General features: G+C 44.6%; 2 protein-coding genes across 2 annotated transcripts; one reads left to right on the plus strand and one right to left on the minus strand.

Moving 5' to 3' along the window:
• Positions 1-20,265: 20,265 nt before the first annotated feature.
• NRDE2 (NRDE-2, necessary for RNA interference, domain containing) lies at positions 20,266-86,535 on the plus strand. Its single transcript, XM_074996640.1, is given in 15 exon segments — positions 20,266-20,321; positions 20,323-20,447; positions 30,497-30,605; positions 32,886-33,113; positions 36,872-37,021; positions 47,268-47,727; positions 48,630-49,035; positions 60,231-60,364; positions 63,763-63,886; positions 66,418-66,590; positions 72,766-73,149; positions 74,447-75,375; positions 76,970-77,108; positions 83,899-83,970; positions 84,639-86,535. Coding segments are annotated over 15 exon segments (3,600 nt in total). The 5' UTR covers positions 20,266-20,280; the 3' UTR covers positions 84,765-86,535.
• A 22,537-nt stretch (positions 86,536-109,072) lies between these two features.
• Positions 109,073-134,611, minus strand: PSMC1 (proteasome 26S subunit, ATPase 1). The gene is made up of 11 exons (XM_074996641.1): positions 134,516-134,611; positions 132,560-132,613; positions 131,021-131,117; positions 127,336-127,460; positions 126,201-126,386; positions 125,292-125,420; positions 124,556-124,652; positions 123,349-123,538; positions 120,917-121,068; positions 117,513-117,667; positions 109,073-109,360 (listed from the first exon to the last, which is right to left on the minus strand). Exons 1-11 carry the CDS (start codon positions 134,516-134,518, stop codon positions 109,226-109,228), a joined length of 1,323 nt encoding a protein of 440 aa, XP_074852742.1. The 5' UTR covers positions 134,519-134,611; the 3' UTR covers positions 109,073-109,225.
• Positions 134,612-144,179: the final 9,568 nt, after the last annotated feature.

The following is a 144,179-nucleotide window of genomic DNA, read 5'->3' on the forward strand; positions in this document are numbered from 1 at the left end:
GTTGATATCGCTGCACTGCAAGAGACGCGACTCGCAGATTTGGGATCTCTAAAGGAAAAGGACTACACCTTTTTCTGGCAGGGTAAAGCCCAAGAAGAACCCAGAGAGCATGGTGTTGGCTTTGCTGTCAGAAACACCCATCTACAAATGGTGGATTTAGTCATGGGTGGATGAGAAAGACTTCTTCGGATCACGCTTCAAACTTGCGCCGGTCCTGTCCACCTGATCAGCACTTATGCCCCAACCCTGTATGCCACACCAGAAGTAAAAGACAAGTTCTATGATGTGCTTAGTGCTGCTGTAGTGCAAATACCTGCTTGTGAACAACTGTACATCTTGGGTGACTTCAATGCAAGAGTTGGAGCTGATTGGGCCTCATGGCCTTCCTGCTTAGGACACTTCGGTGTGGGAAAAATGAATGACAATGGACAGCGTCTCCTTGAACTGTGCACATACCACAATCTGTGCATCACAAACACATTCTTCCAAACGAAGCCACAGCACAGAGTGTCGTGGAGACACCCACGCTCGAAGCACTGGCATCAACTAGATGTGGTCATCACTAGGCGTAATAACCTCAAACGTCCTTCTGACACGCAGCTATCATAGTGCTGACTGTGATACAGATCACTCGCTAGTTTGCTCCGAGCTCAAGCTGAGACCCAAGAAGCTGTACCACTCTAAACCTGCTGGAAGGCCCCGCATTGACGCCAGAAAGACCGCAAACTCGGAGAAAGCTGAAAAGTTCAGAGAGACCCTCCAGGAAAATCTGCGCAGCGGCCCTGGGGGCGTCGAGGCGACATCCAAACGGCAACATCTGAGGGATACAGTTTACAACACAGCCTTGTCAGTGTTTGGAAGAAGAGGTAGAAACACGAACGACTGGTTCGAAGCTAACTCCGATGAGATGATTCCAGTCATTGAAAAGAAGCGCACTGCACTCCTGGAGTACAAACGCTCACCGAGCCAGAGTACCCAGGAAGCACTTAGAGAGGCCAGAAGAACAGTACAGCAGACAGCCAGGCGCTGCGCCAACAACCACTGGCTCCAGCTATGCAACAGCATCCAGCCCTGTGCCGACTTTGGTAATCTCAGAGGAATGTACAAGGGTGTGAAGAAGGCATTAGGACCCACCCAGAACAAGATGGCACCTCTGAAATCCAAATCTGGTGAAGTCATCGCTGACAAAGCCAAACAGATGGAGCGCTGGGTTGAGCACTACTCCGAGCTGTACTCACGTGAGAACGTTGTGGTTGACGCAGCCCTCGATGCCGTCGAGCTCCTACCAGTAATGGACGAACTGGATCAAGAACCGACTGTGGATGAACTGAAGACAGCCATCGACAGCACTGCAGCAGGAAAGGCCCCTGGTCAGGATGGTATACCACCAGAGGTAATCAAATGTGCCGCAGACACACTCCTGGAACCCCTGCATGAGCTACTGTGCCTGTGCTGGAAAGAGGGTGAGGTTCCACAGGATATGCGTGATGCTAACATTGTAACATTGTATAAGAACAAAGGAGACAGAAGCGACTGCAACAACTACTGTGGAATCTCCCTCCTAAGCATCACTGGTAAACTGTTCGCTCGCGTCATCCTTGGCAGACTCCAGAAGATTGCTGAGAGGGTGTACCCCAAATCGCAGTGCGCATTCCGCGCAGAGAGGTCTACCGTTGACATGGTCTTCTCTCTAAGGCAGCTGCAGGAGAAGTGCAGGGAGCAGAGAAAACCACTCTACATAACCTTCATCGACCTGACCAAGGCCTTTGACTTGGTCAGCAGGGATGGTCTGTTCAAACTGCTCCACAAGATAAGCTGTCCCCCACGGTTACTCAAGATGATCCAGTCGTTCCATGAAAACATGAGAGGAACCATCCAATATGACGGCGCATTATCGGATGCTTTCAGAATCAGGAGTGGCGTCAAACAAGGATGCGTGCTTGCTCTGACATTGTTCGGGATCTTCTTCGCACTCCTCCTGAAGCATGCCTTTGGATCTTCAACAGAGGGCATCTTGCTGCACACAAGATCTGATGGGAAACTGTTTAACCTTGCAAGGCTGAAAGCTAAGTCTAAGGTGCAAGAAGTCCTCATCAGAGACATGCTGTTCGCAGACGATGCTGCTGTAGTGTCTCACACAGAAGACCAGCTTCAAAAACTGCTGGATCGGTTCTCCAAAGCGTGCAAGGACTTTGGGCTTACCATCAGCCTAAAGAAGACGAACGTTCTCGGTCAGGATGTTGCTGAATCCCCATCAATCAGCATTGACAACTATACGTTAGAGGTTGTCCACGAGTTCGTTTACCTGGGGTCCACCATCACTGACACCCTGTCGTTGGACACTGAGCTAAATAGGAGGATCGGAAAAGCGGCCACAACTCTGTCCAGACTCAGCAAGAGAGTGTGGAATAACAACAAGCTGTACACTCACACCAAAATGCAAGTCTACAGAGCCTGCATCCTCAGCACCCTCCTTTATGGCAGCGAGACTTGGACCCTGTATGCCCGCCAGGAAAAGAGGCTAAACGTCTTCCACTTGCGCTGCCTCAGGCGCATCCTTGGAATATCATGGAAGGACAGAGTTACCAACACTGCCGTCCTCGAGCAAGCTGGAATCCCAACCATGCACACCCTCCTCAGGCAGCGTCGACTCCGCTGGCTTGGCCACGTCCACAGGATGAACGATGGAAGGATTCCAAAAGACATCCTGTATGGTGAGCTAGCCTCTGGCAAAAGACCTCCCGGACACCCCCAGTTGCATTACAAAGATGTCTGCAAGAGAGACCTCAGAGAGGTAGACGTCGAGCTGGACAACTGGGAAGAACTAGCAGACGACCGTAGCAGATGGAGGCAGGGGTTACACAAGGGCCTTCAGAAGGGTGAGTTGAAGATCAGACAGCTAGCAGAGGAGAAACGAGTGCACAGAAAGCACAATAAGGACTTGCCAGACACCCACTACATCTGCAAGAGATGCAGCAAGGACTGTCACTCTCGTGTGGGTCTTTATAGTCACAATAGACGCTGTAAATAAAGTCCTCAATTGAAACTTTAAAGGGCGCGATCCATAGTCTATGCAGACTGAAGGATGCCTACTACTAATTGTGTTCCTTGAAACTGACTACTAGGTGTTCATAGAATCATAGGGCTGGAAGGAACCTCAGGAGGTCATCTAGTTCAGCCCCCTGCTTCAAGCAGGATCAACCCCCACTAAGTCATCCCAGCCAAAACCTTGTCAAGCCAAGACTTAAAAACCTCAAGAGATGGAGAATCCCCCACCTCTCTAGGCAATGTATTCAAATGCTTCATCACCCTCGTGGTGAAGTAGTTTTTCCTAATATCTAGCCTACACCTCTCCCTATTCAACTTCAGACCATTGGTCCTTGTTCTGCCATCTGACACCACTGAAAACAGTTTCTCACCCTCCTCTTTGGAGCTCCCCTTCAGGAAGTTGAAGACTGCTATTAAATCACCCCTAAGTCTTCTGTAAACTAAACAAGCCCAAATCCTTCAACCTATCCTCATAGGTCATGTGCTCCAGACCCTTAATCATTTTTGTTGCCCTTCGCTGAACCTGCTCCAACAAATCCACGTCCTTTTTATACTGGGGTCCCCAAAACTGGACACAATACACCAGATGTGGTCTCACCTGTGCTGACTAGAGGGGAACAACTACTTCTCTAGATCTGCTCAAAATACTCCTCCTAATGCACCCTAGTATGCTGTTAGCCTTCTTGGCTACAAGGGCACACTGTTTACTCATATCTAGCCCTTTCATCCACCAAGATCCCTTTCTGTCCTACTGCTGCTGAGACAGTCAGTCCCCAGGCTATAACAGTGCTTGGGATTCTTCTGCCCCAGGTGCAGGACTCTACACTTCTCCTTGTTGAACCGCATCAGATTTCTTTTGGCTTAGTCCTCCAATTTATCCAGGTCACTCTGGATTCTCTGTCTACTTTCCAATGTATCTACCTCTCCCCCTAGTTTTGTGTCATCTGCAAACTTGCTGAGGGTGCAATCCAGTTTCCCCCTAGTTTTGTGTCATCTGCAGACTTGCTGAGGGTGCAATCCAGTCCCTCATCCAGATCATTAATAAAGATGTTGAACAACACCGGCCCCAGAACCAAGCTTGCGGCACTTCCCTTGAAACTAACCATAATCCAGATACTGAGCCATTGACCACTACCCATTGGGCCGAACGATCAAGCCTGCTTTCTATCGATCTTATAGTCCAAGGATCCAATCCATATTTCCTTATGGGCAAGAATGTTGTGGGAGACCTTATCAAAAGCTTTGCTGAAGTCAAAGTATATCATATCCACTGACTTCCCCATGTCCACAGAGCCTGTTACCTCCTCATAGAAGCTAATCAGATTGGTCAGGCAGGACTTGCCCCTGGTGAATCCGTGTTGGCTGCTTTTGATCAGTTTCCCCTCTTCCAAGGGCTCCAAAATGGATTCCTTGAGGATCCCCTCCATTATTTTCCCAGGGATTGAGGTAAGGCTGACGGGTCTATAGTTCCCTGGATTGTACTTTTTTCTTTTTTAAAGATGGGCACTACATTTGCCTTTTTTCCAGTCATCCGGTATCTCCCCTGATCTCCAAGAGTCTTCAAAGATAATGGCCAATGGTTTAGCAATGACATCTGTCAATTCCCACAGTACCCTTGGATGCATTAAATCCAGACCCATGGATTTGTGTACATCTAGTTTTTCTAGATAGCTCAGAACTTGTTTCTTCCCTACAGATGGCTGCCCTCCACCTTCCCATACTGCATTGTCTAGGACCGTCGGGTGGGAGTTGACTTTGTCTGTGAAGACTGAGGCAAAAGAAGCATTGAGTATTTCAGCTTTTCCTGCATCATCTGTCACTAGGTTACTTCTCTCATCCAGTAACAGCCCCACACCTTCTCTGATAACCTGTTTATTGTTAACATGCTTGTAGAAACCCTTCTTGTTACTCTTCACTTCCCTTGCCAGCTGAAGTTCCAATTGTGCTTTCACTTTCCTGATTACTGCCTGGCATTCTGCAGCCATATGTTTATACTCCTCCTTAGTCAACTGTCCATGTTTCCATTTCTTGTATGCATCCTTTTTGAGTTTAAGCTGATTAAGGATTTCCCTGTTAAGTCAAGCTGGTTGCCTACCATGTTTGCATTTCTTGCTATGCAGTGAGATGGTTTGTTCCTGTGCCTTCAATAAGACTTCTTTAAAATACTTCCCGTTCTTTTGAGCTGTTTTCCCCTTCATCTTCTTTTCCCAAGGGTTCCTGCTCATCAGTTCTCTCAGGGAGTCGAAGTGTGCTCTTTTGAAATCAAGGGTCTGTATGTCACTGCTCACCCTTCTTCCTTTTGTCCTGATTCTGAAATCTATGATCTCATGGTTGCTGCAGCGCAGGTTACCACCCACTTCTATTTCTCCTACTAGTTCTTTCCTGTTAGTGAGCAGCAGGTCAATTTGCGCATAGCCGCTGGTTGGTTCCTTCAGCACTTGTACCAAGAAGTTATCCCCAACATTCTCCAAAAACTTCCTGGATTGTCTGTGTGCTGCTGTATTGGTCTCCCAACAAATGTCCAGATGATTAACGTTTCCCATGAGAACCAGGGCCTATGATTTGAAAGCTTCACTTAGCTGCCTGAAGAAAGCCTCATCTACCTTATCTCCCTGATCTGGTGGTCTATAGCAGGCACCAACTACAACATCATTTCTGTTACTTCTGCCTCTAAGCTTAACCCAAAGACACTCAACTGGGTTTTCTCCTTCCTTATACTGGAGCTCTGAGCAATCAGACTTCTCCCTCACATAGTGCGCAACTCCTCCTCCTTTTCTCCCCATCTGTCCTTCCTAAACATTTTTTAGCCTTCCATGACCGTGCTTCAGTTATGTGAATCATCCCACCAAGTCTTCGTTATTCCAACCACCTCATGCTTCTTTGACTGTGCCAGGGTCTCTAATTCTTCCTCTTTGTTCCCCAGGCTTCTGGCATTAGTGTATAAGCATCTTAGAGAAGTGGCTGATTGGCCCACTTTCTCCTCTTTAGCCAGGAAATGGCGCTTGATTGTTCCCTCTTCCGTCCCCACTTATCTCAGGGCTTGTGTCACCTTCCCCCAACAAACCTAGTTTAAAGCCCTCTTCACTAGGTTTGCAAGCCTGCCCGCAAAGATGCTCTTTCCTCTCTTCATTAGGTGGAGCTCATCTCTTCCCAGCAATCCCCGTTCATGAAAGAGAATCCCATGGTCAACGAAACCAAATCCTTCCCTGCTACACCACCTATGCAACCATACCTTTGCCTCTGTGATTAGACAATCCCTACGCGGACCCCTTCCTTCCACAGGGAGGGTAGAAGAGAACACCACTTGTGCACTGTATTCCTTGATCTTCCTTCCTAGGGTTACGTAATCCGCCGTGATCTGTTCAAAGTTGCTCTTAGTTGTATCATTGGTTCCTACATGGAGAAGTAGGAAGTGGTAAGAGTCTACAGGTTTACCAATTTTTGGCAGAGACTCTGTAATATCCCACATTCTAGCTCCAGGCAAGCAGCAAACTTGCTGGGATTCTAGGTCTGGACAGCAGATGGATGACTCCATCCCTCTTAGGAGGGAGTCCCCGACCACCACCACCTGTCTTTTTCTCTTAGGGATGGTGGTCATAGAACCCCCATCCCTAGGACTGTGCATCCCATGCCTTAGAAACCATGGGGAATCCTTCATATCCAATCCTTGTGAGGTATCAGCCCCAATTAACTTTGCCGTATCACCTGTGGAGAGAGACTGAAAGTGGTTATTTAACTCCTCTGGAATTGGAGAGACCTGAACTGGTTTTCTCCTCCTGGAGCTAACATGCGTCCAGGTCTCCTCCTTGTTTTGAGCAGCCTGCTCTTCCTGCAGCATTATCTGCTGTCTTCTATCCAGAAAGCCTTCACCCTCTCTGATGGACCTGAGGGTTGATATTTGCACCTCAAGTCCTTTAACCTTCTCTTCTAAAATGGCTACCAGCTCGCACTTAGTACATAGAAAATCCTTTCTATTGCCAAGGAGGAAGACAAGCATGGCACATGCCATGCAGGTCACAAAAGCAGACCTCTCACCAGTCATGTCACTGTCCATTTTTTCCCTTTCAGAGATCCCTTATTTGTTTCTAGTGCTGTCTTGAAAGGCACAAGAGAAACACCATATAAGAAAGGTAAAAACAGGTATTGGGCTGCTCCCTAAGGCAAGCTCCCAGGCAAACTCCCTGTTAGCTGCTCTTGTTTGCTGCTCACAGGGTTCGCTGTGGCTGCCTTCTCATAGAGCTGTTAGCTGGTTAGGCCCAGCTCAAAGCCTTTGCCTCCAATCTAATCAGCTCTTGAAGGCCCACCTGGAAGGAAGGAAGGAGGGAAGGAAGGAAGGAAGCTCTCCCAATTCACACCTTGCAAACTTGCCAAACTGCCAAACATGCTTTTCAACTTCCCCTCTCTGCAAAACAGATGCTCAGGCACACAGGCAGCTATTGAAACTGCCCCTCTCTGCAAAATCAAATAAATGCTCAGACAGAAATTCAACCCACCAGCTCGCAACGCTTCCCCCCAAATGCCACAAATATGTTAGCTATGTCTTTTTGCTCATTAATTACACTTACATCTCTCCTTCCATTGTTTGTCCCATTTCACTTCTACTTTTTCTTCTCTTCCCAAAGTTCTACTTTGAGTCTGTATAATATTGGATTTTCATGTATTTTGAGTCCTGGTTCAGTGTGTATGTACAGACATTTTACCAAAACAACGAAGCCTCCAAACACACTCAAGCCAGGCACACAGAATTGCTCTTCATAAAAAAAAGAGGAGACCCAGAAGTTGTGTTGATAGAGCGCACATCCAGACTGCAGATCTGTCAGAAGAGATCTGCTGGTTGGAAGCAATCTGTCAACATCGATGTATACCTTGTCCAACAAGGAAGAAGGGATGTCTCGACAGAGGGTGTTTTTCTAACATTCAGCCTGACATGGACAGGCAAAGTGTTGAAAAAACATCTCCTGACAGAACTTTGGCAAAAGATGTGCAAAAACATTGCACAATTTGCATATCTTTTGCCGACAGTTCTTGGCAATCTAGACATATCCCCAGTGTAGAAAAGAATGGGAGCCTGTTGGCAGGTTTTCCAGGGAAAAAAGTGGGATTTCAAGCAATCGAGACTATACAAAGACTGTATCCTGCCTATGCTGAAGAGAACAAACTGAGTTGTCAGGGGACTGTTCCTGCAGGAATACTTATATAGTGTAAAATCAATAACAGGTATTACTGTATTATTTTCAACTCTCTTCTCCCTGCTCCCAGTTAAAAAAAAGTTGCCTTTGCTCTTGGCAGTAGTTGAAATTCTCTGAACATAGCGTACTGATTATCTGGAAATTGCTTGTCTGCTGGCTAGTCTTTACTGCTAAATCTATTCATTTACATTCTAGAAGAGTTATTTTCTGTGTAACAGTAAAAACATAATTACCACTACCAGCCAAAATAATTGATCCTAGCATCTAAATGTACAGGGTGCTTTCTAGCCTAGGTCTTAAAGGCTACGTCTACACGTGCACGCTACATCGAAATAGCTAATTTCGAAGTAGCGACATCGAAATAGCCTATTTCGATGAATAACGTCTACACGTCCTCCAGGGCCGGCAACGTCGATGTTCAACTTCGACGTTGCTCAGCCCAACATCGAAATAGGCGCAGCGAGGGAACGTCTACACGCCAAAGAAGCACACATCGAAATAAGGGAGCCAGGCACAGCTGCAAACAGGGTCACGGGGCGGACTCAACAGCAAGTCGCTCCCTTAAAGGGCCCCTCCCAGACACACTTTCATTAAACAGTGCAAGATACACAGAGCCAACAACTAGTTGCAGACCCTGTATATGCAGCACGGACCCCCAGCTGCAGCAGCAGCAGCCAGAAGCCCTGGGCTAAGGGCTGCTGCACACGGTGACCACAGAGCCCCGCAAGGGCTGGAGAGAGAGTATCTCTCAACCCCTCAGCTGATGGCCGCCATGGCGGACCCCGCTATTTCGATGTTGCGGGACGCGGATCGTCTACACGTCCCTACTTCGATGTTGAACGTCGAAGTAGGGCGCTATTCCCATCCCCTCATGGGGTTAGCGACTTCGACGTCTCGCTGCCTAACGTCGATTTCAACTTCGAAATAGCGCCCAACACGTGTAGCCGCGACGGGCACTATTTCGAAGTTACTGCCGCTACTTCGAAGTAGCGTGCACGTGTAGATGCAGCTAAACAGTTTAGGCTAGTAAATGTCTCTTTACCACATGCTTGTATAGTGGCTAACACAACTGGGGTTCTTATCCATGACTGAGGCTATAATCTAAATAGAAATTTGTCCTACAGGTCATTGTTTCTGAAAAGTTTGCTAACAAAGCTGGTCTACTAACATAGATTCAGGCTACAGAATTTTTTGCCAGTTTTAACTGGAAGAAGGTGTAAAGCACAGGACTTCAAAGTTTGTCCATCTGAAAGCTGCATTGGTAACTTCTCAAGAGCCAAAAATATGTCCTAATACTTCTCCCAGAGAGTCAGTGGGAAAACCCCACTGCAGGGACCGTGAGCGAGCAACTAAGAGACTGTCAAGAGGGGACTTTGAAAGGGAATTTGTTTGAGGAAATCCTAGTACAACTAGTATGGTTAGGTAGGGTCACATTGCTTCTGCCAACACTGCTCCTGCCTCCTCTGCCTGTAGCCGGACAGATCACCTGTCCGTGGATGCCTCTGCCCTGATCCTGGTGTGGATTTTGCAGATGCTGTGGCCTGTATTTCGCATTTACAGAAAACCAGTTTGTGGGGACCATCCACTGTGAAAGGTGCATTCAGGTGGAATGTCTCAGGAAGCAGGTAGGAGAGCTACAGGAGGGGGTGGCTAGGCTGAGGAGCATCCGTTCACACAAGGAATTCCTTTAGACATCCAAGGCTGAGGAAGCTATCAAGCTACAGAGGACTGCTGGCACACCACTAGGGGAGGAGGAGAAGAGTCTGTCACAGGGAGGATACTGGCAGCAGGTTACTTCTGGCAATAGGCAGTGCTTCAAATCTGCTGCCACCCATCCACTGTCGTGCTAGAAAAACATTATGTTGTACTGGCAATGAGAGATGAGGAATCACTCCCTAAGATGGAGGAGGAGAAGCCAGGTACCCTCAACGCTGGGGAGTCTGCAACGTCTACTTCCAAGAAGAAATGTAGGGTACTAGTGGTTGTATACTTCCATCTGAGAGGGAATGGAGGCACTCATCTGTTGCTCTGACATGGCATACCAGGAGACTTGCTACCTGCCAGGGGTCTATTTCTGAGATATTATGGAGGGATTGTCAAGGATCATCTGACCTTCTGACTAATACCTCTCCTCTAAGGGGAAAATAGGGTTAAAATTCAAAATGATCTGGACAAAGTGGAGAAATGGTCTGAGGTAAATAAGATAAAATTCAATAAGGACAAATGCAAAATACTCCACTAGGAAGAAACAATCAGTTTCACACATACAAAACGGGAAGTGACTGTCTAGGAAGGAGTACTGCAGAAAGGGATCCAGAGGTCATTGTGGACCACAAGCTAAATATCAGTCAGCAGTGTGACACTGTTGCACAGAAAATTAAATAAATAATTAATAAAGCAAACATAATTCTGGGATGTATTAACAGGAGTGTCATAAGCAAGACATGAGAAGTAATTCTCCCACTGTACTCTTAACTGATTAGATCTCAAGTGGAGTACTGTGTCCAGTTCTAGGCACCCCATTTCAGGAAAGATGTGGAGAAATTGGAGACGGTCCAGAGAAGAGCAACCAAAATAATTAAGGGTCTAGAAAACATGACTTATGAGGGAAGATTGAAATAACAGGGTTTCTTGATTCTGTAAAAGAGAAGACTGAGAGAGGACGTGATAACAGCTTTGTTACAAGGAGGAGGGAGAAAAATTATTTTCCTTAACCTCAAGGATAGAACAAGAATCTATGGGCTTGAATTGCAGCATGGGTGTTTAGGTTGGACATTAAGAAAAACTTCCTGTCTGGGAGATTAAGTGCTGGAATGAATTGCTTAGGGATGTTATAGACTATCATTGTCTAACCTGCTCTTAAAAATCTCCAAATACCTATCAGGGATGGTTTAGATAGTGCTTTGTCCTGCCTTGAGTGCAGGGGACTGGAGTTCGATCATTCTAACAGAATGGAAGGTATTTTTAATGCATAGGTGTAACCTCTGGAGATAACTGGCTTGAACTTACAGTGCTCCATCTTAATCAGGATGATTATTAATTCAAATCAAGACAGAACGTTCCACAGTGAAGTTATTAAATGTATTAAAGATGACAGTGACAGGAGGCAGCTTTATAGGCTTATATAGTCAATGGGTTACACTTTGGTCAAACCGGAGATGGGGGAGAACAGCATTTGTAACTGTCAGGATGTTCAGCTGAAGTCATTTATCACATTCAGTACAAGATGGTCTACTGTGATTATTCTTTATAGATCAATAAGATTGTTCTGCAAGTAACTGAACACATACTTTCATTTCACAGTTAGGTCACTAATCAATTATTTAACTACCTATTAAGCTTTTCTCTGACAGTAACATTTCCATTTGCTGTGGCATAAATGTATTTTTATAAGAAATTGATTTCTGCTTTTTGAATAACATGCTTATTCAAATATATATGAACAGCTAAATTATAAAGAAAAAGGCTCCATACTGAAAATAGACTATATTAAAAACAAGAATTGGAAATTAATGTACCAAGTGAGACTGTTTAACAAACTCAGAGGCTATGGTTACACTTACCCAAACTGCTGGCAGTGGTATGCAAATAGGCAGTCTCAAAAATGCAAATAGATGCTCATTTGCATATTTGCTCACCAGGAGACACTGCCACCAGCACAAAAACCACACTGTATAAACGTGGTTCTCCTGGTGAAACCCCTGGTTTGTCAGAAGCCTCTTACGCCTGATTTTTTCCAGGCATAAGAGGCTGCTGACAAAAGTGGGGTTTCTCCAGCAGAACCACCTTTTACACAGCCTTTTTTTCTTGCCAGTGGCAGTGTCTGCTGGTGAGCGAGTATACAAATGAGTGGTTGTTTGCATTTTGAGACCAGCCATTTGCATACTGCTGCTGGTGGTTCGGGTCAGTATAACCATAGCCAAACAGTTGAAATAATACACTATGACAGAAGTACTAATGGGCATTTTTCATATTTAAGTTAGACTGTTCTACTTTTATAGAGAATGTTTGGACATTCTCACCATCCAGCAGAAAGGGACTTAGGGGTTATGGTGGATGAAAAGCTGGATATGGGTAAATAGTGTGCCCTTGCAGCCAAGAAGTGTAACGGCGTACTAGAGTGCATTAGGAGGAGCATTTCGAGCAGATCTATAGAAGTGGTTATTCCCCTGTATTCAGAACTGGTGAGGCCACGTCTGGAATATTGTGTCCAGTTTGGGCCCCCCATTATAAAAAGAATGTTGATGTGCTGGAGCAGGTTCAACGGAGGACAACTAAAATGATTAAGGGGCTGGAGCACAAGACCTATGAGGATAGGCTGAGGGATTTGGGCTTGTTTAGTTTACAGAAGAGAAGACTTAGGGGGACTTAATAGCAGCCTTCAACTTCCTGAAGGGGAGCTCTAAAGAGGAGGGTGAGAAACTATTCTCAGTTGTGTCAGATGGCAGAACAAGGAGTAATGGTCTGAGTTACAGAGGGAGAGGTGCAGGTTGGATATTAGGAAAAATTACTTCACTAGGAGGGTGGTGAAGCATTGGAATGCGTTACCTAGAGAGGTGGTGGAGTCACGATCCCTTGAGGTTTTTAAGTCCTGACTTGACAAGGTCCTGGCTGGGATGACTTAGTGGGGGTTGATCCTGCCTGAAGCAGGGGTCTGCACGAGCTGACCTCCTGAGGTCCCTTCCAGCCCTATGATTCTATGATACTATGATATCTATATTTGTGTTCACTGACAGTTATCTTAAGTTATGTTATATTTTAATTATTTATTTTTAGTTTAAGGTTCCTCTTTCCCCATATATCTCACTGGGTATTGTCCAATGCGCAAGTCAGTCTTTGAGCCTCAAACACTTCTACTGACTTCCTAAAGAGAGAGACTTGACTCCAGTCGTGCTTGCATATAGGGTATTCATTAGACCAGACCCACAGGATCTGAAGTATCTTAGCATCTCTGGGATAACATGAACCAATTATAGGAGATAACTGGATCCAGTGCTCAGGAACATATCAGTAATATGCCATCAAACCTGGACTTGACTTGACCAGCCAGCTTTAAACTGACAGAAGCCTCCTCTGCACGTCTGGCTGTGCCACTCAACCTCAGCCTCTTCACTTATATCTCTGTCTTCATTTCCCTCTGTGCTCTGTCTGCCTTTTCCCCCACCTGTTTCTGTCAGTCTCTCCCTTCCCTGCCTCTGTCCCTCATTTCTTCTCCTCCTTCCCTCCCTGCCCTCCAGGGAGATGGGCCACCTCCTTTTTTTTTCTTAGTAGGAGGGGCTATCTTTCCATAGATCAATGGCAGCTCATTCACCCTGAATACACCTCAAATAACATAATTCTATACAGGGCAGAGTCCCTTGACTATATTAATGTGAGATTGAAAACCACTGGAACAGTCTCTATATTATAGAACCTCAATGGAAATGAAGATTAAACCAGAAGATTGAGTTTTGACATCAAGATAGGAGCCTATTGGATGAATATGAGACAAATCTCTTGAAGTGAAAACAGAAATGGACAATCCTAAAGATGAAATATCAGATGAATGAAAGAGATGTAAGATGTGTGATGGAACAATCTAAATAGAAGCTGATCTCACTGAGGCATAGGCTTAAAAGATATCCAGTACAGAGCTGTCAGTATTAAAAGAACAGACTCATCAGGAAAGACCCTGAGAGAATCTTTGATCAGACTGATGTTAGAAGCAGAATGGGAGAAAAATGAGATCCAATAAGTAATGTGGAAAAATTCCAGTGCTACTATATGGAAACCTGGTCTGAGGATGTTCAACATAAATCAGACAGCATATTAAAAATTTGAAAGGAAAATTAAAAAACAACAACAACGCAGAATAGAGGACTAGGAAGGCAGGATCGAGAGGAGTGCAAAACTGGAAAGCACTCACACTGGTTGAAACACATGGAGTGTGGTTGAAATACCTAACAAGGCTTAATGGTTATTTATTTGAACAACTTAGGCTGTGTCTACACTACCTCCCTCCTTTGAAGGGAGGATGGTAAGTAGGGTGTTGGGAGTTCACTAATGAAGTGCTGCGCTGCATATGCAGCACTTAATTAAGCAAATCCTCCCCACCCCGTGGCAACTTCAAAGTTTTAAACTTCAAAGTACCAGCTCGCGGCTAGCCACGGCTAACCTGCTGGTACTACAAAGTGCTGGGGCAACTTCGAAGTCCCTTTACTCCAGTACCAAAAGGAAAAAGAAGGGCCAATGAGAAATTAGGATCCTGTAAAATACAATGCCTGGGAACAATGAGGAAAGGCCAATGCTTCTGGTCAGCCTGAAAGACAGGGTGGGCTGGCAAGTAAAGGAGTCAGATGGGTGGGAGGGTCCTGTCCTCCATGCGAGCTGGAATTGCCTGGGCTCAAGTAGAATGGGGTTGAGCAAAGGAGAGGGCACGAGCCCTGGGAGAGCTGAGCTGGGGAGCAGAGCTGTGCTAGCCAGAGAGAACCAGAGAAACAGCCCAGGGAGCAGGGCAGTGCTTGGAGCAGAGCACCAGAAGCATCACACAGCAAACCTGTGCTGTGAAGAGAGCGGTAGCAACCAGAGCTAGAGGTAGGGTGACCATATCTCCCCTGACCAAATATGGGTCATGGGGAATGACCCCTGTCCTGACCAAAACAAGACAGATGGTTACCCTATCTGAGGTGCTGGGAATAGGGCTGCCACCCCACCAGTGAAGCTCCTGGCTTCCCTGAGCTGTGGGTGGCAGCCCATGCCACTGCACAGGTCCAGCTCCTGGCTGCCCCAGCTGGAGGAAGCCAGTGGCTCCGGCTCCAACCTCACTGTGTCTACGGTTCACCCCTGCCCTGGCTCAATCTCCCCACAGCTGCAACTCTAGGTCCAGTGCTATCCGCCAGCTCTGGCTCTTGCTGCCCCGCTCCAACCCCAGCCTCGGCTCCTGCTCCAACCTCCACAGCCCGGCTCCACCTCCCACAGCTCTGGCTTCAGTGGGCTCACTCCAACCCTCCCTCCCCCGGCTGCTGCCCAGGCTCCTGCTTCAACCTCCGGAGCCTGGCTCAACCCCCCACAGCTCCAGTGCTGGCTCCCACTCCAAGACCCACTGCCCAGGCCATAGATCCAACCTCACTGAATTCCTGGTTCACCCCTTCCCACCCACATGGCTCTTGCTCCAACCCCCCGTGGACCCAGCTTAGCTCCAGCCCCCACTGGGGGAAGCCAGGTGGCAGCTGAGACACCACATAGTCTGGCTCCCAGCTCCTGGCTCCCCCGGGGGGGGAAGCCAGACAGCAGTGGTGCAGGTCCAACTCCAAGTTCCCCCAGCTGGGGGAAGCCAGTGAACCCTGTGAAATATGGGGCAATTAACCTCTTTTGCAAAATAAATCGGGATGCCAGAATGGCGCCCGAAATATGAGGCTGTCCTGCCAAAAATGGGACAGATGGTCACTTCAGCTAGGGGGGCCAGACAGGCTCTCTAGGGGCTGGAAGCAAAGTAGCATCAGTGCTGAGAAAGAGTGGATCTGCAGTTGGAGCTGTCCAGAGTAGGTGCTATGAGCAGCTGGAGAGAGTGAGGGGGAACCCTGGGCAGAGGGCCCACCGCAGACAGATGCCACCAGCCAAGAGATCTTGCAGGCCATGCTTGGAGAGGGAGCGATCATAATCCTGGTGAACATGGAGGGCTGATGCTGGGGAAAAAAGGTCCTACCACCTAGAGCCTGAAGTTTTGTGGCCTTCACCAGAGCAAGTGTCTGACCTGTATCATTCATGCAGCACAGCCAAGGCTTGAGAAAGAGACTTGGGATATCTGAGGAACAGGCTGTGAGCTTCCCTTACATTCCAGAGACATCTGTTTGTGGTGTTCTGATGGCACACAGTGAGGTTATGTATTTTCCTTTAGCTTTCCCCTTTTTTCCTTATGTTTTAAATTGTTTAATAAATTGTATTTGCCTTGACTGTATGTAATGATGAGTGGGTCAGGGAACTGTCCAGTGTGGAAGGAGCACCCTCGAGTGGAGACACTCTAGCCCCTGCCCTAAGTGACCATGAAAAGGTTGCAGGATGAGCCCCTCAGGAATCCTGGGACCAGTGTTGTTGCTGTTACGAGGACTCTGACGTATAGCAGATTGCAAGAGGAGTCCTCAATGTCAGAGAGGCCTCTCAGTAAAGGAAGTTAAGCATGAGGACTCAGCACTTTTAGCTAGCCTATTTCACCAAGGAAGTGTATAAGCCAGGAAAGTTTGCACAAGAATAGTATCAGTCCCCTGCTTACATTTCTATGTTTGCAATTTATCTACCTTTCTATGAGATCTTCAGCCTAACAGGCTTAACCAGGGTATCGGCTACTGAATGATGGATTTTAGTGTTTACTTTTCCACTATTTTTGATTTTTATTTTTAAAGGTACACATATTTCACACGTGCACAGCAAATCTGACTGCCAGCTCATTTAAAAGCCAAGTTCAAGGCCAGCTCAGCCATGTAGTTTGAAAATGTCAGTATTCTTCATGTATGCAGAAGTTCATTTACAGATCTCTGAATGTTCACAGGAGTGTGCTTTAGCATATCTGAACTGAGTGCTTTGTCTTTATTACATTTCCACCATAAAATCATCTGCTACCGGTCATCTAACTAGAAAGAGGCTATTGCACCACTGAATGACATTTTAGTGTAATTGAAAATTTAATGGATAGCATCCAGGGCAGTAAATAAATCACCAGGATCATTAATTCAAAGCACTAAAAGACAATTTGTTGAATGCTCCAACAGTCCATATAAAATAATATTAGAACTGGTGTAGGAAGGGAAATTTTAATAGTTTTTCTATTTATTTTCAGCTGCTTAAGGGAAAAAATGTTTTGCAGTCCCATTACATATGAGCCGTGTCTACACGTGCATGCTACTTCGAAGTAGCGGCACTAACTTCGAAATAGCGCCCGTCACGGCTACATGCATCGGGCGCTATTTCAAAGTTAACTTCGACGTTAGGCGGCGAGACGTCGAAGTCGCTATCCTCATCAGGAGATGGGGATAGCGCCCTACTTCGACGTTCAACGTCGAAGTAGGGACCGTGTAGTCATTGCGTGTCCCACAACTTCGAAATAGCGGGGTCCGCCATGGCGGCCATCAGCTGAGGGGTTGAGAGACACTCTCTCTCCAGCCCCTGCGGGGCTCTATGGTCACCGTGGGCAGCAGCCCTTAGCCCAGGGCTTCTGGCTGCTGCTGCTGCAGCTGGGGATCCATGCTGCAGGCACAGGGTCTGCAACCAGTTGTCGACTCTGTGGATCTTGTGTTGTTTAGTGCAACTGTGTCTGGGAGGGGCCCTTTAAGGGAGCGGCTTGCTGTTGAGTCCGCCCTGTGACCCTGTCTGCAGCTGTGCCTGGCACCCTTATTTCGATGTGTGCTACTTTGGTGTGTAGACGTTCCCTCGCTGCGCCTATTTCGATGTGGTGCTGCGCAACGTTGAAGTTGAACATCGACGTTGCCAGCCCTGGAGGACGTGTAGACGTTATTCATCGAAATAGCCTATTTTGATGTTGCTACATCGAAATAAGCTACTTTGATGTAGGCTTCACGTGTAGACGTAGCCATGATGTAATGTGTTAGTTTTAACATGGTTATGAAGCCAGTGATTTCTTTATAATGTTTATAAAGTAAGAAAAAAATTAAGCATGCAGCTTTGAGAAATAAGTACATGATTAGGGTTATTTAGATGACATGCGAGTCTTGAATGAGCAACAATATATTACTTTTATACAGAGCCTTTCAAAATGGTTTAGAAAATTACACACACAAAATATTTCTCTTCCTTGTAATGCAGCTATTTCTGGTGTAAAAACAGTATCTGTTTAATCTCACAGCTATATAGGGCACAATAATTTAGGATGGTCTGAAGTGCCCCTGCCCATGGTGGCCTGCTGAACTAAAAGAATCCCCTTCCTACAGTGGGTGGGGGTCTCCTCCAGCCCCTAACAGTTGCCTGTAACTGGTAAGCATCCTCCATTTAGGATCCTTCCTCCCTTTTTGTTTAGGGAAATAAGATCTGTTGGGGTGGGTTCAGGCTGGGAGCTCACGCTGGCTCTCTCCGGCATGGTAAACACCCTCCTTCTGGAGGCAGGTTCAGGCTGGGGCACAGCCCAGCAGGAAGAGTGCTTGCAGCCCAGTTGTGAATGGAGCCAACCTAGAGCTAGGAAGAAGCAGCTCCCAGGGAGGCTGCATTGCTGGTTACCACATAGAGCTGCCTCGCCTGATAGCTGTACAGTTACTGTCAGAGTTTTGGACATCATGCTCAAATTACTTAATACTGAGATTTTCCCAAGCTATGGACTCGGGAGCAGAAGGGAAGAAAGAAAGTGTTCAGCTTGGATGGCAAAAGGGTCCTCACCATGAGCTATTGGATTCTCTTCCACCTACTTCCGAGGTCTGTGATGATTTAAGGCTCAGGGTCTTCCCACCACTGATGAGCTTTCAGCTTCCCTTCATGCCCTGGGCTGTAGTTTGCCATAGATTGCTAATGAGGATCAATCAGATAAGTTTGGATTCCTTCTCCCAATATCTCTGTGAGACAGGAATTATTATTAAACATATTTCTGTAAACTGTATCTTAAAAAACGGGCCTTGGCTAACTCTGTTTTGTTGCTGGTGTGCTTTGAAAGCCACTCTCAGTCTGTGTGCCATTTATGGACTTCTGCTTAAGCTGAACCAGTGAAATGCTGGAAAAAGTTCATCTTCAGATGCCTCAGCTTCTGCTCTAAGCACTAGGCAGGGGGCATGAAATTTCATAAGAGGGGCACAGTGCACTCAGCCTCCCCCCTGCCGCCTCTGCTGGCTCCCCTTCTCGCCCCTGCCATTGCCATTGGAGCATGGCATACAACTTATGGGAGACCAACACTCGCTTCCTGAGCATTGGACAAGCTCAGGGAAAGGCCCTGCTAATTGCACAGACAGAAAGCGGGTCCCGATATAAAAAAGTTTTCTGACCCCTGCTATACTGTATGCTGCTAAATTGATCGCCAAGTAATTTCTGTTACTCATTGCCACTAGATAGTATTGATCTTGGAACGTAGTAGGACTCAGAAAAGGGTTAAATATTCTGTACTTACGAGCCATAGAGGAATTGTATCGGAGGGGTAACGGTGTTAGTCTGGATCTGTAACAGCAACAAAGGGTCCTGTGGCACCTTATAGACTAACAGAAAAGTTTTGAGCATGAGCTTTCGTGAGCACAGACTCACTTCATCAGATGCAGAGGAATTGTAGGGAGAGGTGAAGTCTCAATATGGACTTTTATTTTGCTCATGAAAGAGGGGAAACCCGTGTACACAGAGGCTGTACATTTAGGCCTCCTCTGCTGTGACCTCCTTTCTATCTAAGACAACTTCAGCTATGCAATGGTGTAGCTGAAGTTGACATATTGTGCTCAGTGAGAGCTGCTCTCCTGTTGACTCCATCTACTCTTCTTGTCCTTGTCAAGCACCCGAGTCAAGGGGAGAGTGTATGAAGATTGTTTTATCGTGTGTGAACGTGCAATAAATCAATGGCCAGTGGCTCAGTCACTGCAGTGTGGATCCATTATGTAGCATTGACCTGCTAAACACATAGTTGTGACTTCAATCCTTGCAGGGGCCATTTAGGGAGCTGGGACAAATAGATTCTATTTTTAAAAAAAAAAGGTCAGGGATAGCAACAGCTCCTGCTGTGAGTACAGGGGACTGGACTCAATGACCGCTGAAGGTCCCCTCCAGCTCTATGGGATGGTATATCGCCAAGCCCTCATACTGAAAAACCGCTGCTCCACCTTTGGAAATCAAGGCACTTAAGTCAGCTTTCCTAAGCAGCAGCACCCCGCAGCGTGTGCAGGGGAGTTTCTCCAACACCGAGAAAGCCCCAAAGGGCGGCACCGGGTTGGCGCTGAATGAGCGGCACGAGACTGCCGGGACGTACTCGTTTTACCCGCCATGAGCGGCAGCCGCCGCAGCGTCAGGCAGCCTCAGAACAACGCACCAGCCCACCAACGTCTCCCGACGCCATGTTGGGAGCAGACTGGCCGGCGGGACTACATTTCCCAGCATGCTCGGGAAGCAGGCGGCGCCATCTTGCCCGGCTGGGCGACGGGGTTTCCTTAGCAAGCGGAGGGGAAGAAGCTGAGGTTCGGCCTATGGCTCTTTTCCCGGCCTTTGCCGGCGCCGCCGAGCCCGGGGAGACGCCAGCTAGCGGTAGCGAGGGCTCCTGGAGAGGTAACGTCCTCCTGAGGGGTCGCTCGCCGCGGCTCAGTGCCCTGGCAGTCTCCCCGCGCCTAGTGAGGAGACCGACCCGCGGCCAGTGCCGCCGCTCAAACCCCGCAGGCTCAAACCCCGCTCGTCTCTCCCCCGGCCGGCGCCGCCCTCTCGGCACCCCCCCGGCCAGGTCCAAGGAGTGGCCCCTGCCGTGGAGGTGGTGCCGGGCCAGGATCCCTCGGGGAAGGAGGCGGCGGCGGCCGCAGGAGGTGCAGGAAGGTGCCAGCTGCCCACGTGTAGGGGTGTGGGAAGGTGACCTCGGATTCAGGCCCTCTCCTTGGCACTGCTGAGCGCAGTTACTGGGTTCCCAGTCGCGATACTGCTGGGGATGAGAAAAAGATCAGTCCTGGCACCCCTCTCCCCTGTGGCTGCGCCGGGACGTGTGGTACATGAGCACCATGAACTCTGCTGCTTTTCGGGCCCTGCCCTCGGGGCGTTGCTCATCTGTTCCCTTGTACAGTAAACCCTCCAAGTGCACTGCTTCAGGTTGCGCGGAACTTGCTTTAACGGGAGTTAAGCACAAGTTGAAGCTGCTCTGCGGCTATCAGCCTGACTAGCCGTCTGCAGCTGCAGGCAGCTAGGCAGGCTGAGAGCCCCTTCTCCCAGCAGCAGTGCTGTCAGGCTGACAGCCAGGTGGCTGGGGGAAGACAGGGAGAAGCAGCCAGGAAACTGACGAGCCCTGCAAGCCTAGGGTTTACTGTATTCTTTGTGGTGGTTGTGTTAACTGTGGACCATTGCATCTGACAAAGTGGGTCTCTTTGATCACAAAAGCTTATGCTCCATAAAATCTGGTAGTTTAAGGTGCCACAGGACTTCTTGTTGTCTTTATGGACCAAGTTGATCTTTATATTTTTTACCCAAGTCGACAACACAAATAGATTTAGAAAATAAAAATAATTTTTTGTGCAAGGTAAGATGATTGTAGAGCAGACCTAAAACAGTACTACCTACACTTTTTCCAGGACTGTTCTCCACCCCCCTGGTTAACTATACTTTATATATCCTCTGAGCATCCTCTATCAAGCACAGAGTTTTCCTCTTATGCATATGCAGTTATAGAATTATTTATGTAGTCTTTATATTTTGTGGTTTACTGCTAATTGCACAATTGTTATACTTTTTTTGCTAATGCTTTGTGTTATGCACTTAGGGTTCTCATCCATTTTCTTTCTCATGCCTACCCAACGCGCTGTAAACAGCAACTATTTTTTTGCATATCCATTAGATTAAAAGTTAAGGTATCAAACGGTAGTTGTGTGGGCAGCAGGTCACAGTGGGCTCTGTGAATCGAAGTTGCTCAGGCTTCAGCCCTTGGGTGTTTGGGCTCCACTTTCTGCATGGGGCCCCAAGCAAGTCAACACCAGCCCTGAACTTTGGTTTATTTTAGTGGACCCCCTGATATCTGCTTACTGTTCCTGTCTGAGAGCCATTGTTGTACATGATGCTATGCTTTCTGTATAGCAGGGGTTAGCAAAGTGGAGAGCCAGACCTCTCAGAGGTCTTAGGCTCAGGCGTCTCGTTAAAAATGTTGAAACACGTTACTGGTTTTTGTATGTGTATTCATATTTATATACCGATTAATAAAATGTTTACATTCTACATACATATACTCTTACATGTGCTGAAATTTTGTTTTGTTTTTTTTTAATGTGAACATAACAGAAATTTCCATCAGTTTGGATTGCATTAGACAGGTTGGGAGCCCTGCTAATTGCAGGGATGAAAAGTGGGACCCAGTGTAAAACTTTGCTCATCCCTGCTCTAAAGATTGCTATGTCCTTCACAATGAGGGGACTTTTTAGCCATTTTGGGGGATCTTGTTGGGTAATGAAACCTGGATGGGCTGGGATGGATGGTACTGGTTAAAGTTCCAATCCTACAAATTATATTTTTGGGAAGACATTTGTGTACATATGTCAGAGAGGTAGCCGTGTTAGTCTGTATCTTCAAGAATAACAAGTCCTGTGTCACCTTATAGACTAACATATATTTTGGAGTATAAGCTTTGGTGGGCAAAGAACTGCTTCATCAGATGCATGAGTTGGGGGGAGGTTTCCAGAGGGGTATTTAAAGAGTGGGGTTCCAGTAAAAGGGAGGGCCAGAGCTGACAAGGTCTATTCAGCAAGGTGGAAATGGCCCATTATCAGTGGTATGTCTCAAAAGAGTCAAAAACAAGCTAGATCAGTCAGAGGCTAACAGAGACATATTAACACCCAGGGTAGAAAAGCTTCTTTTGTAAGGGGCCAGTCACTCCCAGTCTCTGTTTAATCCTTGGTTGATAAGAGTCAAATTTGCAAATAAATTGCAGGTCTGAGATTTCTCTCACCATTTGATTTTTGAAATTTCTTTGTTATAGGATTGCTACTTTTAAATCTGTTACTGAGTGTCCAGGGAGATTGAAGTGCTCTCCCACAGGTTTCTGTACATTACCGTTCCTGGTGTCTGATTTGTGTCCATTTATTCTTTTATGTAGAGGCTGTCCAGTTTGGCCAATGTAAATTGCAGTGGGACATTGCTGGCACATGATGGCATATATTATATTAGTAGATATGCAGGTAAAGGAGCCCCTGATGGTATGGTTGATGTTAGGTCCTGTGGTGATATCACTGATGTAGATATGTGAGCAGAGTTGGCAGTGAGGTTTGTTGCAGGAACTAGTTCCAGGTTTGGAGTACTGTGTTGTGATCTATAGTTGCTGGTGAGAATTTGTTTAAGGTTGGCAGGCTGTCTGTAGGCGAGGACAGGCCTGTCTCCCAAGATCTGTGAGAGTGAAGGATCATTGTCCAGGATGGGTTGCAGATCGCTGATGATGTATTGGAGAGGCCTTAGGTAGGGGCTATATTTGATGGCCAGTGGTGTCCTCTTGTTTTCCTTGAAAGGTCTGTCTTGTAGCAGGTGGCTTCTGGGTACCCATCTGGCTCTGTCAACCTGTTTCCTCATTTCCTTAGGTGGGTATTGTAGTTTGAGGAAAGCTTCGTAAAGGTCTTGTAGATGTTTGTCTCTCTCTGATGGATCAGAGCAAATGCGTTTGTACCTCAGTGCCTGGCTGTATGCAGTGGATCGTGTAGTGTGCCCTGGATGGAAGCTGGAGGCGTATAGGTAAGCATAGAGGTCTGTGGCTTTTGGTATAGGGTGGTATTTGTGACCATTGCTTATCTGCACAGTAGTGTCCAGGAAGTAGATTTCTTGTGTGGACTGGTCCAGGCTGAGGTTGATGGTGGGGTGGAAGCTGTTGAAATCACAGTGGAATTCTTCAAGAGCCTCCTTCCCATTGGTCCAGATGATGAAGATGTCGTCAGTGTAGTGCAGGTAGAGGAGGGGTGCTAGGGGACGAGAACTGAGAAAGCGTTGTTCCAGGTCAGCTTTAAAAATGTTGGCATACTGTGGGGCCATGGTGTATATGTGGCAATCCATCGGGGTTTTTCATGGTTTTCCAGTAGGGTTTTTCTCTGCTCATCCATTGTAACTTGCAGGGCTGTGACCTTAGCTTTATTTTACTGTGTGTGGGCCTGACGTCCTCACAACAATCCTCAATCTTGTGCAGTTGAAAATATATAGAACAAGAGATTGAGACTGAAGTTCAGATTTGGCTTCTGGGTTTTAGCAGTATTTCTAGGTCACAATTTTGTCCACAGGTAATTTTTTAAAGAAATAATTCATTTTAGATTGAGGAAGTCATTCAGCTATATTCCATTTTCTGCTGTTCTAGATTTTAACTTCTGTAATTTTAAAATGGAGTGTAAATATTTTATATTTATTTCAACATAACAGCCCCTGTGTTAATTTATTTCTTGTGCCTGAACTTGAAGAGGTAGTGGTAGAAAGTGAATTAGCAAACTAACACATCATTAATTTTCTAGAATTTCTGGAAATATCTTCTATAAATTATTAACTTCCACTAATTAACAGCTTGAACATATTTTAGTATATTATAAAAATATTAAATCTTTACAAACTATGATCCCATCATATTTCGTAAATTAAACAGAGTAAAATGAATGCGTGAATGAAAATTAGATATTGTAGAATGTGGTTTTGATGAAAGATTGCACTCTTTCCATGGTATCAGTGTGCCACCTGAGTGCAGGGGTCATTGTGCTGCTGAATGTATAATTTTTAGATGATACTTAATCACAAAGAGCATCTCGGGTTTTATTTAAGATTGTTGCATTTTTGTTTTTGTAAGAGTTGGGGTATTAATATTTTTAAGGGCCTGATTTTTTGTGTTCTAGTCAGAGACATTTCCTTCACTTGAGTCAGTGTTTCCCCAAAGTGTGGCACACGTACCAAGCAAAAGGATTTGAAGGGGTACGCAGCAGAAAATAAATTACCAAAAATCAGGAGATACACACTGGAATGGTATTGCAAGAGGGGTACGCTGATAAGGCTGAAGTCCCAAAAGGGGTCCACGTGTATTTTAAGTTTGGGAAACACTTAAGTAGTTGAAGATTTTTTTTTTTTTTAAGGAAGAATTTCTTAAGCACTATGATTTAGTGGATTGGGCATGGGAACTCTTGGGTTCTGAACATTGCACCAGCAGTCTTTCTCTCCTTGGATAAACCACTTAGCATCACTGTGCCATATGTAAAATGATGGTAGTACTTTAAATAATATAAATTATTGAAACATTTTCTACTATGAGCTATTTGTCAATATTTAAAATCAAACATGAAGCAAAGAATCAGATATGCAGTAATTACTTTTTATAGAGGCGTACAAAGAAGTATTTCAGACAAAATAATTACTCAGTAATGAGTTATTACGTATTTTATTATGCAGGTAAGCAATAATTTATTAATAATGGAAGTTGTATGGTTATACAGAATATCTGCAGTTCTCAAGTACATTGTCAGCACATAACCAAAAATATAAATGTGTTCAGTATATCCTCTGGGAAGGTGAAATGATTTTAATGAGGGCTGACTGACTTATTTCCAGTACTGTGCTGTTGCTACATATCTGACCAATTAGAATCTTTGCCAGTCAGTAAGTTTCCTCTTTCACTATGTTCATCTGGTTAATGTTGCACAGCCAAAATAGAGACTGGATTTGTCTCAGGAACTTTACAAAGTCTACTGTATGTTTGTGTAAACAAATAAAGAAAGAAAAGGTCATATACACAAAGGACTAAAGCTGGTCTTATTAAAATTCCGCAAATTCCTAGTACAGTAAACCTTCAATTTGATGGACTAATAGGGTGGAAGGGGTGTCTCTTAATACTGAAAGTCTATTAAATCTGAATCTGCAGGACTGGAGGCACCTAGCAAGGCGCACTAGGGAGCACGCCATCTGAGACCTGGGAGGAATGCAGTGGGCTGGGAGGAGAGAGCTTGGCAGTGGGTTCTTTGTGCTGTTTACAGAACATAGCCTCTGAGCTCACCTGCCACAAGCCACTCAGCACATGGCCCTGGGCTCCTCCAGCCCTTGTGGCTCCAGTGGTGGCGTCTCTAGTGAGTCACTGGCATTTATTTGGGGAGAGGAGAGGGAGGGCTGACTGGCAGATAGCGTCCATTGTTTCCAAAGTCTGTTAAATCAGGGTCTGTTAAATCAAGGGTTTGTTGTAATACCATTCAAGTCAGTGCAGTTAGTCTAGCTTTAAACAAGCGTCAGGCTTTGTCTAGATGAGCCCCCAGCTTCAAAGTGGGTATGGTAATTAGGGTGTTGGGAGATTATTAATAAAGTGCTGAGATGCATATGCAGCACTTCATTAGGCTAAATCTCCTCTGCAGCAACTTCGAAGTGTGAAACTTCGAAGTGCCGGCTTGCGTGTAGCCGCAGTTCGGCTGCGGGTACTTTAAAGTGCCTCATTAGCATAATGACAGCCACAGCACATCAGTTTTTCCTGAAAGAGGCTTTCTTGTTGGTTGCTACAACCATCAAAACATGCTGATTTATAATTAAATACACTAGGTTTGGTTCATTTGTTGCTGCCTAGGAGAGTATGCTTTAACTATATGCATTTATTTGAGCAATTATATAGCTTAGAATTTTTACTCTTATTGATTGTAAATTTTTGATATGTTAGAAACCGCATGAGGGAGCAGCAGCAAGTGGCAGCAGAGCCTGGAGCCCAGAGCTGCTTCCTGTCCCTGCATGTGGACCACACCTTGCCTGATCTGACCTGTGAGGCTCACAGTTCCAAATCCTCCACCTTGCTGTAAGCTGGATTCTAAGGAGGGGAGCCTCAAACCTCATGATTTAGATCCAGACAAGCCACAGTCCAGATTCAGACCATGGGCTGGAGGCTCCCCTCTCCCGAACTAGATAATTAACTTTTTTGCTCATGGCTAAGGATAAAATTGCCATACAGGTCACGGAAATAATGGATTCCTCGGCCTTCAGAGGCCTCCTTGACATTTTCTGCTTCAGCCCTGGTGGTGCTGGAGGGGACCCAGATGGTGTGGGGACCTCCAGAGCTCCTCCCCTTCCTTCAGCAGGGTGTGGGCTCTGACCTCTGTAGGAACTGGGCTTCAGTTGTTCCTGGTCAGCCCCTCCTCCCATTATTTTTTACAAAAGTCACAGACAGGTCATTGGCTTTCATGAATTTTTGTTTATTGCCTGCAACTTGTGTCTTTTACTAAAACCAGCCATGACAAAATCTTAATCTTACTAATGATATGTGTTAAACTGTTAGGATAGTAAATGGAATTCAGTTATAAACACCCAGTAGCATATAAAATGAATTATTAAACAAAATGTCTAAATGTTTTGATAAGAGAAGTTTATGTATCCAAAACATATTTCACATTTACAACTAAATAATTTATTAACAGAGAGATTAACTGCACTCAGTGAATTAAGCTGATTATTTCAAGTTATCATGGGAAGATTTTCAAATATGCCTACGTGAAAGTGATTGGAATTTAATTTCTTAATCTTGTCTAAGTTTAAAAATGAGACAATTCCTTAATTATTTAAGATGATCTGTTGTGCCATATTCATAAAGGTTGGCCTCAAAAGTTAGATATTTCCCTCTAATTTTTTTCTTTACCTAGAAAAACAGCATTTAACTCTGTTTTGATATAGACTTATGGGTTTAGCATATCAATTGTTGTTAAAATATTTGACTATATTTTAATAAGTTTAAGCTTTAACATATTTTGTATTATATTCAAATTTCATTTTAAACAGGGTTATTATAAAAGAGTTATTATCAAAAATCAAATAAATTTGACAATCATACAAATCTGATTTTTTTTTTCTTTTAAAATCATTTATTTTTATCTGAGTCCCAGTCGGAGAGACTGCATGTGGTAGGCTTGCAGATTCAAACTGATAACAATATCTTCACTTAGGTTCTCCTGGGGGCATTCTGTTCTCAAAAAATTAAAAATTCTGCACACGCTATTTTAAAGATCTGCACATTATGTTTTTTAAAATAATGCTACATAATCATGTCAGTTTAAATTATTTTGGTAATGTATTTCAAAATACCTGTCAGCAAGTATGTCTGTAACAATACAGACATGCACAAAAATTTCCCTTGGAGCAGATTAAAGAAACCCTTATGACAACCAAATTCCCTTTTTTTCTGCCCCCTTCCTTCCTCTAGTACAGCCCCAGCCCTTCCTAGCCAATATAGCTGAACAGCCTCTCGGGGCTCAGCCTTCCCCCTCTGGTCTCCTAGTCTAGAGATCTGTATTCTCTTTCCTCCTAGAGCTGTGGGGCTGCCCCAGCCCAAATACCTTCACTTTCTTGCCCTGCTCTTGCCCAGATATCTGCATCTCCCTTCCCTGAAAACAACCCTGGCCCTTGCAAGCCCAGACACCTGCCCACCCCTTGCTGGCCTGGGATTCAGAGGGAGAAATAGCTTGATGTGTGGTCCCAGGCTTGTGTGCACTTCCCTGCACACTGTCCTCTCCCTTAGGGCATACTGGAAAATGCAGCTGCTAGGAACTGTCTACTCTTGCTCTCCCTTTCCCAGGCTACTCGGGCCCACTTCTGGAGGAAAGAAAATTCTGCATGTGCAAAATGAATTTCTGCAAAATTCTGTATTGTGCATTCTGGCAAGTTTTACTTCAGTGAGTGAGCCGTGTTCATATAAGGCCCTAAGAGGGACAAGATACAGGACAACAGTTCAGGGAAGTGACACGTAAGAGATTTTGTTGTGGAATTGTATGGAAGTATTCTTGAAAGAAGTGGATTTTGAAAGAGGAGAGAAATGTGATTTGGAGAACAGGGACCATGTGCCTGTTTAAATATATGGGGCCAGCTGGATAGAAAACACAAAGGCAACAGTGAATGAAGGAGCAGGAAGTAAAAGAGGGCTGTGAAGAGAGTGAGGCACAAGAGAGAAGTAAGTGAAAGTATACTATTTTTTCATTATCACCACCACCACAAGCATCGTGGTAACAGTGGAATTTGAGGGTTAAATGTTTTTTCCTCCAATAGCTTTTCATCACGATTCTGAAAAGCTGAAAAAAACTAGGAGGAAGAATACAGAAAATATTTACTATTAGGAAAATAGGTTCTTTGTTTATTTCATGAATAAAGTTTCCCTTTCTTTATTCTCCAAAAGAAATCTATATCTTCTCTTTCACCATTCTGTTATGAAGGTGATTTTGATGGCACAGAAAACAATTCTGGCAGTGATTAAGCAACATGAACTGATGAATTTTTAAACACACAAAGGCCGTGTCTACACTAGCCCCAAACTTCGAAATGGCCACGCAAATGGCCATTTCGAAGTTTACTAATGAAGCGCTGAAATGCATATTCAGCGCTTCATTAGCATGCGGGCGGCCGCGGCACTTCGAAATTGACGTGGCTAGCCGCAGCGCAGCTCGTCCCAACGGGGCTCCTTTACGAAAGGACCCTGCCTACTTCGAAGTTCCCTTATTCCCATGAGCTGATGGGAATAAGGGGACTTCGAAGTAGGCGGGGTCCTTTCGTAAAGGAGCCCTGTTGGGACGAGCTGCGCGGCGGCTAGCCGCGTCAATTTCGAAGTGCCGCGGCCGCCCGCATGCTAATGAAGCGCTGAATATGCATTTCAGTGCTTCATTAGTAAACTTCGAAATGGCCATTTGCGTGGCCATTTCAAAGTTTGGGGCTAGTGTAGATGTAGCCAAAGTTGGTATTGGTAAAAATCACCAGCAATGAAATGCAGGGAAATGAACTTACTTCCATATCTTACCACTATCCATAAAATGTCTTGTCAAAATTTTGGAGAAGTAATCACGTAAAATGCATCTTAGTATATCAGAATTAAATGTGTATGTTCTTGCTTTCATTTAATGCAGGAGTAATGGTATACTAGTGGCTAGAGGAGGGCAAATCCAGGTTTTGGGTCTAATCCTGACTGTGAATTTGTACAAGTAACAAAGTTGCCAAGTGTCCCTATCTGTAAAATGGGTTTAAAGACACTTTTCACTTAGATAGTATTTTGAAACGTAATTAGTTTATATACATGAAGTGCAGTTGAAGGCAGTAAATACCAAGGTTTATTATTTATTGTAACACAATCTTACTGCTTTTCTGAATTTTTAAGGTAAAATAATTTTTGTGTGGGAGTAGTGTTTAAGAGGTTTGTACTGAAATATCTAGGGAAAGCTCTGTATGAATAATACAAGCATTTATGCATTCTAATAAACATTGTTAACCTTGAGAATGATATATTCCTTTTTGAAGTCGTCTAGCATTTTTATATTTTAGTAGTTACACAACTGTTGCTTGGGGCATTAAAACTTCCTGGTTTTGACATTCCCCATACAAAGAGTTCTAAAGGATGTGAAACTTTCATTTTTACATTTTTAAGTATTGTTTTGTAGCATTTTACTTAAAACTTAGATTTGATGTCATGGGAGGATTCCATCTCCTAAAATATTTTATGATGTGCTAAAATCCGCCTAAGTTGAAAATTTCATTGATTGCTTTCTACTATCCTTCCCTCTTATAAATTACTTTAGTGTCATTTGCTGTGAATTAAGATGTCTGCTAACTAGATGCATCTGCAACTTTAAAGAGCACAGCAGACTAAATTTTGTACATCTGACATTTTTCTCTATCTGCAGAATTGGACTGGCTTAACAATCCAAGCTTCTGCACAGAAGATGCATTGAAACTGCACCAGCACACTGCAAAGGCTGCAGATCTTACTGCTGAGAAATCACAAGTTATAAGGTAAAGGTTCTTTGCAACTTTTTAAATAATCTCTTTCAAATGTCCTCTTTTGTTATAGTTGTTGCAAGTGTTACCAAATTCAGGAGCTTACGGTGCTTTTCATCACATGATTTACTGTTCATCGTACCAATGAAAGATATTACTTTACACACTTTGACTATGTCTACACTAGCCCCCCTGCCTTTTGAAAGGGGGATGCTAATGAGACACTTTAGGATATGCTAATGAGGCATTGCAATGAATATGCAGCACCTCATTAGCGTAATGGTGACTGCGGCACTTCGAAAGTGCCGCTATCGATCGCGCGCAGCTCATTTATGTGTGGTCCTTTTCGAAAGGACTCCTCACAATTCAAAATCCTCTTATTCCTGCAACCAAATAGGAATAAGGGGATTTCGAAGTGTGCAGAGTCCTTTTGAAAAGGACCTCGTGTAGATGAGCTGTGCGTGATCAAAAGCAGCACTTTAGAAGTGCTGTGGCCATCATTATGCTAATAAGGCGCTGCATATTCATTGCAGTGCCTCCTTAGCATATCCCAAAGTGTCTCATTAGGATCCCTCCTTTCAAAAGGGGGGAGCTAGTGTAGACATAGTCTTTGTCACTCAGCTCACTGGTTAGAAAGCCAGAATTGTGTAATTTGTAAAACTATGGAGAATTATTGCATTTCCTTTCATTTCAAATAATGAGAAATTATCTTTTTAAAATTACTTTTCCATTAGCTTTTCACTGATGCGTTAATATCATTACTAATTTTGATTATAAGATGGCGCTGAGTGATTTCATGATTTTTTATTAGCTTTTAAATGTTCTAAGTGCTAATAGGCATCATTTTTGTGATTTCCTCCCCCACCCCACCTTTATGAAAACCAATTCAAATAGCTCCCTAGTATAGTTGACTATAGAAAATTGTCAGTTATAAACTGTGCAGATATGTGAATTGATACAATACTGTCTCTGTGAAGTTGTGGAGATGCAATGCAATGTGATAGATCACTTAAAAGGTTGACTAAAGTTAATTTTTTATTTTAAAAAATTGATCCAGTTTTATAGAATGCAGTGTTGCATTTTAAACATTTTGCCCAAGAAGTGCAATACTGTACATACTGAGTTAAGACAGGTGTTTTCTACAGCAGTTCTGGAGTATGTGGGTGAGGTTCTGTGGCCCATAACTTGCAGGAGGTCAGACTACAATAGATGATCACAATGGTCCCTTCAGACCTTAAAGTCTGAGTTAGATTAAAACAGCAAGTTCTGAACTTCAGTGATGTTAAATTTGGAACAGAGTCCCTTTGGTTAGTTTGTTGGCTGCTCTTTGTAATGACGGAAGATGTGTTCATTACAAGAATCAAAGCTGAACCCATCTTTATTCACCAACTTATTTGTGAAATGGGTTATTACAATATAACTTCTGTTGCTAAAATTGCCCAAACTTTGTATATTTGTCATTTTCCTCCAAGTCTTTATAGGCTTGGAATGTGATAAAGCAAAAGGAATTCTTAATTATATAAACAGCATATTTTAAATAAAAATATTAGTGTTAAACTGTCAATGAAAATATACAGAGGAATTAATTTGATTACTTATTTTTAGTACTTTTTAGGGGTTTTCCCCAATGATGGGCAGTGCTGCATCTAGTGTTTCATCCCTTTTCACCCATTCCCAGCTTCTGGGAAACTGCTGTTAGGAATACATTGTTCTAGTGGTTAGTTTCTCTCACATTATTTCCTATCTGAATTTGTTGAATTTGTGTAGCTTCAGTTTCTAGCCATTGGATCATGTTTTACCTTTCTCTGCTAGATTGAACAGTCCACTATTAAACATGTGGTCCCCATTTAGATACTTAAAATGGCAATCAATTAACTCCCTAATCTCCTTTGTGATAAATTATATAAATAGAGCTCTTCGAGGCTATCATTATAAGATGTCTATTCTAATTCTTTAATTTTTCTCATGGCTTTTTTCTAAACCTTCTCCAATTTATCAACAGCATTGAATTGTGGGGCAGAACTGGACAAAGTGTTCTAGCAGTAGTTATATCAGAGCCAAGTATTGAAGTAAAATAACATCTCTACTCCCACGTGAAAGATTTGTCATGAGTAATTAAAAAAAATCAGTAATTTTAAAGGTGAAGGTGGTGGCTATTACCTAGCTTACTTCCGCTTGTGTTTTAACCATTGATGCAAGTCACAGACTAGGGTATGAGGAACTTGTATGAACTTTCTCACAAGTGAGATTTATTTAAAATTATTTTAACTATGTAAAGAATTTGTTTTTAAGCAGGAGTCCTTCAAGAGCAGAGCTCTCAGGAGAAAGTGACACCAATGAAGTTCTAAAAAAATCAACAAAGAAACGGAAAGAAAAAAAGAAAAAGCAGTATCACCACAAGAAAAGAAAAAAGAAAACCAGAGTGGAATCAAGTAACAGTGAGACAGACTCGGACAGCAATTGTGTGAAGGATAAACCTAGAGAAAGTAATACAAACCATAAAAGAAAAGTAGCAGCACTGAAGTATGTAACATTTTATGAATATGCTTAGATGTACTCCCATTCTAATATGTGTTGTTTGAAGTGGTTAAATGAGAATGCTGTCACCAGTGGGTCATTTCTCTTATTCTCTTGTTAAGATTAAACTTCCATTGTAACTGTCTTAGAACACACGAACACTTGTACATATTTTTATTGTTGCAAGAAAAATTGATGAGGAATACTTTATGAAGCATTCTCTAGAGCTGAGCAGAGTAGGAGGGCAATGAAAAATGTGATGTTTTTTAAATTTTTGTTCCCTGTGAATTTTTTAAAAATCTTTGTTTCCTTATATTAATCCTTGAGTAACCTTTTGTATTTTACAGCAAACTATATAATGTTCCTAGATTCTGCAGAAAGGAGTTATTGAATAATGAAGCAAAAATGTGTTTTTCCTAAGGGGAAGTGTTTTATTATACTCTGTATTTGTAATTTCCCCTCTCAGCAATGGGCATTCATTATAAGATATATATTCACAGTACACCCCCGTCTTACACAGGGGTTGCATTCTTACAACATCCATGTAAGTCTGATTTCCTCTGCAACTTGGGAGAGCCAGGAAACTGAGGGCACAAGCTCTGGTCAGTTTCCTGGCTCCAACCAGCAGAGGGAATCCAGGGAGCAGGCACAAGGCGACTCCCCTCCTCTTGCAGAGTCAGGATACTGACCAGGACAGCTGACTCTCGGCTGCCACCAGTGACAGGAGCAGCTACCGCCCCTGACAGGAGTGGCAAAACTTCTTCTGTCATGGGTGGCGGCTCAGTCAGCTGCTGCCCCTGACAAGAGTGGGGAAACCTCTCCCACCAGTGGTGGCAGCCCAGTCACTCAGAGGAGAGTTAACCCAAGATACGTGCAACTCGAGTGTGTGTATCTTGGGGGTGTCTACTGTATATCTGTATATCTATATATATTTTATATTTGTTTAGTATTTTGCCATTCATTAGAATGCAGTGTGTTTCATACACTTTATTTTCCATTATACATTAATTAAAATTTGAATGAAAAGTCATGTTTTATATCAGTTGCTCTGAATTGGGGTACACATATCACTGGAGGTATGCACAAGTGTTCCAGGGAGACCATCAACTCATCTTGATGTTTGGCTAGTTTTACAACAAAGTCATAGATTCACTGAAGATTATGGTTGGAAGAAACATTGGAATGTCATCCAGTTCAACCCTCGTCCCCTGCTCAAAGCAGGACCAACCTCATTTAAATCTTTCTAGCCAGGGCTGTTAGGCTTAGCCTTAAAGACCTCTAAGGGTAGAGATTCCATCATCTCCCTAAGGCAACCCATTCAAGTACTTCATCACCCTTTTTGTGAAATAGTTGTTCCTAATATCCAACCTATACCACTCCACTGCAACTTGAGACCATTGTTGCTTCTTCTGTCATTTGTCATCACTGAGAATATCATAACACTATCCTCTTTGGAAGCCCCCCCTCAGGGAGCTGAAGGCTGCTATCAAATCCCCACTCTTTTTTTTTCTTCAGACTAAATAAGACCAGTTTGCTCAGATTCTTTTCATAAGTCGTGTGCCTGTTTCCTGATCATTTTTGCTGCTCTCTGCTGGACTCTCTCTGATTTGTTTTTATCCTTTCTGTAGTGCAGGGAGGGGTAGAAGGGAGGCGGGGGACTAGATGTTGTATTCTAGATCAGTCTCACCAATGCCAAACAGAGGGGAATATATGCTTTCTTCCATCTGCTCACTCCCTATTAATGCAGCCCAATATGCTATCAGCTTTCTTGGCAACAAGCGCACGCTTTTGGCTCATATGCAGCTTCTCATATGCTGTAATATCCAAGTCTTTTTTTTTACAGAACTGCCACTTAGTCAGTCAGTCCCCAGCCTTTAGTAGTACATGGTATTGTTTTGCCCTAAATGCAAGACACTGTCCTTGTCCTTGTTTGGACCTCATCAGATTTCTTTTGGCCTAGTCCTCCAAATTGTCTAAATCACTATGGATCCTATCCTACTCTCCAGCATATCTAACTTCCCCCCATTTTAGTATCTCTCTGTGAATTTGCAATCCATCCCATCATCTGGATTATTAGAGAAGATGTTGATCAAAACCAGCATCAGGACCGACCCTAGGGCACTCTGCTTGGTAATGGTTGCCAGTTAGACATTAGCAGTTAATCACTACCCATTGAGCCTGATGATCCAGCAAGCTGTCTATCCATTATATAGTCCATTCGTCCAAACCACGCTTCTTTAACTTGCTGGCAGGAATATTGTGGAAAATCATGTCAAAAGCTTTGCTAAAGTCAAAGCCAGTTATCCAGAGCCAGTTAGCTCATCATAGAAGTCAGTTAGATAGGTCAGGCATGACTTGCTCTTGGTTATTCCATGTTGACTGTTCCTGATCATCTTCCTGTCCTTCAAGTGTTTCAAAATGGATTCATTGAGGACTAGTTCCATGATTTACCAGGTAGTACTAACATTTCATATAGATGTTGACTGGTTATGTTGCTCTATATTTTGTACACCGAAATGTAAGTACGATATTTATATTCCAGTTGATTCATTTAGAATTATATGATAATGAGAAAGTAAAAGCGTGCTGTGATTTTTGTCTATTTGTGTCAAAATTAGACACATTTTTTGTAGACAGATATTTTTAAAATTAGGTGAAACTGGGAGTATACAAGACAGATCAGGCTTCTGAATGGGGTACAGTAGTCTGGGAAGGTTGAGAGCTGCTGTATTATATCACCTGTTGGCTTTCTGCTTTCAGAGGCACTAAAATAATGAGTAACTAGTCATCTGTATGTAGCATGAACATTTTTAAAGTGACCAGAATGATGATTTGTATAAGAAAAAGACTTGTTTTGTACATTGGGTGCCCAAAGTCAAAAAGCAGGCCTTTCATTTTGCACTGATTACACCCATTAGTCTTTGATCAGCTAAACATAGTTCATGTGCCCAAATAAAAGGACTGATGTTCTTGTAGGGTATCTATAATGTGCACATAGGTTGTGTACATAATTTCTTTCTAAGAAAATTTGAAACACTCGAAGTATAAATTCTGTTAAATTTTATGTTTAAAACTTGCGCTCATATTGACTTTGAAATGTGCAGACTTATTCCTATTCGCATTCCTGTATGAAATGTAAGCTATGAAACTCCCTTGAATGCCTTGGTCCTAGGGGAAAGTTCGAAAACTTTTGAGGCTCTGAAGCTACTCTTTTAAGAGTCTCTCATTTATAATACAAGTGTGAAATCAGAATTCACTTTATCTTGCAGTTCTTCGAGAAATACCTTAGCTATACCTCTTTTAAAAAGTCACTTGTGCGACTAATTAATATAAAATTTACATTTTACTTAGTGTGGATTGATATTATTACAGAAAATCACCATAACACACTCATATTTTCCCTTTTTTAATACAGTTACAGAAGAAGTTAACAGCAATAGTTTTTTCTTGTAAACTTTAGACTTAGTAAAGAAACCCATATATCAAATCCTGTTGAGCACTTTACGTGCTCCCATTTTGGAAATGCAGTGAATGATTTTCTCTTTAAAGTTCAGTGTGTTGTTGGTCCCAGTGCTAAATTTCCACTTAAGTTTTCCCATCTCTTTCACCATTGTGTGACTTTTTGGTTAAATGGTACATGTACCGTGGCCTTTTGAATGTGTATAATTTTATTATGGGATCTAGAAATGTTAAGTTTCTTGGGTTTGTAAATGCTTAATGCTTAACTCAGATGTACAGAAAATGCTTTTTTCCATTTTCTTCAGTGTGGAAGACAAAACATCAAATGTTGCCACCAGTCGCTTTGTTTGGCTTGAGGATATTCAGGCTTTGACGTCAGAAATCTTCAGAACAGACAAGAAACCAGACCCTGCGAACTGGGAATACAAGTCACCATATCGAGGGGATATAGCAAGGTATAATGGGCTGCTTTGTTTTGCTAATTAAAATATCTCAAGGGATGTTAGTCATGAGATATGAAAAGTTGAAACTAAAAATATGTATAATACATAAAACCATGCTCTGAAGTATCCTTAGCCTCTGTTTGCCAGAAGCTGAAAATGGACAATGGGGCGGCTTACTTGATGATTACCTGTTCTGTTAATTCCCAGTGAAGCACCTGGCTTTGCTACTGGTAGAGGACAGGATAGTCTATTCTGTATCGAAACTCAACTTTAGGGTGTATGAAAATAGTTTTTAACGTCATAAAAAATGTCCTAGAGTAATAAGTGATTTCATGTTTACGCATGATGGTCTCAATATTATGGTGTCCAGTTACTCGTCACTGCACATTTAGAACTACCATAAGAAGCAATGTTGTTTAGCAGAGCACGTGGAGTGGACATCAGGAATCAGACTGGCAGTGGGTCTAGCAGTGCCTGGGGGCTGGATGTTAGGAATCCTTAGTTCTGTTCTAGCTTCTCTCTCTGACCTGTTATGGTTTTCTTAACATCTCTGTGCCTGGTATTTAAAATGGGGATAATGCTTAGGGCAAGGGTAGCCAACCAATTAGGGACTAAAAGCCATGTGGATAGAGTGCAGAGAGCTACATGTTATATATTTATTTTTATCTATCTACTTATCTGTATGTAAAAATAAATATATATAATATGTGGCTCAATGCCCTTCCCCAGAACCAGGCACCCCCTACCTCCTTGCTCTAACCCAATGTCCTCCCCCTCCTCCAGAGCCAAACCCTTTCAAATCCCCTCATCCTCCACTCTAACTCAATGCCCTCCCTCTCGGCCAGCCGCCCCCAGCTCCCCCTGCTCTAACCCGATGCTGGAGGCTCACCAGAGCTGCTGCCACCACACGCTTCTCCCATCACCAAATGGCAGGGTGCGCTTGTAGAATGGTGGGGGCACTCTTGGCACACGCCTCTGAGGGGGAGCATTTAATGGCTCAAAGAGCTGTTGGCTGGCCACCCCTGACTTAGGACACATACAACACAAACTTTTGCTTTCACAAGTTACGTCATTATCAGTGCTGCAGTTAGTATATTTATGCACATGCATATTTGGCTCCATGTGTTGGTGGAGCCCTTATTCACCACTTATTGTTTTAGTGTGGAGTGCCGTGTACCATGGGTAGGTATCACAATGTGCAACTTCCCAAGACAGTGCTCTGAACAGTGACAAGTGTTAGCAATGTATCGCGGGACAGAAGTGAGGGGTGCAAGGGTGACTGGGACTTTTCCTAACATGTAATTTTCTCCATCTCATATGCCATCTCTATCCCATAATTTGCTATTTTTAAAATCCCATGAGCCTGCCTGGAGCTTGCACAGGTCTGCACTATTGTCATAAGCAGCGTTTCTTAAACAGTGTTCTGCAGGACACTGGTGTTCCATGAACAACTCACAAGTGTGCTGCAGGCGTCTGTACCTTTTTTATATCATACACTGATGGTATATATTTTCTGTCATGAAAAACAGACACAATGTTACTTCTTCATTGCTATGATACCTGATTAAATTGCTTCATTTTTTTTCTGCTGTATATGTTGCTGTTTTTTTGTCTAACAGTTTTTTAAAAGAAAATTTTCATAGGTGTTCTGCATAAAAATATTATTGTTGAGTGTTCCGTGGTCTCATAGTTTAAGAAATGCTGGTCATGAGCATTTCAACCACAGAACTCATAATCCTCTAGTATGTCCAGAGCTGCAATGAGGGTTATGGGGAACATGGTGATTTCCTGGAGGGCAGATAGAAAGAATCTGTTCACCAATCAGCTGCAGATAGTGGCACACCGCATCTGAGCCTGAGAAATGGCAAACTGGCTGGAGGGAATGTATCATTATGTTGGCTTAGGGTGATGAGCAGTGGCTGCAGAACTTCTGGATGCACATGGCCATGTTCCTGAACCTGTGTGCCAGGTTCACCCCTGCCTTCCAATGCAGGGACACCAAAAAATAAAATCTACACTGACAGTGGAGAAGCAAGTGATAATTGTTCTGTGGAAAGTTGCAGCAATGGATTGCTACAGACCAGTGGGAAATAATTTTGGAACTGGAAAATCCACTGTGGGGGCAAGTTTTCAGGGCTTAACTGTCTCCTGCTAAGCAGGACTGTGACTCTTAGCAACGTGCAGGACATAATGGATTGAGTTGCAGTAGCGGAGTTTCTTAACAACAATGAAGTAATAGATGGTAGGCATATCTTTTTTCTGGGACCAGACCAACTTACCACCTCAAAACAGAAAAGGCTATTTTTCCATGGTTATGCAAGTGCTAGTGGGTCACTGGGGACACATCACTGACATTGGTGTTGGCTGGCCAGGGAAGGTCAATGGTGCTTATGTTTTTAAGAATAAAGGATTGTTCAGAAAGTTGTACTTAGTGCCCAACTGGTGGATTGCCAATCACAATGATGAAATGCCAGTAGTCTTTTTGGGGAACCCTGACCTATCCTTCATTCTCCCACCTCATGAAGTCGTATATTGGCCATTTCAACAGCACCAAAGAAAGATCCATCTCAGCTGGTGCAGAATGACAGTGGAATAGCGCTTCTTCACTGTGTCAGAAGCACAGAGTTGTTTACGAACCAGGTTGAATCTCAGTGAGAAAATTTTCTTATGGTTATAATTGTCTCTTGTGTACTACATAATATCTGGGAAGCAAAGGAAGAAAAGCTGGTGTAGACTACACTACACTACCACTTCCTTGAGAATAATACGTAGTCTTTCCCTAGTCTCATAGATTCTGGCTGTTGTATTTTTACTGGGGGAAGAGACACTAACCACTAGAAACCAATGTACTCTGTCTTTCCTTTTTCTTCTTCTGAGTAATGCTAACCACTAGACACCAGTGCCCTCTGGGATTCCCTACTTTTCCTTCTGAAAAAATGGCCTTTTGTTTTCAAAGGGATGGGAATGAGGGCAATGCAGTGTGCATATATGATATTACACACCCACAACCATTTGCAGGGCATTTTTTTACCATATAGCACCAGTGAAAATAACCAGAATGCTCTGGGGCCAAAATAACTGTGGTATAGGTTCCCACAACGCATTGCTACAACAGTCGAATTTTGGCAATTTAGTACGGACTCACTAAATCGACTTTATGGGGAGGTGCAAACTCTCAACTTCGACTTTATAAAACCTGGTATTACAGAGTCAACTTTGATTAATTCAGCTTTATTTCAACTTTATTTCATAATGTAGACCTAGCCTTAGCCTCTCAACATTTTGAGGTAAATATTTTTATGGAGAACCTGAGGTACAAAGCAAGTCAGAGTCAGAAATAAAAACTCAGTGCTTGACTCTTACTCCAGCGTATGACATCCTAGAAACACTCCTTCATGATGATGATATAAATCTAACATCTAGTACTTTGTATGCTGATCTACAGCAATAAATGTGTAATTTGTTACACGTTTCTGCTGTCAAATGTAAACCTTGGCACGATTGTAGGTCTTTTTCCTGGCATGTAGTGTATGTGCCTTGTATTGCCTTTCTGTAGCTATTTGTCATATTTTCATGTTGCTTTGGTTCCCGTGATCTTGTCCATGTAGATTTGAACTATTCCTTTTTGTAAAATTGTTAGTGAATAATAAAAAATGGATCAGAGACCTAGAGATGCAGAGAACTAGCACAAGACTGGGCTAGTGATGCTCAGTTCTTCTTGTGTTTAAAAAAAAAAATTACTGGTGAGATCTTGATTTTTATAACCAGAGTTTGTTGACATGAGAAGAGTGGTCATAAATACTAGAAGGAAGAGAACATTGATCTTTCACTGGGTATTACAAATCTTGTTTAGAAGGTATGTTAAGTGTCAGTATAATCCGTACTTTAGTCTTAACTCATATAGTAGAAGTTCTTCTTCGAGTGTCCCCGTGGGTGCTCCACATTAGGTGTCGGGCTCGCCCGGCGCCGCAGATCGGATCTTCCAAGCAGTTTCTGCCGGACCGCGCATGCGCCGGTGCGCACCACTCCCCCGCACGCTCCCGGCCACGTGCGCGATCCGGTCCCCGCCAGTTCCTCTTAACCGCCGTCGGCTGCAGACGGAATCCGACTAGGCTAAGGCCAAATAGCGTATTCAACGACTTTATCTGTTTTTCTTTCAAAGTTTTTTTTCAGATACTTAGGCTACTATGAGTTAGCCGGTTATTTTGCAAAAAAAAAAAAAAAAAAAAAGAGAACGAACAACAACAAACAAACTACGAGCGGGACAGCTTCAGCCAGTCCCAGTAACAAGCGCCGGACGCCAGGAGCTACCGCCATCAGCCCTCCTGCTGAGGCAGGCCATCGGACGGGGAACACAGCACAAAGAAGGTGCTAAGTACCCGCTTAATACAACTCAAAGACTCACCAACAATGTCCTCTTCAGGCTTTAAAAAATGTGAGTCCTGCCGAGAGGCGATTAAGGAGAGACAGGGAGATGCGGCTTAAAATGCTGCTTTGGATAAGGCCCTCCAGCCAGACGTGCTGGAGCGGCCGCAGCAGGAGGGACCCTCCGGGGCCCATAAAAGGAAAGCTGCCTCCCTCACTCCATCAGCGCAGAAACGGAGGAAAGTCTCCCCAGCCCAATCCCTGCCGGCAGCAACAGCGAGCGGGACGGGAGGAGCGAGCAGCCCCCAGCCGCAGCAACAGCTGATCGGCGGCGGCAGGGAGAGCCACGTGGAAGCGGCTCAGCCTCCGATGATCAGCCAGCCGCCCCGCACCGCAGGCAGGGCAGCGGCTTAAAACTGCTTTTCATAAGGCCCTCCAGCCAGACATGCCGGAGCGGCCGCAGCAGGAGGGACCCTGCAGGGCCCATAAAAGGAAAGCTGCCAAAAACGGAGGAAAGCCTCCCCAGCCCGATCCCTGCCGGCAACAATAGCGAGCGGGATGGGAGGAGCGCACAGCCCCCAGCCGCAGCAACAGCTGATCGGCGGCGGCACGGAGAGCCACGTGGAAGCGGCTCAGCCTCCGATGATCAGCCAGCCGCCCCGCACCGCAGGCAGGGTGGCGGCTAAACGAGCGCCGGTACCGGCGGCACCGCAGGCAGCGGCACTGACCCCCGGGGAACCGGCGGTGCAGAGCGCGCAGGCACGCAGCCTGCAGGCACCGGAGCACACCGCACCTGCCGCACCGCCCTCCAGCGTGCGGAGCTCGGTGCGCACGGGGCCGGAATCCCCTTTTACCTCCTCAAGGGAGGGGGAAGGCTGCACACAAGAGGAGGCATTGCAGCCCCTCTCCGCACAGGGCTGTGGAGTTGCTTTCTCACAGCCCTCCGCTTATGTTACAGACTCCAACCAGAAGGCAGGGGTCCCCCCTAGCCTACCCGGAGCCCCCTTCTCCATTTTTTTTTTTGCAACCAGCCTCACCCTGGCTGGGACCACCTTCACCCTTCCTGGGGTTTGAACCGCTGGACTATTATGTAAAATCGCTCTCTCCAGCCTCCCCCAGACGCAGAGGGTATGCACCAAGGGAGTGGTCTAGGTCACCTTCCCAAGAACAGTGCCTATACTGCCATGGTCGCCCCTACCATGCGGGGCATAGACACCATCGGCTATCTACCAGGGAAAGATCCCCACAAACGATCTCATACCCCCGAGGGCAATTGCGACTGGGGACAGAGACTCAAGCATCTCAGGGGGGTCTGGTTATGGAACCCCGAGATTTTCCCTCGCAAACCTCTAGTGAGAGAGTGTACCATCACCAGCAGGAACCGGAAGGGTCCACAGAGACGTATCCCAGTGGTTCCTCACTCTCCTCCCCGGATGAGGCTACGGCCCCGGGGGACGTCCATCCTCCGGACGATCTCAAACAGTTCCAAGAGCTGTTTTACGAGGGTGACCTTCACGCAAGGCATCCAGACAGCTAAGGTGCAAGAGAAACACCATAAGCTCCTCAAAAATCTGAGACCTCCGGCCTCCTCCAAAATAGCAATACCGCTTAATGACGCAATCTTGGAGTCTGCCACTATGATATGGCAGACTCCTGCGACTATTCCGCCTGTCCACAAGAGAGCGGGAAAAAAAAAAAAAAAAAAAAACAAAACTTCGTGCCGACAAAGGGCACGGAGTTCCTGTTCGGCCACCCACAACCAAATTCCTTGGTGGTGGAGTCGTCGCAATGTGGGGGAACAGACAAACATGCCAAAAAGCTAGAGCTGTTGGGCAGAAAGGTCTACTCCTCCTCCACTCTACTGTTGCGAATGGCAAATTACGCAGCGCATCTAGCGAACCATAATTTCGATAACCACATTAGGTTAACCTCCCTCATGGACTCGCTTCCAGAGGGCAAGAAACCAGTGCTCAAGGCCATCATGCAAGAAGGCTACGCGGCCTCGAGGACGGGAGTTCAGATCGCCCTGGATGTTGCGGACTCAGCAACAGCGTCCCCAGTACCACAGGGGTTACGAGCAAGGGCGACATCAACAGCACCAGCAGTACAGAACTCCCAGGCGTCGTTCCCAACACAGCCGTGCGTCCTCGGGGCAGGGCCAAAGGCCACAAGTTTGACACACAGATCCAGGGCTGCGCCATCACTACCGTCGCAAGGTCATCCGAAGTGGTTATTCCACCATCGCCTCCGACCATTCTATAACCAGTGACGAAGGATCACCACAGACAAATGGGTGCTGGAGATCATAGCCACGGGGTACGCCATCCCCTTCCAGTCGCTCCCACCGCCATGACCTCCACCCAGGCCCCACCTCCAGGAGGCCTCCCACGTAGCGAGGCTCAAGCAGGAGGTAGACCATCTCATGCTCATAGGGGCAGTGGAAAGAGTGCCGGAGCAACTGCAAGGGAGAGGGTTCTACTCCAGGTACTTCCTCACGGGGAAAAAGACAGGAGGCGGGAGGTCCATCTTAGATTTTCGAGGCCTCAACCGGTACCTGCGCAAGCAACGCTTTCGGATGATCACAATCGCCTCCATCCTTGCGGCACTATACGATGGAGATTGGTTCGCAGCCCTCGACTTATAAGACGCGTATTTTCACATAACTATTCATCCGGCTCACCTACGATTCCTCTGGTTTCTCATGGTAGGCAAAGAACATTTGCAATACAAGGTCCTACCGTTTGGCCTCTCCTCGGCCCCCAGAGTCTTCACCGAGCCCTTGGCAGTGGTGTCAGCCTACCTGCACAGACAGGGGGTATTTATATTCCAGTATCCGGATGACTGCCTACTCAAAGGGGCCTCGAAGGAGGAGGTACTACGCATAATATGCGTCACAACAGGCACATTCTCTCGCTCGGCCTGGTTATCAATCTGACAAAATCAAAGATAGACCCCACGCAGGACATAGAGTTCGTAGGGGCACGCATAAATTCTATTACAGTGAGGGCGTATCTACCAGAGACTCCCTTTCGGGCTGTTGGCTCCCTCGTGCAAGTCTTCACCTTCAGCCCTACGGTGCTGGTTCTGACGTGCTTACAGCTGCTGGGCCACATGGCAGCAGCGGCGTTCGTACAACAGAACGCCAGGTTACACATGCGCAGCATGCAGCACTGGCTGGCGAGCGTATACAACCCGGCAGCACACACTGTTCACAGGGTGGCGTCGCCCACAACAGAGGTGCGCAAATCCCTGCAATGGTGGGTAAACCCCGAGAACCTGCTAACAGGGGTACCCTTCCACCAACCACACATATTGGTTTTTCTTACTACAGACGCCTCCCTCATAGGGTGGGGAGCACACATGGGCGAAGAGGTGACGCAAGGGCTGTGGTCCTCCACGGAGCAGTCACTGCACACAAATATACTGGAGCTCAGAGCAGTGTTCAACGCCTGCAGACACTTTCGAGACCATATAAAAGGCAAAGTAGTCGGGATCAGTATAGACAATACCTCCACCATGTTTTATATGAATCGGCAAGGAGGAGCTCGGTCCCGTGCCTTATGTGCAGAAGCAGTCCGGTCGTGAAACTGCTGCGTCGCCAACAATATAACCCTGGAAGCCTCATACTTCCCAGGCGCTCACAATGTGCAGGCAGACCAGCTGAGCAGGCGTTTCGCACTCACGCACGAGTGGCAGAGCCGTCCCGATCTGCTGCAACCGATTTTTCACGCATGGGGTTTTTCCCCAGATAGACCTGTTTGCTACTCAGCACAACAAGAAGTGCCCACGATTCTGCTCCAGGGCAGGACTGGGACGGGGGTCCCTGAGGGACGCCTTCGCGATCTCTTGGAGGGGCCCCCTGCTTTACGCTTTCCCTCCCACAGTGCTCATCCACAAGGTGTTGCAGAAAGTCAGGAGGGAAGGAGCCTGAATGATCCCGATAGTTCCAACGTGGGATCGACAGCAATGGTTCCCCCTACTCCTGCGCATGTCGGACCGGCCACCGATGCCCCTTCCGGTGGCGCTGGATCTGCTCACGCAAGCCCAGGGGTCCATAGTGCATCCGCACCCCCAAGGCCTGCGACTACAAACGTGGTTAATCCATGGCTCAGCTCCCTAGAGAGCACATGTATGGAGGAAGTGCAGCAAGTCCTAGAAAGTAGCAGGAGGACTTCCACCAGGAAGACCTACAAGCAGAAATGGACTCGCTTTATGGCATGGTGTTCTACCAAACAGCTAGCCCCCCTTTCGGTGCCTATGGCTGTGATATTAGAGTATTTACTGGACCTCAAGAGAGGAGGACTCTCGCTATCCTCGTTTAAGGTCCACCTTTCCGCCTTTTTGGCATTCGCACACGGTGTTCGCCCATCCCATGGTTACCAGGTTCCTTAAAGGGCTGGTAAACCTATACCCCCCCCCTCGGAAACCGCTTCCACCTTCGTGGAACTTGGACCTGATGCTTAATGCGAAAAGGGGACCACCGTTTGAGCCTTTGGCCACGGTTTCCCTCTGCCTCCTTATGAAAAAAAGGCGACCTCTCTTCTCGCAATCACGTCAGCTCGCAGGGTGAGCGAGCTTGCGGCAGTTATGGCAACGCCACCCTGCGCTGTTTTTCCAAGGAGGCGGTAACCATACGGCTGCATCCAGCCTTTGTTCCTAAAGTTTCTTCTGAGCTTCATACTAACGAACCTATTGTTTACCCTCGTTTTATCCAAAGCCTCATAACTCTGACAAAGAGGCGCGCCTACGCCTCCTGGACGTGAGGAGGCGCTAGCTTTCTATATGGACAGTGCCAAGTCCTTCCAGAGAATGGATAGACTCCTAGTCTCTATCGCTCCCAAATCAAACGGAGAATGTCCCTCTTCGCAGAGAATCTCGAAGCACATCGTATCTTGCATTAAAAAGTGCTACAAACTCAAAAAGACTCCTTTCCTGGCCATGCCCAGAACTCATTCCACTAGGGCGGTGGCAGCATCAATAGCCCTTTTTCAAGGGCGTTGCGCTAAAAGACATTTGCAGAGTGGCGACCTGGTCATCCTGTGACACCTTCGCCAAACATTACGCCCTTCACAGGGTATTCCAGGAGGATACCCGTCTCTCGACAGCGGTCCTCTCGGGGACAAGCTGCACATACTCCGATTTACCCACCTCCTATCTTGGGTTACTGCTGGGTAGTCACCTAATGTGGAGCACCCACGGGGACACTCGAAGAAGAAAGAAAGGTTACTCACCGTAGTAACGGTGGTTCTTCGAGATGTGTCCCCGTGGGTGCTCCACTACCCGCCCATCCTCCCCGCTTCGGATCTCTGTTTAGTGTTTTGCAGGAGCATCTGAGGCGGTTGGTCAAGGAACTGGAGGGGACCGGATCGCGCACGTGGCCGGGAGCGCGCGGGGGAGTGGCGCGCACCGGCGCATGCGCGGTCCGGCAGAAACTGCTTGAAAGATCCGATCTGCGGCGCCGGGCGAGCCCGACACCTAATGTGGAGCACCCACGGGGACACATCTCGAAGAACCACCGTTACTACGGTGAGTAACTTTTCTTTCTGATGGGAAAGAAAAATTGAACCAGAATAAGAAAGGGAAAAAGTAGTAATAAGCACTTTGCATCTTTTTAAAAACTCTGTACAAACAGTGCTCTGTGTGTGTGCATGTACGCATCGTGTTGGTACTTGCCAGTACTGAGTACTGGCATCTTGGCAGCACCAGCCGCAGGATTGGTTGAGGCAGGGATTGAGTAATACCTCCTCTTTATTACAAAAAAGGCACTGCATGCAAATATCTGATTGAATTAGGAGATACTTCTATCTTATGAAAGTTACAAATATATGTTTGACTAATATATTTTAATGGTCACATTACTTTAAAAAGTGCATTGTTGTATTTTACATTTAAGATACAAGAGGAAGGGTGACTCCTGCCTTGGTATTGATGTAAAGAAGCAGCATATAACTTGGGAAAGTTCTGTGGTAGAAAAGAAACAATCCCACAAGCGACCCGAACGCTACTTCACAAAGAATAGCGTGCGATTATTGAGTGCAGATGGAATTCCAGTTTACAGTAAAAGCCAAAGTTCTTCATCTAGCCCAGGCACTTTTATATCAGTTTCACAAATGGACAGTGATGCTGCTCCTGCAACAACCTGTGTGAATCCTCTTGGGATTTATGATCCATTGACCACACTCTGGTTGCAAGGAAAAGGTCCACCAGAGCATGAGACTTCAAAGCAGCAGGAATCACAAGAGACCAGTGAGAATGTCAACTCTATTCTAATGGCGAAAGTAGAAGAATATAATAAGATGGTCAGAGAAAACCCAAGAGATGTCCACGCTTGGATGGAATTTGTTTCTTTTCAGGTACACATTCTTGTAATTCTGGTTGCAGCACTTTGATTATTAATTTTATTTGAATTTGAGTAATAATTTTCTGTTTACCATCTTGTTTCTGATTTAAACATATTTATTATATATATGATTTATGCTGTTTTAATACATGGATTTTTTTATTTAAAACCCTTGTATTAGTGAAAGGAAATGAAGTCATTCATTTGTACTTACAGCTGCCTTCTTAGTGCTCCTACAAAGCCAAGACCTAAGTTCCCGGTAAGCTGTGTGGCTTCACAGCTGCAAAGCAACCTTTTAAGCTCTGCATTGGTGCTTGGGGAACCCAGCACTGGCAGGCTGACCAGGGAAGGGGCTATCCTTTTTTCCCAATCTGAACCCAGTCCCAGCACAAACCTGCCTTAGCTGGGGAATGGGCACCCTTTATCAGCTAGAACCTAGCCCTGCCACTGACCTGCCACAGCCAGGAGATAGATGCCCTGACCTCATTCCAACCTATCAGCCTCTCCCCACCCAATACAGGTGCTGCTGCAGGGAGAGACAGCCGGGGAGAGTCCTCCTCCTTGCCATAGCAGCTTGTATCTCAAACCCTTCATTGCCAGCTCCACCACAGAGCCAACAATATAGGAGCAGCCCTCCCCTCACTTAACCCAATGTTCTGACCCAGCCATGAGCCTGTCTGACCCAGCACCACCCCAGAGCCTGCACCCCTAGCTGGATCCCTCACACTCCGCTCCTTTCCACATACCAAACCCCTTAGCATCACCCCCATCACTTGAATTTTGTTATGTGCACCAACATGAAGGTTTGTATTGGTATACGTAACGAGGTTCACTCTACACATGTGAGGAAAAATTAGAGGGAACTCTGAGACAATTCTGTATTTATTGCTGAGTTGATTTCCTTTCCTTTTAAAGGATGAGCTAATGAGAGGACCCAGCCCTTATGCCTTCAAGGAGGGAGATCAAGAAATAAGGAGAAAATCACTCAAGCTAATCCTAGAAAAGAAACTGGCCATTTTAGAGAGAGCTATAGAAATCAACCCAAATGATGTTGATCTGAAACTTGCCAAGTTGAAACTTTGTACAGAATTCTGGGAGCCATCAACTTTGATCAAAGAATGGCAGAAACTGGTATTTTTGCATCCCAATAATCCAGTGCTGTGGCAGAAATATCTCTTATTTTGTCAAAGTCAGTTCAGCACCTTTTCAGTTTCAAAAATCAACAATTTATATGGAAAATGTTTGAGCACTTTGGCAGCTGTACAAGATGGCAGCATGGTATCACATCCTGTACTGCCTGGCACAGAAGAAGCTATGTTAGGTAAGAAGGTTATCTCCTTATATCCCATTTTATGGCCATTAAGATTTTTGCACGGGCTAACTATATTTTAGGACAAGATTCTCCTCTGCATTGTGCTAATATTTTTGTAAAGAGCCTGCTGAAAATGTCTGGCATTTTGCCTCTTTAGGTGATAGTAAAAGCAAATATTCAAGCCCAATGTGGGTACAGCAGATGCTTCCCTTCCCCAAGAGAGCTTGTGATATCACATCCAGTAAAGCCTTGATGTTCTGAAGAGTTTAAAGTACAAATTTCAAGGCAAGGGATTGTAGCCAACAGCAAATAGGTGTGTTTACCTTCACAACATTTTTTTTTTTTTTTGCTTTGTGCAGCAAGTAGCGGTGATATCATTTGTTGAAGATAACTCTTTTGAAGTAGTCTTAATTGTTGGGAAAAGGGACCAGGGTAATGGAAAATGTACATTCTTTTTGATCCTGTGAATTTGCTCTAGAGAATTTGAATTCAACACACCTCACAGTTTATGATTAAAATAAGAACTGGTGGCAGGGGTTCAGTTCATAGTTCTGACACTGGCTTCCTTAGCGGCTGTATCCCAGGTCATGTAATCTTTCATTCTTTCAGCTTTCTCATCTGTAAAAAAGAAGGTTGCAATACTGTCCTACCTCACAGGTTTACTGTGGTAACAAATTATAAACAGTTGAGAAACAGCTTGTAGAGCAAATGTGTATCCTTTATATCACCACCAACACTATTTTTCTTTTAGATTCATGGACTTTTAGATTCATGGACTTTTAAGGCCAGAAGAGACCATTTCTGATAGGACATCTAAAGACTAAAAATCTTAATTGCAGTTAATTGCATGATTAAAATTAATTGTGCTATTAATAACAGAATGTCATTTATTTAAATATTTGGGGACTGTTTTTCTACTTTTTCAAATATTGATTTCAATTACAAGACAGAATACAAAGTGTACAGTGTTCGCTTTATATTTATTTTTTAATTAAAATATTTGCACTTTAAAAACAAAAATAGTATTTTTAACTTCACAGACCACAAGTACTGTAGTGTAATTTCTTTATCATAAAAGTTAAACTTACAAATGTAGAATTATGCAAAAAAAGTGCATTCGAGAATAATGTAAAACTTTAGAGTCTGCAAGTCCTCTCAGTCCTACTCCTTGTTCAGCCAATCACTTAGACAAATACATTTTACATTTGCAGGAGATAACACTGCATACTTTTTCTTTACAATGTCATTTGAAAGTGCAGGCACTGTTGCAGGTGGTGCAAGGTATCTACCTACCAGATGTGGTGAGGATTTGTCCCTTCATGCTTTAGTTACCATTCCAGAGGATATGTGTCCATGGTAATGTGGGCTGTACTTGATATTGATCCAAAGCAGGAAGATTCAGCACATGTTCATTTTCATTATTTGCTTCAGATGCCATTGGCAAAATGTTGATTTTCTTTTTTTAGTGGTTCAAATTCTATATTTTGTGCATCAGAGTTGTGTTCTTTTGGGACTTTTGAAAGCATGTTTGATACCTCATCCTTCAGATTTTTGGAAGGCACTTAAGATTTTTAAACCTTGAGTCAAGTGTTACAGTTATATTTAGAAATCTCATATTAGTACCTTTTTTGCATTTTGTCAAATCTGCTGTGAAAAGGTTCTTAAAAAGAACATGTTCTGGGTCATCATATGGTAATATGGAAATATATGGTAAAATGCAGGTAGAACAGAACAGCAGGCATACAATTCTCCACCAAGTAGCTCAACCACAAATCTAAACACGATTTTTAAGAGTAACAGAGAGATAGCTATGCTAGTCTATACACTATCAAAACAAAAAAGCAGTCCAGTAGCGCTTTAAAGACTAACAAAATAATTTATTAGGTGATGAGCTTTCGTGGGACACACCCACTTCTTCAGATCGTAGCCGTACCAGAACAGACTCAATATTTAAGGAACAGAGAACCAAAAATAGTAATCAAGGTTGGCAAATCAGAAAAATATCATCAAGGTGAGCAAATCATAGAGGAGAGGGGCAGAAGGGGTGGGGGGAGAGTCAAGAATTACATAAAGCCAAGTATGCAAAAGAGCCCCTATAGTGAGCTAGAAAATTCCCATCCCGGTTCAAACCACATGTTAATGTGTCGAATTTGAATGTAAAAGAGAGTTCAGTAGCCTCTGTTCCCAAACTGTTGTGAAAATTCCTCTTCAGTAAAACGCAGACTTTCAGGTCATTAACAGAATGGCCCACTCCATTAAAGTGCTGGCTGACAGGTTTGATTCACTGATTTGCTCATCTTGATAATATATTTCTGACTGTCAACCTTGACGACTATTTTTGGTTCTGTGTGTCTTAAAGATTGAGTGTGTTCTGGTAAGGCTACGATCTGAAGTGGGTCTGTCCCACGAAAGCTCATCACCTAATAAATTATTTTGTTAGTCTGTAAAGTGCTACATGACTGCTTTTTTGTTTTGATGTTTTTTAATGAGCATCATCAGCTTGGAAGCACGTCCTCTGGAATGGTGGCCAAAGCATGAAGGGGCATACAAATGTTTAACATATTTGGCATGTAAAAACCTTGCAGTGCTGCTTACAAAAATGCCATGCAAGCACCTATTCTATTCTGACTTTCAGGTAGTACTGTAAATAGGAAGCAGCAGCAGAGTATCTCCAATAAATATGACCAAACTTGTTGAACTAGCAGTAAGATGGAGTTGGCTAGTAGGCTCTAAAGTTTTACACTGTTTTGTTTTTGAGTGCAGCCTTGTGACTAAAATATGCTTTCATGATCGAGAGATTGCACTACAGCTGAATGTAATATGAGGTTAATTGAAAGTACTATTTATCATTTTTCAGTGCAAAAATTTGTAATAATATAAAGTGAGTATACTTTGTATTCTGTGTTGTAGTAGAAATCAATATATTTAAAAATGTACAAAAGCGTCCAAACTGCTTAATAAAATTCAATTGGTATTTGGTTGGTTCAACAATGTGGCTAATCACAATTACTTTCTTTCGAGTTAATCACGAGTTAGCTGTGATTAATCACCAACCCTAAATTATGATCCTATTGTCTGACCTCCATAACACAGGACATAGTTTCACCTAACTCTGGTTGAGCTATAGTACAGCTTCTAGAAAGATATATAGTCTTGATTTAAAGGTGTACAAGTGCTGGATTACAAATTAGTTTACACAGAGGATGTCTGTATTGCTTATTTGTTTAAATTGGCCTGGATGAAGCACTGGGGAATATAAGCACTGTAGGAACAAATTCTGCAGTGGCAGATAGATGTCAGGTCACATGTTAACAGCATCTTACATCTCCAATTTCTGACATTTTAACCACATGCTACAGTCATCACACTGAGGGATGTTTCATTGGGTATATGTATCCTTATTTATCCTAATTTCTGACATTCTCTTTTTTATCAAGCAGCTTTAAGCTATTTTCAGTTTGCCATTTCCTTTGAGGGAAAAAGGTTTGCAAATACCTTGTGTTAAATGAACAGGGATCAATTTTTTTCAAAGAAACAAACTTTTTCTTTATTGATGACGTCTCCAGTTGAAATGAAAATAGTCATTTTCACTTTTGTTTCTGGTCAGTTTCATGTTTTGGTTCTCATGCACTAGCATGATGCTCCTGTGATTGGTTTGCAAACACTTCAAGGGAATGGCTTTGATGTCAGAATTAAAATAATAATAATGGAAACGCTTTTGTGAGTTTCAGGTTTTGTGAATGCTTTTAAACAAACCTAAATCTTGGGCAAAATTTGACCTGATAGTGTGTCTTCACTTATTTGGAGAATTAGGTAATTGTTGGCGATATAAATGAACCTAGTTTTTTATGGGTGGCATAATCCTATTATGAAGATAATGGGAAGTATACATGTATATCAGTCTGCTGTCTTCAGCCTTTGACAAGTACAGGTAAATGAATGGATTAAACAACCTGGTGAATTATGCCATCTACTGTTTAACCTAATGTATTGCTAGCTACTTGAAAATAAACATATTTTAAAACAGTGACAGAGAGAGCCATGTTAGTCTGTATCCTATTAAAAAAAAAAAGCAGTCATGTAGCACTTTAAAGAATGAAATCACCTAATAAATTATTTTGTTAATCTTTAAAGTGCTACATGACTGCTTTTTTATTTTGATATTTTAAAACACAAAGGCGTGTGCTTAAAACGCAAAACACTACAAACTTAAGTCAGTATAACTGTTGTTGCTCAGTTACATTTATATCTGTATAGCTGAGTGATGCAGTTATGCTGAAATACCTGATTGTGCTGTGTTAACAGGAGGGCTTCTTCCATCGACGTAGCTCTCCTCTCCTTGGGAGCTGGCAGGGATGACAGAGGAGAGTTTCCCATCAGAATAGTTAGCTTCCTGACTAAGTACTACAGCTGAGTACAAACGTTGTATAAGAACAAAGGAGACAGAAGCGACTGCAACAACTACCGTGGAATCTCCCTCCTAAGCGTCACTGGTAAACTGTTCGCTCGCGTCATCCTTGGCAGACTCCAGAAGATTGCTGAGAGGGTGTACCCCAAATCGCAGTGCGGATTCCACGCAGAGAGGTCGACCGTTGACATGGTCTTCTCTCTAAGGCAGCTGCAGGAGAAGTGCAGGGAGCAGAGAAAGTCACTCTACATAGCCTTCATCGACTTGACCAAGGCTTTTGACTTGGTCAGCAGGGATGGTCTGTTCAGACTGCTCCACAAGATAGGCTGTCCTCCACGGTTACTCAAGATGATCCAGTTGTTCCACGAAAACATGAGAGGAACCATCCAATATGATGGCGCATTATCGGATGCTTTCAGAATCAGGAGCGGTGTCAAACAAGGATGCGTGCTTGCTCCGACATTGTTTGGGATCATCTTCGCACTCCTCCTGAAGCATGCCTTTGGATCTTCAACAGAGGGCATCTTGCTGCACACAAGATCTGATGGGAAACTGTTTAACCTTGCAAGGCTGAAAGCTAAGTCTAAGGTGCGAGAAGTCCTCATCAGAGACATGCTGTTCGCAGACGATGCTGCTGTAGTGTCCCACCCAGAAAACCAGCTTCAAAAACTGCTGGATCGGTTCTCCAAAGCGTGCAAGGACTTTGGGCTTACCATCAGCCTAAAGAAGACGAACGTTCTCGGTCAGGATGTTGCTGAATCGCCATCGATCAGCATTGACAACTATACGTTAGAGGTTGTCCTCGAGTTCGTTTACCTGGGGTCCACCATCACTGACACCCTGTCGTTGGACACTGAGCTAAATAGGAGGATCGGAAAAGCGGCCACAACTCTGTCCAGACTCAGCAAGAGAGTGTGGAATAACAACAAGCTGTACACTCACACCAAAATGCAAGTCTACAGAGCCTGCATCCTCAGCACCCTCCTTTATGGCAGCGAGACTTGGACCCTGTATGCCCGCCAGGAAAAGAGGCTGAACATCTTCCACTTGTGCTGCCTCAGGCGCATCCTTGGAATATCATGGAAGGACAGAGTTACCAACACTGCCGTCCTCGAGCAAGCTGGAATCCCAACCATGCACACCCTCCTCAGGCAGTGTCGACTCGGCTGGCTTGGCCACGTCCACAGGATGAACGATGGAAGGATTCCAAAAGACATCCTGTATGGTGAGCTAGCCTCTGGCAAAAGACCTCCCGGACGCCCCCAGTTGCATTACAAAGATGTCTGCAAGAGAGACCTCAGAGAGGTAGATGTCGAGCTGGACAACTGGGAAGAACTAGCAGACGACCGCAGCAGATGGAGGCAGGGGTTACACGAGGGCCTTCAGAAGGGTGAGTTGAAGATCAGACAGCTAGCAGAGGAGAAACGAGCGCACAGAAAGCACAATAAGGACTTGCCAGACACCCACTACATCTGCAAGAGATGCAGCAAGGACTGTCACTCTCGTGTGGGTCTTTATAGTCACAATAGACGCTGTAAATGAAGTCCTCAATTGAAACTTTAAAGGGCACGATCCATAGTCTATGCAGACTGAAGGATGCCTACTACTAATTTTGGTTTTCTAAAAATATTTATTTATTTGCAATATTAATTTATGGCATCTTTCTGAAATTTTCTGGTAATGGATATGGCATTTTTTTGAAATTTTCTGATAATGATTTCTACAGTACCTTTGATCTAACTGTCTCAGAGAACTTTAAAATTATTTATGAAGTGAGCTTCAGTACTCTTATAAGGAACTAGAGTTATCTCCAATTTATAAATTGGGACCTGAGTCATATAATATTTAAGTTCCTTGCCCATAGTTGAACAAGAAAGTCTGTAAAAGAGTATGACATTAGAACACATCTCTTCGCTCCCAGTTCATAATTTAGGCTTTGTCTGTGCTCTGAGCCCCAAGTGATGACAGCTAAGAGGTGATGAAAGTGGGGCTATTTTTACACTTTCACTCTCCTGTTGGAGGTGGCATTGTAACTAGGCAATTGGAAGCAGGCTAATGAGGTGCTAACGTGCATATTCAGTGCCTCATTAGCATAACGGGCGGCCACATGAATTTCAAAGTGCAGACTTCAAATTACAGATTGACAGTGTAGATGGAGGCAGCTTTGAAATAAGCCTCACCAATTTGACATTCCCTTACTCTGATCTAGTTCTGTGGGAGTAAGGGAATTTTGAAGTGGGGGTTTATTTCAAAGCTGTCCACACTACATTGTCAGTCTGCACTTTGAAATTTGCGTGGCTGCCATTATGTTAATGAGGTGCTGAATATGCACGTTGGCCTGCTTCAAATTGCCTCATTACCATCTCTGATGGGAGAGTGAGAGTATAGAAGCAGCCTAACAGTGTGTCTATGCAGACACTATGTTGCCCTAACTACATCACCCTAAGCACTCTGCATCATCAAGGTGAAGTTAAGTCTTTGTAGTGGATGACATCAATGTTGATAATCATTTGTGCTGTGGAGGTACCTACAGGCCTCAAACATGGATGAAGGCTGTATTGTCTTTATTATTGTGCAAACACACAACAAAATGGAACCTGCCTTGAAGAACGTAAAATCTTAAGTATAAATTTAGTCAACTAGTGGGTACAATAGAGTCTCTCTGTGGATCACCACATTTTAATGGTGGAGAGGACTGTGTATTTCAGTGACCCCAAGAGTGATGCTTCTTGGAGTCACGTACTCCCTTAGGGTCACCATGGCAGAATGATCAAGGGCCAGGTTCCAGACAAAGTGTGATCCAAGAAGTCCTCAGTGTCAAAGCAGATAGAGGATAACTGCACAGTAGAGGTGAAACAGTTTAATGTTATAAGGACTGTGAAGGTGGATGAAGGCTGCAGCTGATGGGGGATTTCTAATCATCATGGTTTCCATGCCATTGGTTTCAAGCCCTTTATCTGTCAAGGACAGTGCGGAGACTGTTGTGCACATCTCCTCACTCTAAAAGAAATCCTGCATAGGTAATATCTGGGTTTGGGAAAACAACACTTGTACAAGTCATAAGTCTGGTGGTGATTTGTGAGTGATAACAGGAACAGGACAGTGCGTTCCAGAAGCTCCTTATCACATACAGGTGTGCAGGTGGTGGGTGGGTGAGTCAGTCATCTTGCTCGAGGACTGAGACAGTTCAAGGATTGATTCACCCATGACTGAATACTTTTTAAGATCCACTCATCTCACTCCACATGGGGAGGGGGTGCTAAAAAGGGTGCCCTAAAATAGTTTTGCCTCTGTTCCTCTTGGATGGATAGCCACATCCAGTGGGATCGCCATCCCAGCAGTCGAAAATGTAAGAAACTTTTTAATTTTGGAATTTGGAGCCTTTGTACCCTGATGGACAACTCGGAGTGACTGACCAGAGCAACATACAGCTTTTGGATTAAGTTGGTTTAACTTCAATATCACTGCCGTGTCCGAAATTAGAAGAGCTGATGAAGGACAGGTGAGGGAGGAAAAGTGAGGATACACCTACTTCTGAAAGGACAAATCTTTGAATGAACCTTGGTTGCATGGAGTGGGCTTTGCTATAAAGAAGAAGCTCAGAAGCCTCAGGTGCCTCTGCAAGGTACCCAATCGGCATCAATGGGCAGCTCATGGCACTTTAACTGAGGTTCACTAAAGACAACTAAGCAACTGTTGTGAGTGCCTATGTACCAACACTGGATGCTAAAGAAAGTTTTAATGCTCTCAGCTGGATCCCATTTTATCGGAGACCCCTAAAGAAGATAAGATCATCCTTCTGGGGGATTTTAGTGCATGTGTTGGACAAGACTTAGACCTGTGGAAAGGAGGAAACAGGAAAAAAGGAGTTGGCAAAAGTAACTCAAATGGAATTCTGCTTTTGACCAAGTGTGCTGAATATGAACTTATAACAAACACCCTTTTCTGACAGAGGTTGTGTTCAAAACATCTTGGAGACATCCATGGTCAAAGCACTGTCATCTTTTTGACTATGTCATAGTTCATGCATGAGTTCTCAATGACGTACTTCTTACAAGAGCAATGACACATGCTGTTAATTGCTGGATTGAGCATCATCTCATTCAGTCCACAATGAAAATTAAGATTGCCCCCAAGTGGAGGCTGAAAAGAGGCAGGTCACGAGCAAGTTGAAGGTTTGTAATCTGAATGACCCCATTAAACATGACCACTTCCAAGCCGTCTTAGAAGAAAAGCTTCTGTCAGAGTTCCCAGAAGAAATTGAGGGGCACTGGAGCTCGTTGAAAGTGGTAACCATTGATGCCTGTGAGGAAACCATAGGCTGCCAAACCAGAAGACATCAGGACTGGTTTGATGTGAATCAAAATCAAGCAACTCATCAATGAGAAGAAATGGCATTTTGAGCTTAACATAACAACATGACGAAGTGGGTCTTTGCCCACAAAAGCTTATGCTCCAAACTATCTGTTAGTCTATAAGGTGCCACAGAGCTTCTTGTTAACATAAATTGTAGTACAAAGATAGAAGTCCAGGCAAAGGTGAGAGCAGACATCCAACATAAAACCAGAGAACTCAAGAACAAATGGCAGACTGAGAAAGTGCAAGAACTCCAACATCTTGTGGACTTTCACAGTATGCAGTGAAGACATCGATTTTTGCTGAAAAGAACTTTTGATGCTCTTAATTGTAATCCATGGGTGCAGGTGAAGTACTTGAATGAATCCCCCAACAACCTCTTAGGGATAAATTCAGAGACCCTCCCAATTTGCATGAGGTACACAATACCCTTACGCAGATGAAGAACAAGGCAGAAGGTTCAGATGGTGTCCCTGCTGAAATCTTTTAAAGATGGTGGACCAGAGCTAATTTGGCACCTTTACCTGTTTATCATTAAAATATGAATAAAGGAGGAGATGCCCAGTGAAATGAGGGATGCTGTGGTTGTCACCCTCTTCAAGAAAGGGGATAAAGCAAACTGTGGAAACTATCATGGTATCTCTCTCCTTGCCACTGTAGGCAAAGTTGTGTCATGGATCCTTGCAACTCACCTTCTGCCCTTCTCAGAAGAAATTTTACCAGAGTTATGTAGTGGTTTCTGACCATCTGTGGATATGATCTTCACAGCATGGTAGTAGCAAGAAAAGTGTCAGGAGCAAAACTGACCACTGTATATGGCTTTCACTGATCTAACTAAAGCCTTTTGATTCAGTGAATCATGGTGCTGTCTGGATTATACTTTTGAAGATTGGATGTCTTGATAAATATATCAGTGTTGTAAAGTTGCTTCATGACAACATGAAGTAGATATTTTGAGTAGTACTGGCTCCCAAAATGAATCTTTCAAAGTACAAACAGGAGGCAAACAGGGCTGCATCATCATTCCAACCATGTTTGTAGTATTTATTGCCATAAATTTTTACCTAATTGCTGGGAAGCTCCCAGCTGACATTTGAAATCCTTCATAGAACAGATGGAAAGCTGTTCAGGTTTAGCAGGCTGAAAGCTAAGAGTAAGATTTCCACTACTACTATTGTGGAATTTCAGTATGCTGATGACAGTGCAGTTTTTTCCAGTCAGAGAGATCTTTATCCTGAATATGTTTGCTGATGCTTATGTTTCTTTGTCTCACACACAACATCAAGAAGACCAAAGTGCACAATCAGCCATCTCCAAATGAGGTACCTCATGCTACATCTATTACAGTCAATGGAGAAGTACTGGAGAATGTTGACCATTTCCTCTACCTTGAAAGTCATCTGTCATTTGATGTAGAAATCCAGCACTGTTTGAGCTATTCTAATACAGCCTTTGCTCATTTACAAAACGGGTTTTTGAAGATCACAATGTTTGAGCAGAAACCAAGGTTCTTGTTTATCAAGCTGTTATTCTCCTAAAACTGTTGTATGAGTCTGAAACCTGGACAACATACAGGCATCACTTGAAAGTTCTTGAGAGGCATCAGCAACACTGCTTCCTCAAGATCTTGAAGATGAAGTGGGAAGACAGAGGCACCAACATTAGTGTTCTGAAGAGGCAAAGACCACCAGTTTTGAGGCAATGATCATCCATCATCAACTCTGCTGATTGCTCACATTGTCTGGATGTCAAACCATTGTCTCCCCAAACAAGTCCTATTCTCTCAGCTGAAAGAAGTATGCCATAATGTAGAGGACAACAGAAGCATTATAAAGACTTGCTGAAAGATAATTTTAAAAGAGTGCAGTTTTGACATTGACACTTGGGAGACACTCGCCCAGAATCACTCAAAATGGAGAGAAATAGGATGGTCTGCTTTGTTTTGAACTTCCGGGCCAACAAACTAGGGAGAACAGGAGGCACAGGAGAAAGAGAGACTGGCTTCTAGTCATGGTCAGCAGCTTCCTGCCATACCTAGAAACATCTGTCCCCACTGTAGTAAAACTTGTGGTTCAAGGATGGGTCTTATCAGGTACCTGAGCATCTACCACTCCCGTGGAAGATGATCATAGTTGGCATTAAGTGGCTGCCATAATCACAACAGGTAGATATGAGAGCACAAGGAAATGTGTCTCCATTGTATTTTTGAATTGAGATAATTGAGCATAACTAAATTACTCCAGCCTTTACATAAATTTTGAATATGGTGTTAATGTTTTGTTTATTTTTAGGATGATTGTTATTTTGTTCCAACATAATGAGTCTCCACAGCACTGGGTACTGGAGGAAATATGTCTCCTTATATTTGTGTTGCAATGTCGTATTTGAGAACTAAGTCTTACTTTGAAGTATTATGATTTTTGTCTTCTTTGCTTTCCAGCTATTTTTCTTCAGCAGTGCCATTTTCTTAGGCAGACAGGCCATTCTGAGAAAGCTGTGTCTTTGTTCCAAGCCATGGTTGATTTCAGCTTCTTTAAACCTGACAGTGTAAAAGATCTACCAACAAGAGGACAGGTAAGAATTTCTGTTTAGAACTGTTTTTCAGTGAGTCTCATTGCATGACCTGTTCACATTGGAACTTCAGCACTGATGGAAAAATACTGGCTGATTTAAAAATGTTAGTCAAAATTGTTGTACAGAGTGGATAGCAGACTGATATGTTAGTTGAAGGATATCGATGACAATGCAGAAGCAGTGATGAGACTGCGCAGAGAGTTGGGAAGTTGGTTTAGAAGAGGTAGAGGTATGAGACAAGGAGACCTGATATCGCCGAGTATCTTCATCACACACCAAAAAAGAGTGATGGACAAGATCAAGGAAGAGGTAGAAGGGATATCTGTGAACAGGATGAGAATCAACAACTTGAGGTTTGCAGATGATTGTTATCATTGACAAAGATGAAGAGAAGCTAGCGAGAACAGTGCAGGTGCTAAAAGAGGAAGGGAAGCGGTACAGACCGATTATGAACATCGATAAAACAAAAACAATGGTATTTGGAGATAAGGAAGTAGGAAAGTAGATCAGTGTAGACAGGATCGAACTAGAGAACTTAGAGAAGTTCATGTATCTGGGGAGCAGCATAACATGTGATCTATGCTGTAAGAAGGAAATAGCAGCTAGACCTGCGAAAGCAAGAGCAAGTTTGAAGGAGTTGGATAAGGTCTGGAAAAGCAAAGCGATTAGCATAGGAACGAAGCTGAGCATTTGTATTCAGCAGCATGTTGTAGCAATGTGAGATATGGTGATAAGGAGAAGGAAATAGGGAGGCATTGGACACCAACAGGCAATAAGCCCGTGATGGTTGCTGCTGCTGATAGTGATGAAAATTAAAAATAGATTATCAATTGATACTTCTTCAAGGTGGTTTCTGTATTCTCCTCTAATTGGGAAAGGCAGACATCATGCTGTGAGCTTCTGGAACCTTCTGAAATATGTGCCCAGTAGGAAATGTGCATCTTTTTGAATTTTTTTTTAAGTAGAGCCATTGAACACACTATGGTTTATTTTGAAATAGGTGCTATTCCTTGTAGAATGAGTTTTACCTATTTTGAATAAGCCAGCCTCTATTTTGAAATTATTTCAAAATATGTTATGGAGATGCTAGGGTAGATATATTGAGATAATGGCTGTTGTTTTGAAATAACTTGGCTGTGTAGACCTACCCAAGAGAGTTATATTCCCCTTCTAGAATGTATTAAAGACCAAACCACTTCCCCAATGGCTGGCAGGAGGTGAGACTTAGGCCTGCCCTCTACTCTGGGTCACAGCCCAAGGACCCTATAGACAGCAGGTGTGTGTGTCATGTCCAATTACATAAACTGTGTCTCAGCTACAGTTCCTTGGGGCACTTTCCCATGGCTCCAGCATGTTCTTTACCCTTACCTCAGTTCCTGGTTGAGTCTCTGCAACCAGTACAGAATGTCTTCATGTTCCCCCTAGTATCTGCCAGCACTGCTCTGCCTGGGTCTTGTTCCTTCTTCACCCAGCCAGGCATACTGTCCACACTCCACCAGCTCCAGCAGGATCTGCCATCACTCTGTCACTTTGCAGCTCTTGTTGTCTAGCCTGTTGGGCCCTGATTGGCAGCTTCCCACAGTCACTCTGGGCAGTTTGGAGGTCCTCAACTGTTTTTTTTCTGAGGTAGGGTAGGACAGGAACTCTGTCTCCAGCAGGCAGACTCCAGACTTAGTCCATCCTGTCACAGTGAAACTTCCTAATCTCTGCTCACTATTTCTTGTTTAACAAGTGTATTGACAGGTTGTATCAAGAAGTTGCACAAATTATGATTACAAATTGTATATCTCTTTTAAGAAGAAGCACACTCTCACAAAGTTGGTGTATATGCTGTTAAAAGCTATATAGAAGTATTCACTGCCACCAAAAATAAATTGTTTTCTTAGGTTCACAAAAATCACTTTGGGTTCTATTTAATTAATAATAAATAATAATAATAACCACCACCCCTCCAAGCAGGAGGCAGTGTATGCAAATTTAAAAAAAAAACAACTATTGCTGCTTTGCAATTTTCACTTTGAAAATGTACAGCAAGGTTGCCACATTCGCGAGTGCAACATTTGCAAATTCAATTATTCACCAATGCTGCTTCCCTGGGGCTCCAGGACTGGGAGCGCCAGCAGCTGTCACTTCCCTGGGGCTCCAAGCCCCCTATATTCGCAAAAGTCGACATTCACGAGGGTTCCGAACACCGAACCCTCGCGAATGTTGCAACCCTACTGTACTTGGTTTGGGTGACATTTCACTTCATCATTATATATGAAAATGTCACTAGTTTCCTCCTCTATTATCTTAATCGTTCATGGATTTCTGTGCCACACAGTAAAGAAAAGAGCCATTTATTGAGTAATGAAATTATAAACTTATTTTTAAATCATAATATATACCCATTTACACATTTCCTGTGTACATAATACACAAAATAGCCAATGAAGCCATGAAACACAACAAACTAACAACTTGCATACAACACTTCATGCTCAAAGCCTGGGAAATATGGACTAATTTCTAAAGTTTTGTCTGTGTCAGGGATTTTTAAAAAAAAAAATCCCATGGTTTTGCTAATATCAAATTAACTTATATGGTGTTAGCACCTTGGAAGTCCTGGTTTCAGCAGGCTGCTGCTATTTTAAGCACTGTCCTCTAATCTTACCAGTATACATGGATATTTAAACACCAACAGCTTCGCTGCACTTGGATTTGCATCTTTACTAATACCAGTCAAACTTTACAAAAAATTTCCACCATTCCTAATACAGTAAACATTTTCCTAATATACGTTAAGATGTACTTGTCCATTCAAATACTGTACCTTAGTTCAATTTTTTCTTAAATCTTGCCATGTCATATATTGTGGAACATATTCAGTCAGGCTTTTCTTCTGCTGTATATATATTTCTGTTGTAAGCATGCATGGTGTTCTAGTGCCCATAACTAGTTCTGTACTTAAGGATTTGTTACCACAATAAGAACTGAGATGTGACTCAGAATTATGTCAAGTTAGATGCACTGTTTCTGAGAAGTTTTCAGTATCCCATTCAACAACCTACTGAAATAGTTTAGTGACCCATTTAGTATTTATTTCTAGAGCCATTATCACTAAACAAATGTTTCAGTTGCTTTTGTGGCCAGAGGTGGGTGATGAGTGGTTATTGTCCTGCTTCCCCTGTTGATGTGGTTTTTAGAAGCCTCGTTGCCTATGTTATGTGCAGCAGTCAGCCCGATCGTCTATGTTAAAAATACACCTTCAAAACATTTCTTCTTGAACTTATTTTTGTGTGCTAATTTAGTTATTCCTTTTTTATTAGTGATATCTTGACAAGACGGACAGCTCAGTCATTTTTAAGTGAGGCCACAATATTGAAAATATGTAGTATGTTTCTTGCTATCAACAATAGGTGGAGTTCTTTGAGCCATTTTGGGACAGTGGAGAGCCTCGGATTGGGGAAAAAGGAGCAAAAGGCTGGAAATCATGGATGCATCAACAAGAAAAAGGAGGCTGGATTGTCATCAATAAACCTGGTAAACCCATTTTCCTTTGTATATTTGTTTTTGACACATTTTTTTCTTTGATTTCGCCTATTTATTACCTCATAAAGGCTTCTGATTTTACTCTGAGCCTGGGAACTCTGAGAGTTACCATAATATCTAAATACCAAAAATACGTTAAGCCACATGGGCTGAGGGAAACATACTGTAATGTTCTTGATATGCCTTTGTGTGTTACAGACTACTCCCACACAAAAATCTTCACCAGGATAAAGGTACTGTTGGAAGTATGTTGTCCTTTGAAAAAGTAGTTCTATTTTAAATTAGAACAACCTAAAACTTGGAACTCCCAGTTAATAGTCCATTTCCAGCCTCCTGCATGCTAATACATTATCCATAATGTAAGTTGGATACCCTTACCAGTGCACATATGAATTCCAATAGTTTTCTCTTCAGTCTTACGTGTAAAGTTAAGATTTTGTTAGTTATTTTTAGTAAAAATCATGGACAGGTCACAAGCAATAAACAAAAATTAATGGGAGCTGTGACCTGTCTAAGACTAAATATAATGGGTTGTGGGAGAGGCCTAGAGGGAGGGGACAGAAAGGATGACAACTGGTGCCATGGGGTGGAGGCACATAGCAGCAGGTGAGGGATTCACAGTCCTAGATCCCACACTGATGGAAGCTGCAGGGCATTTAGCCCTGGCCACAGTTGCTTGGGTGAGGCCACAGTCCAGGCTCTTGTTGCAGCTTCAAGGGTGGGAGCACAGCCCTAACTCTAATCAAAACTGTGGGCCAGGTGTGTATGTCTCTGGCCAAAGTTACAGGATGGGGAGATACACAGTCCCAGCTCCATCTCCACTGCTGCTACTTGAAGCAAAGTCACAGAGATCTGCTAAAGTCCCAGAATCCATAACTTCCTTGAGCTCTGTGACAAAACCATAATAATTGCCACCTCCATTTAGTAAAGAGCTACAGTGACTATAAATCCCAAATTACCTGTCTTATCTGTTCTGTAGGGAGGTGAATTTATTATGTTTCTTGTGGAATAATGGATTCCACGATAGTCTATCTTCCCTTGAAAACTGTCCCTCCCCCACTTTTCCAGCCCATCATTGAAGGGAAAAGGGTGTGAATATTCCTTTGATGCCCACCTCTCTCTGCATGGGATAAAGACACTATCCTCATAACCCCTCTTGAATATATGTGAGTGAAATTTTCTTCTGGAGTAAAATGGTAACAACATTAAATTCCTGGTGGTACTTTCCAGGTGTAACTTTACTATTCTGTTGGCTTTCCCCTGTTTCATATGGGGTCATTGTCTATGAGACTATTTCTGGACAGCGACAATGCCTCCAGAATCAGTCTTTGACAGAGCAGCATAGTGGAGACTTACCTCCTTCTCCAGGTGGGGCAGAGAGATTGGAGCATTTTGCCCTGGAATATGTGCACCCTTCCCCCTTTGTTCAGTGGTGCCTGCTGGAGACCTTTTGCTGTTCTGGTATCCTGTGTGTGAAACCATGCCAACTTAGAAAACTAAGGGAGTGCTGCAGTTTCTCATGGACTAGCTAGTTGAAGCAGAGCATGTAGGAGAATATAGTGACTTAAGCTATCATCAGTACCTATTTTATCCTAAATATGGGGGAGGGAGTTGAGTGTCAGTTAATGCTAGATGACAGGAACAAGAGCTTGGAGTTGGCGCTACAATGGTTTCGTGGGCTGAAGGAAATAGCAGTTTTCCTTAACCCAATGGTTTGAAGACTTTTAAGGAGGATGAATTGTATTGAAAATCTCCCTTGCAATCCTAGCATTAAACTATGTATTTTTTCTATAGGCGCTCATCGTTGTAAATAGAAAATTGAAATCACAGGCCAAAAAAGTTACTCTTTACTGTCTAAAACCCCTCTGCACATTATTCATCTGCATTATGATTCCAATACTTGGCTTTTAGGTGCAGTGAATATTTTTAATCTGGAAGTATTCAGTTGTGTTGGTGAAATCTAAGGCATGTAAATTAAAAAGTCATTGAAAATTTCAGCCAGTTTAAAACGATACCAACTTTAATTTGTGATGTTTAATGCCATAGTAATATTGTGCATATAACTAGTGCTTTATATTTTTAAATCACTTGGGCTGTGCCTATACTGGCACAAATCTTTGAAATAGCCATGCTAGTGGCCATTGAATTGAATATTCAGTGCCTCATTAGCATTAGGATGCTCTGGCCATAGCGCTTCAAAAGCAGCGCTTTTGAAGTGCCACAGCCAGAAGTATCCTAATGCTAATGAGGCGCTGAATATTCAGTTCAGCACTTCCTTAGTAATCTTCAAAATGTCCATTACTATGGCTATTTCAAAGATTCGTGCCAGTGAAGACACAGCCTTTCTGTATATTAATTCTCACAATGCATAAATGAAGGTGGTAAGCATGATCTGGATCTTCATTTTATATACAGGATAACTGAGAACAAATTATGATTTCCTTTTAATGTATTTTACATGCAGTTTTTGGATGGCCAACTTTCAATTTTGATGTGTGGGCTTTTTTTCCTTTATTTTGTAGATGAGGATGAGGAAGATGTAGATGAAGAGCAAGAAGTAAGGGATAAAACTCTACCCAAATGGCAAATTTGGCTGGACATTGAATGTTCCCGTGAAACAAGGCATTGGCTGCCTTGGCGACCTGACAAAACTAAAAAGCAGACTGAAGAAGATTGTGAAGACCCAGAGAGACAGGTCATTGTGATATATAAGACAATGGATATGTGCGTGTGGTTGTGAGTGATTTCTTTACATTTAGTTTAATCTGTGAAGGACTCCGTGCATAACTGTTTTAATGAAAACATAATTTGGAAGCACTCGGATATCTCTAGGGCAGTTGTTCCGAACATATTTTTTTCACTTAGATGGGCCTGAAAATTAACCAGTGGTTTCTTGCTGAGAACCCTGCAAGTCCCCCAGAATCCACTGGTAGGCTTGAGATGTGGTTTCTCCAGTAAGTGAGGAGAAATTGGTTGGTGAGGGTAGGCTGATGGGGCTTGTGAGGAGGGAATTTCCCACTGAAGGAAGTGACAGGCTAATGGATAGAGCCTTCCAAATCCATGGATGTCGACAGGCTGCTTTTGCAGAAAGTGGAGCAGATGCAATTACAGCTGCATGGGGTTCAATTCACCAGTGATACCTGGTGTGCAGAATCTAACTTGGGCAGCGCAGAGGGCTCAGTGCATTCAAGTCTGGCAGCCAATGGCTGGGGCAGGGCAGCAAGTCAGAGATTGCTGTCGAGTAGCTTGGGCCTCTTGGCCAGCGCTAACATTCCCACCTTGGCCCAACTTGGCATTTCTGACCACACTTCTAGCTTGCCGCTCCTAGAGAGCAGGGGCCAGGGCCCTGGGGGGATTAGAGTGAGTGGTATCCTGAGTGCATATGTGGAGCACCCACAGTGATGTAACATGCTGCTGCCAGTGCCATAGTTCACAAGCCCCCAAGAGGAGCACTTAATGTGACCTCCTTGTCGCCACAGCACCCCTCCGTGTTGCCCCTGGAGATCATGCCATTGTGCTGCCTCTTGCCTTCAAGACCCCAGCTCTTCTGGCTCACTCATCTCCACTGTCTTTCCCCCAAACGCTGAGGTGGCTTGCTGCTCAGGGTGCAGGTGCAGGTAGAGGTAAAAGCTGGCTGGTGGATCAGATTATGGGTTGATTCTGGCGGAGGTGGATCTACTTTTTTATATCTGTGAAGTGCTCTACTAACGGAAGTAGGAATGGTCACGTTGCTGCTTTGCAATCTCCTGAGCAAGCTGGAAAAAAAATAGTTGCTGTCCATCCTCACAGCACCATCATGACCAAGACAGATCTGGTTTCCACATCTCGTGCACTTATTTCCTGCGACTGCCTCTTAGCTTTCCTCTGATCGTGAACTTTCTGTTCCCAGAAATCTGGCACCATGACCCACCCCAATCTCTCATCTCTTTATCTCAAGGTCTGGTTCTTCAATTGCTGTCTGGCACTGAACAGGATTGCACTCCAGAAGTTCAGACAGGAGTGTTGGAAACTAGGCAACGTGTCACAAGGATAAGTTACCTGCAGAAGTGGAAATATTTCCAAGAGTAGTGTTCCCAGTAGTCTATATCTTCCCTCAAGTCACACATCATTTACATTCTTGAGTATCTGCTAAATGTGAAACCATGTTTATCACTGGGCTCAATTAATGTTCACCCGTACAGCCTGTTACCACCCCATGCCCCAAGAGGGTTTTCAGTCTGTGCTCTTCTGATGGCCACATGATTATTTAAAAGTCTGTTTAACCTTTTTCTCCTATCTAAGAGCCTATTCCACTGTGGGATCTAAAATTAGTCCTCAATGCACTGAGAAAATCCTCATTCGAACCTGTGGGTTGTTCCTTTTCATAAATTCTTTAAGAAGACATTCCTAATACCCATTAACCAAGGATTAAACAGAGACTGGGAGTGGCTCGCAGCTTACAAAACCAGCTTCTCTGCCTTGGGTGTTAATGTCTCCCCATTAGACTCTGACAAAGGCTCACATCCCCCTGCCTCATCTAACTTGTTTTTTCCTCTTTTGGTAAGTACTATTGATACTGGGCCATTTCCACCTTGCTGAATAGACCTTGTCAGATCTGGCCCTCCCTCTTACTGGGACCCCACTCTTTAAATACCACTCTGAAACCACCCCCCAACTCATGCATCTGGTGAAGCAGGTCTTTGCCCACAAAAGCTTATGCTCCAAAATATCTGTTAGTCTATAAGGTGCCACAAGACTTCTTGTTGTTCTCGAAGCTACAGACTAACACGGCTACCTCTCTGATACTTGGTTCCTAATATCCATCACCCTGATCATAGGGATAGGATAACTAGGATTTTTATGGCTGAGCCATTGTGGAGTGTTTTATCACAATGAAGTGACCTTACATTCTCATCCTCACTCCTACCTCAAGTTTCATCAGAATTTCACAACAATCAGAATGTCTGTTGGTGTTTTCCCCAATACTTACAACTCGAGAGAAGACACTAGTCTTCGTACACTCGTAAGAAGAGCCCTTTCTTTTGATCTCGATTGGATTGAGTCCTTCAAGCCTTCCCTGAGACCCTTTATTTTCCATGCAGAAAGAATAAAGGGGCATCCAGTTTCCATCCACAGCCTATTCAGATAGGTTTATGAGCTGTGTTTTGACCTGTTACAAAACCTTAGGAGTGAATCTTCCACTTAGGTTGATTACCTATTCCATGAGGTCTCGGTCTACCTCTGTGAACATACTGAGTAGCACATGTGTCTTGGACATTTGCAAGGCAGCCACCTTGTCTTTGGTGAGCAAGCTATATTGTTGCCCTAGGCTATATTATGTGCTTCTGGAACAAATGAGGCCTTAGAACAAACTCATTAATGATCTGTAGTAAATCAACATCAGCATCCTCAGTTAGGGGATTGCTCTGGAATCTTCTGATGTAGACCACCCATAGGGACAATAATTTGAAGGAGATATTACTTACCTTTTACAGTAAGTAATAGGTATAGTAAGTAATTTTTTTTTTTTTACCATATGGGCCTCTACTACTAGCTCTCCTTCCCCTTTGTAGAAAAGGAGCTGGAGTGGTGATGGGTCCACCCCTCCCTGCATCCTTACATGAGAGCATGAGAACATGTTGGGGGCAAGTATGGACCCATTGATGACAAAGTCTCCTTTCAAGAGTGCACGAGCACATGCAAATCCTCACGCGGGATACTTAAAGGCTACATCTACACGAGAGGCTACAGTTTGTTGACAAAACCCAGCACATCCACCGGCAGCGTTGTACCTCTCCCTGTTCAAGTATAATGCTTCTCTCAACAGTGTTCTGTTGACAAGAGTCATGTAGACACTCCTGGGTCTTTGTCAACAAACAGGGCTTCCAGATTACCAGGCAGCCCTGTTCGCAGAGCTTCTGGTCAGCTGTTCTGTTGAGAGAGGGCCAGGCAGTCTGGCCGTTCTCTGTTGACAGAATGGATTGCTCTTTCGATCTACTTTTATGTGTAGATGAAATCTGTCAACAGAAGTTTTGCCAGGAAGTCCCTTCCGACAGTGACTTGTGTCAACAGACGCTTCTCATGTAGAAGTAGCCACAGGTATGGAACATCTTGAAGTCAAGTTACTGTACAAGGTAAATAATCTTTTTGTTTCATCTCTCCTTTCCAGACCTTTCTAACTGCTGTAAGAAAGGGGGAGGGTCTGTTTATTCTGCCTCTCTCACAGCCTCTTTACCCATCTTCCAGGAGCTGTATTCTCATTTCTTGTGAATGGCTGCATTCCTTACTCTTTTACAAACAGCATGAAACCATAACAGAGAGGAAGCCATGCTAGTATGTACACTATCAAAACAAAAAGCAGTCAAGTAGCACTTTAAAGACTAGCAAAATAGTTTATTAGGTGGATAGATCTCCATTCCAAACGGCTAAAAGTAGTGCCTTGCATGTTGAACAGTAACAGAGAGGAAGCCAAAACAAAAAGCAGTCAAGTAGCACTTTAAAGACTAGCAAAATAGTTTATTAGGTGAGCTTTCGTGGGACAGACCCACTTCTTCAGACCATATCCAGACCAGAACAGACTCAATATTTAAGACACAGAGAACCAAAAACAGTAAGCAAGGAGGACTAATCAGAAAAAGATAATCAAGGTGAGCAAATCAGAGAGTGGAGGGGTGGGGGGGAAGATCAAGAATTAGATTGAGTTAAGTATGCAGATGAGCCCCTATAGTGACTCAGAAAGTTCACATCATGATTTAAACCATGTGTTAATGTTCTGAATTTGAATATAAATGTCCATTCGTCCACCTCCCTTTCTACAAAGGAGAGAGGAAGCTGTGCTAGTCTATACACTATCAAAACAAAAAGCAGTCAAGTAGCACTTTAAAGACAAGCAGAATAGTTTATTAGGTGGATAGCATGAAACCAATGTGATTTTGACAGTTTTACTCTTGCCCTTAGGGTTCTGAATAGGCAAAGAACTTCGCACTTGCCTTTTTAATTCCATTCTGCTGCTGCTTGATGGGGCAAGTATGCTGATACAAAGCACTAAACAATAGTGGCAGGAGGCCCTTTGTCTGCCTAGGGAAGGAGGAATAATAGCTTCATGAATGCTCCAAGGTGTTTGCTCACTAGCAGAAATCACCACAGATTTTTTTTTAAGGGCTGCAGCAGCCATGTCCTACAGCAGTTGCCTCCAGGTACTAACAACTCACTATGTGCATATGCTAGCTAGCAGTGCTATCATAGCTAATCACCCCTCTCCCACTTCTCCCGAACTGCCTATACCTTTGTGGTTGCCTTTGGAGTTGTATCAGGTAGGGAAGGAGCTCAGGGTACTTGTGGTCTCTGTTTCTCTTTCCCCTCTGCACACATACCCCACCCCCAGTTCCTCACACATCCCAATTTATTGCCCGCCTTTGCATTTCTATAGAGAAACAGGTACACTGAATTACTATCAGTTGTTTCAGAAAAGTTCAAGTGTGGGACTGGTTCTGTGTTGTATTTGCATATCTGCCACATAGATACTTTGTTTGATTTTGAGCAAGTCATTTGACCCCCTCAGTTCCTTGATTGTTTTCCTTATCTGTAAAATAGAAGTGTTGTGAGACTTAATCTTCATTAACTTTCTGATATGTGTTGCTGTCTGGTTACTAAAATTGGCATTTATTAAAAAAAGACTCCCATGTTAAATGAGCCAACTGAAAGACCATTTTGCTGCCTACAGGTTGACCACTAATGAAATAAGTATATGGTATGAGAGCATGGGGGAAAAAATAAAAAAAGTAAATAATCACAGACTAGTTGTTTTATATAGGTTTCTATATTCTTAAACTATGATTGCAAGCTCTTGGGGGCAGTGACAGCTTGTGTTTTTCAATGACTAATGCAATGGGACCCCGGGCTCTGTGCAGTACTGTGATACATATAATATATGATAATTTTAGGATACAGGTTCAGCCTCCCTGGTCTGACACCCTTGTGACTTGAACGGTCTTGGACCAGGGATTTTGCTGGACCAGGGGTGGTCAGTTCTCCCCCTGCCGCTGGCCTCAGCCCTTGCTTCTGGGTTCCCCTCTGCACTGTCACCTGTGGCTTCCTGCCTTCCCTGCAAGTTCCTTAGCCACCAGTTCCCACCCCCAGCCACCCCTCACCAGCTGTGACATGCCTGGGCCCCAGCTTCCTGCCAGGCCCCAGATGCAGCTTCCCGCCTGTCTCTGGGGATGAACTGCCATGAGCCTGGGCTGCCAACTTACCAGCCTGGGCCCCCTGGCTGCTGCTGCTGGCCCCCTCCCTTGCTGCCAGACCAGCTGTGGCTACCCTGCCCTGGGCTCCTGCCACAGGTCTGGCTGGCCCCTCCTTCCCCTCAGCCCCAGGATTCTCTGGTCCTGCAAGGTCTGCGATTCTGCCAGGTAACGGACATTGCCAGAGGAGAGCGTACCAGATTTCAGAGTTTCAGCCTGTAGAGCCAGGAGAAATAAGTGAAACTAAAACCATGCAAATAAAGGGAAGTTAGATTTTTATGAAAAAAATATAGTTAGAATAAGTAATCCAACATTAGCATCAAGGGAAAGACAAGTGCAATAATATAAGGAATGATTTTTAAACTATTACTTCTAGATCCCCATATATATGTTTTTTGAAGAGGTCATTGCAGAACGTACATTACTTCACTATCCAGAACTGTAGAAGTCTGTTATCTGCTGACAGGACCAGCAGTCTTCTCTGGAAGAGGATTATTACTTGTCTAATAGCTTTGTTTTTCTTAATTTAAATCAAGTTCCATCACCATTTCATATTAATTTTTGAAAATCTTCATTTAATTCAGAAAGCTACTTGATAAATTATAGACTTATTTTGTTCAAGTGTAAATGCAACTTTATTCCTTTTTCTAGGTATTGTTTGATGATCTTGGACCATCTTTAATCAGACTTTCTAGGCCAGATCTTCAGTTTCAGCTGCTCTACTCATTTCTGCAATTCTTGGGAGTCCCATGTGGGTGTAGTGTCTTTCCTTCAAATCTCTATATCGCTATGGATGAGAACAACATCTTTGATGCTGAGCAGTCTGAAGGGCCGCTGACTTCTTTTGACTCACTGCTTTATGGGTTCAATAGTATTGGCCATATGGACACAATGGTCAGAGAGAGACAGCACATAGGACACTGTAAGGAAGGAGAGGAGTTCATACAAAATGTCTTCAATTCAATATTGCCGTTATTATCAGGAAAGGAAAAGTCAAACCTTTCTGTCTGTTGGCTACAATATGAAATCTCAAAGGTAAGTATTTGTACACTATCTCTCATTGTGGCACATAGTTTTATTGTGTACATTTTTATACCATTAAATTAAGCAACATTAAGATAAAGTGACGGTTGAGCACACAAATGTCAGAAAAACTGCAGTTAAAGTAGCTTTAACTGAAATGATTGAGAAACATTGCTCTATAGAATCAGAAACAAAGATGGCTAATAGAATTAAAACTGAATTACATTATTACATTCTATTTTTAAAATTACGCTGTACTGTTTTGTCCAAAAATGTAAAGCAATTAGCAAGTTTCTTTGTAAAATGCTCAAATACTGTATGACTCAAGCCCTCAGATAAGCATTAAACAAAATGCTCCGCTTTATTAGAATATGTAGGAAGTTTTGCCTCTCTAACAATGCACTTATGGCTTCATGCTATTATACGCAGAGTAGTACTCAGTACAGGTTGAACCTCTCTCATCTAACACCCCAAGGACCTGACTAGTGCCGGACAAGAGAATTTTCTGGACAATGGGAGGTCAATATATTCTAGCACATTACCAACACTTCCACTTCTCACTGGGCTCTTACAAGATAGTGAGGGGTAAATTACAGCTAGATAACAGAACAGAACGCAGAGCCAGGATTGGTGGCTCTAAACAAACTTTATGGGACCATGGGAAACTTGGCCATACCCATGATAAGTGCTCTTCTGACTAACTAAAATCGTGCCAGATTATGGAGTTTGACAGACTGTGTGCAACTAAAATCAGTGCAGCTGCACCGGTGGCTAAAAATCCTGATGTGTAGAAGGTCAGTTTCTCTTTGATGATTCTCTGTTCCATACAATCACTCCCTACAGTTTAAATAACATACGACATGAACTAGCTGGTGGCCAAGGATAGAGAGCAGTGTTTCCTGTAAGCTGAGTACATGGGTGGCCTCCCAGGAGAGATGCAGATGCCACTCAGCTGATTAGTAGAGCGTCCACAGCCAGTAGCATGTGTTTCTACTGATTGTTCACATGCCTCAGTGCACATAACAATTTTTGTGTGCTCATGGATGGAAACAATTAGAGGGACCATTCATGGGAAGGGAAGCAGATTCATTTCTTTGGGACAAGAGTGAAACTAAGGCAAGCTAATGTGGTAAGGGCATTTTCCAGTATTTGTGCCTATGGGAACTGCAATTGACCCAAAAGTCTCTAATGGGCTAGTGGTGCTGACGAATACAGAAATAGAATGATGAACCCAAATATAAGTGGGAGTGGGTTTTTTTGTTCATGTGTTTGTTTTCTCCCCAATTTTTTTCTGTCCATTTTCATGCAGATTGTTCAGTGTCTCCAAATAAAAAACAAGAAGAAGCTGAAGTCACAGGGAAAGAAGAGCAAAAAGTTAGCCAAGAATCTCCTTAAGGCATCTGAAAACCGAAACAACCTTTCCCTCTGGAAGCTATATGCCTATTTGGAATGGTTGCTTGGCAACACAGATGATGCTAGAAAAGTTTTTGATACTGCTCTTTGCTTGGCAGGAACTGAAGGGTTGAGAAATACCGAACTGTGTAATCTGAGTTTGCTTTATGCTTCACTGGAAGTGGAGCTATTAGAGAGTGTGGAGGAAACAGTTATGTCACGTGCTGTACATATATTGACCAAACTAGCTGAAAGTGGGCCATATGTGTCTTACACTGGACAAGTGCTATCTGTGAATATTTTGAAAGCTCGGAAGGCGTATGAGCATGCATTGCAAGATTATTTAAATGAAAGCCCAGTCTCTGATTGGGATCAGGCCATTAGTTCTAGCCAACTGGTTAGTTTAGTTGGTTGTTATGCACTTTTCCAGTATTTGACCGTTGGTATTGATGCTGCTATATTAATATATAGACATATTTCTGAAAAGCTTAAAGGTTCTGCTTCACAGAAGTTTGAAAGCATTGGAGAAAATCTTGGTATTCAGAATTTCCCCACTGCCCTTGAAGCTGTCACACTCATGCACACAAATTTACTCAGGTACCATATGAAAGTTAGTATTTACCCTTTAAATCCACTGCGAGAGGCACTAACAGCAGCTTTGAAGTTGTATCCAAGCAACCAGTCTCTTTGGAGGTCATATGTTCAGATCCAAAGCAGGTCTCACAATGCTAGCAAAGCACGAAGATTTTTTGATAGTGTGACAAGGTCTACAAAATCCCTAGAGCCATGGCTTTTTGCAGTCCAAGCAGAGGAGATGAGAAAGAAGCTTGTCGAAAATGTCCAAAGGTAATAGAACTCTAGACAATAATAATACTGTCTACTTCATTCTTCATCTGTAGCTGTTAAATCGCTTTACCAAGGAGGGTGTACTACCATTATCTTAAGTTTCCTCATCTGTAAAGTGAGGTTTATAGAGGGCGTTTAAGTTATCACAACAAATCAGTGCCAGAATCATGAATAGAATGACACTTGTCCCATGTTCTTTCTGCTGGAGTACTGTACCCTCAAACGTTTTTCGAACCACACAAGTGACAATCTTGTTCTTGAGCTGTCACTATGGTGATCTTTGTGCAGATTGTATTATCCATCTCTATAAATTCCAGTTGACTATTACAGGATAAAACTACAAATGATTAGTCACAGAGAGGTAGCTGTGTTAGTCTATTTTCACGAAGCAAAAAAGCAGTCCTGTAGCACTTTAAAGACTAACAAAATAATTTTGTTGGATTTCCATTCCAAAGGGCTAAATGTAGTGCCTTGCATGCTGAATAGGTCATTTTGTTAGTCTTTAAAGTGCTACAGGACTGCTTTTGTTTTGTAAATGGTTAATTAGTTATGCTTAAAATTATGTTGAGTGCTCCCATTAATGAGGAATAAGAGGAGTTCAGTAAATACAATATGTGCTTTTTTGAAAATTCTTTTTAGCATCTACAAACTTTACCTGCTCTTTCAGGTTTGCTAGAGGTATTCTATAAAGCTGGATTTTGGGACATTTCCATGGAATGGAGAAGGAGCTAGCAAAATTGAAGGCTGTTAACTTTTTTAAAAATAGGTTAGTCATAGTTTGTGCCGACCCTCACCCCCCAGGCTTGACTGTAGTAAACCTATGCCTCATCTTTTTGTTTTGGCCTTTTAATTCACTCTTCCTCTCCTTCCCCCTACCCCTGATTCCATTGTGATCAGTTATGGGAACTTGCACCTACAGATGGCTGAGGCTGACTAGTGTTGCTTGTTAAATGGCATCAGAAGGATTTCATCTCCAGTTACTGATTTCTTTGTGCTGTTTTCAGCATTCAGTGTTAATCACACTATTTTTGCCATGAAAATTCAAAACTATTGAGTTATTCATTCTTCAGTATGTTTCTGATTGCAGAACAGAATGTGCAGAACAAATTAGAGGTGTTGCATAGTCTGTGGAGCATATGTTAATTTTTTTTAGTGTTACAATTTTTTTGTGTTACTAAAACCTTGTTTTATTGACTTGTAAGATAGAGACTAAAATGTCTGAAGAATAACAATATGTCCTGCTGGGTGAAGACTAGAATCCATTGGTTTCCCATATTATATTGAACTATATTACAAAGAAAGGAAGGTTATTTTTCTCAACTCTGAGTTTAGAGGGTTAGTTACTTTATGCCAGACATCTTTTCCCCAAAGAAAAATTAATACATACTTTAAAATTATTTTTATATTAAATTTTACCAGCTGGACCAGCACATATTCCAAATCAGTTTAATCTGATAGCTGTTAATGTTAACAGAGAGATCAGAAGGAAGTACCTAACGTGTACTTTTCTGTGGAGTGGAAGCAGTGAAATTACTCTTGCCTTGAGGACACAATTGCTTACTTCCTATGTCTATTGTTTGCTCTTCTGTTTCAGAGCAGATGTTGGAGAAATACATTCAACCATTCCTGAAACTGGGTTGGCAAATCGGATTAAAGCTTTGTTTGAACATGCAATTCAGACTGAAAACGGTGCCCATTGTCCTTTGCTGTGGAGAATGTATTTGAACTTTCTGGTGAGATTAGAGCAATGTTTGGGTTCAATTTTATTATATTTACCATATTTGCAATTTCTGATTAACAGTGGGCACTATGTAGAAAGGCTGGGTTGAAAGATGCTTACATTTGGTGTCCATTTTAGTTGTATCAGTTCCTACAGATGGGAGTATTTGGAGAAATGCAGGTGAGTCATTTAGACCAGGGATTTGTGATGAGGTGCAGTCACAGAAGATCCCTTGAGATCTTCCCAAGTATGCTGATCACCCATGTTTTGGCCCTTTGGGGCATCCCCATCCCTCTCTCCTGCTGAGACAGATCCTCTGGTCTCCCCCAGCCAAGGCACAGAGTCAGAGTTATTGCCCCCCTGTGGAGTAATGCAGATGCTGTTTAACCACAGCTCTGGATGGAAGCAGTACTAGGCCAGAGCACCCAGGGAATCAACACACAGAAGTATCAAAACCCCAAATAGATTTCTGTCTCTGTGCAAAAGATTTGCACAGGTAGGGCTCATTAGGTAAGCCCCCTTTATCAATGAAAGGGAGATATGCACAGTGGTAGCTCTCCTCAGATAATAATTTACACTGGGTTTGATTATAAAAAAAAAGTTATTAAGCAAAACAGTAGGAGTTAAATGATTATAGGTAATGAAAAGCAGAACAAAATCAATTATGAAATCAAATAAAAGAGAAAACACATAGTTAATTATATTTCTGTAGAAATGCAGTAACTTGTGAGCTGTTACCATAAACAGTTGTTTTTATAGCAGGTGAAATCTTCAGGTCAGAAATTATCTGATTTTGAAATTGGCCTTCAGTAAAGTTCTGTTTCCTTAGGGTGTACAGTACACCTGCACGATAGGTGCAATCAAGTTGCGCATGTCTCAGGTTAATGTGACCGACGCCCTGACAGGAGCGGTTTCCTGTTGGGGGGGCTGGCAGCCACGAGTCAGACTGCCGTCCCTGACAGGAGCAGTTTTCTCCCACACCTGTCGGGGCAGCAGCCACGAATCAGACTGCCGTCCCTGACAGTAGCGGTTTCCCAGTCTCCGGGGTAGTGGGGAGCTGGGAACCAGGTGGCAGCCTGGCTCCTCTCCACTTGCAGAGCCAGGAAGCTGAGCAGGGCAGCAGCACTGGTAAGTTTCCTGGCTTCAAGGAGCTGGGGGAGCCGGGAGCCAGGCTGCCACTGATTCCTGGATCTCCCCTGCTGGCTGGAGCCAGGAAACTGAACAAGGGTGTTGCTCTGCTCGGTTTCCCCTCTCTGCAAGTAGAGGGGAGTTGGGAGCCAGGCTGCTGCCTGATTCCCAGCCCCCTGTCACTTGCAGGACCCAGGGAGCTGACCAGCTGAGTCCCACAAGCAGCAAGTGGTGGGGAGATGGGAACCAGGCTGCCCCCTGGTTCCAGGCTCTCTGCCGCTCTGGGAGGCAGGAAACTGACCAATCGTGCTGGGCTGGTCAGTTTCCCAGCTCCTGCAAGCCCAAGGGAGCCAGAAACCAGGCTGCTCCCTCATTCCCGTCTCCCTTCGACTTGCACAAAAATTTGAGTTAAGTGGGGGTTGCAGAAGTGCAACCCCTGTGTAACTTGTTTGTTTACTGGATCAGGCAATTTCCAAGGCAGGCTTCAGACAAAATGTAACAGGTTGGAGACCAAAGATGGAGGAAGCTCAGGGTCCCTTTATACTTTTCCCGTGTGGAGGGAAGTCCTTTCTCTCTCTGTCACCATATACTCCAAGATGGAGCCTGTCACGTGCATGTCACCTGTTCAGGTCCTTTAAAGACAATCAGCCATTGACTGTCTGCTGGATTGCATGTTCATAGACAAGTTCCTCAGATGTGGATTGTCACCCATTAAGTGGTTAAGTACTGCTATTCCTCCCAAACCATATTCTCTCAGTAGGGTAGCCACGTCTCCTGTTGAGGTGTTCAGGGAGGCCAACATTTGGAATACAAATAAGCCAACAATACTTACTTGGTACAAAAATGATACATGTACAGAAACTGTATTTAGAGATCCAGCAGGTTATAACATTAAAAAATGATAGGTCACAAACCACCTTTTGCTCAAAGTATTCCTGAGCTATGCATATTTGAGAGGGGGTTCCTTCACAGGGTTCTCCAACCTTTCCTTCCCCCCGGAGGATCCACTCAACATGCTATAAAAACTCCATGGTCCGCATGTGTCACAACTGTTTTTCTGCATATAAAAGATGGGGCCTATCGCAAGATAGGCAGTTGCCCCCAGCTCTTGTGAAGCTCCTTTACTCAGTTTTTATAAGCAGAAAAAAATTGTTTTCTGCAGCTTCAGTCTCAAGCAGTAGAACTCAGGGTTTCAGCTCCATGTGGCAGAGCTTAGGCTCTTGTCCCAGTGTGGCCGTGGTGTTTAGTAGACCCCTGAAATTGGTTTGCAGTCATGACCCCACCCCCTCTCTTGTTGAGAATCACTGATACAAATTAGGCTGATTTAGTGAAGACTTGTAATGTTTATGCAGCATAATTTTAGCAAGTAAGAGCTACAAAGTATTTTACTGTTGCTGATGACAGTGGCCACAATGTAATAGTTATTTTTCCTACATTAGAAATGGACTGTCCCTTTGTGGGAAATTTAAAGTATATGCAGATGGACAGAAGTTAAGAAGAGGGCAAGACTAAGTAGGGGAATTATGGAAGTAAACTCAATTTATTGCAACTAGCAGAGCAGATACAAATCTTTAAGATCTTAAAAATTAAGCTGTAGCTGCTTTACTTACTATATGCAATAATTATGATTATTTATCTAGTAGGCAGTTTCTACACAGGCCACTTCTTTCAGAAGTGGTGTGGTAATACACAGGGCAAAAGATGCTAATGAAGCATGGATGCAAATTCCCCACGCCACATTAGCATAATGTCACATGATTTGGAGTCCAGAAGACCGTTCTTCCAGACTCCAAAATGCCGTGTAGAAGCGAGGCCCTGGGGAGGCTTCCCAAAAATTTTCGGGAAGAAGGGGCCTCCGGAAGAAGCACGTCTTTCCAGAAGCCCCCTCCCCAGGGCCACGCTTCTACACGGCGTTTTGGAGTCCAGAAGAATGGTCTTCTGGACTCCAAATCACGTGACATTATGCTAATGAGGTGCGGGGAATTTGCATCCGCGCCTCATTAGCATCTTTCGTTCTGTTTATTAGCATTCCACTTATGCATAGAAACAGCTGTAGAGTTTAAATTTTTGTTCATAATGTCAAAATAGATGTGTCTGCTGAGGTGGCCATTGTGGGCTGGGCACATTTTTGTAAAAAGCTTCAGCCTTTTTTTGAAAGCAATCTGATTCCTGAACTTCTTTCATTTTTTCTAAATTTCCCATTTCCTACTTTTTAGTTCAAGCTTTTCAGAAAAGGAATATTAAAGTTTTTATTATTATTCTGAATTTACTCCACAGGTAAGCTGTACTATATTCAATGAGGCCCTGAGCCTTGGACAGAGCTGGTACTGGTCTGCCAGTGTCAAATCCCCAAGACTAAGTAACATTTAGTGACATTTGGATTCTGTGTGTCGGAATGCTACCTCTGGTGAACTGTGATCCTTGCATTGGGACAGATTTATTGGTGTCAGATGAAAATAAGTTGTAATAATAAGGCATTCAATCTTAAATATTTTCAAAAAGATCTCTCTCCATCTTTACCAAAATCAGTCTGTCCAGTTGGATTTTGAATCAGTAATCCCTTTACTAAAATTCAGTTTATTTTTTAAGAAGGGATTAAAGGCAGAATGATACTGAAAGTTGTTAGCAGAACAATAGGAAATATAAATGCTAGTGTCATTTGTAATGATTAAATTGAGTGTTACTGTCTAGCATTTGTAAATCTCACAACGTGGTATAAAATATTTAGTTACTGAAAAGAATCCAGACAGTATCTACAAATAATACTTAATGTATATGAAATAGAAGTCCTATATTTCAAGCATGAATCCTGTCCCTCTTAATAGCATCATTAATGTAGTGAGGCCAAGTGAAAATGTTAAATCACTGACAGTTGACTCTCCTGGTCTTGAAGACTCCAAAGAATTAGTAAATTGTTGGTATAGGAAGGCATTGTTTCACTCTGTATTTGCCAGAGTTCCCTTTACATATAGTTATATTCAAACCTGGCCAATTCAAAATATTTTGTTCATAAGAAATTATTAAAATGTTTACATATATGTGGTGATTGAATACAGATTGGACCTCCCTGGGCCAGCACCCTTGGGACCTGATCAGTCCCAAATGAGGCATCCCCTGCCTCTGGTCCCCCAGCCTGCCATGATACTCTGACACCAGCTCTACTTCTGTCCCCACTAGCCGTCCTTCCTCTGCCCCACCGCTACCTACAGCTCCAACAGTCCTTTTACTGCTGGCCCTGGTTGGACAGTCCCTGGTTCCAGCCTCTGGGCTCATGCCCGCCTCAGCCACTGTGCAGATCCGGTGGCAACCAGCTCCAGTCCTGGCCAGACTGGAGTATGCTGGCCTGAGGGACACCAGCCCAGTAACACAAGCCCCACCCCACCGGGCTCTCCATGTGCCGCTCCCCCTCTCACCAGGCTCCCAACCAATAGGGGTCCCAGCTGCTTGCTCTCTTCCCACTAGCCTAACATCCTGAAGCTCTCTGGTCCTGGAACATCAAGGCCGTGTCTACACGTGCCCCAAACTTCGAAATGGCCATGCAAATAGCCATTTCGAAGTTTACTAATGAAGCGCTGAAATGCATATTCAGCGCTTCATTAGCATGCGGGCGGCAGCGGCACTTCGAAATAGACGCGGATTGCCGGCACGCATCTCGTCCAGACGGGGCTCCTTTTTGAAAGGACCCCGCCTACTTCGAAGTCCCCTTATTCCCATCAGCTCATGGGAATAAGGGGACTTCGAACTAGGCAGGGTCCTTTCGAAAAGGAGCCCCGTCTGGACGAGACGCGCGCCGGCAATCCGCGTCAATTTCGAAGTGCCGCTGCCACCCGCATGCTAATGAAGCGCTGAATATGCATTTCAGTGCTTCATTAGTAAACTTCGAAATGGCCATTTGCATGGCCATTTCGAAGTTTGGGGCACGTGTAGACGTAGCCCAAGGGCCCTGCTGGACCATGGATGTCGCTGAACCAGAGAATCCCATTTTGTGAGGTGCAGTCTGTAATTAGAGTAGCCGGCCAATGCACTCAAACCTATAGCCTTTTATTCTTCTGTCTTAAAGCTCTATGCTGGTAGTATGTTCTATACTTGCCCCATCAGATATGCAAGCTGGCATTTCTAGGAAGAGGATTTAACTTCCTGTAGCTTGATGCTATCACAGCCCCTTCTTGGACATTGACTGTGAAGGGATTCAGCTGCTTGATCCTGTATATTTTAAATCTCCAGAGTCTGAACGGTGCCCAGGCATAGTGAATAGGACAGTCTTGCAGCCTCTGAGCATGCTCTCAGGTGTAGATCTTCTTTCATCCCTGTTGAGATCACACAGCCCACTGCATCATTATTTGAATGGGCTCAGCTCTTAATCACCCCTTATAGTTTGAACCTACCCTCTTTCAAAACATCACTCAGAAGTGAGAGCCTTCTGGTTTATCCTTTCAGGAGGCCTCATTGTAGGTGTAACAGTAAATTCAGATGCTACCCAGAATTCCCACATTTACGTCTCATGTTGTTCTGCAGACAACTTTCAATATCACTCTTTACTAACACACAAGAGTACAAACCTGAACACTATGATTCTCTCAGTTTAGTTCACCCTTCCTTTGGGTGTTCTTGGGGTCATCTGTGTTTGGATAGGCTGGTCTTCCTTCATCTCATCAGCACCTACCAGTAGCAGCTTCTTGTGTTGGCAAAACAAACCAGCAGTTATGTAGCTAAGTTATTTTGTTATTCTTTAAAGTGCTACATAACTGCTGGTTTGTTTTGTTAGAATACAGACTAACATGGCCACCTTTTTCTATTGGCAGTGGTTGTTCAAATTGCATTTACATAGATGTTTCAGTCAAACAAATTATTCTAAATTTCTTAACCATTTAATAACTGAGGGAAGAACACTGTGCAGGTCCAAGAGTAAACCAGGCAGCTTTGCCAATGAATGCAGCCTGCAACTAAATGATCTACATCTTATTGGCCATAGCATCAGTGGCAGGAGTCGTGAAGGCTCCATGCAGTCATGAGCAGCACATCTTATCAGTCTACATCTGAAGCAGTTGAGCTTTGCCCACAGATGGTGGTAAGAGTCAAAATCTGGGGTCCAGGCTGTTTGATCTGTCATGAGATAAGCACTGGCTTTGTTTCAGTCGTGTTTTTGCTGAACTAGTATGCTGCCTGGAGGTGACATTGAGGTTCCTTAAAGCAATTGTGCAGATTTGGTGCCTCAAGCTAAAATGGATTAATGACCACTGTGAACAGTGATAGATCGAGATTCTGTAATGTGACTTGTCAGTTAATGTCAGAAGGTGCAATATTAGTCAGGACCGGAAGCCAGGCCAGGTTGGTTGGTCTTACGATACCAGTTATACGCATACTGTAGAAAGTTTGTGAATGTCCTCTAGGACCATCTCGTTGACATGCATTGTGGCTCTTGAATTATTCAGTTTACAAAATTGGAAAAAGTGGTTCTTCTTGCTATATTGGTTGCTGACTCAAAGGCATATTACATTAATGACCTATATGAGCAATACCTTATTACATATATGCCTATTATACAGTCTTGTCATAAAGGACTCCTTAACAGAGAAACTGTGTGAACTTTTGAGTGGTAGTTTGCTTCTAAGAAGACATAAAATATCACATCAGCAGCCCCAATTTACTTCAAATATGGGTGTTTTTCCTCTCAGTTTTCTCTAGGAAATAAAGAAAGCAGCAAAGGACTGTTTTATAAAGCTCTTCAGAACTGTCCCTGGGCAAAGGTAAATATATATATATTTTTTATTTAACTTGGTCAGCAAGAAATGAAGATTTTCTTATATTTAGAAATAATTTTTGAAAAAGTTTAGGATGTAATTAGCCATGATAGTTATGTGGAAAAAGAATGACAACAAGAGGAACATTTACCGTCAAAGTAGCACAGATTGACTACAAATGAGAGGTGAATTTCCAGGGCAAACAGACAACTGTAGATTTCAGTTTCATAAGCTGAAGAATGATACTGAATAAATAAAGCATGGAGATGACCCAGAAGAGATGGCATTTTGAGTACCGTGTTTAATTCTGAACAATTCAGCAGCAGAAATATGTAAAATACATATTAGAAATAATTCAGAGAATAGCAGAAAATAAATAAATTGGTGTGCACTTAATGACACTCATGGAAATTATAAGGAGCTTCCCATGCTTCAGCATCTTTCAAATCCTGTATTTGTTTGCTGAATGAGAGTGGTAATTTTAGCTATAGAAGAGAGCTAGTCATTTATAGTACAGAATTGATTACAGGATTGCTACGTCCATCATGATGCTTTGTGTATGCTGAAATGTTGGTTGCATGTGCTAGTGTCATGTACTCCATTTTATCTAGTCCCTCTTTCTTTAACAGGAAGGTGGTAGAATAAATGTTTGTTTTTTTAAATTATATTTATAGGTGCTGTATATGGATGCAATAGAGTATTTTCCAGAACAGCTGCAAGAGACCCTTGATCTAATGACTGAAAAAGAATTGAGAGTAAGAGTACCTATAGAAGAACTGGACCTGCTATTGGAAGATTAAAAGAAGATTGTGCAAGAACAAAAAAGGCCAACGCTAATGATCTATTTTCAACTATTATTTTTGACTGGGACTTCAATGGACTATGCTAAGAGTAATTTGCTAAAAACTTTGCTATTACTATGCTGAACTGCTCACTGTAAATATGTAGATTTGTTCCACATCTTGTAGTGGGCTGCTTTCTACATGTAAATACATCTGTTTTTCCTGGAAAGTGCAGCAGAATCCACAAAGTGATACCTTCTGCTAATTAAATTTGCTGTTGAGCCCCACCTACAACTCATATGCTCCTGTTTAATACAGCCAGTCCCTTGAATTCATTGGAATGTCAAGACATTCCTGCTACAGTTTGCTAGGCAGTTCAGGAAGTAAACATCTGCCAAAGTACTCTGTACAATCTGCTGCTGTCAACAGCCTGAATATGTCCTGATCAGTATTGATGTAAGCAGGCACATATGTTCCAGCATCTTGCTGTCTGTATGAAACAAGGTTAGTAAAACTCCTGAGAAAATACTCAGTCAAACAATTATTTCAATTGACAATTGTTGTTAAAAGCAAAAATCTTGTTTGGCAAGATGTCACTTCTATCTTTAAAAGGCGTGTGTATATGATATGACAATTCTAATGTAAATATTGATGAAAAAACATAGTTGAATATTTTAATCAAGTTGGACCTTGGATTTTATTTTTAAATGTTAATTTTGGAGAGGAAAATGCATGCATCTTTATTTTTAATACCTAGATCTTTTCTAGCAGCGAGTTTTTGTTTTGTATTAAATATGGAAGCTATTCTAATTAACTTCCCTTTGCTCCCAACATACACTGGGTAACTGTCATGAGACAAATAATGATTCTATTTTGAGGTGCTCTTTCCTATGGTGTATACTCAGTATATTAGATTTAGAGTAACTCTGTACTTTATACTCAACCACTGCTACAGAATGGAATATAGCACCTGTTTAATTGTACAGCTCATGTTCCCCACCCCCATACCTCAAACAAATTAATAGTGTTCCAAAGTTCATTTGAAAATAAGTAGGGAATTGGTATAGAGTGCTAAAGGAGGAACAAGGCACTGGATTTTGCGTCTTTTTTCTTAAGCCTGGAAACAAAGGTGGTCTGTGTTTTCATTTTCTGTGAAAGTACCTCCAACTACAGAGCCCTTTAATATCATATCGGTTTTGTGTTGACTTTGAAGGAATAGTACAAGCTACTCAATCACTTAGACTTAGCAGCAATGAGAGATATCACAAATGAGAGAGATCTCCTGTCTATCCAACCTTTGTCAGCTGAGATCTGTTAAAATCTCAGCACAGGCTGTTAAATTAATTACAATGCATATTAAAATACTTATCCATCTCTGCACTTATTTGAAAATAGGGGATGTGCAAATGTTTGAATATAATCTGAAATTTTACACAACTTCTGCAGCAGCTTTTACTGAAGATCTTAAATTGCTTTACTTGGAAAATTTAGCCTCGTTATTTCTCTGATTAAGTGTAAGTATGACCACATTTTTCTTTCAAAAGTAATGGATTCAAAGATGATTTTCTTGGGGAAAAAAAAAATCCTTTTCTTCTAAAACCCCAGTTCCATGTGAATCTGAGAGATGGCAAAATACTCAGATGAAAGTTGACAGCTTGTTACTGGATGGTGAGTGAAGAAAGAAAGGTCAGACTCTACCTTCTGTTTCTTTGATGTGTTAGGGTCTTAATAGAGGTCCCCCTGTGGGATGAGGGAGAAGGCAGATACTGGACACAGTGTTGATATATAATCTAAATACTTCTTATGATTACACTATAAACACCACTCACTCTCCATTCACACCCCTTCTTACTACAACAGGGTCCAAAGGTCAGAATGAAATCCTGATGGTCAGTCTAAATACAGTCTGATCACAAGGTGAGGGGAGCCTGCATTACATACCTCTTCTCTTTTAGGCCTCTGGATTGTCATCTGACTCCAAATTTCAGATATGTAAAGCAATTATTTATAGACCAGTTCTTCATATTGTCAACATTGTTTCTGTTTACAACGCCTTTCACCTGTAAGTCCAGGCAAATAATTCTGGGCAGACCACCGTAATCCAAGATGTTGCAGTTCTCCCAAATCTTGCATTACTGCACAGCTGGTGTTATTGCCTTTTCTGCTAATTGTTCATATTACCCATTGACATAAAGTTGTTTTTTGCCCAGTCCTATAACCTCACTTCAGGTGCCAACATCCAACTCTTAGTCACATCAAGTGGACAACATTTATGCAAATAATGCAAAACCTACTGTTCTCGTACCCTTTGTCTTGAGTTGCTCAGTGAGCCAGGCCCTGCTTCTTTCCTGGTGGTACCAGAGGTTGCCCTAGGCTTGTTGAAGAACTAGAGTAGCAGCAATGGAACATTAAGCCAGATTCCTCATCGTGCTTCAGCTCACCATCAGACATGGAGTAGTGGTAATAGTAGTTCTTCTTTGAGTGGTCCCTGTGGGAGCTCCACATTAGGTGTCAGGCTTGCCCCGGCACCGCAGATCAGAGATTTCCAGCTGTATCTCGTCGGGTCACGCATGTGCTGATGCGTGTCAGTCCTTCGTGCGCTTTTGGTCACGTGCACGATCCGGTCCACACCAGTTCCTCTCAAACACCAACGGCTGCAGACGGAATCCGCTTCGGCTCCAACGCCTAAGACAGATAAACTCATTTATAATATAGTTATTAGTTTCTTTGTCGTTCTATAAGACTGTTAAAGTTTTCGTGTAAATAGTTTTTAAAAAAAAGAAGGGGCGGGGGGGAAGGAAGAGCCGACCGCCTCAGGCAGTCCGCTATCTCAGAGACTGCGAACCTTATCTGTTTTGCTAGCTATTAGTAGCTGTTAAGTGCCTTGTTTAACATTGAAAGTAGTTAAGTACCTTGAGAAGAGATATCTTCGCTGGGGTTTAAGAAATGTGAATTGTGCTGCAAAGCTATGTCTGCCTCCGATGGCCATAGCAAATGCATTCGTAGCTTGGGAGAGGCCCATGTCCCCCAGAAATGTCCTCACTGCTCTAAACTAATGGCCAGAGCAAGAAAGGACAAGGAGATGAGGCTAAAAATGATCTTGTTTGACAAGGCCCTCCAGCCTGAGCTGTTGGAGATGCCCCAGAAGGAAGGGCCCTCAGCGCCGCATAAGAGGAAGGCAACCTCTTTGACCTCCTCTACGCATAAGAAAAAGAAGGTATCCCCTACTGGATCCTTGCCAGTGGTATCTGTGAGCAGGATGAGTGAGGCACAGGGCTGTGAACCACTGGCAGTTCAAAGCAGCGAGAAGGCCAGACAACATAAAACAGTACCTGGGGCTCCGACCAGTAAACTGTCGGCACTGAGAATCTTATAGGTGCCAACATGGCAGGCACCAGAGGCTATGGCACCGAGACTCACGGCACTGAGAACACTGGAACCAGAGACCCTGGCACGGGGCCAAACGGTGCTGCAGACAGCTGCGCTTGTGGAACCGCATGCAGTGGCACCAGGCATGGCACTGACACCTGCACCGAGGTCCCAGGCCCTGGAGATGGCGGCACTGACCACACAGCCACATGGGCTGGACAAGACAAGATCTAAGACCTGGCACCGTAGCCCATCTCCAGACATTCTCAGGATGTCACTTTCTCCCAGCTCTCCCCTTGAGATGAGTATGCCAGAATGGTTGGCAACACCACCAGCCTTCCTGAGACCTCCATCTCCATTTCTACGACCACTGTCTCCCTGCCTCAGACATCCTTCACTGGTTACCTTAATGGAACCACGTGAATGCTCCTATAGAGCAGACCTGCCGATCTCTACATCATCGAGATCACACTCCTCTCAGCGCTATGCATATAGACACCGATCATGGTCTAGATTTCCATCACTGGGGCCCTGCCCCTGCTGTTACGGTCACTCATATCGTGGTGAACATTGTCAGCACTGGCGCTCAAGGTCAAGAGACAGATCCCTGCCTCAACTTTTGCTGCATGGGCACCTCTCCTCCCTCCCTTCAAAAAGAGCACATGCCCCTCCAGTGGGGACGGGTCCAGGGTCATTAGACCTTCCCCTAGAATTCTCAAGGGAACGGATGCAGGAGGTGTCCAAGGAACAGGAGGAGGTTTATCACAGTGATGCTTCCTCGTCCTCCCCAGATGAGGCGGTTGTTCCTGGGACTATATCTCCCCCAGATGACCTCAAGCAATTGCAAGAGCTTTTTAAGAGGGTGACACACACTCAGGACATACAGATTGCGGAAGTGCAGGAGAAACACCATAAACTCCTCAAGAACCTGACACCCCCCACCCGCATCATCCAAAATAGCCATCCCACTAGATGAAGCCATTATGGAAGCTGCCACAAATATATAGCAGACCCCAGCCTCTATTCCACCTACGAACAAAAGGGCAGACAAGAAGTACTTTGTACCATTTAGGGGTATGGAATTTCTGTTCAACCAGCCCCAACCAAATGCCCTGGTAGTCGAATCTTCACAGCACAGATCAGACACCACGATACAAGTCTGTGGGGTCCAACAAGGATGCAAAAAAATTGGACTTATTCAGGATGAAGGTATACTCCTCCTTCACGTTATTGCTGCACATGGCCAGCTATGCCACCCACCTGCCAAATCATAACTCTGACAATTATACCTGACTTACCTCTCTCATGGGCTTCCTCCCAGATTATAAGAAACCGGTCTTGAAGGCAATAGTCCAGGAAGGCTATTCAGCCTCATGCACAGGTGTCCAGATTGCCCTAGATGTTGCGGACACAGCGGCATGCTACACAGCCATAGCAGTGGTGAAGCGTAGAGAGTCGTGGCTCCAAACATCTAGCATCCCCAAGGACCTACAAATGAAAATCATAGATCTTCCGTTCGATAAGTAAGAACTATTTGCTGACTCCACCGACTCAGTCCTACATTCCAGCAAGGACTCAAGGCCCATGCTCAGAACACTGGGGATGTACACCCTCCCTATAGGAGGAAGAGATTCTACCCACAACAAAGATGTTACACCTACCAACCCCAGTGCTCACAATACCAGTGGGGTTACGATCAAGGACGCTACCAACAGCAACAGCAGAGGCCATCCAGGCGACGTCCCCAGCAAGAATGTACATCGTCAGGGCAAACTCCAAGACAGCAAGTTTGACGGTTATGTTGAGGACTGTGATACCAAGAACATCCCTCACTGCCAATCACAGCATATGTTCCACCACTGACTCAGACCGTTCTATCGACAATGGGAAAGCATTATGACGGACAAGTGGGTGTTGGAAATTTGTAGCCAAGGGATATACCGTCCCATTCCGATCCCTGCCCCCACCAAAACCCCCTACCCAGTCCCTCACTGGGGACCCTTCTCTCGAGATGATGTTAAAGCAGGAGGTAGACTACCTCGTATTTATAGGGGTGGTGGAGAGAGTCCCAGACGAATTCCAAGGGAAAGATTTCTACTCCCGATACTTTCTCACAGAGAAAAAAACAGGAGGCTGGAGGCCAATCCTGGACCTACAGGCTCTCAATCGATATTTGCATAAACAGCGCTTCAAGATGACTACAATCGCCTCCATAGTCACGGCACTCGACGATGGGGGATTGGTTCACAGCTCTCGATCTACAAGATGCGCATTTCCATATAGCAATCCATCCGGCACACAGGCTGTTTCTTTGCTTCAAAGTGGGCAAGGAGCACTTCCAATACAGGTTCCTTCCATTCAGACTCTCTCTTCAGCTCCCGGAAGTCTTTACCAAGATGCTTGCGGTAGTGTCAGCTTACCCGCATTGGCAGAACGTATTCATTTTTGACGTATCTGGACAACTGCCTTCTGAAGGGCATCTCATGGGCAGGTGTCCTGCGCATGATAGACATCACTACAAGGACCTTCCTCTCGCTGCACCTAATCATCAATTTTCAAAAATCGACAACGGAGCCCACTCAAAAGATAGAATTGATAGGGGCATGCCTAGACTCTACTACATCGAGAGTATATCTGCCTGATTCACGTTTTCGCACCATCAGATCCTTAGTGCAGGTGCTGACAAACAGCCCCACAGTGCCAATCCTAACTTGCTTACAGCTACTGGGACATATGGCCACCACCACGTTTATGGTGCAAAATGCCAAACTACATATTCAAGGCCTTCAGCACTGGTTGGCAACCGTGTACAGGCCAACAATTCATACCACTCACAAAAAGTTATCGCTCACAACAGAGATGCAAAAGTCTCTGGCATGGTGGGCAGACCCCAAGAACTAGCTATCAGGGGTGCCCTTCCACCAACTGCAAATCGCACTTTTTCTCACAACGGATGCGTCCCACATAGGATGGGGAGCACACATGAGCAACAAAGTGACACGGGTGATGGTCCCCCACAGAGATGGCGATGCACATAAATGTATTGGAACTCAGAGCAGTGTTCAATGCATGCAGGCGCTTCTGCAAATACCTGCAGGACAAGGGAGTCGGAGTCAATACGGACAACACCTCCACAATGTTCTATATCAATCGCCAAGGCAAAGCCAGATTTCGCGCATTATGTGCAGAGGTGGTCTGACTATGGAATTGGTGCATTGCAAACAACATAATGCTGAAAGCCTCATACCTGCCTGGCATCCACAACGTGAGAGCGGATCAGATAAGCAGGCATTTTGCTCTCACACACGAGGGCAGATTCACTCCGATCTACTCCGCAATGTATTTGACAGATGGGGGTTTCCCCAGATTGACTTGTTTGCCACCTACACCAAGAAATACCTGCAATACTGCTCCAGAGCAGGCATTGGGCAAGGCTCACTGGGGGTCGCCTTCATGCTCTCGTGGAAGGGCCCATTGCTGTATGCATTCCCTCCCACAAGGCTCATTCACAAGGTCCTAGAAAAAGCAAGGAGGGAGAAGGCACGCCTAATATTCATAGCCCCAACATGGGATCGACAGCACTGGTTTCCTCTGCTGCTACGCATGTCATGCTGCCCACTGCTCCCCCTCCCGATAGTACTAGACCTTCTCACGCAGAGTCAGGGGTCCGTAACACACACTCATCCTTGAATGGTCTGCCTCAAAGCATGGCTACTCCATGGTTCAGCGCCTTAGAGAGAACATGCTCAGAAGGAGTAGAAGAGGTCCTGGAATGCAGTCGATGGGCCTCCACCAGGAAGGCTTACGCCCACAAATGGAAATGTTTTACATCCTGGTGTTTGTCCAAGCAATTGACTCCTCTGGAGGTCTCCATTCCCACAATCCTAGAGTACTTACTGGAACTGAAACAAGGCGGACTCACTTTATCGTCATGAAAGGTCCATCTTGCAGCTATATCAGTGTTCCGACATATGGAAGATGGGGCAACTGTGTTTGCCCATCCCATTAGCTCACAGTTTCTAAAGGGGCTTGCAAATCTGCACCCCCCACCCCACCACGGAAACCATTATCACCTTCATGAAGCTTAGACCTGGTCCTCGACACACTTTGTAGACCACCCTTGGAGCCATTGGCCACTGTATCTCTCCGACTACTTACCATAAAAGCAACTTTTCTTCTTGCAGTTACGTCGGCCTGCAGGGTGAGTGAGCTGGCAGTGATAATGGCAACACCACCCTATATAACTTTTTCAAAGGAGACGGTGGTTTTATGATTACACCCGGCGTTCCTTCCAAAGATCACCTCAGAGTTCCACATTAATGAGCCAATAGTTCTACCATTATTCTTCCCGAGACCTCATGCCTCGAGCAGGGAAGTGCGGCTGCATTCACTCAATGTGAGGAGGGTATTGGCCTTTTACATAGACAGAACTAAACCCTTCCGGAAGATAGACAGTCTCCTGGTCTCTCTTGAACCCAGATCAAAAGGGGAAGGCCTATCATCACAAAGAATTTCAAATAACATTGTATCCTGCATAAAAATGTGCTACGAGCTCTGTAAGACCCCTCTGCTAGTTCCGCCCAGGGCTCGGTCCACTAGACCAATGGCGACGTCAACAGCCTTCTTTAAAGGAATCGTATTAAAGGACCTCTGCAGAGCGGCAACACGGTCATCCTATAACATCTTCGCTAGACACTATGCAATTCACCGGGTGTTGGATGAGGATAGCATCTGTTGACAGCAGTCCTTTCAAGGGCAAGCTGCACATAAATCTGGTACCCACCTCCATTTTGGGGGTCAATGCTGAGTTATCACCTAATGTGGAGTACTCACGGGGACCACTCGAAGAAGAAAGAGAAGTTACTCACTTGTGTGGTAACGATGGTTCTTCGAGATGTGTCCCCGTGGGTGCTCCACTACCCACCCATTCCTCCCCGCTTTGGAGTTCTGCTTTGTGTCTTTCAGGAGCATCCAGGGCGGTTGGTCGAGGAACTGGTGTGGATTGCACACGTGACCGAAAGTGCGTGAAGGACCGACACACATCAGCGCATGCGCAACCCAATGAGATACAGCTGGAAATCTCCAATCTGCTGTGCCGGGGCGAGCCTGACACCTAGTGTGGAGCACCCATGGGGACACATCTCAAAAGAACTATGGTTACTACACAAGTGAGTAACATCTCTTTCTGACAGGACAGAGAACCCAGCTGGAGAAAGCAGCAAGGTGAGAAAAACTTTGTCCCACCTCCAGTCCTGAAGAATGGGAATGGCAGCAATGACAGCATGCTGGACCCCTCCTGCAGGTACTGACCCCAGCCTTATGCGGAAGGAGCTTGATGTAAGTTGGAAGGGGAGGGGCTGGAAGGTGGTGTACCTGGTTCCTCTTTGCTTTCTTCCTTTTCTGGAACAGAGGTGCCAGGAGCAAGCAGTAGACTGGATTCTTGTGCATTTTTCCATGCTCCAGGTTCCTAGGACAATGGATCTATGAAGCTTAGTGCTTAATTCTGTCTGGTTTGCACTGTCAGGAGGCGTGAAGTGCCTACTGCTAAGAGAGCATGGCAGGGGCGGTGAGCCCACCATCATCAAACAGCACCTGTTCTACTACAAAAAACTACTTTGCAATCCTGAAATCGCAGTAAAAGAGAGGCTGTAGGGGGAGGGGAATGAGTCTAGATGTTTGGTGGCGGGAGGGTTGCCTTCAGTTGGTAACCTGCCCTGATTTTGACAAAATGAAAATTAGGAGTCTGGCTAGATGACAGCACAAAGCTTATGTGATGTAGGGTGCAGGAGGAAGTTTGTCCCCTTTTCCTCTTTGTAGCCCGTCTCAATGTGAAGGGTAAAAGGCTGAGGGAAAATATCTAATTCTGTGACTGGTAGTTTAGTAAGATTAATTGCAGTTCTCCAGTTTAAAATCCACCTTTCTCTGGTGGGTATAAGAGCCTGACAATACAGGACCGGGCTCTCAGTGTAAATTGGTGTAGCCCCTGTAGCAACACTGTTTTACACCTGCTGAGAATCCAGTTTACTCTGTGAAATTAATTGCAAGCCAAATTTTCTCCTCTTTTACGTGGAATTGGCTATACTGTCAAGTCAGTTTTAGTGCCTCCACATGACTGGGTACTTTCCTCTTCAAATAGTTGAGGAAAGTACTTACAAATTAGAGCATGGAATGCTTTCTTTGCTGTACCCAGATGTCCCACCTTGCTTTGGGTTTAAAATATGTAACTCCAAATCTGTACCACTAACTGTGCCTGGAAGGCATAATGGCAAACGGGAGCTTAAATGAATTGGAAATGACTGCTGGAGATCAAGCTGGGTAAGCTTGAAACTTTTTCTGAAAACTTTTCAGAACTAGTCTGTCATTGTTTCTATTGCATTGAGCCAAGGGGGGGAGAAAATGGTTCCAGTGTTCTGTGTGGTCATTTTGGAAAAACATCTGCCACATGTCTTCTTTCCCAGGTAAGTGAAAATGTACTCTGACCAGTGTTTTTAGTAACAGCAAGTGATTGTTTCTCTCCTAAGAAGGGAATCTAGCACAACTTTCCTGAATGAAGTTTTGCCATCTCTGATTCTGGTTTATGTGGGTTTCAAATCAAGATCTCATAAACACTGATTGTTTACCTGGAAAGTTTATTGTCCCTTCCCGAAGTATCTGTTTCTTAATCTTTGCCTGAGACCAGATGTACCAAAACCAGTTATATTCTAGAATGTGGGAATTCAGACGTTGGGATTTGAAGTTTCAACTAACAGGATCTAGGAGGCAGTGTGTCCTAAGAGAATGTAATGGATTGGGAATCAGGAGCCTAGGATTCAGTTTTCACTTCTGCCGCTGGTTGTCTGTGACCTTCGGCAAATTACTTACCCTGACTCAATCTCACAGGGATAATGGTACTGACCTTCTTTGGTGGTGGTCCTCTGTATTTTTGTTTGTTGCCTTTTGAATTTTAATCATATTCTGTTGCACCTGGCCTTCAAGTACAAAGACACCATTCCCCATGGCTGTCAATATAACAGATGCTCCGATGATATATTTGGGGTAGTTAACTAGGAAATGGCAGTGACCAGGAAAACTGAAGATGGTGTTTAATGAAAGCAAACCTCTTTTAGACTGAGTGCCCAGATGCATTGCCTGCCCATGGAAACCATGCTAGTGATGACTGTCTAGCAAGGAATACTGCAGAAAGGGATCTAGGGGTCTTAGGGGATCAGAAGCTAAATCAGAGTCAGTGTGATGCTGTTGAAAAAAGGCAAACATGATTCTGGGCTGGATTAACATGAGTGTTGTGAGCAAGACAAGAGAAGACATTCTTCCGCTCTACTCTGCACTGATTAGGCCGCAGTTGGAGTATTGTGTCCAGTTTTGGACACTGCATTTCAAGAAAGATGTGGAGAAATTGGAGAAAGTCCAGAGAAGACCAATGAGGACGATTAAAGGTCTAGAGAACATGCTAAGAGGGTAGACTGAAATTGGCCTTGTTTAGTTTAGAAGAGAGAAGACTGAGAGGGGACATGATGAGTTCCATACGTATGAGACCTGCTAAATTGTACAGTGTTGCTGTGTGTGTTCTTGCCAAGGGGACTGCGCTTCAGGGCGTGAATAAATAATTAGTATGTGTGAGATCTTAGTTGTGTATAGAAATGATCTTTCTGTGTGCTGCGTTTAGGAAAGAGGGGTCTTCCCTCCCACATAACCAAACCATGGAGAAGCTGCATGACAGGCTCTCTGCTTAGAGTTCCCGTGGCTGCTAAAAGAAGTGCAGTGTTGCACTAAGAAGTTTCCTTAAAACATTTCTATTAAGCCTGCTGTATTTTCTGCTGTTGTTTTAAGAGGTTTCATTGTATTTACTTTTGTTTTGGCAAGCTGAATGCCACATCCATTTGTATGAGTAGATCTGCCAAGGGAAGCCTCATCTCTAAGACACTTGAAACTAGAATGTACAAAGCACTGCAAAATATACTGCAGGGAAGGGTTCTGACATGACTTGGGGAAACAGTCTAGATGGCCTCATAGTGCCTTTACGTTAGTATTTTATTCTAGAACTTTTCCTTTAACGTGTATTGCCCAGTCTGTCTCTAGCCTATTTGATTACATGGCCCTCATTACCAGCAACGCCCCAAATTAATAAAACAATCTCGCTCTTCCTTGCCCACTTTTTTGGGTAAAATCTTGAATAGTGGGTACTTCTTGTTTGTTTGCTTGTGTGGAGGTGCACTGTGGGGATGAGCATAGCTGTGAGGGTAGAAATTGCTGTGATAAAGCTAAGTTGAAGAAATAAGTTTTGCGTTTTGTTCTGAAAATATAGAGGTCTAGCTCCATTATGCTCTTGTTTGGAGACAAGTTCCACAGTCTAGGTCCAGCTTCTATGGAGGTTCACATGCTTATGCATGTTCCTGACTATTGAATAGTGGGATGTAGTAGTTGTAAGAGGTCAGAGTCAAAGAGGCAGAGGACAGCGACCTAAGCCTGATAGTCAGTGGAGAAAAAGTAATGGAGAGGGTGATGTATTCACAGTATCTGGCTGCGGTGATCTGTAACAGTTTGCGATTTTCCAGGGTGTATGGTTTCATTCTTAACTACAATAATGAATTGCAGTAATTGATCTTGAATGTCACAAACTAAGTCCCATTGGCCACGTCAGGGTTTGTATGGGGTTCCCTTCGTTAGGCTTGGAGTATCAGATCAGAGACGTTTGGGGTTGGATTAGGCACAAACTGAAACCACATCCGTACAAAGGCAAAGTATTTTTAATCCTTACCCAATTGTTTATAACCCCTCCTATCAGCACTTTTGAAACAACATGTGAAAAGATCTGATGATCAGCCTCCTTGTCCCACCCACATTGTGACACATATAGGATAATCCTGCTATATTACTATCAGTGCTGCACCCAGTGCCTCTTCCTGTGACATTCACTAGCTTGGACTGTTCCTCCTTTCTTGTGAAAAGACTCACTTTGCAGCTGCTTTAATCCGTATTAGGACTGCTCCCTATTGTTTCCACAGTGATACGCAGCAATCCTCAGGGAATGTCATACTGCAGCTCACCTTTAGCCATACTTGTTGAAGCCATGCCTGCATGGTGTGATGCTCCAGCCCCAAAGGGTTGCCTGGTACACTTATAGGTGCTCTGTAAGAGCTAAAAAGGGCTGAGTCATTTCAGTGGCCATCTAGATGTGGATAATGTGTATGACTTGAATATGAGGAAGATGACAGTGTTATAGTTAGTCCGTGTGACTTTAGATTCAAGTTGGTGTGTGAACAGTGCTGGAGCCAAAGTCACAGATAATACCAGAGGTGATCCTAAATGTGATGACCTGGTTTGGGTGCATTGAATAATTACCAGATAAACCCTGTCCCAGTGTGATAAGAGAATCATTAACTGATGTCCGGGGAAGACTCCATGATGATAACATTTATCAAAGCAGCAGACTGTCTTGGGTTTTTATGCCATACTTACCACTTTGATACATCAGCCTAGTTATTACATACTGGATGAGGTTTTTATGGCAACTTTATATACAAGGCACTTTTGCACTGGTATTGAATTTGGCATTAATAACTGGTCATGTAAAGGGACTGATACTTCCCCAAACACAGGCATCATTCTTGGATCATGTTAGTATAAACACCAAGGAAGAAGAAATAATATTTAGGTTTATATCTCTCAAGGTACAAATCTAAAAATTCACACAATCTATTGATTATGCCACACATTTACAAGGTGATCGTCAGCAGGAGGGTTTGGGGTGTTTGAACCTAGTTTAAACGGAGTTACTTGCATTTCTAAAAAGAAATGTAAACACAATTTGCTCCCCCACCCTTGAGCAGAGAACACGGAAAGAGAATTGAATAAACTATTGAGTGAATTCCGGCACTTTCCCTGTTTGTGGATCACTGACAAACTGTTTCTGGTTTCTGTATTATTCACAATTATTTGCCAAATAGTTCATGCCAACCAATAGGCTGTACGTGTTGTTCACAAACTGTTCACTTTGTCCTCTTTGCTGTTTGTTAATTATATTATGTAATTGATCACCGAAGTCACATGACATCATTTTGTTCACGTGTGGAGGAGTAACACTTAAACAGGAGACTGAAATACAAATGCTGACTAATAAATTGCAAATCCTCTTATTCGTGTGCATGCACACACACATCTTATCCTTGTGTAAATACAGAGATTAATTCCTACAAAGAACAGACAGTCCCTGAATATATTTTTTTTTTTTGCAAATCCCTGCAAATGGTAAGTAAATGTACACACGTGGCTAAAGAAAACTGCCATTCAGTATTCTAGTCACTGTTTGCAGATCCTGTTGCTACCCTATTCATCCAACTTGGCAAAGTTTCATGAAGCATTCTCCTTGACTGCATGTATGTTCCATCTATATATTTGAGAGAGTTTGTCTTTGAGCAAGTCTGTCTGTCCATCTGTCTGTCTGTTCAAGAACTCCTAAACAGTAAGAGCTAGGACACCATATTTGGTGTGCAGCATTCTCATATCATAATACAGTAGACCCCTGACTTACACAATTTCAACTTGTGTGTTTCTTGCACGTTAAATCCCATTTAGTTAACTGATTAAATGCTATGTTTAACTGGTTAACCAATTAAATGGGTGGGGGTTGCTGGGGAGGCTGCTCCAGCCCAGCTGGGCTGGACTAGCCCCTGTGCCACACACAGGGACTGCTCTGGCCAGGCTGAAGATCCCCATGCACACACTGAGTGTTGTGGGGACTGGGGCTGCTTCAGCCAGACTGGAGCCATTTCTGCCCTTCAGTACTGCCTCGGATGGGCAGTGCTCCAGAGCAGCAGTTCCCATCTGCGGTGGCCCTGGGCGGAGGCATTCCAGCCTGGCCAGAGCAGTCCCTGTCTCTGGTAGTTCTGCTGTAGGGGTTTACTCCAGCCTCTACTGGTTAGCCATAAGTTACCCTCAGCCATTTAGGGCAATGCTTACTGGTTAACCAGTTCAACTTTGTTATCCCTACTTGTAATTAAATGGCTTTTTGCTTCATGCAAATACAAAAATTCATTCAAGAAATCTATAAAACTCAACAATAATAGTACAAAGGAGACTTGATATTGCTACAATGGCCTATTATATAGAACAAAAGGTGTAATGCTGTTACTTTGAAGCAACACATTTCTGAATTCACCTTTTGCGTACACAGAACAATTACATTCCCTTGGTACAATACCAGAATCTCCGTCAACCTCTGTTCTTCGAGTGATTGCTCATGTGCATTCCAATTTGGGGTGTGTGCCAGCGCATTCCCAGTTGTCGGAAGCTTTTTGCCTTAGCCGGTAGCCCTTGGGTTGGTGTGGCGCCCCCAAAATGGTGCCCGTATGGCTGCCCATATATGCACTACCTGGCCCACTCCCTGGCTCAGTTCCTTCTCTACATGCTGTCGGTTGCTGGAGCTCCCTCATTGTTGAGTATTCGCTGGTAGCCTTTATTGTTAAATTAGTTGATAGTGACAACAGTTGTAAATAGTTTAGATAGTTGTCTTTCATCTGAAAATAGTTCCACTTAGCACTTAGTGAGCTGAGGTGGGACTTTAACCCCCACCCTCAGTGCCTCGGCACCAGGGGATGCCTGGCTCCCGCGGGTTTAAAACCTGTTCCAAATGTGGCAAACAAATGCCCAAAAGCGACCTGCATAGGGCTTGCCTGAGCTGCCTCGGTGAGGCCCACCTCTGGGACCGCTGTTCTGTTTGCAAGGCCTTCAAGCCTAGGACTTTGAAAGACAGAGTTCAGTGGCTGAAGGTACTACTAATGGAATCAGCCTTGCACCCAGACATTTCCCCGGCGGGAGCTCAGAGTGCCGCATCGTCGGTGAGGAGTGCTCCAGCGCTGTTGGAAGGCTCCCGGCATTGAGAGCAGGACTTGGCGCCTAGCGCCTCCCAGCACCATAAGAGCCAGTCCACGGTGCCTCTCAAGAAGAGGAGGGGTGACGGGTCGATCCCTGGAGAGGAAGAGGTGGTGGCAAGCATCAGGAGAGTCCACCAGATTGTATCACGACTGGGGTCTTGAAGTGTGGACGTCGACTCCAGCACGAGGAGGGAGCCCGCGCTCTCCCAGACTGCCCTCGACGCTGGAGGACTTCAGTGTAGCGCAAGGCGTCCTACAGATCATGATGCCACTGCAGATGCTGCACTGGGAACCTTCATCGCCCCATATACAGTAGTCTGAACAGCCTGCAGGGCCCCCGGCACGGTTCCTGACGCTGGTGAGGCCACCACAAACAGTCGCCTCCCTCAGTGCCCTGCGTCACACGGTGCAGGGCGTGCAGGAACCGATAGGCAGCACGGGACCTTCGGCACCACCGTGGTCATCGGAGTCAGACTCGTTTTACTCCAGCTCAGTTCGGAGCGGGAGCACAAGATCATCCTGACACAGTGGACATTGACACTGGCCCCGACACCCCTCGGAGGGGGAGTGGCAAGTGCCCCCTCTCAAGGTGCCCCACAATGACCCTTCTGGACCCCATGGGCGATCCATGAGGCACAGGGGTGGGCTGTGGGACTCCCAGCTAGGGGGCCCAGCACTCCCTAGGTGCCGAGATTGGCACTGACTGCTTCATTGGGAGCGCCCCTGAGAGAGCAGGTGGAGTCATTGGCACCAGCACTGACGATGGTGCTGACACTGGCACCGATGCAGTCGGCACCGACCCAAACGTGGGTACCACTCCTGCAGGTACCGGGACCCGTGGTGCAGTGAGCGCAGGCACCGACAGAACCAGTGCCATCCCAGGTGCTGAGTGGCTATATGCCACTAGGGGGCACCTCGCCCCAGGTAGTGAGCATGGCACCGATGGAGGTACCTGAACCCCCTGCACCAATGGGTTTGGAGGGCGTGATGCCCTCATCCTTGTCCTCCCCAGATGAGGCATTGCCTGGATCCTCTGCATCCCTGGTAAGGGAGGATGGAGGAGCATACCAGCAGCTGTTGAAAAGGGTTCGGAGTGCAGGTGGAAGAGGTCAGGGACGCAATAGACCCTGTTACGAACATTTTCTCCGCATCTGGACCTACCAGGGTGACACTGCCCATTATAAAGACAATTGCCAACACAGCAAAGACAGTGTGGCAGACCCCATCGTCAGCCTTACCCATGGCTAGAAAGAACGAGTGCCGGTATTTTGTCCCAGCCCAGAGCAATGAACATCTGTTCACCTACCCTTCCCCTGACTCCCTGGTCGTGGATGCTGTGAACAACAGGGAAAGGCAGGGGGTCCGGGGCCCTTCCCTATAAACAAAGAGGCCAAATGCTTAGACCTGTATGGTAGAAAAGTTTATTCTACAGGTGGCCTCCAGCTGAGAATTGCTAACCAGCAAGCCATGGTTAGCAGATATGGGTATAATATGGCCAGCTCCATGGACCATTTTGCTGAGCTGCTCCCGCCAGAGACCAAGTCGGACTTTACAGCCCTGGTGGAGGAACAGAGACTCATCTAGAGCAGCACCACAGGCCATGCTAGATGAAGCTGATGCGGCCACCAGGGTCATGGCCTCGGGTATAGCCATGAGAAGGGGGGCATGGCTTCAGGTCTCAGGCCTCTCGCAGGAAACACAGCAGTCCATACAGGACCACCTCTTTGGGGGCCCCTCCCTATTTTCAGAAAAAACTGATTAGAAGCTTCATAGCATGAAGGACTCATAGACCACCCTACACTCGCTGGGTCTATATATACCACTGACCCACAGGAGACACTTCACCCTGAGACCCCAGTTCAGACAGTTCCCACAACAACAATGGGATAGGAACAGGAGAAGGGGCTGCCATAGTAGGAGATGTCAGGGCCGCCAGACAAGGCTCAGGGTCACCAAAAACCCCCACTGGGGTCTAAACACCAGTTTTGATGGGGTGGTCAGGAGCGACACACCGGCCACGCCCACAGTTCCAGCTCAGAATTTATTTTCATCCTGCCTATCCCCATTCTACCATGCATGGTGCAGCATAACTTTGGACCAGTGGGTCCTCTGCGTGGTAGAAAAGGGATATACTATCCAATTTTCTTCCTACCCCGCTTCCCATCCCACTTCCCTGTCCCTCTTCAGAGACCCTTCTCATGAGACATTTCTCAGGCAGGAGGTACAGGCCCTCCTTCAAAAGGGGGCTATAGAGGAAGTTCTCCAAGAATTCCGGGGGCAGGGGTATTATTCCTGTTGTTTCCTAATTCTGAAAGTGAAAGGGGGATTATGGCCAATCTTGGACCTGTGAAACCTGAACAAATTTGTGGAAAAAGACAAAGTTTCATATGATATCCCTGGGCATAATTATCCCAACACTGGAACGAGGGAACTGGTTTGCTGCTCTCAACTTACAAGACGTGTATTTTCACATAGCAATCTATCCACCTCACAGGAGGTTCCTCTGGTTTGTGCTAGAGAAGGACCATTACCAGCTCACAGTCCTTCCATTCAGCCTATCCTCAGCCCCGAGAGTTTTTACCAAATGTATGTCAGTAGTGGTGGCCTTCCTACGCAGGCAGGGGGTGCACCTCTTCCCCTACCTAGACGACTGGCTGATCCGAGGTTGGTCGCAGTGACAGGTGGCGCGACACATGCAGCTAATAAGAGAGACATTCGAACGAGGCAAAGTCAGTTCTAGCTCCAACTCAGGTCATGGAGTTTGTGGGCGCCCACCTAGATGCAGAGGAAGCCAGGACCTTCCTGCCCCAGAACAGGGCCCAAGCCATAGCGTCTTGCATCCAAGGTCTAATCAGGTTCCCAGCCATGGCAGCCAGGTGTGCCTCAGACTGTTGGGCCATATGGCAGCATGCACCTTCGTAGTTCAGCATGCCAGGTTGCAAATGAGCCCCTTCCAGCTGTGGCTTGCCTCAGTATACAGACCTGTCAGGGACAATATAGACAGTTCCCCCAAGAGTGTTAATGGCATTACTCTGGTGGCTAGAGACCCAGTTGGTCTGCATGGGAGTGCCCTTCAATCCCCCGCAGCCCTCCTTCTGCCTGGTCACAGATGCCTCAGAGAAGACCGATGATATCCCGGGCCCTAGGTGAAATGCTGAAATAGCTGCCAAGTGGAGCAAGACCAACGCTCAGCTCCACATAAACATGCGGGAGCTCAGAGCAGTTCGGCTGGCATGTGAAGTGTTTCAGAGCAAACTGGAGAGGCAGCGTGCTGCAGACAGCACAGACAACACTATGGGAATGTACTATATAAACAAACAAGGGGGCTAGGTCGCCTCTGTGTCTCAAGGCCCTTGTGCTCTGGGACTTCTGCATCCAACACCAGATTCTCCTGAGGGCGTTCTACCTGCCTGGGGCTCACGACTCCCTAGCAGACCTTCTCAGCAGGTCCTTCGTGGACCATGAGTGGTCACTACACACGCAAGTATTGAGTTCAGTTTTCCAGAGGTGGGAACATCTCCAGGTAGACCTCTTCCCCACCCATCTTAACGCAAAGTACAGGATGTTCTGCTCTTACCAGAACCAAAGCCTTGGCTCCTGGGCAGATGCCTTCAGCATTCGTTGGTCGGGACCCTTGCTTTATGCCTTACCACTGATACTGCTCATCTATCAAGCACTGCTGAAAATTTGGTTGGACTAAGCATCAGTTATCCTAGTGGCCCCAGCTTGGGCTTGACAACGCTGGTACTCAACCCTCTTGGAGATGTCTGTCTGTGACCCAGAGGAGCTTCCACTACTCCTGGATCTGCTGACACAGGAGGAGGGGAGACTGCTGCACACCAATCTCCAGGCTCTACATCTCACAGCATGGGGGCTCCATGGCTGAGACCTGTTGAGATGGCCTGCTCCGAACCTGTCAGGGAAGTATTGTTGAACAGCAGGAAGCCCTCCACGAGGGTAACATATGGGCTACTTAAAGGGGATTGTCCCTGGGGGCGACCCCAATACCTCGTATCCTAGACTACCTGCTGGCCTTAGTGACAGCCCCATCTGGCTTATCTTCCCTGAAAGTGCACTTGGCAGCTATGTCAGCTTTCACCTGGGGCCTGGGATGTCATCGGTCTTCTCAGGCCCTGTGGTGAAAAGGTTCATGAAGGGGATGGAAAGGGTCAAACTGCAGGTTTGGGCCCCCCTGCCCACATGGGACCTTAATTTTGTATTGTCTAAGCTTATGGCTCCCCCATTTGAACCCCTCGCCACATGTTTGATGTTATTCCTTAGTTACAAGGCAGCATTCCTGGTGGCCATTACTTTAACCAGAAGGGTGTCAGAGCTCAGGGCCCTGACGTTGGGCCCACTTTATATGGTGTTCCACAAAGATAAGATCAGGCTGAGACCCCACCTGGTGTTTCTGCCTAAGGTGGTCTCTCCCTTCCACATTAACCAGGATGTCACCTTACTGGTGTTCTACCCAAAGCCCCATGCCTCTCCTAGGGAGCAGAGCTTACACACTTTGGATGTCTGGAGGGCACTGGCCTTCTATATGGACAGGACCAAACCCTTCTGGAAGTCGCAGCAGTCATTTGTTGCAGTGGTGGACAGGATGAAGGGGCACCCGGTCTCCTCTCAGCGGATTTCCTCCTGGATAGTGGCCTGTATCAGAGAGTGTTACAAACTGGTGAGGGTTCCCCCTCCCCCAAAGAGGGCTCACTCCACCAGGGCACAGGCATCCTCTGCGGCATACTTGGTCAGGGTCCCTATCCAGGATAGCTGCAGGGTGGCCACTTGGTCTTCCATTCACATGTTCTCGGCGCATTATGCATTAATGCAGTACGCACAGGAAGATGCTGCAGTGGGCAGGGCTGTCCTGCTCTCCTTCTGGGACTCCGACCCCGCCTCCTAGGCATTGGCTTGCATTCACCCAAATTGGAATGCACATGAGCAATCACTCGAAGAAGAAAAGAAAATTACCTGTTCCGTAACTGGTGTTCTTCGAGATGTGTTGCTCATGTCCATTCCAAAACCCTCCCGCCTTCCCCTCTGTTGGAGTAGCTGGCAAGAAGGAACTGAGCGGGGAGATGAGTCGGGTGGTGCATATATGGGCAACCATACGGGCGCTGCTCCAGGGGGTGCCGCACTGACCCTAGGGCTACTGGCTAAGGCAAAAAGCTTCCGGCAACTGGGCACGTGCTGCCGCACACCCAAATTGGAATAGACATGAGCAACACATCTCAAAGTACACCAGTTACAGAACAAGTAACTGTCTTTTATTTCTTTTTATTCTCTTCAAATACAGCCAACTGGCACTTTATTTCCATACCTAGGTGTACCCTTTACTTGGACAATTGCACTTTACCTTTTAAACCCTTACTTTTTACAAATTTAATAATCATGAAAAAACAAATGGCTAAAATTGATATTAGTCAAAGAGATGTATGTGGCTGAGCAAAAATGTTATAGGCTAGTTTTTCAGCATTTTTAAGCAGAGCTTTGAGTGTCTTGGTTACAGATGAGTGAATGATTCACAATGAATAAATTAGCTGACAAATGTAGCCTCTCTTTCTGCTTTGGAGAACATCTTCAGGAAGGATCGGAGGCTTTCCAGATACCTTTTGAATGTCATCAAATGTAATTGTTTTAAAAATGTTTGGCAGATTTGCTGATGCAAGTGTTTAATTCTGTGGACTGATCACAAACTCTTCCTTTTACATACAATAGGGTCTCGACATTCGTTAACCTAAGGTTTGCGAATTCAAATATTCATGAGCAGCTGCTGCTCCAGGGCATGGAGCACTGGCAGCCACCACTTCCTAGTGCTCTGAGGCGGAGAGTGCCAGCAGCTGCTGCTTCACAGGGCTTTGTGCAGGGAGCACCGGCAGCTGCTGCTTCCCCAGGGCTCCAAGCCCCCTGCGTATTTGCAAAATTCAGCATTTGTGAGGGCTCTCAACATGGAACCCTCGCAAACGTTGAGACCCTACTGTATGTACTCAGTGTTGATCTTTGGAGGTTGTGTGTTGTGTCAGATAAGCTTTTTGGTGGTTGTTCTGTTCTCAGATTGGGTTACTGAACAAGCATAAATACCTGGGTATGTGACTCCAAAGTTAAGAACATAGAGGAGCTGCAGTACTGGACCAGAGCTTCAGTTAATTATAAACAAGTTAATTATAGAGTAAACCAACCAGTCCTCCACTACCAGCCACTGGTAGTCAAAAGTTGAGGGCTGTGCTGAGAATGGGGTTGTGTTTCCAATCGTTTGTGATAATAGGCACTGATATCTTGTATGAAATGACCTATTTCAACAAACTTGTAGCTACCACCACTACCAGTACCAGTGAATTTCACATTTATTGGGTGTTGTGTGGAGTGTTTTATCTTGTTTGTATTAAAATCTGCTGCCCTCTTAATTTAATGGCATGACTCCTGGTTTGTGTATTGTGTGAAAAAGTAACTAATACCACTGTTTACTTTTTACACAGCATTCATGATTTCTGTAGACCTCTATCATATTTCCCATTTGTTCATCTTGGAAAACAGCCCTAACCCTTTTAGTACGTCCTGTGGAAGCTGTTCCATACCCTTTATCGTCTTTGTTGCTCTGCTCCAAATCTCGAGTTACACGGTAGATTTTTTGAGATGGGGCAACCAGAACTCCATGAAGTTTTCACACCATGAGTGTTCCATGTATTTATTTAGTGGCATTATGATATTTTCTGTCTCATCCTTTCCCTAATATATTGAAATAATATGCAAATGAAGTGCCAGGTATGCAAATATGCACCTCATTTGCATGTCAAAAGAAGAAAAGCAGTGTAGACACTGCTCTTTCAAACCTAAACCCCATCTTCAAAAGAATCCTTCTTCCTATAGAAAAAAGGGAAGCAGGATACTTTTTCAAAGGTGCGGTTTACTTTCAAAAGAGCAGTGTCTACATTGGTTTTCTTCTTTCAAAAGAAGCTCTTTTGAAATAATATGCAAACAAGGTGCCACATATGCAAATTTGTACCTCATTTGCATACCTCTTTTGAAAGAGGAATGCAAGTGTAGACACAGGCAAAGTGTGTAGACACTCCGAGTAATATTGACAAAGGTACCTTCTGTCAACAAAACTCTCTAGTGGTGACCCAGCCCTGGTGTTTTGTTGCCCTGCCAGATGTCCAGTTTTGTGAGATTTATTTGTTAACTCCTTCCAGTCTGTTCTGGCCTTAACTGTGTAATTTGAATTGTCTGCAAACTTCGTCGCTGTATTGTTAATTTCATTTCCAGATCTTTAATGAATATTTTGAACAGCACAGCTCGCAGCACAGATCACTGGGGGGCTTTCTGTTCTCTCTTGTGAAAAGTGACTTTTTTCCCCTCGGTTTCCTATTATTTAACCAGTTCCTGATCCATAAGCAAGGATCTTCCCTCATGTCTAATAGTTGACTGATTTTGTCATGGATACCTTCACTAAAAATCATGGCTAGGTCATGGAAGCCAAGACCTGTCCCTGACTTTAACTAAAAATATCCCTGACAAAATGGGGAGGCAGGAGGGTCCAACACTTTTGGCCTTCACAACATCTCAATAATTAGTTTCACAGATTGTGGGTTGTATGGGGAAAAAAAACTTCCTTTTGTAAAAATCAGCAGCCTATTAATTGCATTGGGTGACCTGATTCTTGTGTTATGTGACGTAAAGAAAGTGTCCTTATTCACTTCCTCCACACTTTTCATGATTTATAGACCCTCGTTGTATTCTGCCTTAATCACCTCTTTTACAAGTTCATCTCCAGCCCACTACAAGAGTGTTTCCTGCAGTCCACTTCCAGTGTTCTAGACAGACTAATTTTAAATGTGCCAAGTGCTGTGGCTTCCACCTCTTCCCTTGGGATATTACTCCACATTCTGTGGTAACTGACAGATTGTTAATATTGACCAAAAACATCATTGCTTCGCCTGGTACTGAGTCAAACTGTATGTATTTAATTTTTTTAGCTTTCCTTGAATGCCTGTAATCCAACCTCTTCATTTTTGCTGCTCATCTCCAAAAACTCCTAGGATTTTTACATATTTCTGATGTAGAGATCACATATGGCAAGGACTTTTAATTACTGTTTTCAGCAATTTGTATTTTCATTATGACCATTTTTGTTAAAGGAACTGCGTCTTAACTTTGAAGCTGTAGTGAATTCAGTCACTTAAAAGAAGAGTTAGCACAAAATATTGATACTGTAGGCTTAGGCTTGCACCCATTGGCAGGAGCAGGAAAAAAATTTTTTTGCTCTTTGCAGATGGAAGAAGCAGCATCACCTTTGGCTTGATGGCATGGTTCAACCGTGTGTCAGACAAAAAATTCATGTTCTGATGTTTTTGACAGTGAACCACCTTGTTTTAATATGAAAACCATTTCTCCTGCTTTGCTGCCATGATTGTTAGTCCCAGCTGTTTTCAATGATAAAGTAATTTGCAAGTTTGTTGCTTTCCCTGTCAAATATGATCTTTAAAATTACTGAAGTTATTGTACCTTCTATTGTTGTGACATAGCCTTAATTGGACAGCTAAGTACACACATTTTTACTACAGTTCTGATCAACATGCTATTCAGCTCAAGGTGGCAGGTGGTATTGCTTTGCTCTGCTAAATAGGGCACGAGAGAGTCCTAAGCTCTGTTCCTTCACTTTCTTGGAATATATATTAGAAAGCTCTCAGTACTTTTGGGAAAACAGATACATTTTAAGTGTTTATAGTGTGGCAGTGTCCAGATAATCACTATTTTAAACCAGTGCATTTCACTCAGAGAATGAGCAGAACAAAACCAAGTCCAAGCTGCAGCACCTGCCAGAGTGTGACTAAAACAAAGTAGCAATAAAATTGAGTAGCCTAAGCAGGTTTTGTTTGTCCTCAGAGGCCAAACCTGAGAGATACCAACTTGTTAAATGGGAAGGGCAGGAGGGGGGTGTATGATGACTGAACAATAGTTGTAGGTGTTTTCTGAAATCTTCCATAGAAGCTAGTAGGTAGATGAAAAACATTCAAGCCACCACTACCGATAGGAAAAGTTAATTGAATGTCTTTGTCAACACATCTATAAAAAATCTGCAACACCTGATTTAGTGGGAAATAAGTATTTTATAGATTTAGCCTCTGAGCATGATGAGCTGATTGTGTTAAAACTCTTCGATGTACTGTTGAGGCCCGTGACATCTCTTGACATTTCAGCTATTTTGAAAGTGAAAAAAGTGCCCGTGTGGACATAGGTTATCTACAGATAAAGCCCCTCTGGGGTGCCCTCTTGTTTCTTATAGAGAACATTCTCTTTTGATTTTTTGAAGTCTTCATTAGTTACTTTCATTCTGCGTTCCCGCAGAGCCATCAAACCAGCTTCTGTGCAAATTGCCTGCCAAAGAGAGAAGTTGGTATTAATTGCTAGCTATATACAACTAAGTCAAATCGCACATGCATTAGTGACAGTTTTCAAATATAATATGCTAGATGCCAGTGCAAAAGGAACACTGGGAACACTAATTACTTTAAATATTAAGTTATCAAGCTAATTACACAGTCTAGTGGTGTTTGAGCCAAGCAATGCTTGCATGCCAACAGGAAACCAACCTTTACCATTACACACTTGTCCAAAGAAACAGCTATATTTAGCACAATCCATAATTGTACCTCTGATCTACAAACTAGTAAATTAAGGCTACCACTGTGTGATCACTTAACTAAGCAGAATGGATCTCGAGAAGAAGTGACCCAGTGAGGAGACAGAACTGCTAATCCTATGGTGTCCAATACACTGTCTGCCACAGGTTCACCTTAGAGCTGCCTGAGCCCCTCTATGCACACATCCACCACTTGGTGGGATAAGTGTGGCAGCAGCAGAGGTGGCTCCTCCTGTGGCTTGCAGGCCACAGGACGGCTTGGGTCTGGGCAGCACAGCTCGCTGGGCTGGGCCGCTCAGGCAGCACAGCATGGCTCTTCAGATTGGTGGGGTTTGGGGTTCAGCCTTGGCAAGCCACCATAGGTGCGGGGTGTGATGGAGTGGGGGGGGTGCATGTGTGAGTCAGGCTGGATGTCCGAGGCAAGCAGCAGCTCCCAGTGGCTAAGGATGACCCTGGGGCTACAACTGGCAGATAACACCTCTGCCTGAACAAAGAGCAGGGAGGAGCTGAGCTGGGTTTTGAATCGGGGGTGGCAGTTAGAGGCTAGGAAAAGGGAGAGCTGGAAGGCAGCCAGCCTGAGGAGGGGAAAGCTACACCCCAGAGGGGCACCCCTCGGGGTCTTCTCCCCAGGACAGGTTGGAAGGACTGTCTCTGGCTGCTATGCTGTTGCTTCTGTGACAAACTGGACATCTGTTGCCTAATAAACCTGCTGTTGTACCTGCTGAGTGAGTGTCACTCCTGCCAGCGGACGGGGTGCAGTGCAGGGGGACCCCTGAACCCCATCACACTGGTGTCAGAAGTGGGATGCACTGCACCCACGGATGAGCTCCCAGCAGTGGCTGACTGAGCACCAGAGAAGGAAGGAGTCTCACAAGAGCCAGAGGGGGAACAGAGCCATTCCTGCAGCTGCTGCTGGTGAGTGGATACCCCGGGAAATAGCGGGGAGATGGATTATACCCGACTCCTGAAGGCAGAGCTAGCAGGGCTGTGCAGAGAGAGGGGCCTGACCGTGGGGAAGGCGACCAAGGCCCAGCTGATTGCACAGCTGGAAGAGAATGACCGATCCGGGGGGGCAGAGCCTGTCCCGGCAGAAAGTGGCCGGTCAGCCTCGGGAAGCATTTCGGATTCTTCGACAGGAGCAGGGGCTCGACGCCGTCCAACAGACGCGGTGCCCACCAGGTCGCGCTCAGCTAGCGGTGGTCCATCGCGGGCAGAGTCCCCCGCCGCAGAGCTGAGACGGCTGGAACTCGAGGTGAAATTAAAGGAACTGGAGCACCAGGAACGGGAAAGAGAGCATGAGCATGAGCGACAGGAACGAGAAAGAGAGCGTGAGCGCCAGGAATGGGAAAGAGAGCGTGAGCGTGAGCTCCAGGAACGGGAAAGAGAGCGTGAGCACGAGCGCCAGGAACGAGAAAGAGAGCGTGAGCACGAGTGCCAGCTACAAGACAGACAGCGGGAGGAGAGAGAGCGAGAGCGGGAGCATGAGCGAACCATGGCAGAGGCGAGACGCCAAGAGGCCCCAGCTGCGGTAAGCGGGGAGAGGGCCAGACGGCTCGGGGTGGCCAGTCACTTGGAGACGCGTGTGCTGGCCCAGTGTCAGGACACAGGGGACATGGACGAGTTCCTTACCGCCTTCGAGCGAGCCTGTGAGTTGCATGAGGTTCCCCCAGATGAGTGGCTCCGGCACCTCACCCCCTTGCTGGGCCGGAAGGGTGCAGCGGTGCTCAGCCAGCTGGTGGGGCTGCAGCCTGGGGACTATGAACGGTTCAAACAGGCCCTGCTGCATAAGTTCGGGCTGACTCCGGAGATGTACAAGAAGAAGTTCCAGGAGGCGCAGAAGAGGCCAGAGGAAACCCACGTAGATACAACCGCCCGCCTGAAGCAATACTACCAGAAGTGGGCATTCGGAATGGGAGTCCAGTCCGTAGAGGACCTGATCGAGCTGGCGGTTGTGGAGCGATTCTACGAGATGTGCGCACCTGACCTGAGGGTGTGGCTCGTGGACCGGAAGCCGGGGGACTCACATGATGCAGGGAAACTGGCAGATGACTTCACAAACAGCCGGGCCAGGTTTGAAAGTGAGCCCCACAAGGAGAGGGAGTCTCGGAGAGAGAGGGAGTCCCGGAGGGAGAGGGAGTCCTGGAGAAACCGAGAATCTCAGAGAGACCGGTCCCTAACTGTACGACAGAGGGGACCACCTCTTGGGCAAGCCCAGGAAAGAGGGGCCAGCCACCCACCCCCCAGAGAGCCAAACAGAGCCTGGACAGAGCAGCCGGCCCGAGGGACACAACCAGACCCAGGCTGTTACCGCTGTGGGCGAAAGGGGCATAGAGCAGCCCAGTGCCCCAGGCTCCCAGACAGGTTGAGCAGGCCGGGGGGTCATGGAGTCAACTGGGTGGGGTCCCAGAAGTCAGAGGGGCTGGCTGCCAAGGCGGGTGGTGCTGACAATGGGCACTCGGATTGGGCCGAATCCGCCCCACAGACCAGCTCCTCAGGGGGACCAAATGCTCAGAGGCCAGTTTACAGAGTGGGGGCAGCGCTACCTCTGTGGAGCAAGTGTCTCAAACACCTCGAGGTAGACGGGAAAAAGGTCACGGGGTTCTGGGACACAGGCGCTGACGTGACGCTGGCCCGACCCGGGGTGGTGGCACCGGGCTGCATGATACCCGATTCCCACCTGACGATAACAGGAATTGATGGGACCCCTTTCAAGGTGCCCATGGCGAGGGTGCACCTGAAATGGGGGAAGAAGGAAGGCCCCAAGGAAGTGGGCGTGCACAGCCATTTGCCGGCAGATGTACTGATGGGGGCTGACCTGGAGAACTGGCAAGGTGAACGCCCTCGTGCCCTGGTCCTGACCCGTAGCCAAAGAAAACGAGGGGTGCGCTCCCCAGATTCAGGGGTACAGGCCCAGCCAAAGCCACAGGGGCCAACCCTGAGAGAAAGGGGGCCCCCAAAAACCAGATCTCACAGGCCAGGGATGCTGGAGCCAGGCAGGGATGGGGAAGTAGCCTCCGCTCCTGCCCGAGCGGAAGAATTCCAGGCAGAGCAGCAGAGAGACCCCTCCTTGCAGAAGCTGAGGGAACTGGCCAGTCTCAGCCCAGCTCCGCAGCTGGGGGAGGGCTGCAGGGAGAGATTCCGGTGGGAAAAGGGATTCCTGTACCGGGAATGGGCTCCCAGACGCAAAGCGGAGCCATGGAAGGTCCAGAGGCAACTGGTGGTTCCCCAAAAGTACCGGCGCAGGCTGCTGTACCTAGCTCATGATGTCCCGCTCGCAGGACACCAGGGGATCCACCGCACCAGGAGAAGGTTGTTACAGAACTTTTTCTGGCCAGGGATCTTTGCAGCTGTCCGTCTGTATTGCCTGTCCTGCGATCCCTGCCAGAGGATGGGGAAGAGCCGGGACAAGGGGAAAGCTGCCTTGAGGCCACTGCCCATCATAGAGGAGCCTTTCCAGAAAGTGGCTATAGACATAGTGGGCCCCTTCAGCAAGGCAACGCGTTCGGGGAAGAAATATATTTTGGTAGTGGTAGATTTTGCCACGCGATACCCAGAAGCAGTGGCCTTGACCTCTATCGACGCTGACACCGTGGCAGATGCACTGCTGTCCATTTTCAGCAGAGTGGGGTTCCCCAAGGAGGTCCTCACAGATCAGGGGTCCAACTTCATGTCGGCCCTACTGCAAAGCTTGTGGGACAAGTGTGGGGTCCGGCACACCTGGGCCACAGCCTACCACCCGCAGACCAATGGGCTGGTGGAGAGGTTCAATGGGACTCTGAAGCAGATGCTGAGAACCTTCATGAATCAATACCCCCATGACTGGGACAAGTACTTACCCCACCTGCTGTTTGCATACAGGGAGGTGCCCCAGGAATCCACGGGGTTCTCCCCGTTTGAGCTGCTGTATGGAAGGAGGGTACGGGGACCCTTGGACTTGCTCAGAGAAGAGTGGGAGGGGACGGCCTCCCCTGAAGGGGAGTCAGTGGTACAGTATGTACTGACCTTCCGGGAAAAACTCACCGAGCTCATGGGCCTGGCCAGGGAGAACCTCTCCATGGCCCAAAGGAAGCAAAAGGTCTGGTATGACCGTAACGCCAGGGCCCGAGCCTATGCCACCGGGGATCAAGTGATGGTCCTTATACCTGTGCGGCGGAACAAGCTGCAAGCGGCCTGGGATGGGCCCTTCAAGGTCGTCAAACAGCTAAATGACGTGAATTATGTGGTGGAACTGTCGAACCGGGCCCACAGCCACCGGGTCTATCATGTGAACATGATGAAACCTTACTGGGACAGGCAGAACTTGGTGCTGGCCGTGTGCAGACACTGGGAGGGGCAGGGGGATGATCCCTTGGTGGATTTACTCACAAGGACTGGAGCCGGCTCCTTGCTGGAGTCTATTCCCCTCTCAGACCAGCTGACCCCTGCCCAGCAGACGGAGATCAAGGAGGTGCTGCATTCGCATCAACAGCTCTTCTCGGACAGACCCGGACGCACTGACCTGGCTGCCCACCGAATAGAGACAGGCACCCACGCCCCTATCAAGTGTGTGCCATTCAGAGCCACAGGGAGGACGGCTCAGGACATAGAGCGGGAGGTTGAAGACATGCTGGCTCTGGGGGTGATCCAACCCTCGTCCAGCCCCTGGGCCTCTCCCGTGGTGTTAGTCCCTAAAAAAGATGGGTCTGTTCGGTTTTGTGTGGACTATCGCAAGCTTAACGCCATCACTGTCTCGGACGCCTACCCCATGCCCAGGCCTGATGACCTTTTAGACAAGCTGGGGGGAGCCCGTTACCTCACCACCATAGACCTCACCAAGGGGTACTGGCAAGTGCCATTAGACCAAGATGCCCGGCTGAAGTCGGCTTTCATCACTCCTGTGGGGCTCTACGAGTTCTTGGTCCTGCCCTTCGGCCTCAAGGGGGCACCCGCTACCTTCCAGCGTCTGGTGGACCAGCTACTGAAAGGGATGGAGAGCTTTGCCCTGGCTTACATGGACGACATCTGCATCTTCAGCCAGACGTGGGAGGACCATGTGTCCCAGGTCAAGCAGGTGCTGGACCGACTCCAGAAGGCCGGGCTGACTATCAAGGCAGGGAAGTGCAAGGTGGGAATGGCTGAGGTGACCTACCTGGGCCACAAGGTGGGCAGCGGCTGCTTAAAGCCAGAGCCAGCTAAAGTGGAGGCTGTCAGAGATTGGCCAACACCCCAGACTAAGAAGCAGGTACAGGCCTTCATTGGGATGGCGGGGTACTACCGGAGGTTTGTGCCCCACTTTAGCTCCATCGCAGCCCCCCTCACGGAGCTGTGTAAAAAGGGAAAGCCTGACAAGGTGGTTTGGACCGAGCAGTGCCAAGAGGCCCTCTGCGCGCTGAAGGAGGCTCTGGTCAGGGCCCCAGTGCTGGCAAATCCAGACTTCAACAAACCCTTCCTGGTGTTCACCGATGCCTCGGACGTGGGGCTGGGGGCGGTGCTAATGCAGGTGACTGACAAAGGGGAGAAACACCCCATTGTGTACCTGAGTAAGAAGCTGCTGCCCCGGGAGCAGAGCTACGCGGCCATAGAGAAGGAATGTCTGGCCATGGTGTGGGCGCTGGGGAAGCTGCAGCCATACCTGTTTGGACGGCGTTTCACCGTGTACACCGATCACTCACCCCTGACCTGGCTGCATCACATGAAAGGGGCCAACGCCAAGCTCCTGCGGTGGAGTCTGCTCCTGCAGGACTACGACATGGAGGTGGTCCACGTCAAGGGGAACAACAACACCATAGCCGATGCCCTGTCACGCAGGGAGGGCCCCGAACTTCCCCAGGTCACTGGCTAAGTGACCCCGCTCAGTGCGGTCTGGAAGGGGGGAGAGATGTGATGGAGTGGGGGGGGTGCATGTGTGAGTCAGGCTGGATGTCCGAGGCAAGCAGCAGCTCCCAGTGGCTAAGGATGACCCTGGGGCTACAACTGGCAGATAACACCTCTGCCTGAACAAAGAGCAGGGAGGAGCTGAGCTGGGTTTTGAATCGGGGGTGGCAGTTAGAGGCTAGGAAAAGGGAGAGCTGGAAGGCAGCCAGCCTGAGGAGGGGAAAGCTACACCCCAGAGGGGCACCCCTCGGGGTCTTCTCCCCAGGACAGGTTGGAAGGACTGTCTCTGGCTGCTATGCTGTTGCTTCTGTGACAAACTGGACATCTGTTGCCTAATAAACCTGCTGTTGTACCTGCTGAGTGAGTGTCACTCCTGCCAGCGGACGGGGTGCAGTGCAGGGGGACCCCTGAACCCCATCACACCGGGGAAAATAGCAAATCAGTTCAATTGGTTTTGGACACCATTATCTTAATCTCATTGCTCCCAGTTACCTGCTGTAGGACTCCAGGCAAGTTACACTATCCCCATGCAAAATTTTTTTCATCTGCAACTTGTGTACAATACCAATACAATACCAGCTTCAGTGCCTTTAGCTGAACTGCTTTAAAGTCTTTGGATGAATAGCACTGTAGCTAAGGACTACGAATTAATTCCAAGACAATAGCTCCTCCAGGTTGGGTAAGAAAACTGGATTACATTCACAGAGGATGTTTGCATGATCATGCCTGTTTTAGACAATTAAAAAAAAGCAGCACTAGGGTTGACAAGCTGGAGTTAGACATGTAAGCTCCCTATTGAAAGGATGGAAATTCACAAAAGCCAGCATCTATCCAACCTGAGTTATCCCTTGCCTTAGTTTCTCCCATCAGCTGCATGCTAAGCACCCCTACCCTCAGGTAGTTCAGTGCCTGCAATGATTCTGCACAAGGAGGAGCTCCCTGAAAGCTTTCAGCTCGGAGTATTCACCAGTGATACAAGAGACCCACCACCTCTCTGAAGCGTGCCTTAACCACTGAGCTGTGAGGAGTCTGATGCAGGGTTCTCAATCCCTCCTGCTGAAGTTGTTCCACCATGGCTAAATTATCTAAAAAGTCATTAGTGAATCATGGGGACTGGTCTAATAACTCATTTATTCATGCTGAAACAGCTTCCACAGAAAAGACTGAGGAAGCCATACATCAGAACAGCCTTTGGGCTTAACGTTTGAGGAACAGTCCTCCAGCTAGCTGTTACGTTAGCTTGCCTAAGGCAACTCAATCCAGCAGGCAAGTTCTGAGCATGCCAATTGGGACAGGCCCACAGGCAAGTTAAGTGAAGATGCCTATTTTCCCCTGTCCAGTACATCACAATGGGCATTAGGCACACAGAATGAAGCTGAAGGCACCTATTGGGATTCTGTGAATTATGACTTGGGGATTTAAGGGAGCAAATCCTTCTGTGGATCTAGCCCAAATTTAGTTCTGCCGAAAGACTGATGATGATTTTATTTTGCACAATAATGCATCTGTAGGGCTTTGAAACAGTGTTAAATTAGAGCTGTTCATACCCAAATGCAGCAGCTTTGTTAACAAAACAACTGAAGAGACTGATTCTGATGGTCCTTTTCATGTAGGTAGATTCGCTGCAGCTCAGCAGCTGCAAGTGGCTCTTTAATGTTTCCCACAGCTCTTTGTAGCAATTATTAGAACATTCGTTTTAATAATTAAGATGCTTGTACTATGTTAACCAATTTAGTTGACAAAAATCAATACTTGGCCAGTAATTTTGCTGTGAGAATATATAAAGTAAATAAAACTGAATATCCAAGAGTCACAGTAATGTGACATGTTGATTGCTAATTTGACTCCTGAGCCACTGACATCTGAGTATCACCATCTAATAATAGAGAGAAAACAGTAAAAGCTCTGAAGGACTATCTGTCAGAGAAGACGTTGCTTATCTGAAGAAGAGCACAAGGTATTAATTCACTTAATATACGACACCTTGATCATAACTGATGTTTAAAAACTTAATTAGCCTGAGATGCACCTTACCTTAATATCTGCACCTGACAGATCATCTTTGGCCATAATGAGCTCATCTAAAGTTACATCCTCTGCCAAAGTCATCCTGCTTGTGTGAATCTGAAAGATGCGCTTCTTGGTCTTTTCATCTGGTAGTGGGAACTCAATTTTTCTGTCAATACGCCCTGCATGAAAAAAAACGTAAGTGATTCTGGACTGACAGCAGTAGAGTTTGAAGTGCTCTGTCCTCTGAACAAGTACAGCATGAGCTGTCATCATTTCCCCTACACCTCCAATATTTCACCTCCAAATTCTGGGAGAAAAACTGAGGTCAGAGGGTAGATGAGGCTCCATGCTCATGACAATAAGAACAAGCTGTGAAAATGCTAGTGTTTACATAGGTCTGAAGCAAAATGAAATGGAGAGCTACCGCCTCAGAATGCTTAATTGACGTAGGAAGAGAGAACTGGCATTGACCCACTCATTTAAATACAGGAACATAAGAATTGAAAACTGAATCAGAGGTCAGTCCATCAGGTGCAGGTGGATCCAAAAGGAATCTCAGGGGATCACCACAAGCCACGGCTGCCACCTCCCTGCCGTGCATGCACACAGTTACTGAGGGAAGCCGTGCCACATGAGCCCCTGCTGGAATGCAGCTGGAGCTGGAGGAGCCACATGCTTGTCCTGCCATGTGGCGGGGCGCATGCACAGAACAGCCAGGAGTGCCCCCCACATGTGGCTCTCCTGAGCCACACTTTGCCACCCTGTGCTGCCCTATTCGGAACATATTGGACACTGCTGACCTAGTCCATTACCTTGTCGCAAAGCAGCTTCAGGAGAAAGGTGTAAGAACCGCACAGTAGGCCTACGTGGGGTGGCTTCCTTCCTGTTTTCCAAATAATTAGAATCTCTTGCTGGCTGTTTTGACTACTTTGCAATAGAATATCTGGGCTAGTCTCATCTTTTATGACCACTCAGCTTTTATAGCAGATTTTTAAATGTTTCAAGGCAAGAAACCTAAAGGATGCCTGAACCATGGGCAAAGGGAAACAGTATCCAGCTCAATCTTCTCCATCCCTTCTGAATAAATTCCACTCAAACAGGGACTGTCTTGCATCATACTCCAAACAGCAGTGCAGGGAATCTCCGTCTGCCGCACTGGCTGGCAGGCTCCACTCCCATTGGCTGGGAATCACATCCAACAGACCAGCAAGGGACAGTGTCTGACAGCACAGGGCAGCATAGAACCATCTGCAGCCCCCCACCCTGCCCCCATACTTGCCCCAATTCCTTGCTCCCTCTCACAGCCCTAATTCTGCCCAGACCTGCCTCTGCACCCCAACTCCACAGCAGCCCCCTCCTACACTGAACCCCTAAATTTTGGCCTCACACCAAAGCCTAGGCAGCCCCACAAAAATCTACTAGCTCCCAGAAGAGTTAGTCCAGCCCTGGGTGGAAGCCTTAGTACGCTACCGCATCCTGCGTCACAGGGCTGGAATGCGAGGGGAACCCTGCTGCCTGAGTTGCATGAGTGAGGTGACTCTCATCCTGCTTATCAGTTGGAGGCCATGTCCATGAGGTGGATTTTTAACTTCTCACTTGTCTCCACTCTCCTCCCCCACCTGATTTTTCTGTGGGTCAGGGCCCCCAATCTGAAAAAAGTTCCCCACTCCTGCTGTAGTGTCATTCTTATGTCTGTTTGCGTTTCAGGCCAGTGACTCATTATTTACCCCTGGCAGAACCACCTCAACAGGTGCCCGACTGAGGGAGTGGCAGAGACTATTCCATTACTGAGGGGTTAGGGTGCTCACTTGGAAAGATACCTGATAGAACCTCTTCACACTTAAGTGGGAGGAGTGGACTGAACTTGGGGGCGTATCCCATAAATACTCTATTCCCTGAACTAAAAAGGTCAGAAGTATGCCCCCAAGTATTTTGGGGGATCTCACCTACAGGAGCCTGGCATGAAATGCGAGCTCTAAGCTGCTCACCAGATCAGGTCCCACAAATTAGGCCAAGGAACATCTATCTTCCACCCATACATTGCTATGGAATGTTTACATCCTAATGTCTAGTGCAGGGGTTGGCAACCTGCTGTTCTGGGCCACATGCAGCTCTTTAAGGAGCCACCTGGCAGCTCCAAGAGCTGCCACTACTGACTCCTCTTGCAGCTCCAGAGGCTGCTGCTGCTGCTGCAACAAAACAAAACAAATTCAGATGCCCACCGTTGAGCCAACTGAATTTCGTTTTTCACGGCAGCTGGAGTTGCTGAGCAGTCAGCTGTGGCAGGGAGCCTGGAAGAGAAAGCTGACAGGTCAGGGAGCCACCCCGTGCAGGTGGAAGTCTAAGCTGGCAAGAGAGCTGGTGGAAGGGCAGCCAAGCCTGCCCCTGCTAGAGCTGCACAGCCATGCCAAGAAACAGGCAGAGGCCTCGACAGAACAGTCCGCACTGAGGCTAGTTCAGCCTTCAGGTGAGGGAGAGGGAGGTGTTGGGGCTAAGAGGGGTTAAGCCTGGGGGTGGGTTTGCACGAGGCACGGGGAGAGGTGTAAAACATGAGGATAGGGGGTGGATTTGGGAGCTGAGGTGGGTAAAGCCTGGAGATGAGGGGTAGCAGCTTTCTAACCTGTACAAAAGCATTGTGTGCACGCTCTGTTCTTAAAATAGGGGTGACAAAAAGCTTGGTTTGACGTTATTTATTAAGGACTGTCTCGTATTCACATGCATTGTGGCTCTTGAAGCATTGATTTTGTAACTGAATTTGAAAAAAATGGCTCCTCACTATTTCAATTGCAGATCCTTGGTCTAGTGGAAGGCTGCAGCATTGCACAGGAGTACAGGCAGAAACACAGCCATGTAGCGAACTTTGACTATGAAAACTTAGGTGCTACAGAATTCTGGGGCAGTTAAGCAGGTTTTTAATTAATCCCAGTGTAACCTGATTTGAGGATTTAGGTCCCTGCAGTGGTGGTTAAGCACCAAAGTCTTTTTTGTGAACCTAGTCATTCATCCTCAACTCCCATTTCTGACAAGGGCTGATATTGCTTCCCTAACACATATAGATTGTTTAAGGATAAATATATTAACAAAAATGATGAGATACTCATACTATGGTAAAGGTGAACATAAATACCTATACAGCATGGTACATTTAAAATAATTTTCATGTTATTCCTCAGGATTAACAAATACAATTTCTTCTGTAACTGAAAACTATCCTTCTCAATGCACATACATCATGACTCATGGGTTACATCCTCTTCAAGAGGACTGAACATTTTGTATGGCTAAATCAATATTCCTTCTAAGCCATAAAAAGACTATAGTGTCTCAAACAACATTCTACATGGAAAGACAAAAATGAAGTTCAGTACCAAGTGCAAGCAGCTTTTTAGAGTAAATGCAACTTTAAAACACATAATAAAAAGTCTTACCAGGCCTGATTAAGGCTGGATCCAGTGTTTCTATTCTGTTTGTGGCCATGATAACTTTCACATCCCCACGTGAGTCAAACCCATCTAATTGGTTCAGCAACTCCAGCATTGTACGCTGGATCTCTCTTTCACCACCAGAATTTGAGTCATATCTTTGAGAGAGTGCAAGAAATATAATCAAACCAAATTACACCCTGTACTAAAGATACTTTTCTTTAATAGTACAATGATCAGCACACCAGAAAAATGCCTTGACCCACTGCCAGTGATTCTAAACAGGTTTTTTCTTCAGCGCTTAACACACCCAGGTTATACAGGAGTGCAACTATGCCTTCAAATACAAAAGTTTTCACAATAGCTCAGTTTATATACCACCTGAGTCCAATAAGGTAAGCAGAAGACAGAAAAAAGCCTTAAAAAGAGGCACCTTACTTGAAAGTCATATTTCTGACTGAAAATGTTATACCTTCTACAGTTAGAAGTAACTACTGAAAGATGGGCAAATAAAATTCTTTTATCTAGTCGTATCTTTGCATAGAAAAGTCCACAGAATTTCACACGATCCTGCATTTACACTAGTCCAATAACTTGGGGGTGAACCAGAGTCTATGCTTATCTAATCCTCACCTAACAGGCCCCCCACTCCATTTTTTAAATAAGAACTAATATGACATTTTCAAACAATCAGTCACTTGCCTGGTATATAACACCTCTTCCCCTTATGGTTTAAATAGACATGACTGAAAAAGCAGTAAGTCAGACCTGCAGCATATTTTACTGCAATAGCTGGATTTTTTTTTTAAAATAGAAGTATGAAAATGGCACCTCCACACACTCCAAGGTGTGCAAATATATTCTGCTATTTCCAACACTTGGATTTTTAGGGTGATAATGGGCTGCTTTAAGGACACATTAAGATGTGAAATGAGTCAGTCCCAATTAAGTCTTGCTGCATCTTTAAAACAGTGCAACCCAGATACAAGCTGACATTATTTCAGTGTGATATAATGGCTCACTCACATGGATCAATTTTATTGACTTCTGTGGTAAACAGTACTGCAGTTGGGCAACAAAATTGCAAATGAAATTTAATGTTGATAACTGAAAAGTAGTGCACATTAGAAAAAATAATCCCAACTATACATACAAAATGGAGACTTAGTTAGCTCTAACAACTCAAGAGATTTTGGAGTCATTGTGGATAGCTCTCTGAAAATATCCATTCAATGTGCAGCAGCAGTCCAAAAAAAAAAAAAATCCACACCACAAGCACAATGCTAGGAATCATTAAAAAAGGAATAGAGAATAAGATAAAGAATCTCTTATGGCAACAAAAACATTTACAGGTTTGGAACAGGTACCACCTGAAGAAAGACTTGGAATTTTCAGCTTAGGGGGGAAAAAAGACAAAGGGGGATATGAGAGAGGTCAAAAAATCATGACTGGTATGGAAAAAGTGAATAATGAGAAGTTATTTGTTCCCTTAACGTCAGAACTAGGGGGTCACCAAATGAAACTAATGGGTAGCAGATTTAAAACTAACAAAAGGAAGTTTTTTTTCCATACAGGGAATAGTAGGCCTGTGGGACTCCTTGCCAGAGGATGTTGTGAAGACAAAGATTTTAAACAGGGTCAAAAAAAAAAAAAAAAAAAAACCCACAGAACTACATAAATTCATGGAGGTTAGGTCCATCAATGACTATTAGCCAGGATGGATAGGAATGGTATCCCTAGCCTCTGTTTGTCAGAGGTTGGAAAGGAATGACAGGAGATGTGTCATTTTGATAATTACCTGTTCTGCTCACTCTCTCTGGGGCATCTGGCATTGGCCACTGTCAGAAGACAGGATATTGGGCCAGACAGACTTTTTAGTCTGACCCAGTATGGCCATTCTTAGGTTCTTAATTAAAAATGCTACAAAAGTTGTGGAAAGTTAGTGTGCATGGATTTTTACCAAGACACACCTGACAAATAAGTTTAAAATTAGCTATATCCATATATATCTGCATACCAGAATATATCCTCAAGCAGATTTATATAAATGGTGACAACAGAAAAATATGTTACTCACATGTCATAACTCTGCTAATGCTGGAGGCACAATGAACTGATTTATTACACAAGCCAGCTCTTTTTGGCTAAAGTAATTCATCATGGACTATAGCTATAGTTAGGCACTGCCCCAGACAACAACTTTTAGCATATCTTTTACCAAAAAAATCTGAGAAATTGTATAGAGTAACTACTTCAAATTTCACTTGTCAAAAACATAAGTGTTTTTCATATTACAATAATTTAACTTATCATAATGACAATGATGAAAGGACAAATTCAACATCAACTCAAACAAAGGGAAACATTTCAGATAACTTGCTCATTGTGGTTGGCAAAATTATTATATTCAGCATGGAAGCTTGAATGCAATATACTACCTCTTTGTACCAATGGCATCTATTTCATCAATAAAGACGATCGATGGTGCATGCTCCTCAGCTACACGGAACAGTTCACGCACAAGTTTTGGACCATCACCGAGGTACTTCTGTATAAGCTCAGAGCCAACAACTCTCAGAAAGGTTGCTGAGGTCTGATTTGCCACTGCTTTGGCTAGTAATGTTTTACCTATTATAAATCATAAAGAGATGCTGCAGTGAGAGTTTGCAATAACAATTTTTAACTTTAAAACACTCATGAAATCTTACAGAACAGGGCTGATGTATCAAGAATAAAATTACAACTTAAAAAGACTAAGACATTGCAACATTGAGCGCCACAGTGTTGAACTTTTACATGCCCAGAAAAAAGGTCACAAAAACAGTGTGATCCACAATGACTGAACTAGGCACGCAGACTTCCTATACAATGAAAGGGGCAGGGTTGGTGCCTTAGAACCAATTGCAAGCCTCCCTCATCACAGGTGAGTGTCATAACCACTACAACGAAGTCAGTCTCTCTCTGGCCCAATGACTACATATTTATCAACAGCAGAACAGACAGTGGGCCAGTGACAGAGGGAGCATGACTAAGTCCCGTTGTTAAGGCATCCACCAAATGGATGGGAGATACAGGGCCCTGTCATTTATCCACAGTAGAATAGCTCCAACTGTAGAAACCCCCACATCAGAATACCCCTTTGCTTGGTGAATAGAGCACTCTCGAGATGGGAGACCCTGTTCACATCCTTTCTACAGTAGGCAGGGGAACTTAACCTGAGTCTTTGACAACACAGGTGAGGATTCTAACCACTGGACTAAAGTTTTAAGGTGGGCTCCTCCTCCTCCAGGAAGACTCAGAACAGGGTCTGATCCAGGGGGAAGCCGAGGAACCCGCTCACCAGAATGGGCTGGCTACATGTGATTTAGGTGGACAGACACTTACCTTCCCCCAGTTTGTGACTCACTCTAGATCTAGAACTAATGTAGGCTTTGGAACACCTACAGGGATGCAGCACCATGCATGCCCAGGGGTAACTTGTGCCCTGAAAATTCAGGCCCCTACACTCATCCAGTAGCAGGAGTTTTGTCAATTACAGTGGAGCCAAAACTGACACTTAGGTACCTATGCACCTTTGTGGATCTGCATCTAATACTGTAAACAGAAATAACTGAGCATACTTAAAGTTACACTTATGTAGGATACCTGTCCCAGGTGGGCCATACAGAATTACTCCTTTGGGCGGCTTTATACCCATCTCTTCATAATATTCAGGATGGGTGAGAGGAAGCTCCACAGACTCCTACATCATGAAAACAAGTATTAACTAGTATTTGTAAAATGCTTTAATTTGCACAGTTGCATGAAGTAATTGAGTATTACTGTCTCCATTTTAGAAATGAACACACTAATGCTGAATGAATGCCCCGCAAAAAGTCCCATAAGAAGTCTGCAGCAGAGCTTAAGTTAGAACTCAAGAATTCTTGGTTCCTCACTCCTTATGCAGAGCACTGGAGGATACCTCTGTAATCCGAAGATTATTGAACAAAAGAAATCTGGTTTCCGCAATATCTTTTTACCTAATATTAAGGTCAACATTTTCAAAAATCACAAGAAAGAGTGACTCAAGTTGGGCACCCAAAACACAAACATCTATTGCAGAAAGTAGGGACTCAATGCTTTCTGAAAACCAACTCTTTAAAGTAAAGCAAAATAGGATACCCAAAACCAATAGTTACTTTTGAAAATCTTTGAATTAATTGTAAAAAATTGCTAAGGGTGAGAATTTTAAATGTACAAAATCCCAGAAAGCTCAATGGTGGCTTGTGTTTCACAAGTGTGACAGTTCAAATACAAGTTTTGGACCATCATATAGTTAACTCCTGGGAACAGATGCTTAAAGGTATGCTTTTTAATTACATACATTGGTACATATGGATACCTTAATTTCTTGAATCTGGTTGTCAAGGCCACCAATATCAGCATAAGTTTCCTGAGGTGCTTTCTCCACTTTCATCACTGTAACTAAGGGATCTGTGTCATCCATCAGGACTCCTATTACTGCATGAACCTAGTGCAAAAAAAAAGTTATATAGATAGATAGATAGATAGATATAGAGGAATAAGCAGTCCTTTAGCACCTTAAAGACTAACAACTTATTAGAGAGTGAGCTTTCGTGGGCAATACCTACTTCTTCAGATTCATGGAGCAGAAATAAGCAATCAGGGAAATATAAAGAAAGCGGGGAGGAAGGCAGGGGAGAAAGAAAAAAAAAACAGAAAAGGAAGGGTATGTGGAAGAGAGGCGTCACCTATGATTAAGGGGATCTCTAGCAAGAGTAAATTAAGTGGGATGGCGATCATACCAGTGTGGAAATTGTCCTTGTAGTACATGAGATAATTGAGATCCTGGCTGAATATCAAATGTATCAAGCTTGCAAATGAATTCCAATGTGTAGTCTAGCATTAAAATTGCTTTATAATAAAACTGTTACCCTAAGGTCCATTATAGTATGTCCTGCAAGAGTAAAGTGCTCTTCTACAGGTTTTTGTATACTGTGATTTCTGATGTCTCCTTTGCATCCATTTATCCTTTGGCATAGGAACTGTTCAGTTTGTCCAATAAGTAGTATATAAACTACATGCTACATTACTTAAGAATGATCATAAAGATAAAACACAAAACTATACAGGAATCTAACATTAAATGATGTATGTTCACACAAATGACAAGGAACACAAAAGCACCCACCCTCAAAATTTACATTTTGGTATGCTTTTAACAGATTCCAATACAAAGGGGTACTGGAACTTGCACACTACTCTATCATCATATTGCGAGACAACTTACCTTATGATTGAGCAGAACAGAACAGCCTGGTTCTAGGAGATCCTTGTCCACAAAAGACAGAATACTGACATAGTGCTCGGATCCCACGGATGTAGACACTATAGCGTGATTATCATCAATAATCTCCTCCAGGGTACCTACGGACATTGGGGTTCCTCTCAGATCATCCACCTTTGATCTCTCTTCCTACAAGGAACAAAAAAAGCAATAAGAAAGAAATAAACAGAAAGAGAAAAAAATTGCTTCTGTATTGTACTGATTTTAACACACACATTGAAGCAAGAACAACTGCCCACGTGAGGAAAAAATGGAAATTCATTACCCATTTTTTGACAGCTATTTGAAAAGAAAAAAAAAAAAGTTCTGCTTCACATGATGACGTATAGGTCTCATGGTCCCTGGAAATATAGCTCCCATAGAAGGGAAGGATAAGAGCTTCTTTTTGGGGCAGCCAAGAAGCTAAACCTCTTGTTTATCTCAATTTGATTTATGCTTCTGTCACTTACCCTATATAAATGTATATGTTTCTAGCACATTCCTTCCCTTCTCTGCTTGCCAACCATCTTAGGGAGTTCCACTTAACAAAAAACACATGCCTCACCTGTAATAAACTGTGCCCAACCTCAGTCTACTAGTCCAACCCCTAATATTTCTGAAAATAAACTCCTCCATCCTCTGTTCTTCAAGTAGGAGCAGCTCAGTAGGGAGACTGTACCTTCTATGTTTTATTGGCTACGTCTACACTAGCCAAAAAAGCAGATAGGAATAAGGGGACTTTGAAGTAGCCAAGGTCCTTTTGAAAAGGAGCCCTGTGGTGGTGAGCCACGTCAATTTTGAAGTGCCGCAGCTGCCCGCATGCTAATGAGGCACTGAATATGTATTTCAGCACTTAATTAGTAAACTTCAAAATGGCCATTTGCATGGCCATTTTGAAGTTTTTGGCTAGTGTAGACATGGCCATTAAACGCCGTTAAAATAAACATAAATATTTAGTCAGTCTTATAAATTTCAGTGTTTATATCCAGGTCTTGTGCATCAACTAATTTATATTTTTTACCATGTTACTGCTAAAGATCTAAGTTAGTAGCATCTCAGCTTTAATAAAAAAGTCTAATAATTTCCTCAAGAGACTTACCTCTTGCTTTTCTTCCAAAGGTTTCATCTGTTCCTGATTTCTGATAAATTCTTCCTCCATAAGCAGGTAATCTTTAATTCGTTCTAATTTCAACAATTTGAGTCTGCACTGTGTGTGAGGTGTCACTGTAATGAAAGAAGTAGAATCACTATATATCTGATTTCCATTTAACTATGGTATATGCTATTCAATAATTCGCTGCTAGGAATTGTTGTCCTAATTGTTATTAACAGTCAAGTCTGAATCATTAAACAAAGACATATAAAACTAGAAATCTACCAGCAAAACTTTGCCAATTACTAGTTATTGAAACGAAAGCTTCTAACTAGCTTTTCTTTCAAATGTCATTATCTGCCACCATCACAGTCTCTCCAGTGATGGAGTAAGTACTTTTCTATAAATCTATCTAATTGGTACACGGGTTTTCAATGGCAGATCAATGGGTGAGTCAATAGTTCCAAAATCTAACAATCCAAAATCCAGAAAGGGCTTCAGGGAAAAAAAAAAAAGCCTGCTTTTTCAGTGGAAGCTCAACTAGCATGGTCCCTCCAACACCACCTCAGTGTACTCCCTGATTCATCTAATAGAGATATGCGCTGCAGACTAAACACATGCTCTGGCAGCCACAGGCATACTAATACCTTTTCCACAAAAAGGCTCTAGGGACCAAGAATATAGATATAATTTCTCAAGGAGGGTTCCAGCATTCAGACACTGTAGTAAGGTAACACTTTATTCCACTTTAAGAAAATGGAGCATACGAACAGCCGTATTGGGTCAGACCAAGGGTGCTTCTAGTCCAGCATCCTATCTTCTGACAGTGGCCAGTGCCAGGTACCTCAGAGAGAATGAACAGAACAGGCAATCATTGAGTGATCATCCCCTGTCGTCTACTCCTGTGTTCTAGCATTCAGAGGCTCAGGACTCTCAGAGCAGGAGATTGTAGCCCTGTTCATCTTGGCTAATAGCCTCTATGAACCTATTTCTTTTTTTGAATCCTGTTACAGTTTTAACCTTCACAACCTCCCTTGCAATGAGGTCCATAGGTTGTGTGTGTTGTGTGAAGAGTACTTTCTTTTGTTGCCTTTGTTTGTGTTACGCTTCCTGCCTGTGAATTACATGGGACGATACCTGGCTCTTGTTTTATATGAAGGAGTCTTAGTCACGATTCCTCATTCATTTTTTCCCCAATGTCACTCACCACTTGAGACCATTAGCACACCTGCCTTAAGTTGTCTCTTTTTCAGGCTGAAATGACCCAATCTTTTTATTCACTCCACATATGGAAGCTGTTTCATACGCTTAATTTTTCTTGCCCTTCCTTCTAACTTTTCCATTGTTTTTTAAGATGGGGCGACCAGAATTGTACGTGGTATTCAAGGCGTGAGCCTAACATGGATTTATATAGTATCCCAATTATCTTTTCTGCCTTTCTATCCCACTCTTAATGGCGCTAAACATTATTAGCTTTTTTGACTGCTGCTGCATATTGAACAGAAAAGCAAAAGCAGCACGTACAACATGATGGGGTCAAATTTAGCTACGACAGATCAGGAAAGGGATCTTGGAGTTATAGTGGATAGTTCTCTGAAGACATCCACGCAGTGTGCAGCGGCAGTTAGTAAAGCAAATAGGATGTTAGGAATTATTAAAAAAGGGATAGATAATAAGACAAAAGATATCATACTTCTCCTATATAAAACTATGGTACGCCCACATCTTGAGTACTGTGTGCAGATGTGGTCTCCTCATCTCAAAAAAGATATATTGGCATTAGAAAAGGTTCAGAAAAGGGCGACTAAGATGATTTGGGGTTTGGAACGGGTCCCATATGGGGAAAGGCTAGAGAGACTGGGACTTTTCAGTCTGGAAAAGAGGCGATTGAGGGGTGATATGATAGATGTATATAAAATCATGAATGGTGTGGAGAAAGTGAATATAGAAAAATTATTTACCTTTTCCCATAATACAAGAACTAGGGGACACCAAATGAAATTGATGGGTAGTAGGTTCAAAACTAATAAAAGGAAATTTTTCTTCACACAGAGCACAGTCAACCTGTGGAACTCCTTGCTGGAGGAGGCTGTGAAGGCCAGGACTCTATTAGGGTTTGAAAAAGAGCTCGATAAATTTTTGCAGGTTAGGTCCATAAATGGCTATTAGCCAGGGGTAAAGTATGGTTCCCTAGCCTTCAGTACAAGGGCAGGAGATGGATGGCAGGAGATAAATCACTTGATCATTGTCTTCTGTTCTCCTTCTCTGGGGCACCTGGCATTGGCCACTGTCGGCAGATGGGATACTGGGCTGGATGGACCTTTGATCTGACCCAGTATGGCCATTCTTATGTTCTTATGTTCAGGGGAAAAAAAATTGCAAAAGAATCACCAAGTCACACCATAACAAAAACCACAGTTTTAGAAATAAATTAATGGTGGCTTTAAAAATGTCATATAAAGTTAACAGAGCAACTGGCCATCAGCCAGTCACAAAGTACAGCCCTGAAACAGAGCAAGTTCAATAGATCAAGCTGCAATATATCTTAATTGCACCAAACCCAAAAGAACGGGTTCTAGAGAGCTGAATGTTTTTCCTTCTCCCCTCCCTTTCAGTGAAAGTCAGATGGAATATCATTACTGAATGCAGTTTCACCAGTTTACAACAGAACCAAGAACTATGGCTTCCTTTGTCCCTTGTCCTGCCCAATATATTAGGCACATCCATGGCATTCATTCAGTCTGGACTCTGAATGCTCCTTCCAGGTACCTAGAGCTTCACCCTGATGGAGAACTTCAAAGAAAACAAAAATGCCAACTACAATCTCACAGCAAAAGGCTCAGTTAAGGAGGAACTGGTGTTTTATCCACTGTGATAGATATATCTGTGCAAGCCACAATACACACACATTACAGAAGTATGCACTATTTGTACGAGTGCAACTTATTCCAAATACATCGAATTCTGTGGAAGCAGGGTGAATCTGTTTGCTCCAAAGCATGCTGCACCATTGGTTGAAAACTTAGTACAGAAAAGGCCCAAGATAAAAGCAAATTCATACATCCTACTGATAGCTAAAACTTTACAAAGTAAATAAATACCAAAACAAGAGTTCTCCCACCTTGACAATCTACCAAATCCAAAAAGAGCTTCAGAAAGAAAAAAAGCCTTTTTTTTCAGCAGTAGCTCAACTAGCACTGTCCCTCCAGCACCACCTCATTGTCATCCCTGATTTCATTTAGTTTCATACTGCAAGTTTCATATGGAGACATGAGGAGAATTAAAACAGCTGGAAACATAATCAAATAACACAAAGCAAATCTCTTTGCAAAAAAAATTAATTAAGGACTGTGACCAGGAACCTTCACCACAACCCTGCATAATTTAATAATTATCTTTTTATATTATTCGCAGGGCCTTCCCTACTTTTGCCCTCATTTCAGAAATTCTCCATTAAGTGCAGCAGTCTTCAGAAAAATTCTTAAGACTTACTGAGATAATCTCTAATAACCTTAACCAAATAATAAGCTTTTTACCTTTGGGTTACAAATTCAGTCATTTGAAATTTAAGGTTAATCCTGCAGTAAGATATGCACTATACACCTGATGGAGCTTGTTGCAGGATCGAAACCCTAGATACCACAATATTACAAGAGCCGTGTGATTGTGTACGAGAAACAAACATATTTACCCAGTGGGAGCTTGCTGGCTGCATCTGGTCCCTTTGTCTTCTTCTTCTTTTTCCCCACTCTCGTTGGAACTGGAGGTTCATACTTCTTCTTCTTATCCTTTTAAGCAAAAAAGACAAGCACACACACACATCCAAATAATCAGATTAGCTATCACAAGAACAAGCCACAGAAATCCACCACAGAGACACACTGAAAAAAGAACTGTTTGCATTGTATTGTAGTTCACTTTCAAAAACAGAGGAGGAGGGAAGGGGGCTGAGCCCTTTCATGCTCCTTTATGATACATGATATATAAAGTGGGAGATGTAAAGAGAGAAGCTTTAAGACAACCCTTTTTTCTCCTGCTTACTTTATATATTAGATACATCAGATCTTGAGTTGCCTCTTTCTGATGAAGAACTTTGCCAGTTTTTGGAGAACTAGGAATCTGATATCTTATGAGGCTGAAGTCTGAATTGTAAATCTAGACCCATGTAAGTGAGGCTTAAGAGAGCAAAGAGGTTGACTCTCAAGCCTGAACTGCACTAGAGAATGACACCACTGGCCTCTGCACTGGTGTGATGGCAGTAAGTTGCACCATGGCAAAGCATTTACATCAGACATCATAGTTTACTAGTGGAAACCTCCTACGTACAGAACAGAACACTTTGCTTCGTTGCAGCAGCACTGCACTGCAGAGACTTATCTCAAACTTTTTATATTATAAAGGAACAGTCAGGTTTTGTAGTTTGTTTACTCTGCAGTTTAATCTAAGTCCAAAATATATTAAACTATGTTGTAAATCTGAATGTAAGTTTGCCTAAACAAACAGAATACTAGCTCAGGTGTACTCACTTTATTTCTTAACCATAAAGAAAAAACCTCGCATTAATTAGATTTTTTTAAATGCACATTACACCTGTTAGCCTAACATACACACAAGTGCTGACTCAGGACTCTCAAATCAGAGACCTGCCTATTGATTTTGAAAAGCCAATTCCTTTGAGATTTTTTATTCTACTTCTGTAAATAAGATATTACTGCCATATAGGCTGTGTCTACACTTACCAAAAACTTTGGAACGGCCATGCTAATGGCCAAATCGAAGAATACTAATAAGGTGCAGAATTGAATATTCAGCACCTCATTAGCGTGTTGCCAGCCACAAAGCTTCAACAGCACCACTTTCGAATGCATGTGGCTCAGCACGGCTACATGGGGGTCCTTTCAAAAGGACCCCACGCATTTCGAAATCCCCTTATTCCTCTCAGTTGGCCATTTCGAAGTTTTGGTCAAGTGTGGCCACAGCCATAATGTTAGTGCCTCTCATACAGCTTACAGAGCAAGCCATTTTTCAGTTAACCATGTGAGTTCTTCTACAGCATTCATATGAAGGTGATGTTTGGGGAAAGAGAGGTCAAGGAAATTTAAGCAAAGGACAAATTTTAGGCTTTTTTGAGTACACAGAATAAAAATTTTAAAACCCATTGCTGAAAACATTGGAAGCAGTTATGCAATTCAACCTATTTAAAAAGGACAATTAATTTTTCTTTATGTACCTTGTCATCCTTCTTGCCACCCCCAGGGCCATGACCACCACTCTGGGTTTGACCCTAAAGGAAAACAAACATGATAAATGAAAGCAAGTGAACTATTTGTATTTGGAATATTAAGCTTCTTGACAGACTCAGACTCTTACAAAAAGAATATGCAGTTAGATGCATCTTAATAAGGTTAAACAAACTGCTAGTAAATCCTTAGAATAAATCAAGCTTCTTAAGTGGGAGAGTTAATTAAGGGATTTGAAGAGTAGAGCACTATGGATTGACCAAAAAGCAAGGAAAATTACTTCAACAACTACGTTTTGGACTGATGCAGCATTTCACACGCTTGGTGTACAATGGTTATGCCTCCTTCCTTTGAAGCACAAGGTATTGGCCACAGTGAACTAGATATGCCAGGAATATGGCAATTCCTTATTTCCAAGGCCTGTAAACAACTGACTTGTCAACAGAGTAATACCTTGAAATGCGTGATGTGAAGCTGAACTTAACTTACATTAACGTGAGTTAAATGCAACTCAAAATGCTGCTCCCTGCAGCCCCGGTTCACCCTTCCCCACCCCGGCCTGGCCCTGGCTCAACCCCCCACCCACTTCCCCATAAGCCCTAACCCACCCCAGGCTCAACACACTTGCCCCTTTCCCGTGGCCCCAAACCACTGCCAGGCTTATCCTCCTCAGCAGCCCACCCCAGCCCCCAGACTTACCTTTCAAAGGGAGCTCCTGGGGTGCTCCTGCTACTTCCCCGGCTGCAGAACATGTGTTCCACCAAGGAAGAAAGCCACCCCACAACTTATGCAAAATTTGAGTTATGCAAGGGTGCATGGGAACACAACCCTCACATACCTGGAAGGACTACTGTAATGCAACTAATCACATAAAGCTAGCATACCCATCTGTACTAAATTAACATTGGTAGTACATTCTTTTCATCAGGTTTAAAATCAATAAGCTTAAGATTTTGTCAATATACTTTTGGTACAATTCAGGACAAATCACAGGTTTCCACAGTTTGTTTTCTAAATGGCTTGGGATCTGTTTCCTGATGCACTAAAAACAACTGTAATACAATGAGTCAGACTGAGGAAAGCACAAGGTGGATTTTGGGAGGGAAAGAGGGGAAGTAAGCACCACTGCCAAAGTGGGTGATCCAGAACCCACCTCCTATCAGGACTGGAAGTTTCCTTGGTCTCCCCCACTCTGTCCACAGCAGCCAGGTACTGCTGAGGCCACCTATTGCAACTGACAACTCCAGTCCATCACCCACCCCAGGATGGGAAAACACAAAGGAGGCCTCTGAAAGTCTCAGAATCCATGACATAATCTAGCCCTTCACTGTCAGATGAAGATGTTCACTAAGAAAACTGTTATGTCCACAGCTTTTCATAAAACTTCACACTGTGAGTGAACTAGGCTATAAAATAGGTCAGCTTGTGCTTATCAGTTAAGGCGACGAGACTGTAAAGCTACGTATTTTAATTGCACATGGTATGCTTAGGACACTGCTGTCAGCTCTTCGGGTTTTAGGTGACTTTGATAAAACACCAGCTGCTAGACAGGAGGTTACTGCACACCTCAGCTGCCGCAACAGGTTTCTAGCCCTCATCACCCGGGACAAAAATCTGAAAATACGCCGCCCACCCCCCGTCTTCCCCTCTCCGCCACCATCCCCACTCTGCCCCCGGGCCCTGCCCCTCCCGCCACTCCTCTTCCCACCGGCCTGGCCCTGGCCCTGGCCCTGGCCATCCCCTCCTTCCCTCACAGCCCGGACGGACAAAGAGGCCTCGGCGGGTGATGGGCGATGACTGCGCACAACCCGGACTGGCGAGGCGAGGAGCCAGGCCCCGCAGGCAGCTGCGGGGACCCAGCCGCTTTGCACAGGCCTGTTCCTGGTCTCTTATCGACAGGACCCAGGTTACCGCTGGAAGAGAAACAGGGCTCAGCGCTCACTCACCATCCTGCACCCACCAACCAAGGAACTGCAACGTACGGAAGCCGAGAGGAAACACAAACGGCAGGCGGAGCGGCTACGGAACCGTGGAAGAGCCAAACGCGACCGCGCAAAGCCGGAGGGGCGGGGTCTGATCTTGCGGCGGAGGAAGGAAGGGGATGGGGGCGTGGTTTGGGGCGCGGAAAGTCTGCTCCCAACCCTAGGGACCAACGGCGGTAGGAGGGGTTCCGTGAGGCGAGAGGCGGGGCCGTGAGCGTGGCGGGCGGTGCCGGGCGCAGAGTCCCTTTATCAGGTGGTGACTTTTCCGGCCCGGGCGGCTTCTCGGGCTCACACTCGGGGTTGTTTGCGTTCGGCGTGGAATCGTCCGGCCTCGTCCCCTCTGGGCCAGGAGGCGGAGAGCAGCCATTAAACGGCTGCGCTAGGACCTTGGCCGGCTGCCGGCTGGCTCGGACCCTTCTGGGGGGGCGGATCACAGAGCTGGATCACGGGGCGCTCTGCGCGCAGCAGTACAACCGGAACGCTGCAGGGGGCTCTGCGTGACTGCAGTTCAGCGCCGCGCTAAAGCCACACTAGCAATCAAAACAGACCCTGGCGGAGTTGCACTTGGCTACACCGGGGCTTTTTTGCTGGTAACTTTCCAAAAGTGTCCACTTGTCAAATCATTGCGGTAATAACAAATTTATCCTAATAGCTTTGAGGGTTGGTTCAACTCAGCTCCTCTAGAAAAACCTAGATAAGTAGACGTCACTTGAAATAAAAACATGTTTCTGTTGGATCATGTGAAAATCAAATTCGAGAATTAGGGATTTGTCATTGGAAGGCCAAAATCTCCCACATCCACGTCAATCTAGGACTACCACCCGAAGAAATGGGTGTTTCCCAGGAAAGCTGATGGCATAATAAATTTGTTAGTCTATAAAGCTACATCTACACAGCCGTGTCTACATTAGCCCCAAACTTTGAAATGGCCACGCAAATGGCCATTTCGAAGTTTACTAATGAAGCGCTGAAATGCATATTCAGCGCTTCATTAGCATGCGGGCAGCCGCGGCACTTCGAAATTGACACGCCTCGCTGCCGCGCGGCTCGTCCCGACGAGGCTCCTTTTGGAAAGGACCCCGCCTACTTCGAAGTCCCCTTATTCCCATGGACTTCGAAGTAGGTGGGGTACTTTCACAAAGGAGCCCCGTCGGGATGAGCCGCGCGGCGGCGAGGCGCGTCAATTTTGAAGTGCTGCGGCTGCCCACATGCTAATGAAGCGCTGAATATGTATTTCAGCGCTTCATTAGTAAACTTCGAAATGGCCATTTGCGTGGCCATTTCGAAGTTTGGGGCTAGTGTAGACGTAGCCCACTAGAGAGACCTGTTGACAAAAGTTACTGTAGGAAGAGATCTTCTGACAAAATTTCTGTCAACAGATTGCAGCTAGACTGCAAAGCAGATCAAAAGGGATCTGCCCTGCCACTCTCTTGACAAAATGGCCAACCAGAAGCACAGCAGACAAGACTGTCCTGGAGGCCCTGTCTCTCAACAAAAGCGCCTCCCACCCCCACCATTCAGACTGGTTTTCTGTCGATAGAGGCATTCTACCTCATGGGGAAGTGGCAGAATGCTGTCAACAAAAGTGTCACATTCTGTTTGTTTACTGTTGAAGAACAGGTCGGGAATGTGGCTGCTCCATGGGTTGACAAAGCCTAAGATGCTACAGACTAACAGGGCTACCACTCAGACACAGTCTAGGAACTGTCATCTCAAAATTCTGAGCTGATCTCAGGTGTCACAGCAAAGCACCAGTATAGGCAAGGTCTTTAAAATGTCCTGAACCTAAATTATAAATGATCAAAGGTCAAAAGCAATGCCTTTAACTACGCTTGTGTAATCCACACACCTAGGGGTGTGGTTCACGGTCCCATGTAGTGGCACCTGGACCACGTACACAGAGAAAGACTGAGTCTCCTCTACAGCTTAGCAGCTCAATGTGTAGAGGCTCCTGCACTAAACTCCAGAGATGCCAGGTTTCAGTGTACCTGAGAGTGGTTACAGTTGAAACAAAAGCAGATGCTTACAGGTGGGTCCTTGCTAAGATTGCAGTCATCTTGCTTTAATATATAGACTGGCGTTGTTAAAGGTGTCTAAATCCTCCCTGAAAGAGATGTCCAAGATGTCCAAAGCAGGGTCCAAGGAGGCATTCTTGAACAGGAAGAGGCTAGGTAGCTGACTGGAGGAAGACGACAAAAATATCTTTAACTCTTACCATCTAGAGCACAGCGACTTGAAGGATCCATGAGGATCACCGAGGATCCATGTTTGGGCTTGTCCATTGAGCACCACCTATTACCAATAAAAGGTACCAGAGCACTCTTACTGGTTGTTTTCCAGCTGTGTCTTGAGATGGAGACCAACAAATATGCCCATGTATTTTTATCTCCTCCAACAATGAAAATGGTAGTACCTCAGGAGTAAACCAGTTTTCTAATGACTAATTAAGATATTCAGGCTGTAACATTCTTTGTGTTTTCAAAATAAATGATGACAATAGACCTTTGTTTTTCATTTATTTGTGCAGAGGGTGACCAGAAAAGCTTCTAAACAAGGGAAGAGCAAACACACAAATCAAAGAAACATGGGCACTTGATTTCATCTCTTTCTCTTCTCTCTCTAATCCATCCCCAAGAAAGAAATGTAACCTTAAAAAGTTTAACATTTTCTGGGAACTATAAATGGAATGTATTTAAGCTGCTAGGTAAAAAGAGACACTCTGGTGACCTTTCAGCTGCAGTCTCTTACTGTGAGCTGAGCTGTGAGGGCTTGTACCTGCAAGACAAAGACGAGTGGAAATTATCCTTGTCACTGCAATTAGAAAATTAAGATGACTCGGAAGTGCTGGAAATCAAGATGCTGCTGCAACCTGCTCTTGAAGTGATTTCCATCATATAGGCTATGTCTACACGAGCCCCAAACTTCAAAATGGCCACGCAAATGGCCATTTCGAAGTTTACTAATGAAGCGCTGAAATGCATATTCAGTGCTTCATTAGCATGCGGGTGGCCACGGCACTTCGAAATTGACGTGCCTCGCCGCCGTGCGTCTCATCCCGACGGGGCTCCTTTTCGAAAGGACCCTGCCTACTTCGAAGTCCCCTTATTCCCATGAGCTGATGCATTTCAGCGCTTTGTTAGTAAACTTCGAAATGGCCATTTGCGTGGCCATTTCGAAGTTTGGGGCTCATGTAGACGCGGCCATAAAGGGTTACAGCTGCGTTCACGGCTTGCAGCACCTCACCATAAGAATTGTTCCAGCATTCCTGTAAGGCAGTGATTGGCAACTACAAATTGTGAATGGACTGCATGAGTGGCCCTCCTTCACCTCAGTGGGCCACAGTGGCCCATGGCCCACTGGTGCCCTGTGGATCCTCTCATTTGCCCCCCTCCCCCCACTTACCTCTTGCACACTGGGACACAGGAGCTCCACACCCTCCCCTCTTTCCCAGGATTTGCAATCCATCAGAGAGCCTGGATCACTCTCTGTCCTTGTTCCTCCCTCTCCCTCCCTGAACTTAAACAGCAGAAAACAGCTGATTCATGCCATTTCAGGTCTGGAAGTGAGGAGGAAGAGCAGGGATGGAGGGCAAATCAGATGATTAGCATGCTCTGAAAGTGCTGAAAGCGAGAGGGAAGGGTAGGAGGTGAAGGGCTCTGGTGCCGCAGTGTATGAGAGGCACAGAGGAGAGGGTGGTGGTCTGTGGGCTGCAGGTGGAGCCCCACTGGTCTGCATGTGGCCCATAGGCCACAGGGTTGAACATCACTCGTGTAAATCATCCAATGATTATTTGAAAGGGGGATATTGGGAAGTGTCTGGGGACAGGGCAAGGGGAGGAGAAGAGGACAAGAGGCCCCTAAGCTGTGGGCTCAGCAACAGCTGGGCTAGGAAAAGGAAACTAAATCTCACCACCATCTCCAGATCTGAAGAAGGGGTCTGTCCCACGAAAGCTCATCACCTAGTAAATTATTTTGTTAGTCTTTAAAATGCTACAGGACTGCTGGTTTGTTTTGTTAGGATACAGACTAACGCAGCTCCCTCTCTGTCACCACTAGGTAGTGAGAGGCTGAGCAGGGAGAAGGGAAGGGGAGCTCTCAGCAGCGTCTGGGCTGGGGCAAGGAGGAAACTCCACACAGACCAAACAAGGGAGGCTTAGCATAGCAGGGCAGGGAACACTGGAGCCATCTGACCAGGGAGAGGGCAAAGGGGGAAAGGGCAGCAAGGAGGCAGCCCATTTTGCACACTAACATGAACAGTGTAGGGAGCAGGACTAGATGGTGTAAGGTGCCAAACAGGGAGGAGGGCTGGCAAGCAAGCAGTAGCACAGCAAGCTTAGTGGGGTGGTCTCTGGAGAGCAGGGCTGGCACATGTCTTGGAGAAGGTGTGCTGAACACAAATGAAACTGCAGGCTGTGGGGGGAAGGGGACGGAAAGCCTATGGGACTATAATTCGAGCCTTGCATATATTTCATGCAAGTTCAGGGGCAAGCAGCTGAGGAGGCTATCTACTGCTTTGCCTTCCCAACCGCCCTAGAACCTGACTGAACCCCACTAACACATTCCATGGGAACACCATATGGAAAGGTGCATTCCCCTGCCTTTCTGTGGCTTCTGTCTGGGAAGGCAGAACCTTCCTTTGCCTCACTGATGAGCTACCCATTCTGGTAACTGAATAAAAACACTCAGCAACTGTCAATTTGTAACCCTCAAAATGAATGTCAAAAGGAACGGAAAGATTCTTGAGGTGAACAGAGAGTTTACCATAAAGTGGAAAGAAGGATTTCTATTCCTTTACGTAACCCTTCCATTAATGCCAGATGCCTGCCAGAAGGGCTGGGTTCAACTCCTGTGGGGTTTTCCTGTCAAGGATACAACCAACTGGCTCGAGCCCCCACCCAGTGGCCTGGGACAATTTCACCCCTGTGCTGGGTGCCTGTAAGGCGGTTCTCCCCCTCCCGCAAGCACAGAGTCTGAGATAGAAATGGCTTGTTTAATGACCATAACCTACCCCAAGGTTACAGTGACAGATGCAGTGTATCTAAGCAAAGAAGAGACAAACACCTTTACCAAGATACCATCCCCGTATGCAGTAGAACCAACTCTCTTGCTGGGGCTCTTGGCCCTTTACCCCACACACAGTTACGGGGTGTACCTCCTGCAGTGCAGTCCCAAACCCAAAGCCCACAGATACATCACCAGGTCAGTACTAGCTGTCCACTTGTCTGCAGCCTCCCCTTGCTACCACCGGCCGCCCGCCCGCCGTTCCTCCTACCGGCCACCCGCCAGTCGCTGTTGTCCACCACTCCTCCTAGTGGCTGCTTGCTGGTCCACCGCCACTCCTACTAGCTGCCCCCCCGCCCCCCGCCACCACTCCTGCCGGCCATCGTCTGCCACTCCTCCTAGCAGCTGCCTGCTGTTGTTGCTCTCAACCCCACTGCTTGGGATTGCCCTGAGGCAGAACCCTGTGATTTCAGTTCTGCATGGCCTCAGCTGCCACTCTGTGATTTCACCTCTTGGTATCTCTAGTGCAGGGTTTCACAAACACCCTAGTAGCCAGCTCTGTCTTTCAACAGGTGGAAAAGGTTAGTCAAGCCAGTCTTACAGCTATATGGCCAAGGCACTCAGCAAGCTGACTCAACCCATACCCCTCTCCTCCTCCTTTACAATGCTTTAAACCAGGGAACCCTGTGTAATCAATGTCCAAAACTATGGTGACTGCCCTGTCCTCCACAACAACCCAGAGCATTGGTGAGATCTCACAAGTCCCGCACTAAGTGTCAGATTAAATTGTGATTTTACAACTACATGTTTACAATAGACCAAATCTCATGGTTTACTTGCTACCCAATAGGCTTTGCCTGAAAAGGTATCACACATGCACACCTTTGCATTCTCATGCAGATGACCTCTGGGAGACACATTCCTCCCAGCCTTCAGCAGCACTGCATTCCTTCTGCCACATTCCCTACATTTAAAATAAGGAAAACTTCTGTATCTTGTGTACCTACAAATTGTTGGGCTACATCTAGCCTATGGCAAATTGCATACATTATATTGAGTTAATTTATTTCAAATTTGGTGCCCTCCAAACAGCACAGGAGATTGAAATAAGCTGCTATTTCGAGGTTTCCACTACTCCTCTCACTAGAAGGGGTAGTGGAAACGGAATACGGCACTCCAAATAACCACACTATTTTGAGTGTGGTGAGTAGCTGCAGAGTTGCTATTTCAGGATACATCTGTACCCCAAAGTAGCAACAATAGTCTAGACGTAGCCTTGCTGTGGGAAAGAATATAATAGGCAGCACTATGAGACAAAGCATGGAACACAGTATGCCCAGTATGTAGGGAAATCATGAGCTGCTATTTTGATGGACCTGAAAAGCCAACATCAGAAATGAAAGGATGTGCTATTTAAGTGTGGGAAGCCTCAAACTTCAAGCTTTACTTCATGATATGAAGTTGCTCTGATGCTTGTGAAAAAGAACATGTCATTCAGAGGTGGACAATTGATAAAGAAATGTGCAGTGAAGATGACACAAGTTTTGGGGAAGATAAAGTGGTCAAAAAATTTAAAAGTGTGTCATTGTCTCATCAAATGGTTGCAAGGAGAGAAAGTGAACTTAAAGAGCGTGTTTCCTTCAAACTGAAAGGTATCATGAACACTGGTGCCATGCTGTAGCAAAAAAGGCTAATGCAATCCTTGGAAGTATAAACAGGGGAATAGTGAACAGGAGTAAGGAGGTGGTTTTAACCTTATATACTGAATTGGTGAGGCTGATACTGGAATCCTGTGTACAGTTCTGGTGTCAACATATTAAAAAAGAGGTTGAAAAACTGAAGGAGTTTCAGCAAAGGCCGGGAAAATTAGGAATTTAAAAGATCAATAAGTCAAAAACTGAAAAAACGAGTCAAAGGCTGGAAAAAATGTCTTGTGGTGAGGAATTTAAAATGTCCTGTGTTGAGGAATTTAAAGACTTTAAATCAGTTTAATTTATCAAAAAGAAGATTTAGAGATAACTGAATTCCAGTATACAAATACCTTCATGGGGAGAAAATACCAAGTATTTAAGGGCTATTAAATCCAGCAGAGAAAAGTATAACAAGAAATAATGTCTGGAAGCTCAAGCCAGACAAATCAAACTTAGAAAACCAGGCAAAAGTTTTTAACAATGAGAGTAATTAACCATTGGAACAAACCACCAAGTGTTGGATTCTCCACCTCTTGGCTTCTTCAAGTCAAGACTGAGATACTCTTTTGGAAGATATTTTTAGCCAAACACAAGTTACTGGGCTCAATACAGGGGTAGGTGGGTGAACTTTAATGATGTGATATGCACAAGATCTGACCTTATACCCTGTCTGTAGAGCGCTGCAAATCCACAAATATCTGTGGTTCATTTTTGCAGATATGGATGCAGACGTGAATACAAATTTTGTATCTAGAACCCTGCAAATTGGTGGACATCCACTTTATATCCACCTCCAGTGATGTGGATAACTGCAGATATTTTCTGAAGATATAGGTGCAGATACCAATTTTGTATCCATGCAGGGGCTCTGTCTGTCTACCTAATCTAGCTTTTTGGTCTGTCTTATACAGGTTGAACCTCTCTAGTCTGGCACTCTCTCATCTGGCAACATCCATAATATGTCAAGATTTTAGTTAGCAAGACAACCACTTATCATGGGTGTGGCCAAGTTTCCTGTGGTCCCATAACATTTATTTACAGTCAACAGTCCTGGCTCTCAATGTTCTGTGCTATTATTTAGCTGTAATTTACCCCCAAACGTCTTTTAAGAGCCTAGTAAGCAGTGGAAGTGTTGGTAATGTGCCAGAAATACTGATCTCTCATGGTCTAGCAAATTCTCTTGTTCGGCACCAGTTAGGTCTCATGGGTGCTGGACTAGAGAGGTTCAACGTGTATGGCTGTCCATCACTACAATATGTGAATATTGTTTACATAATAGCAATAGCAAAGTGCTTAGTGTACTTCATGGAATTTCTGAAGCTTCTTCCCTTTGGGAAGTTAAAACTCCATATGAGGTAAGTATTTCTTTGGTTTTGCTTTGGTTTTTTTAGAGGGCAGATTAGTATTGGTTTTGGATTAGAAGGGCATATTCATATTGTAAACATCGCTTCTGTTGGAAAGGTTTTCTCAAAGATTTGCAGAACACTAGAACTGGAAGAAACCTTGAGAGGTCATCAAGTCCAGCTCCTGCCCTGATGGTAGGACCAAGCACCATCTGTATCTCCCTGTTAGCTATTTATCTAACCTGTTCTTAAATAGTTCCAGTGATAGAGATTCTACAACTAATCTCAGCAATTTATTCCAGTGTTTACCCACCCTGAGGTAAGGAAATTTTTCCCAATGTCCAACCTAAACATCCTTTGCTGCAATTTAAGCCCATTGCTTCTTGTCCTATCATCAGAGGCTAGAGAAGAATAATTTTTCTTCCTTCTCTTGGTAACATACTTTTAAGTACTTGAAAACTATGATTATGTCCCCTCTCAGCCTTCTCTTTTCCAAACTAAATAAACCCAATTCTTCTAATCTTCTCTCATGGGTCATATTTCCTAGACCTTTAATCATTTCAGTTGTTCTTCTCTGGACCATCTCCGGTTTGTCCACATCTTTCCTGAAAGGTGGTGCCCAGAACTAGACACAGTACTCCAACTGAGGCCTAATCATCATAGAGTAGAGCAGAAGAATTACTTCTTGTGTCTTGCCCAGAACACTCCTGTTAATAAATTCCAGAATCATGCCTGATATTTTTGCAACAGCATCACACTGTTGACTCATACTCAGCTTGTGGTCCACTATGGCCCCTAAAGCCTTTTTCTGCAGTATTCCTTTCAAGGAGGTCACTTCTCATTTTGTATGTGTGCAACTGATTGTTCTTCCCGAAGTGGAGTACTTCACTTTTGTCTTTATTTAACTTCATCCTATTTGCCTCAGACCATTTTTCCAGTTTGTGCAGATCATTCTGAATTCTAACGCTACTTCCAAAGGGTTTGCAACCCCTCCCAGCTTGGTATCATCTGCAAACTCAACCAGCAGCCTACCTATGCCATTATCTAAAGCACTGATGAAGATATTGAATAGAACTGGCCCCAGAACTGACCACTGCAGAACCCCACTTGATATTCCCTTTCAACATGACTGCGAACCATTAATAACTACTCTCTGTAACAGTAACAGCAAAGTAGCTGTGCTAGTCTCTCTTTTAACAAAACAAAACAGCAGAAATGTAGCACTTTAAAGACTAGCAAAATTATTTATTCGGTGATGAGCTTTTGTGGGACGGACCCGCGACTGATCTGATGTAGTGGGTCTGTCCCACGAAAGTTCATCCCTGAATGAATTATTTTGTTAGTCTTTAAAGTGGTACATTTCTGCTGTTTTACTCCCTGTAACAGTTATCCAGCCAGGAATGCACTCACCTTATAAAAGCCCTATCTAGGCTGCATTGCTCTCATTGATAAAGATGAAGGTTTTAAACCACTTTTTAAAGATGGCCAAACTCTGGATTTGCCAGAGCTTCTGTGGATGTTCATTAGCACACTGATTCTATTCCTTAAATTCTTTGAGTATGTTGCTGTGTTCCCAATGCAAAGATCAGAGAGT

The sequence above is a fragment of the Carettochelys insculpta genome, chromosome 6 (genome assembly GCF_033958435.1).
Source record: "Carettochelys insculpta isolate YL-2023 chromosome 6, ASM3395843v1, whole genome shotgun sequence".
Taxonomy (NCBI): domain Eukaryota; kingdom Metazoa; phylum Chordata; order Testudines; family Carettochelyidae; genus Carettochelys; species Carettochelys insculpta.

Bases quoted from the DNA above. Each gene is read 5' to 3' on its own strand.
- PSMC1 (XM_074996641.1), bottom strand. The intron at 127,461-131,020 runs GTAAATATGTTT...CTTTCATTACAG, and splicing joins AGCCAGCAAGCTCCCACTGG to TGACACCTCACACACAGTGC. The intron at 123,539-124,555 runs GTATCCTACATA...GATTTATAATAG, and splicing joins GTATGGCCCACCTGGGACAG to GTAAAACATTACTAGCCAAA.